The sequence below is a fragment of the Mus musculus genome, chromosome 18 (genome assembly GCF_000001635.26).
Source record: "Mus musculus strain C57BL/6J chromosome 18, GRCm38.p6 C57BL/6J".
Classification (NCBI taxonomy): Eukaryota; Metazoa; Chordata; class Mammalia; order Rodentia; family Muridae; genus Mus; species Mus musculus.
The window spans coordinates 65,578,090-65,695,332 of NC_000084.6; the positions used below are offsets into that span (position 1 = coordinate 65,578,090).

Consider the following 117,243-nt stretch of genomic DNA (forward strand, 5'->3'; position numbering starts at 1 on the left):
AAGTAGAGAGACTACAGGCTTTTACAGATCTGGCTTCCAACCACAAAAGATTAAATAAAAACAAAGAAAGCAAAAAAATGAAGCCCGGACTCTCAGATAAGCTGGAGGAAACACCAAGACATTCAGTGTTGAGCAATGAAAACATCAATAACGAAATTCCAAAGGGATTGGCATTCCTCTAGTTTCTATTTGGTTTGTGAAGGGTATGTTTTCTTTGTCTTGCCCTTATCTACTGGACTCAGATAATAGGTTTACTCCATTCTTGCAGTCACATGACTGTTTATTGTTGTTCAAAGCGGAACGGTATACAGGTAGTCTTACACCCAGAGCATATTAGAATCCACTTTTTTTGTAGTGCTTGTTTTGGTAGAGGGGTCTTGCTCCCAACCCCCAACTCAGAGCAGCGGAATTCAATGATTTTGCAAAATGGGTTCAAATGGGTGCTTTGTTTTTAACTATCGGTTTATCTGGCTGAGAGCTTTCTCTGAAGCCCTCATTGTAAAAAAGAGAAAGGAGAGAATTTGCTAGAAATGGTTATCTTTTACTTTTTTGGTTGTTTGTGGCTTAAAAGCAGATGCAGTGTTAGCTCCTGTCTTTTGTGCAAACCATGAGCGTGGGCTATGAAACCAAATCCCCCAGCCAAGGCTTGACCACAACACCAGGCTTTGATGGAGCCCTGCTCACAAAGCCTTTGGCATTACAAATTCATAGGGCAGTTGCACAGCTGGATTCCTAGGATAAGCAAGTTAGACTTTGGTTTAAGGGGCACAACTCTTGTAACCATTTAAACCCCTCTTCCCGAAGCTTTCCGTGGTATGGTAGGGAGTGGGGGAGGGGCAAGAGAGCCGTTTCCTAAAGATTTCAAACCAACTCACGATCTTCCTAGGGCATCTGCATGATCAAATTCCATATACTGTAACAGGGCGTTAGCCTATCAGGACCTCAGATTAGCAGGTCCTGCCAGTCTTCTCTCCAATGCACATAATATTTTTGACATGCATATTAACAATGGCCTACCTTCAGACGAAGGAAAAGGCTTCCTTTCAAATGAAATCAAGCCCAAGTAAGGTTGAAACTCAACACACAGTGTGTTGGGTGGCATTGTTCTCTGGCTCCAAGCAGATGAGAGTTTCGATTTCATCATTTTGTAACACTGACAAACTGTGATGCTGGGGTTGGCAGAGTCAGCAGACAGAATAGGTCTTCCTAACCCTGTGTGTCGAGGCACTGGGACTTTTGTGCACTGTGGCACAAGCGCAGGTTGAAGCTAAAGAACTCTCTCGTGTGAGGCAGTCTAAGGCGTTTGCATGAAAAAAAAAAAGTCTTTAAAGAGCAAAAGATCTTTTTCCACTGCACATCCCACCTCTGCCCCAAGGCAGAGGACAATGGCGGCTTCCTTCACGGAAGTTAATGCGAGAGAATTCTGAGATTTAACAGAAAAACTTCTCTGTACACTCTGCAGACCTTCACCAGTCTGATCTAAAATGAAACCCACAGGAACACTTTTGCCCGGATTCTTCACTGCTATTCCAGTGGTTGTATTGTCTTCAGAGTGCAAGCAAAGAGGAGGGAGGGAGGGAGCCTTTCTAGGAGGTAATGGTGGAAGGTCCCCCCTCCCCCCCAGGTCCCTCCATTTTGTCCTACTTCCAGTCAGCACCATTAGCTTGACATGGAGGTTTCTCTTGTTCTTAAAACAATAACAGCAGCAGCAGCAGCAGCAAAAAACCCAACCTCTTTTAGTGGCTTGCTCGTTTGTGCACAAGATGGGCACCAGGACATAGGGCTGGAAAACAGCATATTTCATCTGGCATGGAAACGCAGTGTCTCCCTCTCAGATAGGTTCCGATTATCTCCCTTCTTGGCCTTTGGCTGGGTTTCTGTCCGTATCTTTTTTGCCTGTGTTCTTTAAGCCATGACCACCTGCTGTATGTACAACGTGTGCCTGTTCCATTTGTTCACTATCTTCCCTTATAGAACGTAAAGACCAGCTATTACATCGTGTTTACTCAATATCATTCCCCCCCAGTTTTTTTTTAAAAAAAGAAACAACAACCACCCTACATGAACCAAACATGCCATGCTTCAATCTGGCCCCAGTGGCTTTTTCTCTGAAAGCAAACGTGTGTCTTTTACACCAGGGCTTTCTCCCCACCCCAGGGGTGTCTTCCATTCTTTTGTGGCTCAGTTTAAGGCGAAAAGGGCTCCAAACCACTAACTAACAGAAGGGAGCCCTTTCTTCCACCTCCTGGGAGAATCTCAGATTGAATTTATCTGAAGATAGCGTGCTCTCTTCTTACTTATTGCCACCATTACGAGGAGGACAGCACAACCACCACCTTGGCTTCAAGATCCTGGGTAGAGAGGCTCACGGGCATTTTTTTTTCAACCATCTTTGGCGAGGCCTTGCATCCTTCCACTCCAGTAAGTCGCGGCTTGGGGCCATGGAAAAGGACTGGGTGAGAGTCTCAAGTGTCGTTTGAAAAGACAGCAAAGCAGCCCCCCGCTCGGCCCCATCCCCAGCACCGCCACCAGCACCTCCGGGCCGGGTCGGGCCGTGCGCCCGCAGCCTTTCAACCCGGGCAGGCGAGGCGCCACGGGCCGGCAGGGGCGTCGCGGCCGCGGGCTTCGCGTTCCGCAGCCCGGCTCGGGCTCCCTTCCCCCACGGCGCCCCCTCCCCCTCGCCGCGCTCCCTTTTGTTCGCTCGCCGCCCGGGCGGCCCGAGCGCTAGGCCCCGGCGTGGCCCGGGCCGAGCCACCGCCACCGCCGCCGCTGCGCGGCCTAGAGCCCGCGCCCGGGGGAGCGGGGCCGGCGGTCCGGGCGCACCGCGAGGCCGCGGCGGCGAGGAGCCCTGGGGCGGCGAGGCCCCGCTCGGCTCTTGCACACAGACCCCGGCGGCGGGGAGGCGCGACACGCCCGTAGCATGGAAGCCTCCGCCGCCGCTCGCACTGCAGCGGGCGCAGCAGCAGCAGCCGCCGGCGGCGGCGCGCGGAGCAGAGGTCGCCCGAGCCACGGCCGGGACACCCGGGCTTGAGCGCTGCGGAGGCCCGCCCGGCCAGGGGGTGGGTGTGCGCCTGGGACAGGGGGCCGCGAGGGTGCGGGCGGACGAGGGCGGGAGGGGGCATTTGGGCCCCTCGTGCCACCCCGCGGGTCACGGCGAGCGCGCGAGGCTCAGGCCCCTTGCCTTGGCCTGAGTGCGGCGGCCTGTCCCACCCTGGCTTTGGGGACAGGCGGCCTTCGCGCCCCAGCCAGCGCCTTGAGGGGGGGCCGAGGCAGGGCCGCTGTGGCTAGGCCCCACCAGCTCCAGTGGGGGCCACGTGAGCGCGGGCTCGCCTCCCCCTCCAGGGCTGGTTGTGCACAGATGATTTTCCCAAGGCCTGGGTGCCCCCTCTTCCCTTACTGTCCCTTGACTTGTCCCCTAACGCCCCACAACATCACCAGTGTGCTACCCAGAGGTGAAGGGATTTTGGACCTCTCCCCCCCCAGGTGCTTGAAAGAAGAGAAGGTTGGAGGAGGAGGAGGAGACTGGGGGGGGCTGCTGCTGGTGGTGGTGGTGACAGGGCTGGGAGAGAGAGGAGAAGGACGGAAGGGAGGAGGGGGCTGGGTGGGGTGGGGGGTGACAGGCAGAGAGGAGCCTGGTCAACAAGCCAGCACCACTCTGCTAGGAGGCCAGGCCGGCTCCTGCAGCCGACGCATCCTGGGTGAGGAGACACACATAAGATTGCTTTCTTGGGGGCTCTTTTGTCAGCCACCAACACAGGGAACACACACTGACACACACGTACACAAAGATCTGAGCCAGGTTGTGGGAGGTAAGTGGGGACAAGAGAAGGAGGGGGAAATCAGTGTCTGCGGTGGGCTTCGGGGTGGAGGGGAAGAGGGATATGAGCCCTGAGGGGCTGTGGGGGGCTCGTGTGGTTAGCATTTCCAGGGTCCTGTGCTTGTGTGGAGGGGGCACACACACACACACACACACACACACACACACACACACACACACACACAATGACCTTTCCCTCCTCAGGAAGCCCTAAAAGGGAGAGGCAACCCCCAGCAAGCTCCCACCCTGTGCTGATTCTCAGGGACTTGTTGGCAACTCAGCGAGGGTTGCCATAGCTTTTTTATGTAGGGTGACCAGAACCGGCTGAAACTGGTTTGAGGCAGATCAGCTCCTGAACACAATGCAGTCACTGAGCTACCACAGTGGGATAGCAGCTTCCTCCCTTCATGGCAGCCAAAAGCAGAGACGCTTGCAGGAAGCTACCATCCCAACACAGTATGTAAATGCACACGTAGACACCACACAGCATTGGTACGTGACTAATGGAGCCCTAAAAGAGCCTGTGTAGAGATGATTGGGGGGAAAGGTGCACGTTTGCAGGCTCTGAGATTTCTTGGGCTTTTCCTGCCTTTTTTTTCTCTTTTGCTTAAGGGATGGACAAGGAGCTGAGATTTATAGCCCTTATTAAAGAAAAAAAAATATGTGCCTTATTAGGGTGGGGACACTTGGTACAATCTCTCTCTCCTTTTCTCTGTGTTTTTATGGAAACAAAACTAGAATGAACTGATGGGTTTGTAAGGTAGTTTGTTGCTAGAGAATGTTGCTGTGCATGCTTTTTTTTTTTCCCTCTCTCTTGCAGGCTGTGTTCTGTTTTGGGCTTTTCCTTTTAGAAGCTACTAAGAGGGTGTTGGGGATACTTGGGACTGTTATGAAGGCCAAAAGGTAACAATCTTGTTCGAGGAAGTGAGCATACATGTGTTCCAGGGATGCTGTCAGCCATCCATGCTGTCTCTCTTTTTTTCCTTGTAGGCCTGGTGACTGGGGCTGCTTTTAACCCTTTCCTATTTGCAGAGAATGCAACTGTGTGACAGTAACTGAACACTGGGCCAAAGTCTTTTCAAAAGGTCAAGGTTCACAAGGTGAGATAATGCTATTTTTAGCATGAATTTAAATATTAATTTGCACATCTCTTCCGACACAGGCTGACAGTGGATTGGTACCCTGGAGATGAGTGGGGTTCAGAGTGTAGACCAAATACCTTTCCTCTTATCCATGTTTGATGGGGTTCCAGTGCCTTTTTTTTTTTTTTTTTTTTTTTTTGATGGTGTTGCTATCCAGGCGAGATCTGAATACCTTCATTAAATTGCATGTGCCTGGGTGATTTGGAGGAGCCAGGCCTGGAAAAGCATGTTTAGAGGGTGGGAGGCGGCTGGGCCTTGTGGAGAAGGCACTGTTTTTGCATAGATGCAGTCCACATTTCGTGTTTTCACCACAGTCGTGAGAAAAGGAAGGGCTTCACCAAATCGAAGCAGGCCAGCCAGCTTTTTAGGGTGTGAGGAGCCTGGAGGTAGAGTCGGCTTTTGTTCATCGTTCACCTCTCCCTTCCCCTTGCTCCCGTGTTGACCTGAAAGGTTTCTCAGGCAAGTGGTGGAATGTCTTTTTATTGATTTCGGGGGCTGTCGACGGAGTGTTCACCATTGGATTATTTGTGGCATACATTTTAATGTGGGGCTACTAGAAGGACTAAGAGAAACCCAGGTCTCTCTGGTTTCCTCTGTACAAGAATGGTTGTCAGCTTATAGCTGTACTGTAGTGGGTGGTGGGAAATGTCTAATGCTTTGCTGCAGTCAGAATTGGGTTGGTTAAAAAAGAAAGAAAGAAAGAAAAAAAAAGAGTAACCTAGAGCTGGGGAAGAGAGGAGAGGAGAATGCAAAGGAGGGCAGCAAATTAGTGAAGAACAAAGGCGGTGGCAGCTTCCAGGAGAACACTAAAACGTTTTGCCTTGGGGTTCCTTGTGCAAAGAACTCCAACTTCCCCAAACAGGAAACCAGCCACACCAGTCTGGTCCAGTCTGATCTCAGCAACAGAGCTGGTTCTGCCTTTCTGCTGGTTTTGGTAAAAAAGCACAGTCAAGAGGAGCCCATGGGAGACCTGATTGCAAATACATTTTCTCCCTTTGAAGTGCGTATCGGGTTCCTCTCTGGGCTCAGTTGAATAGACTTATTCAGAAATGCGGAGGATCTTAGCCTTGGTGGAGTTGTGTGCTGGCAGTCGGTGGGCAGTCTGTCTGCAGTAAAGGGTGTTAAGTATGCAGGGGTTTTATTGTTGGGATGGTTCCCCCCCCCCCACCCCCAAACTGGGCTGCAGAGAGTCGCCTGTGTGCTAGCATTGGCAAAAAAGGCGGGTGGGGGGGACGACGACTAGAGTGCATGGTTAGCTTGGAATATTTTATAAAGTATTTAATAGAGATAAATGCGATCTCAGACGGATATGCCAGCAGAGAGCTTCCAGAACGGGACAGGTTCTTTGCAAATCAGACTGCTACAATTGGTTTTCAGTTCTACCTCATTTTCGACTGCCAGGGGTGTTCTGCAGATGACTGTGGGAGAAATAATGCTTGCGGACCATACTCGAATCTGTACTCCAAGGGGTGTTGGTCCCTGAGTTTCTGGTGCCAACTAAAACTCAGAAGGCTAATGTGATAAACCTTAATTAGCTTAAGACAATAAGCTGGTCTGTCATTTAGTCCTTCATTCCGGTCTTTCCAGGGGCAGGGGGTTTTATTTAACTTTCACAGCTAGCCTCTTGCAGTGACCATTTCTCGAGAATGTGTTTCGAAAGCCCTTTTTAGGTACTGTGTGTCGTGGAATGTTCTGGTCTTGTTGGATTTAGCTTTGTTCTCCCCCCCCCCCCACCCCCCAAGAAGTCTCTCCCGAAAATAGCATTTGTTTTACATTTAGGCCAGTCTTTCCAGCTGCAAATGCCGTTGGAGGCCGGGGAGCTGGTTCTCCCAGGCAGCAATCATGAGCTCATCTTGGATTGGAGTTGGCCTCAGGTGTTGATCTCATGCTGGGCTGTAACAAGGTAGCAGGCCTGCCTCTCCAGGGAGAGGGACCCAGAAACACAGAGTGTTCTGGAGAAGAAGCGAGGGCATGCTCCTTCCTGGTAGAGCCAGGAAGGAACACCATGGCTTTCATGTTAGAGCCACAGCTGGCGCCTGTTCGCTCTTTCCTGAGGCAGTCTCTGAGGAGGACCTTCGGGCCTTCCCTGTCTGCAGCAGGAATGTGCGGGTTTGGCCAGAGCACACTGGAAAGAAAGTGTAACTGGGTGGTGAACACTTGCTTGTTTTCATCCTTTGCCTGAAATTGACTCATATTTTCCATGTTAAGGAACACTCAATCCAAGGTTTCTTTCTTTTACAGCTCGGTCTAACCTGGTTCAGGGCTTCATTCTGTGTTCATAGTATCTCTCACTTTCCTTCCCTCCCACCCTCTCCTCTTTTCTCTTAAACACCCCTACCCACCTTGGAGTCAGGCCGTCCTCAAACGTCATCCTTCTACCTGGCTCTGAGTGCCAAGGTTGCAGGCATGTGCCACCATGCCAGCCCAGCTCATTTTTAAGGACAGACTTGGAAGGAGGTAGATCACATTTAAGTGGATTTTTTTTTCTCCCTCTTACACTTGCTAGGTTGAGTTACCATGTTAAGACTTGGTCCCTGCTGCCCTTTCTTTGAAATCCTTTTGTCAGCCTCTGTGTTGCGTGGATTTTGAGTAACCTCGCCCATGTCATTGGTTAGAGCTGAGCCTTAACTACTGCTGCAGAAGTTACCATTGGTTAGAGCTGAGCCTTAACTACTGCTGCAGAAGTTACCCTAGTGTGGAATTTCTAAAAGGTACAAGGGGCTGAACAGAGAGCTGAAGGACAGTTGGGGAAACTCCTTCCTCAGCTGCCTCTCCCCACCCCACCCCGATCTCCCCCTCACTTCTCAGACTGTCAGAACTAAGAGAGCAGTCCTCACAGGCACAGCAGCCCCGAAGTCCATATGTTGGTGTTAAGTATGTTTTAGAGATCACTAGTCTCAAGGCATGGTTAAAGGGTTTCAAATGTTTAATTTACACCCAGGGACATATGGTGGACAGTTGCTTAGGTTCTGACATGTGTATAGAGCCACATATAAGTTGATAGAATCCGTGCAAAATCGTACTGAGACTTCTTGCTGCCCCTTTGAGGCAAGCTCTCCCCTCACCTAAGTCCCTGGCAACCGCAGTCCTATGGTTGGCTATTCTATTCTTCTCTGGCTAAAGTTTTTTTGGGCATTCCCAAACAATGGCTTCTTCCACTTGGCAAGACGTGCCTGAAGCATCTTTATTGCTTTGTGTACTGTTGACTCTTGGTCCTTTTTATTGGTGAGTACTATTCCACCGTCTGGATATACCATAGTTTGTTCACCCTTACTCTGGTTGAAGAACAGTCCGGTTTCAGGTGACTGTGGACAAAACCTACCTCAGACCTGTACAGATTTTTGTATCAGCATCTTTTTATTTTATTGTTTGTAAATACTAGGCACTGTTTGCTCATACGTATGAGTTTGAAGTTTAAATGAAGTAAATTCAGCTCACTGTATCATACAGAAGAGATTCGACCTTGGCAGCTGCAGCCAGACCTTCCCAGAAGAGCTGGGGCCCACGAGGACATGGCGAGATGATCGTGATAAAGGAACTCTAACGGGGTGACATGCTTTATCACCCTGAACTAATCGGAGTTAGCCAGAATGGCAACAAAAAGCTGCAAGTGGTAAAACAGCCTTTTATTTCTTCCGGCAATTATTTTTAATCTCAAGCCTAGTCTGGCAGAGCCATTTGTTTGCAGTTCAGTGAAACACTACATAATAATAGAATTTAAATGTTGGAAAGTGATACATGGAAGATCTCTGGTGAAATCTCAGTGTCTACAGATAGCTTCTTCAGAAATTTGTATCTGTATAATCTGTGTAATATATATATCACACACCCAACCACCCATACCCACCATTTGAAGTCATCAGATACCTGGAAAGGAGGTGATCGTGTTTTGACACTGTCATAGCAGTGGAGGAGTGGAGAGATTTGAAAACAAGTCCTTTTTTTTTCTTTTGCAACCGAGTCTCCTTCCTGTAGCCCACACTGTCCTGGAACTCATTATGTAACTGAGGCTGGCTTTAACCCAGTGCTACATTTGCTCCCCTCTCCATTTGGGTTAAAATGGGTTCAGGAAGGAGGAAGGGGCGGCTAAGGATGAAGTCAGTCCATCCCTCTGTAGGTCCGGAAGGATGGGGAGGGGGTACTGGAGGGGAGCCCAGGAATCTTCAAGCAATGCAAATGCAAGATTCACCCTGCAGCTACCTGAGGCTTCATTGTTTTTTGAGCAGTGGGCATCTTTCAAGGTTCTGGGAATGCGGAGGAAAGAGGAAACCAGGGAGCCAAGAGTAGGAAGTAGCCCACAGAGCTCTCATAGAAAGGAACTGGCCACCTACTGTTACTGTCTGGGAGGAGCCCGGAAGTAGAGGCTTTGCAGTTGACCCTGGAGAGTCCTTGAGTGTGTGAGGCTGGCCAAGGTTCAAGAAGAACATGTGAGCCTTGGGGCAGTGATAGGAAGCGACCGAGAGAACCTGGTGGGCCTGTGGTTATGGTAGTGTGGTAGCCATTTGATGCCCTCCACTGATGAGGATCTTTCTGGACAGTTCTGGTGACTCTGGATGCTCTGGTGTATTAGCAGAAAGATTTAGTCTTCCCCAAAGTCTTGTGGGAACTCCTTGGAAATAGAATGGAAGCGATGGAGACTGGAGGCAGGGAGATCCAGTGGGGACTTATCTCCCCCCCCCCCCCCCCAATACAGCAGTTGAGGGGAGAGAAGGAGAGAATCTAAGGCTTTACAGTGAAGCTGTTACACTCCCTCCCACTGGAATGAATGGAGTGGAGGGTGGTTCTGCAGGAGGCCAGGCCATGCCATGCCACTTGTGGGGAGTGATGGAGCTGGAAGGCTCAAGGAGGGTCTTGGAGGGGACGCATAGGCTACTTGGCAGCTTGTTCTTTCTATTTGAAGATGGCCAGGTCAGAAGGCAGAAGAGATGGGAAAAGAATGCTTTTGAAGAACTGTAATCTGCTGAATTCAGATTTGGGCACAGTTGCCTGGGACCAGGCCCTCTGCCTCTTTAGCTCCTTGGGTGTGGCTGACTGGGCTAGAGGTCAGATTTGTCGGATGGCTGCATCAGTTCTCATTCGAGAAACCAGCTCTAAGATTACCAGTATGTACCTTGCACCAGGGAGTTTTGAACATTCGAATGGTGGTGAGTCTTTCTTGTTCATATAAACCTCTGAGGAAATGAGGCTGTTCTCGGGGGCACCGTGTGGAAGCAAGAAGGAATAGGGAGATGCTCTCGTCTTTCCGTGCTCTGCTGAGGAGAACAGTGCAGTAAATCAAAAGTGATATGTGAATGAGAGATTAACAACTCATCTCTCACAGTTTCTGGTTATGGGGCAGAAGGTTTATCATGCACGCCCCGGTTGAATAAGGATCATTTAAAACAGGAATTGTTTATTCTCTGGGATTTTCAGTTTAATATTTTCAGACTGTTGTTGACCTTTGTAGCAGTCACCTTGGAAACCGAAGTCACAGGTAAGAAGACTTGTCATCAACATAGAGCCGTGATTACAGGAAGGCAGGTGTGAAGAGTTTGGGGTCCCTAAGATAAGGGCAGTATAATGCTCTTTTCTTGTAGGGTAAAATCCGTCAAGGGGGCTTGCACAGTTTAAAAAGTTGGGGTAAAGCTCAGCGTTGGGTAGCATGCAAGAGGTCCTGGGGTCCACCTCTAGCACCAGAAAGGAAAAAACAGTTGGAGGGTAGAATGTTTAAGAAGGCACAAAAGAGTCTCCACCAGGAGCACCTGCAGGCACTGGAGTATCCGGTGGGGTTTGTTTCTTCGTTTGTTTGTTTTCTTCAGGCAGGGTCTCACTCTGTAGCCCTGGCTGTCCTGAAATTCAGTTTGTTGACCAGGCTAGCCTCTAACTCACAGAGATCTTCTAGTCTGTCTCTCAAATGCAGGATTAAAGGAGTGTGGCACCATGGCCTGCTCTTATCTGGTGAGGTTTAGACTCAGATGATTTCAGATAAGCAGTGGGGTGAACCATCCCATTGGACAGTGGGGAACTGAGGGCTCCGGTCAGCTGTGGGTGTAGAGGCAGGATTTGAGACATGCTGCCTACCACACGGATGGCACTTGGGGGAAGGTGGCTCAAAGGACAATCTCCAAAGGCAAGCAAGTGCCATGCCCCAGAGATGCTGGGATACTCAGGCTGGTGGGTGACTGTCCTAAGGCTGACTTTTGAGATAAGACAAGAGTCTTCCTGACTACTCAGCACAGAGTGGGCCGTGTTCTCTATATCAGAGCTGTCTTGAGAAGTAGCACATTGGATGGACGGACGCTTTCCTGGGTGCAGGCAGAGTGGAAGCGAGAAGAAATAGAGATGCGCTGAAAGTGAGCGAAAACTGAAGGTGAGATGCGAGTAATCCAGCCATAAATAAGCACAGCTTAAAGAATTCCTGGAATCATCTTTTCCAGGCCTGATGTTCAAGAGGGGGGAGCCAATTCTGTTTGATTGACATCTGCAGACAGAGAAGTGCCCAGTGGCTTTCTTAGCTGTCACTCGGCTCTCTCCTGAGGCTGCTGTCTGCTTGGTGGTCTTGGGCCACACACACCAGCATGGCGTGGTTTTCACTAGAGTTGATATTACATCCTTACAGAGTTCGAGCTTCCTGGCATTCAGAACAGCGCTGAAGACCTAATAGATAATCGGGTGTTCCATCAGCCTCAGCCTTTTTTGAGATGCAGATTCATTTTGGAGGCTGATTCTTAGGGCCAGTAATGGACGTTGGCTTTTGTCTGTGTGATTTTTTTGTTAGAAAGATCTGAACGCCATGATAAGAGTGTTAAAAAGCTTCATAGATTGGATCATTCAAAATCCACTGCTTTTAAAAGGACTCATGTCTGGATACAGTTGAGATATAATTTGTAATTTTTGCCACATTTTTTTTTCTTACAGCTAATCCAAATAGAATATCAGGTAGTTCATAGCAGATGAAGATCCAGAGCCCAGCATCTGGTGGTCATCTAAGAGTCCTTCCACCATGGCTTTCTAGATGGAGTCTAGACTTTCATGTTTTGGTGGTATATAATTCTGCTCACATTTGGAATTTGTATCAGATGAATCTGAAAACACGAGTTAATGAAATTGAGTCTCCCATGGGGACTCAGATGAGCTGGACGCTAACAGTCCTGACTGTTTTATGCAGTAGGGCCAGGAGGGTAGGTGGGAATGGTGAGGCTCAATGTGTGCTTAGCTCTGGGTGGTGAGGCTGCAGGACTGGTTAGATGACCTTGTCAAATTCTGAAGTGTCCTATTTGCATGATCCTCTGTGGTATAGACCTCTTACTAGCTGTAGGACCTGGAACTAGTCCCTAAACCCCATACCGGTCTTTTCCAGGACTTGTCCTGAGCATGGTCCTGTCCATTACAACAGAGTGCATGCCATAAGCCCTTTCCCAAATTGTGCTTTTATTTAGTGTACCCTGGTCTTCCATTTGAGGAAAATGGCATTGCTTTGAATTAGGTATCAAAGAGTCGTGCTTCTGTGCTCTTACCTCATTTGCAAGTAGACAGTTAATTTTGACCATAAAAATACAAAGAATATGTATCGTCTGTTTGTGTTTGGGGCTTCAACTACAGCTGCCTAATATCTGGTTAAAAATGGTTGAATGTAGGAACAGGAACCTCCATTTGGTTGGAGTTAAGCCTTGTGTCTCACCTCCCTTCACCCGTGGGACAGCTCAGCTACCTCATTGACTCTGGTCAAGATGAACTTAAACAACAAAGTTCGTATACAAAGCTGTGCAGCCTTGGTGGGTCTGGTGTCTCATGCCTTGAGTCCAAGCACTTGGGAGGGAGAGGCAGACTAATCTCTGAGTTCTAGGCCAGCCAAGGCTATGCCCTTGAGGCCCTGTCTCTAACAAAAATGGCAGCTTAACGATGACGGTTTTTGTTGGCTCTTCACATCTTGCATCTCTTCACATGTTTGTATGATAGCATCCACATGTTCATGCCTGCACAGGAACCATCAATAGAAGATGAACCTGGAAACTGGGCCTCGAATGCCTGCCTGTCACTCTCAACACTCAGGGAGGAGCAAGGTCATCCTCTGGTACATACGGAGTTCAAGGGTAGCCTAGACTACTTAGAAGAGATGTGAAATAATTTCTCATTAATCTTTTCCATTGGTTACATAGTGAGTGAGTACCACTGTGGTTAAATGCCCTCAGACGGTCGCACACAGTTGCCACATCACATGACCTGGTGCTCAGCTTCAGTTTACCCTGACCTTTTCCTCTCACGAATATGGCTCACAGGAAATTTAAAATGGCATTGTGGCTTTCCTATGTTTCTATCGGGCAGGGTGCTCTGGAATGTTGGGAGGACATCTACCAAAAGTCGTTTTAGTGGTGTCACTCCCGGTGCCCTCTGTCCTTTGTGTTTATTTAGTGTCCCTTTGGTTGGAAAACTGAGTACAATGACTGTATCAGTGTCCCTTTGTTAGAGAGCCTGCCCTTTCTCTCCCAGGTGTTCCTAATTCGTCTCCTGGCTACAGGTTTTGCACAGCTACGCCTCAGTGTGAGCTCCAGGAAAGCATTGCTTGTTGTAGCTTACTGGGTGTGTGCTTCATACCTTAGGAAGGTGAACTCGCTCGCTCGCATGCCTGTGAAGACTCAGGGACGATTCCTGCCCGGTGTGATGGCACATGCCCTCCTAGGACTTGGGCAGCAGATGGATTTCTGTGAATTTGAGGCCAGCCTGGTCTACTCAGTAAGTTCCAGGACAGCCAGAACACAGCGAGAACCTGTGTCAGAAAAAATAAAAAAACAAACAACAACAACAAAACCACAACAAAATAACAACAACACAAAACAAAACAAGAAAGATTTCATGTACCATTCCTGAGTGATGGATAGTAGATTTGAACCAGGGTCAAGTTGTCATAAACTGAACATCCCCGCCTCCTCCCCAGCATGCACTGCTTCCTCCCGTGTTTGTATGTAGCATCTCTCCTTGCTTGTGCTGTTCTGTGCCTGTCACCCAGGGCTGGGTGCCTGTCTAGTCGTCTGCAGTCTCTTCTCTCTTTAACTGATGGACAGATCATGAGGATCTTGTTTGAACTGCTTGACTGAGCCCAGGCCCTGTGCTCTCCTGGCGTTCACTACGGGGACTGAGCTACACCTTCAGCCTCTTCTGCTCTTGTGTCCTTGTGACTGAACTGTAGTGCATCCTGTCTCGTCCTCCTGCTTGTTAAAATTATAGCTGTGAGCCACCACTCTCAGCTTCCCCTTAACCCTTTAGCACCTGTAGTCTCATAAGGCAGATGATGGTCAGAAGGGCTGTCAGGCTTTAGGTCACAGCGCATGGGCAATGCCTCACAGTTTAGTAGGCTCAGTGATTTGGGATCTAGTGAGAGATAGGAATTCAGATTCTATAATCTGTCACCATTTCTATCTCTCTACGTGACAAGGAGCTGGAGTGACTGATGGCTTGTAAGAGTGAGTTATAAGGCAGCCACCTCACGGCAGCTTTGAAGATGGCTGACACTCCTTATGTAGCACCTGGTAAAGGTCTACCAGCAGGGCATCATGGGGATCAGCTCTCCTTGGAAGATCACACTGGAGTCCCAGCCAGCCAGGAAATTGAACTGTATACAGGACTGAGCTGATGTACTGAGTGAGCTGTAAGAGGCTGGGCCGGTAGATTTCTTACACTGGTACACGGATGAACTCTGAGATAGCAATACAGTTGAGTCTGATGAGGTAGTTTACGCCATCTCTACAAAAGCCTGCCTTAACACATAAATCGTAGTTTATATCACGTTGGACACTTGGCCACCATTGTATGAAATATGAACCTGGAACACTGACAATGAGTTATTAGTTTGTTGACTGAACCTGTCATCTGGCAGTTTAGCTCATAATCTTGCTCCTTGCATGGTAGGAATAGGACTGCTGTGGGGTCGCAGATTGCTGCAATGGGGCTGGACTGTGGTTTGGTGGAATGGGCCCAGGCTGGGCCGCCCTGGAGAAAGGAGAGGAATTGTGAGTGTCAGGAGCTGCCGAGTTCAGAATGTAGCTGGAGCGAATTAAGCCTGGCTCGGAGTTTGCCAAGAATCAGGGTGAGCTAGGAGCCAAAGACCAGAAGTCAGCCCACAGAGGGCATCAGAGGGCCCAGCAGAGAGGTCACAGGGCAGGGAATGGAGCAAGAATGTGGGGAATGCAGAACAATGGTCACAACAGAGTGTAAGATGGTAGGGACTGGCAGAATGACACGTGCTAATAGAGACTCTGGGGCCAGGAACTGAGCAAGCACGTGAGTGAGGCTCTTAGGAAGGACCTGCAGCCTCCACGTAGATAGTGACAGAGGACACTGGCAGAAATTGTGGGTCAAAATGTGGGATCCCACATCTGGCCCAGAGCTCCGGCAACTGGGTGTGGACAGGGAGTGGTAATAGTTTCTTGTAGGGGGTTTCAGGGAAAACACTGAAATACCTGATTAATTTGCTGTTTGTGTGCTCTAGAGGGCACATGACAAAGACAGATCCTCAAGCTAGCCAAAGCTACATAGTGAGACTGTCTGAAAACAAACAAAACCCCACGGAGATAAATTTGAATTTCTTTTTAATTGGTAAAACTCTTATGAATTGCTCTTTTGGGTTCTAAAATAAAGGATGCCAAGGAAGAAAGAGTTCTAGAACAGATAAGCTTGGGTGGAGTTGTGAGGAAGGTCAGGGATGCAGTTTGACAAGGAAGGGTGATCCATAGAGAAGTGATGGAGGTGCAGCCTGGCTTCCAGAAGACACCATGTACGGCAGTCACTGCGCATGGCCTCTGCCCAGAGGACGGGTTTGCTAAGCAGTGCTGAGACACTGGCTGAGCTGACATCGTCATGCTGGGAAGGTGCCGCTAAGAAAACCAGTTGGGGGCACTTGGTTTCTGAGTTGTTAGGCAACAGTGCTCAGCTGCTCTCAAGTGTGGGTGTCTTCCTGTTGCATTCTTAAGGAATTGAGGCTCAAAAGCCTCATGGGTGAAAATGCGTTGGCACCAGACTGGCTGTTCTGACTGGAGCTCAACTTCTGACCTTAGTTTTTTTTTTTTTCATTTGGAACTCGAGTCTATATTAAGCTGGGTGTGATGGCTCAATGCCTGTAGCCACAACAGTCCAAAGGGTGAGGGAGAATGTCAGGAGTTCGAGGCCGGCTTGGACTATGGAGAGCTCCAGGCCATCCATGTTGTCCAGGGTTAGAGTGTGAAACTCAATCCCAAAACAAAACCAAAAACCACAACTACCTATAGAACCCCAACCCCAAAGAGTCTGCTATCTCTTCCTCAAGTTCAGTAGGGCAGGTGAGATGGCCCAGAGGGTAAAGGCACTTGTCACCAGACTATTAGAGTTCAATCCCTGGGACACAAGTGATGGACGGGACTGACACCCACAGCTCTTCTCCTGCCTTCACATGTATATGCCCCACATAAACAGTAAATACATAATAGTAACATCACTGATGATGATAACAGTACTGGGTAAGAAGTGTTTAATTGTGACATTTGCTCCACAAATGCAAAATGCATGGCTCATGGAAGTAGTGCCTTTGCCTTGCGGTGCGGAGATAGGGAATTTGTGTGACTCACTGGAGGACATCTTTAAATCTATGTTTAGGGTCTTGCACAGGCATGCCGGTATACATTTTAAGGGCCCCTCGCCCTTTTTTGGGACAGGGTTCCTTCTGGCTGGACTTGAATTCAGAGACCCGTCTGCCTCTCGTGTGCTGAGATCAACCGCCACATGCTGCAGGCCTTCTCATATAGTCATTTTTGTATGTGTTTGCTTGGCGTGTAGGCGCTGACAGTATCTGGTAAGGTCATGTCTGATGGGAGCTCGGCACTTGGCGTGGTAGTGATGGGACTGTGCTGGTTTTATTGACAGGTCAGAGTTACACATGTTCCTCTAATCCTAAGTGTTAGGATATCCTTGGCCCCAGCTGAGTTTCAAATGGAACTATAGGGTCTGTGGTTACACTGGGCTCCAGTTTCAGGTCATTGAGGGTAGGAAAATTCTTCCTCCGTTTTACTTCTTAGAAGACTGGGCCAAAGTGAATATTTGTTAAGGGGGCTTAAGGACAATCTTTGTCACCCTGTGGATTGCTGGGAATTCTGGTGGTATCTGCCTTGGTATTGCCTGTTGGGAGTGTGACCATTGTGGCTTAGTTTGTTCTAGGACTCTCTCTCTCTCTCTCTCTCTCTCTCTCTCTCTCTCTGTTAGAACCCCAACAGTGACCTCTTGTTTTTTGTTTTCCAGTGAGGATATTACTACATAGCTCTGGCTAGCCTTGAACTCCTCCTGATGCTTCTGCCTCATTTCCGGTCCCCTAGCCTGGCCACTGTGAGCTGCTTTGCTATTGCCGTGACGCACATTTAGAAAGGGCTGTGTTCTAGGTTCTGTAGTGAATGCTTACTTGGCTTCTTTGGTTGTTGTTGTTTAGATTTAGATTTATTTTATGAGTGTGGCTGTTTGCCTGCATCTGAGTGCGTTGTGGGTCTGCAGACAGGCCGCAGAGAGTGTCAAGGCTCCTTGGGCCTAAAGTTCTAGGTGGTGGTGAGCTGCTAGGAGCTGCTAGGTCAGTGCAGGGAACTGAACCTGAGGCTTCTGCAAGAGCAGCCAGTAACATTTATTCTCATTTTTAAGAGTTATTTGAGGGTTAACTAAAGGAAGTGAGTGGGTTTGGAGAGATGGCTCAGCACAGTGGCAGGTTTGCACCCACACACGTGTGTACAAGCACTTCTTCCCCAACACACACAGGCAGGGTTTTGCTTGTAACTCAGACTGACTGGCCTGGGGCTCAGATCCTCTTGCTTCATCCTCTCATGCTGGGATTACAGGTGTGTGCCATTACTACACCAAGCTTCTTGTGCTGTGTGTGTATGTTTGTATATGTAACGTGTGCGTGTATGTATATGTACACATACATACATATATGTGTGTGTGCTTGAGTGAATGTATATGTACCGTGTGCATGCAGGAGCCCGTGGAAGTAGGCATTGGATCCCCAGGAACTGGAATTTACAGGTGATTACGAGCTGCTCTGTAGGCGCTGGGAACCAAACCCTGGTGCTCTGCAGGAGCAGCACATGTCCTTTTTTTGTTTTGTTTTGTTTTGTTTTGTTTTGTTTTGTTTTTCAAGACAGGGTCTCTCTGTGTAGCCCTGGACTGTCCTGGAAATCACTTTGTAGACCAGGCTGGCCTGGAACTCAGAAATCCACCTGCCTCTGCCTCCCACGTGCTGGGATTAAAGGTGCTCGACACCACGCCCGGCGCAGCACATGTTCTTAACCACTGAGTTATCTCTTCAGCCTCAGGATTCTTCCATAGTTGACAATAACAACAGAAATTTAAATTACATCTTCATGTCTTTATTTTATGTGCATGTGCTACCGTGTGAATGTTGCGACCAAAGGACAGTTTGTGGGGACTAGGCCTTCCTGTGTGGTTCCCGAGCCCAGGTTGGTGATGGCAGATACCTGGGTTGTAACCAGCTGATTTGTCTCACTGGCCCTGTTGTTCATATTTTTTAATGTTGGAAATCTCAAAAATGTGTGTGAATATTTTAAATTTGAGAATTAAAAATTAAGTTGGAAAAGCAGATGAGGAGAAACAGCAGTGAGCAGTCCGGGAGCATCCGAGGATCAGAGGCTCCCTGGCAGGCCCGGGGCTTAGATGCAGACATGTGGAAGGGAGGTCCGGTCTGCTTAGGTGACCAGGCAAAGAGATACTTTGAAGCTCTCATTTTTGTACTCAAAATATCACTTCTAATTTAGGAAATCTATATTTTACCTCAGAGTAGAACTGTGGAGAAGCCACTAAAAAGCATGGCATTTATAGACCCAGAGGAAGACATCTGGAGTCTGGTGTGCCTCCTCCTGACCAGGGAAGGTGTGCTAACCCCTGACCAGGGTGCGCTGTTGGTACTTTTTACTTAGTTATGAAATGCTGGAACTCACTAAATTGGCTTTATTTGAAGCTAGTCATGGAGGCACCTTTAATCCCTGCACTCGGGAGGCAGAGGCAGGCTGATCTCTTGAGTTCAAGGCCAGCCTGATCTACAACTCGAGTACAGGACAACCAGGACTATTACATAGAGAAACCCTGTCTCAGAAAACCATAAAAGAAGAAAAAAAAAGGTTTTATTAATTCAACGCAGTTCATATCTGGTATGAAGACACGTAGGGAAAGTTTTATTACTTGAGTGTGGAGCCACTTGACTAACCCCCTTGAGGAGAGTCTGAACGGACCTGGTGACTAGCACTTGGGAAGCTGAGGCAGAAAGATGGTGGGCGGGAGGTTCAAGGTTAGGAGATGGTTCAGCTGATGAGCTTAAGGCCCTGAGTGTGGATCCCTGTCATCCACATTAGAGACTGAAATTACCAGGTGGCCCTGTCGTGCAAGCCCCAGTGCTGGGAGGCAGCCAGGAAGGGTCGCTGGGCCTCAGCAGCCTGCCTGCCGGCCTAGTTGCATGAGTGAGCTCCAGGTTCAGTGAGACTCTGTCTCAAAAAACCAGGTGGAGAGTGTGATTGATTGATTGATTGATTGATTGAAGAAGACACTTGACATGGACCTCTCACACATGCGTGCCCATGCACACGCACCCCCCCCACCCCCAAGCAGTACACCCAAGCACCCATGTACACGCAGTCTTAACGAATTTTCCTGGTTTGCTCATGGAAACAGGTCTAGCCTAGATCCTTTCAGTGTTCTCAGACTCGTGGAGGAACACGCAGGATGTGCTGTCCATGGACACAGAGTCTGTACAAGGCATCCAGCAGAAGCCGTGCCTGCAGGAGATGGGAAGTCCCATCTGCTTCCTTTATGTAGTGAGAGATTTGGAGATGTTCAGTTCCTTTTATATGAATGAGCTCTCTGTTTTGTTTTGAATTTGGGTCTTGAACTCATGACAGTTCTCCTGCCTGACACCTGAAAGCTACCACAGCTGGCCCATTTTTTTTTTTTTTCTTTTGTTTGTTTTATAAGGAATGTGAAGGAATTTAGCATTTAGACCCAAATGCTTAAAATGGCTCAGGTGGGGCTGGGTGTGGCGTTGCATGCCTTTAATGCTAGCAGAGACAGGCCAGTCTTTGAGTTTGAGGTCATCCTGGTTCACATAGAGAGTACCAGGCTAGCCAGAGCTACTTAGTTAGATCATATCTCAAAAAACTGAACAAAAACTGGTTAAAATGAAGCTCAGCAGTAGAGCATGTGATTGGTTTAACTCTCAACCCCACTGAAATAAAGTGGCTAATATTCTAAAGGTTGCTGGGCGCTGTGGCTCCCCCCCCCTTTAATGCCAGCACTTGGGAGGCAGAGGCAGGCCCGCCCGCCTGGTTTACGTAGTGAATTCTGGGACATCCAGAGCTGCATAATGGGACCCTTTCTCAAAAAGAATCAAAGCAAGAGAAGAGATAAGGAAAAAAAAAGTCAATGTTATTTGTAGTTTACTTATGTAGCTTCTTATGTTTTTATTTTTCTTCTTGTTTAACTGATGGGATTTACATTTTTTTTAGTGTTTTTCTATGTTACAAGTAACTCTGTTCCTCAAATATTTCTCTATAGATGCTCTCCATTTAAACACTGCCCTTGTACCACACGGTCAGATCAGTGGCTTGTCATCCTGATGTGTCAGGTAGGGCCCTTGCTGCCCATTTTCCTTTGGACATAACTAAGAAAAAAATATTTCTTTTTCCCTTCGTTCCTGGATTTGATTGGTTCTAGAAGCTGCCAGGGGAGAAACTGCCCGGTTGTAATCTCTTTACCTGAGGGCTTTCTTTAATTAGCTAATGAACTCTGAGCCTGGGCAAGCCCTGCCTTGTGCGCTTCTTACTGTCTTATGCCAGCTAAGTGCAGATGTGGTCTTTCAGGTAAGGTAGGTAGTTCGTGGAGGCAGGACGAAGGGCCTTGGGAAAACACAGTTCTTGGTACCCATAGCTGGGCTACGTATCATATACCACAGTGTGCTAGTGAGGAGCCCGGGAATTCTACTCTGCTTCCATGTTGTAGTTTAATGTTAATAAGTTATTGTCCCGAGTGGTACCCCCACCTACTGGGGATCAAACCTAGGGCCATGTGTGTAGTAGGATCACAAAAGAAAGGCTCTGCCACTTACCTGTATCTCCACAGCATATCCTCCCTCCCTCTCTCTGCCCTTCTCCCTCTCTCTCTTTAATTTTTTTTTTTTTTTTAAAGATTTATTTATTTATTATATGTAAGTACACTGTAGCTGTCTTCAGACACTCCAGAAGAAGGAGTCAGATCTTGTTACGGATGGTTGTGAGCCACCATGTGGTTGCTGGGATTTGAACTCTGGACCTTCGGAAGAGCAGTCGGGTGCTCTAACCCACTGAGCCATCTCACCAGCCCTCTCTTTAATTTTTAAGATAGGAGTTTCATTAAGTTGTATAGGTTGGCCTTGAACTCACTCACTAGCCCAGGCTGGCCTCACACTTGTGATTCTGTACCTGCTGGTGGCTGGATTTCAGGCCCAGCTGTAAATGCCACCACCTCTCCCTTCTTCAGGAGGATCAGCAGAAGAGTCAACTGCAGAGCTGTCCCCGGCACGCACCCCTCACCCTCACGCTGGAAACCCTGCATGCTGCATTTGAGTTTTCTTGCTGACTCTTCCCTGTAAAGTGTTAACCTGAGGGTAATCTTGCCCTTTAAATTCACTGTTTCCTACAGGAAAACACTGGCTAGGTATTTTTGGACACCGTTTCTTCAGTGAGTAGATATTGCCTGTTCAAGAACCTTTGTCTCACAGCACGTCAGCACAGTTCTATTTCGGAATGGAGCAGTCAAAGAAAAGATGTCAGCAAGATGCTGACTGACCCTGCCGCTCTTGTGCTCCGAAGGGAAGGGAAACTGCAGTGTGTCAGACCTGCCATCTTCTACGTGGGCTATGCCAACCTCCTGCAGCCATCAGCTCGGGCTGGCCTGGTCAGGATTGGTCAGAATTGGTCAGGATTGCAGCTCTGGTTACCAGGCCTCTCTGCTCTGGTGTTAGAGACCTGTCTGGGGGAGCCTCTGTGGTTGTACCACTTCCTGAGGAAGTGACTGGGGCTCCAAGTCTCTGTGAAGCTTTATCCTAGGGTTCCCCTGGGGTCGGTGGGAAGTAGAAGTAATATGCAAATAGCTTTCTTTGAAGCTGGTTTGGAAGGCCTTCTTCAAAGCCTCTGGTTGGGTCAGTGCTCGGCTTTTAATTGCCTCTGACTGCTCTGCCCTTCTGCTTTCAGACAATGGGAAGAATGGGACTTTGTGTCTTTCTGTAAAGGAGTTTTCAGGATTATGCTGTGATATAAATGTTGAAAATGTAATATTTCAAAAGAAATCAACTAAATTGACTAATAGCACACAGCCTGACTAACAAGCACATAGCCGCCACAGACTATTCTCTGTAGGCAGAGTCAGGGTGAAGCCACAGATCGGCTCATTAGGGGAAGCCTGTCTGTGCCTTTGAGGGACTACAAATCCAAGGCAAAAATTAAATCAGTATACTCAGGTGGATGCATCTTTAGTGATCACTACGACATAATTTCTGATTCTTAACATTATGTGAAAGTAACCATTTTGACTGAGAGCTTCCTTCTCCTACTCAGTGTATGGAGGACCCTATCCTGCCTGCCTCATTTTTCCTGTCTTTTCAAGCATGTTGGATAGACATGTTTCGTGGGTTACATGTCTGACTTGAAAGTTGTGAGGGTCGCTGGGTAGAGGTAGGTAAATTCAACCTTGGCTGCCACAGGGAGAGTGGACCGCAACCCGGCCGGTTCATGGAGATATAGCCTCAGCGTTTATGTTGACCTGTGCATTTTCCTTAAGGCAGATTGTTCTAGACGTGAGGCAGGCTGCTACCTAAATGCAGTATCTGTGCCTGCCTAACTTAAGTGTGCATGCCGATCCAAGCATTTGCCATTATTCTTCTGCCTAAGGCAGCTTCTCTGTTTATGAACCCAGTTTATTCCCGGCTCTTTAGAAGTCTGTTGTAAACTTCTACTATTTACTATTTGTATATACGTGTGTAGGTCCACACATGCCAAACTGCATGTGTATGGAGGCCAAAGGACAATTGGACAGTTTTCTCTCTTGTCACACCATATGGGCCTTAAAGATTGAGCTGAGGTCATTATGCTCGGTGGCAAGGACTTTCACCCTTTGATCTGCCATTTGATCTGCCATGAAACCCTGTTCCCGACTCTTTTTGCAGAGAGGGTGGTTATTAACCCCTTCGTGCCTTCCAGTTGCTTGGCTTTGACTTTCATATCAGCAGGTTTCTAGGTCTCCAGTTCTGATTTTGAGAAATTTAATATACAAGCAAGGTAGGGGGGTGCTGCTGGAAAGATGGCTTGGCGATTAAGAGCACTGACTGCTCTTCCAGAGGTCCTGAGTTCAATTTCCAGCAACCACATGATGACTCACAACCATCTGTAATGAGATCTGATGCCCTCTTCTTGTGTGTCTGAAGACGGCTACAGTGTACTCACATACACTAAATCAATCAATCAATCAGTCAATCAATCAATCAATCAATCAATCTTTTTTAAAGAAAAGATCTAAGGTAGGGAAGGAGACCAGCTGCTTTCCCAGTCAGCCACTAGATTTAAAAAAATTGTGTGTGCGTGTGGCATCTGGTCTTCCGTGTGCCAAGCACATCCCTGAGCCTGGACCCTGCTCTGCTGTTCTCCTTTCCGTGCAGTGGGGTTGGGGCCGGCCCGGCTCTCTCACTGAATGAGCAGCTCATCTAGCAGCTATAAGCCACATCTGCCCTGCCCTCCATAGCGCCAGGGCTACAGGCCTGAGAATGACCACATGGGACCTTCCCCAGGAGCCTTGAGGATTTGAACTCGGGTCCGAATGCCTGTACCTCCTGAGGCACCCCGCGAGCCCCTGCCCTCTCCAACTTGTCTTTTCCTCCTCTTCCTCTCGGGCCCCTCCTTTCCCTTTAAAGGGGACCTAGAACTTCTGTGCTTATGAACTTTGAAGAATCATCAGATAAAATGGACCATGTTTTACAACCAAGGTTAAAAAGATGTTTCAAGCTGGGCATGGCGGTGCATAACTTTAATCTCAGCAATCAGCAGGCAGAGGCAGGTCTATCTCTGTGAGTTTGACGCTAGCCTGAGCTCCAGAGTGAGTTCTAGGACAGTCCGAAAGATGTTTCATGGTCTGTTTTTGTAAGTGTCTTAAGGATTTTCCTTTAATTAGGATTACTGTGTTGGGCTGTTTGGACACTGTTTGGGCTCTGTTGGGCTCTGTTTGGTATCGTAGAAAGCTAGCTGCCATTCCCCTCCACTTTTCTGCTGCCGCTGAAGCCCAGTTTTCCGGTCAAGCTTTTCTTGACTTGGAAGTAGTTCATTATTTACTCTAGGACATTTCCCTCTGGCTAAGATCCTCGAGGATAGAGACAGTACAGAACTGTCAGGCTCTCCTTCCCACAGGCCACCCTCTTCACTGACTTACAGATTATCCGGCCCCTTGGGATGGCTTTCCTCAGGTGTGCCTGAGACATGGTAGGCAGACATGCTGTGATTTGTTTGTTTGTTTATTTGGTGTTGGGCTGTAAACTCAGAGCCTCATGCATGCTAGGCAAATGCCCTGCCATTGGGCTACTTTCTTAGTCCTAAAGGTCTTGATTTAAGGGTGAGCAAATTATTTTAATGTATTCATTTTTCTAATCTTTCATTTTATCATGTGAGTTAGAAATATGAACCTGAGCTGGGCGTGGTGGCGCACGCCTTTAATCCCGGCACTTGGGAGGCGGAGGTAGGTGGATTTCTGAGTTTGAGGACAGCCTGGTCTACAAAGTGAGTTCCAGGATAGCCAGGGATATACAGAGAAACCCTGTCTCGGAAAAAAAAAAAAAAAGAAAGAAAGAAAGAAAGAAATATGAACCTGGATTTAAAAGATTATTTTATTTTATGTATTTGAGTACACTGTAGCTGTACAGATGGTTGTGAGCCTTCATGTGGTTGTTGGGAATTGAATTTTTAGGATCTCTGTTTGCTCTAGTCAACCCTACTGGCTCCGGTCAACTCTGCTTACTCTGGCCCAATGATTTATTTATTATTATACATAAATACACTGTAGCTGTCTAAAGACTCAACAGAAAAGGGTGTCAGATCTCATTACAGGTGGTTGTGAGCCACCACGTGGTTGCTGGCATTTGAACTCAGGACCTTCGGAAGAGCAGTCAGTGTTCTTATCTCTCAACATCTGGACAGCCCTGAATCTGGATTTTAAAGCCAGTGTGTGAAACTCAGTATTGCTTGCCAAAGGGTTTTTTTTTTTTTCTTTTTCTTTTTTCTTTTCTTGCCATGTTCTTATTTGTGAAAGAATTCTCAGGAGAGGTTTCTTGGGCTCCTTGTATTATCATTAATGTCCCTTTGAAAAGTCTCAGCATCACTTTGATAAGTGCTTTTGGATAACTGCAGCCTTTGTATGGACGTGGAAGAACATGCATGGTGTGGCAGAAGCATGCTGGTGCAGACTGTGCCTGTGACACCTTGCTGAGATGTAAGGTAGTGTGAACGTAACTAAATCAGCCCTTGAGGCTGAGCTGGGAGGCTGGGACACAGGAGAGTGGCCACAGGACAGCTGTGCTCATGGGTGAGGCGCAGGATTGCCTGAGCTGCAGTAGAATGAAGACGAGGGATTTGGGTCCAGCCACAAGCAGATGAGATGATGTGTGGCTTGTGGTTTCTGTAGTGCCCGTGCATGCACGTCCTCGGAAGGAGTGTGCGCGTCAAAATCTGCAAGTCATGCAGCTTGCCAGCCCAGCACTGATTTGTGCTTCTCAGGGGGAGAAGAAGATTCTGGGAGCTGCTTCAGACACCAGTAACTGTTTCTCTGTTACTAAGTTCATGATTAGGTTTGGAAATAAGGAAATTGGAACCCTGCATCCAGCTTTGGGCTCCAGTGCTCATTACTTAACAAATTGACCTTGCTTGAAGACCCAACTTGCTACCTCTGAGGTGGTTGCCTTGATATTTTGTGTTATCTTCGAAAGTTTGCCTCGAGCTGTTGGTGGCATAAACCGGAGATAGCTGGGATTCCATGGGAGAGTGGCGCCTGCTTTTACCTAACCATAAATCTCTTGGGTGATTCCTCCAGGAACACCAAGGAAATGTTGGTTGGGTTGATTGTGTTTGGAGTTTTTGGGAGTGGGATACAGGGACCCTTTAAGACTCCAGTCGTGGAGGAAGAGAGCGCCGTGAAGTGTCTGTCCCCAGCGTCTGTTCTGGCCTCCTTGCCACAGGCTTACTGTGTAGGCCTGGCTGCCCTGTGGCTTCGTGAGGACTACAGGTGTTCACCATTCCTGTCTGACCCTCATGCACAGAAGTAGACAGATGTGGTTTACATCTTGCCATCGGAATCGGAAACAGTTCCTCTGTCCAGGAGTTTAACTAGTGAGCGATGTGCACCTTCTTGCTGCTCCAGCCAGCCTTCCCTTGCTGGGTCTTGGTGTCAGGGTACAGCTTGCCTGGTGTGTGTGTGCCGTCCTCCCCATGCAGATGCCCAGCGCCCACTCCCGATGCAGTTTTGATCTCCCCTTACTTTTGCACTGGAAGCTAACTCCTTGTGTGTTTTCAGATCATTTTTTTATGGACAGAATAGGCCTACTGGCTGTTGTTTTGTTTTGTTTTCCCAATTCAGCCGTGTTGAATCTCACTTGGGGCATTTTAGGAACAGACATATATACCAAGGTTTTGGTAACCCCTTGAATCCAGGAGCTTGTGGTGTTTTCCATGTTATAAAACTCAGGGTCAGAGAAAGACATGCACGTGAAAGGTCAAGGACATTACTCCAGCCTTCCTTCTCTGTCTGCATGGCATGAGTCACAGAAGGTATTGGGGTCCCACCTCTGAGCAGTAGCCAGGTCTTCTCGTAGAGACCCAGCTGCCTCTGCCACACTGCACTTGGCTTCAAACTAACATGCCTATTTCTGGAAGGTGGTATTCCCCATTTCTTTTTAAGTCATTGTTGCTGTGGTGAAGCACCATGGCCAGAAGCAAGCTGGGGAGGAAAGGGTTATTTGACTTATGCTTCCACATAGCTGCTCATCACTGAAAGAAGACAGGATAGAACTCAGGCAGGGCAGGAACTTGGAGGCAGGAGCTGATGCAGAGGCCATGGAGGGGTGCTGCTTACTGGCTTTCTCCTCGTGGCTTGCTCAGCCTGCTTTCTTATGGAGCCGTCTGTGCCTGCTTATTCGTAGTCAGAACGTCCATGCTGCTGGTATTTTAGCCTGGGGCTAGACATCAGCATGTATTTCTAAAGTCTTTTTTTTGATTCCCCAGCACCACAAAGAAAAAAAAAGCAGGCTGCATGCTTCCCAGGTAAGCGCTCTGTGGTGAGTCCATGTCCCCAGCCCTTAGAGCCTTCAGTTTTAATTCTGTGTAGCGTGGCCTCCTCCTCCCTCTCCTGTTTCCTGTGTCAGTGCTGGGCTTTGCATGGGTTTTTTGGCATAGGGTTTCGCCATGGAGTATAACTGGGTTTGAGCTTTCAATCTTCCTGCCTCAGCCTTCCCTGTGCAAGTTTGTATCACCATGGTAGCAAAGCAAGGCCCTTCTAGGCAGATGCCCTTTTCTTTATTCTTTTGTGCTGTGGTAGATGGAGCCCAGTTCCTTCCTCTTGTTAGGCAAATGAGATGCCACTAAGCTGTGTCTCTAGCTCTGCATGTTTACTTTTTCTTTTTTATCTTATCTTATTTTACTGTGTAGCTCTGCCTGCTTGGAACTTACTATGTAGACCATGCTGGCCTCAGACTTAGAGCACCCACCTCTCTCTCTGCCTCCTGAGTACTGAGGAGTGTGCCAGTCTGCATGGCAGAAGCCTTTTTTGTTTATTTATTTTTAAATTTTTGCTATGCTGAGGATGGAACCCAGAGCCATTAGGAAGTTGACAAGTGCTGTATTGCTGAAATAAAGCCCCAGCCCGATTAAAAAAAAATGTAGTCAAATATACTTAATATTCATTATATTTAACCGTTTGTAAGAATATAGGTCAGTATCATGATACAAGTTACTCACAGTAACCTTTTTTTTTTTTTTGTCACATTGACAAACTGAAGTAAACAGACCACGACTCTCCCTTCTTCTTTCCCCAGCCTCTTTCTCTTTGGGTGTTCCTTGTTCCTGTAACCCCAAAAGCACAGGACGACCACCTGATCTGGAATCAGAAAGTAGGGAAGGAAATAGGGTTGTGGTATGAACTGTATCCACTCACCTTCCTGTCCACCCACCCGCGCCATTTGATCCAATATGGGATATAGCTTTACACACTCTTTCCCGGGCCTGCCTTCTGTTCCTCACTGATTTCACTGTAGACCACCTAGAGTTCTTTTAAAGGTAACCAAGAGCAATGCATGCTTTATAGCAGTATTAGTCAGTTGACAGGACCTGAGCCAAGTCCCCTTCAGTCAGGCAGAAAGGTGGTGTGTCACAGGCTCTGGACAGGTGGGCAGGCTGACACGCTGATCAGATGATGGTGATGAAAGGCAGAAGTCTGGGGAAGAGACCCCGGTGCTCCGCTGCCTGGCCAGGTGCAGGCCTGAAAGGATGCCGGCTGGCCTTTGTTCTGGGATCAAGGCTTAGGTTGTAAGCCCTTTTTCTCTTTCCTTTCTGTTTTTCCCCTCAGGGCTTGAGCAGATTCACAAAAATTTCTCCAGGGTGGATTTTCCCTTTGATTTGGGCTTGGTCTAAAAGGAGAGCCTTATTAACATCTCATTATTCGGGCTTTAGATTTGGTAAGTTACAGCAGAGCGTTCCTGTCCTGAGCCTGAATTAAATCATTTTTAAGCTAGCAGGTTTTTGTAGGTTGGAAATAATCTAAAAACACTTAGATCTTTGTAGCTTTCTCCCTTCTCATCACCTCCCCTTTATTAACAAAACTCGCTGTTACCCAGTTTAATGGGTTTAAGTGCTTTGAGGTTGAGAGGGTAAATATGTCTAATAATCTTTCTCACATATTGATGAAATTTAATGTTGCAGCCTAAAATCTCTATTTCTGAGGTGTCGGGTACTTAACAGTGTCTGACAGCAGACTCTGTTTACTTCCTTGTGAGAGCTCCAAGACATCATCGCTGACTCAGGTGCTCAGAGGATTATGGGACGAATTACTCACAGGCTAGATTTACATTAATGCCTGGGAAAAACAAGAATTTTGGATGAACGGCTGAACAGCAGTGGTTTTTACATATGAATTTAAGCCTGTTAGGTATTGTTTTCAATACTTTTTTGGGGGGGTTAGGAATAATGTTCTTGTAGATATTAAAAAATGAATGACGCTCCATTCATCATGGTAGTTAATTTGAATTTTTTTTTTTTGTCTGATCTTTTGTTATTGACGTGTATACTTCTGTTTAAACTTGATTTTTATGTCCATGTGATAAGTCTGGACTCGGGTCCTCACACATCTGCTGTCTCTTAGTGGCCGTGCGTGTCCTAATAAGAGACCTTCTTTCTCTTCCCGCCCTGGTGCACTAAGTGAGAATCATAGAAACTGCGGTGGATAACAGAAGTCTCCCTGCAGGCCTGGTCTTCTTATCACCTGGGGCAAGAGCACAAAGGGGGACCAGATGGCTAAATATTTAAACGCTGTAATTAAATATTTAAAACAGACACTTAAATATTTAAAAGGTATATACCATATGCTTAAATATTTAAAAGGTTTAAATCAGGCTCTGTTTGGCTGGGCCTGGTGTCCACCCAGGGACTGGGGTCTCCTTCCCAGGCAGCTCCGTCCATGCTGGTGTCTGATCACTGGTGGCCTTAGGCTTGGACAGCTTGCCTGGATTCCTAGGAGCTGGACTGACTGAGGGACCAGCAGGACTGTGACAGGACCCAGAGACCAGTGGGCTCTGAGCAGAACCAGCCTTCCAGGGAGCCTGGAGCTAGAGTCTCATCAAGGGCAGCTTTTGTGTGTTTTCCACACCTTGCACTCCACTGCCAGCTGTCATCTCCACAGAAGCAAGTTCAGAAGCTCGGTTAGCTGGGCTTCCTGACCTGCAGAGCAGGCCTGCATGGCTGTCTTCTTCCCTTTTTCTCTCTTGAAAAAAAAAAATTCCTTCCATGCCGTCTTTCTTTCCAGACAGATTTTACTCTGTAGTCCTCCCTGCCTGGTCTGGAACTTGCTGTGTAAACTGGGCCTTCCTGGACCCGACTGCATTTCTGCCTCCCAGGTGCCAAGACCACAGTAGGCGTGTGCCACCACTTGTGGTCCTTGATGCCCATTTTTTCCTCTGGTAGTTCAGGACAGAGGCCGTGGTCTGTGTACACAGGCCTCCCTTCACCTGGCATTTACTGAACTAATTTCTAAAACTAAACAAAGCTGGGTGTGGTGGCACATGCCTTTAATTGTAGCACTTGGGAGGCAGAGACATAGATCTCTGTGAGTCCGGGCAAGCCTGGTCTACATACTGAGCTCTAGGTCAGCCAGGGCTACATAATGAGACTCAAGGTAAGATTTGTGCCATGTGTTTTCTGGGCTGTCAGATTGGGCAGATAAGGAGTGCAAGACACCCAGATGACTGACGGGACACACTTACTATGAAGACTGTGTCTGACATGGTCATGTTGCTGGGCCTCCAGCCTTTTCTCTGGTGGCCCCATGGTGATCTTTTCAGGTGGCTCCTTGGGCTGTACTTTGTATTCTCTGGGATTCCCTAAGTGAGGTTAGCTGAATTAATCTGTTGATTTTTATGTCTGTTTTTGTCAGTGTTATTTACGTTGCCATTGCTGTGGTAAAACATCATGACCAAGGCAGCTTATAAAAGGAAGGGTTTATTTTGGGCTTATAGCTCCAGAAGATAAGAGTCTATCACCTTCACAGTGGGGAAGCATTTTAGCAGGCAGGCTGGGGCTGGAAGCTGAGAGCTAAGGATTCAAACAGGGAGCAGAGAGAAAGAACTCAAAGCGATGAGTCCTTTAAGCTCTTGGAGCTTCCGTTTCTTCCAACCAGGCCACACACCCTAAACCTTCCCAAACAGTGCCACCAGCTAGGGACTCAAGGATTCACGTGCCAGCGCTTATGGAGGCCATTTCATTCAAACCACTGAGTCTGTTTTACTCTGAGAGAGATCCTTGTTTCTCTGAAGGACCCCCCCACCATTTTGTCTTTTATTTGGTTATGAGTTATTGTTTCCTTCATGGCCCCCCTCACCCCCTCACCCCCGTACTGCTGTGTGTGGTATTGATTGATGTTGTGGAGAATCTGTCCTCTTGTTCTTCCTACCTTTTGCTTTTCATGTATTTCCTTCTAAGGCTCCCTAGAGGCTCCCTCCCTCCTGTTGATGAGCCTCAGGGATCTGAAAACCTGCTGGGAGCTACACCTACAGATAGGGGCTGCCTTAGGGAATGGGGTGGGGGGCTGCTCTGGTTCCCCAGGAGCTGGGCCCTCTTACCCAGAGAACCTACTGTCTCACCAGAGCTGTTTTCTAGGATCTGCTGTGGCTTTGGCTTTCGTAGAGGAAATGAATGGTTATTATCTTGTAGAACCTCTTGGCATTGGTGACCTAAGGATGTCCTCTTGTCTTCTCTCTGCTTAGGTGTAGGAATGGGCTGCTCAGGCTACTCAGTGCCATCCAGCCCAGCTCTGAGCCCTGTCACTTCTTCCATGGTTTCGTTTCCTCTGTTGACTCTGAGGCCTTGGGGTTTGTATCTGGGAGATGAAGGACTCTGCATCCTTCACCTCTGCAGCCTCCCTGAGCTCTGGCTGTCCTTCTGTCCTTCCGTCCGTCCGTCCGTCTGTCATGAAGCTTGTCCTCAGTCCTGTGAGAGCAGCTGCTGCCTGACCTTTTCCCAGATCTCATCCGAGACTCACCTGCTCAGGACTCCGTTTTTATTGCCGTGTTCTTCAGCACCTAGAATATACTTCAGTAACACCTGCCGAGAGTTAGCTCACACACTAGTCAACACCTTTAAATGTGGGTGTTGGGAATGAAATCCTAGGCGCCCTGGGAGAGAGAGCAGCCAGACTTCATATCCACAGCCATCTCTCCAGTCTGGGGCCTTTCGCTTTTTAAAATTTTTTTATTTTTTTTTATTTTTTTAAAGTCAGGGACTCTGTGTAGCTCCGGTTGTCCTGGAACTTGCTATAGAGACCTGCATAGCCTCAGACTCACAGAGATCACCCTGCCCCTTCCTTCTGAAGTGCTGGGATTAAAGCCCTATACCACCATACCTGGCTTCCTTAAATCTTTTGAGGCAAGGTCCTCATGTTGTATCAGCTGACCTTGAACTCACTGTGTTTTTAGCTGCGGCTGCTGTGACCTCTCAATCCACATGTCCCTCCCCATTGCAGTACAGACACACATAGCACAGCGATGCCAGCATTAAATGTGACTGCTTATTTCCAAGGCCTTTGCCTACCTTTCTTGGGCTAGAATGTCATGATTTAACTTTCCTCTACCTAGCATTCTGGGTCCGAAGTCTTTATAGCATCCATATTGCTCAAGAGTTAACCGAAGCGCATGCTTTCTCTGGATTCCTTCGTTTTAACCTCACGTCCTTTGTGTTCCCAGAGCCATCCAATCTCAAGTCTCCGGGCTTTGACTTCTTCCAGCTTGGCCAGTTTTGATGACCTTGACAGTTTTGAGGAATGGTCAGGGATTTTGTGAATGTCCCTTGTTGGCATTTCTGATGCTTAAGCTAGACTGTGCTTCTGGGAGATGATGTGCACACTGTGGGCACACTTGTGACCATGACTTGTCCTATTTAATGTTGACCTCGGTCACCTTGCAAGGTAGTGTTGACAGATGTTTCCACTGTAAATTCCACCCCCACCTCTAAGCCTCAGTTCTATACTGGGCTCTTTGGAAGAAAGTTATTTAAAAATTCTCCATAAATGGGTTTCATTAATTATGGATTTTTTTTGTTTAGTTTTTTGTTTTGTTTTGTCTTGTCTTTGAGACAGGGTCTCACTGGGTAGCCCTGGCTGGCCTGGAACTTGGTTTGTAGACCAGGCTGGCCTTGAACTCATAGCTATGATGCCTCTGCCTCCGGACTTCAGTATTAAAGGTATGCGCCGCTACGCCTGCTGTTTTGTTTTTACTTTTTAGTGTCCTAAGTATGGAAGCTAGGCTTGTTTCACAGGTTTGTTGCTCTGCACAGAAGCTAAGTTCACTTAAAGAAACGATTATTGTTTGTGAGCATGGTGTGTACTGGGGTGCGGTCGGAGACTACAGAGAACAGCTTAGGAGTCAGCTCTCTTCCACTGTGGGGATCAAGGAGTCCCACACAAGTCAGCTGCCAGGCTTGCTCCTTGTGCCCTTTGTCCTTTCGACCTTTTGACCTTTCGACCTTTCAACCTGTCTTGTTCCCTTTTTACATCTCTCATTTTACTTCTTCAGTCATTTACATCCTGTGGACTCAAGGCTCCTTACTGCATTCATGGGCTGCAGTCCACTATTGCTTTGTCATCCAGTGTGGTCCAAGTCCCCAGTGGGGTTTTTTGTATTTGGGAGGTGGTAGTTGGAGTAAGTACCTTTTAAAATGTATTTTGCCCTCATATATGTCTCTGTACCACATGGGTGCCCGTTGCTGCAGCTTGAGGGTTGTTTGTGTGTTTGGAAGGGCTACAGCTCTGTAAATTTGTGACTTAGCATGGTTTAGGGGCTGCAGAGATTGGAGCTCTGCAGTGCCTACTCTCAGTGTCTTTATTCGCTTCCCTGGTTTGCTTGGCAGCCTGGCCCTTTGTGTTCCAGCCTTGCTCTCTGGTCTGTGCCAAGACTCCCATGGATGCTCTCCTGGCCCTCAGTTCCTGTCTCCCCATATGAAGACATGTCTCTGCAGCCTCCTTCCTTCTTTTGCTAAAGCCAGATAGATATCTGACCGGGCATCACATCATGGTCTAGAATGCAGCCTTGGGTCTTTCTGTGGCCGTGGGATGGATAAAAAGAGGAGCAGCCTTTTGGAGCATCTGACCATTGGTCCTTATTGTTTGAGTTTTATGTTTCCTGTCTTTTTTGTATGTGTTTGGTCATCACAGATTCCATCAAAGACCCTTAGTCTCCATCCCTTTTTAAAAGGTACACTGTTACTCCTGTTGCTTGCTTTTACTTGATGTGTATGGATGTTTGTCTGTGTGTATTTGTGCACCATGTCTGTGCCTGGTGCCTGTGTAAGTCAGAGGCTGGATCCTCTGAAACTGGAGTTTCAGACAGTTTGTAGCTGCCACGTCAGAGCGGCCTACTTGTAACCTCTGAGCTGTCCTTTTTAGCCCCCTCGCTGTTTGTTTATTTACTTATTAGGGACAGAGTCTTGCTCTGAGGCCCAGGTTAGCTTTGAGCTTTCACTCTGCCTCAGCCTCCTTAGTTCTGGGGTTACAGTGTGAGCTACCATGTCCAGCTTACCCAAAAGCCTTAAAAAAATATGTTTTAAAAACTGTCGGTGAGGAAGTCCAGGAGCAAGAGGGTCCTGGGATGGTATCGCACTGGAAGGATACTTTGCCTACCCCAGCCTGCTGTCTTAGTAGCTGCAGCATTCAGTGTTCAATCCCCATCCCAGGGTTTGTCCATAGATTCCGGGCATCTGTTCTGATGTAAATGACGGTATAGACCCGGGGAGCTTTGTTGAGCCACACAGTGAGCGCACAGGAAAGGCCTCCTCACCCTTGCTCCCTGTAGCGAGGAAGCCAATGCAAAGAGGGAGCTTCTGGAAGAATTCCACTGGCTTTCAAACTCAGCGCTTCTGTGCGGGCACCCTGGGGCCGAGGCCTGAGGATAGTCTGCAGGGTTTGGGTCTCTCTCTCTCTCCCACCATGTGGGTAAGGGCTGGGCAATGGGCTCAGGCCCTCAGGCTTGCAGCGCTTTGCCCACTGAGCCATCTCGCCAGCCCACGCTTAAACAAATAATAATACAGAAATTGAAATTTAAGGCATCCTTTGTGGCCTTTGGCATTAGCAAATCAGTGTTTGTTAGTCGGGGTTCAATGTGCACTGAAAATAACCAGCATGTGCTGATGGCAGCGGACATTTCTGTAGCATTTTTGCATTTGTACTTAAGGGTCTGATAGTGCAGTCCTTGCAGGGAGATTTATAATGCTCAGGGGCATAATAGAGGCTCTGAGTTGAAGCTGATGGACTCAGAAAAATTGAGCATTGCTCTGTAGATCTCAGTGCCCTTGTGAAAACCTCAATGTCCCGCAGAAGCAGAGCCATGTATGTCGCTCCTGAGAGCCTGCCCGAGGGCTCACTGCTGTCCCAAAGGTGGCAAATGTCTCTGGTGAAGCACAAGTAGGGCATGAGGGAGGCCCAGGTTTTGGGTCCACAGAGCTGCTGATGTGAGTGAGAGAGCGTAGTGTAATGTCAAACTGGCAGTGGGCAGGATGGCTCTCCGGTAGAACTAGGGCCAGCCACGGAAAGGTGTGAGCGCCTGTGTGACTGTGACCGCTGTGATGGTGCAGGTTGCTGAGGTCGCCTCTGAACAAGGAGAGGTGGCCAAGACACTGGACAGGCCCTTCAGTGGGAGAAGAGGAAGCTTCCGGGAAGTGAGGGAAAGCTAAGCAGGCCCTGGCAGTGGTGTGAGGCTACAAGAGGAAGGCCTTACTTGAAGGTGGTAGTCTACAGAAAGGCTGTAAGCAGCCAGAAAGATCAGGGGCAGTAATAACACAGACGGGAACAGGGAGTGGGAATGTGAGCATGCGCGTACACACACTGTATCTATTATTCAAGCTTTTCCAGTGGCATTGGAGGTTACACTAGCCCCACCCGACCCCCAATGCTAGGGGCTGCTCTACCCCCAGCCCTTTTCTAAACTGTGAGACGCTTGTTTGCAGTAGCTCTGTGTTGTAAATTGAGTATCCCTATCTCAGATATTTGGCATCAGACGTGTTTTAGACCCTGAAACCCCGTGGGTTCTGTGATACTCACGTGAACTGTGCTTGTTTGAACACCCAGGTTTGCTAGCTTCGCTGTGATGAAATACATGAGAGACTTGACTTAATAGGAATGGGGCTTACTTTGGCCCCTGGTTAAAGAGGTTTTTATGTCCATGGCCGTATTACTTTGGGTCTTGGATGAGGAAGGGCCTCATGGCAGGAGGCTTGGGGTTTGGGAGAGAGGCTATCAGTGTCCTCAGTGACATACCTCAATGACCTAGTTCTCCAGCTAGTCCCTCCTCCTGGGGGTTCCATCACCTTTAAATAGTACCTCTAGCCATCCAGCCTGGGCGAATCCTTCAACACATCCTGACGTCTCTATTACTACGTGGAGACGAATCCTCCAACACTTGCAGTCTAGTCTTAAAATCCCCAAATTGTTCAGGGCAGTGGAGGTACACGCCTTTAATCCCAGTATTTGGGGGAGAGGAGGGCATACTGAGCGAGTTCCAGCACAGCCAGGGCTACACAGAGGAAGCCCTGTCTCAAACAAAACAGCCCCGAATCGTAGAGATCCAGAAAACCTTTCAGTGTATGTATGATGCTCAAGAGGTTTGGGGTTGAGAGCATTTCAGATTTCGAGTTTACAGTTTAGGATGTAGAAATTATGTTCTGTGATAGAATGTATTTGCTCATACCGGTCAAGAAGCAAATTGTGATGCTGTTCTGATGGTTGCTGTGACTGGGGCAGAGAAGTGACGAGGATCCTCTGGCTGTGTCTTTGGGAGAATTTCCAGAGGCCTAGCAAGGGGTTGTTGTCCATCCTGAGTAGGGGCAGCAGCATCTTGTGCTGGGAATCAGAGGTGTAATGAGAAGAGGAAGGCAAGAGGGTCCTTCAGTGCAGCCTCTCTCCTCTCTGCTGCCCAGACTCCACCAGGTAAGTAGCCCAGTAGCCCCTTCCACTCTGCTTCCATAAAGACCCGTAATGAATGGAGGCCACCATCGTGGGCTGAAACACTGTGCAGAAGTAAATCTTTTCTGTCTCTGTCACAGTGATGTAAAGTCTGCTGCTGAACCCAGGTAGGTGCTCAGGGAGGTGTTAGGAGGCCACCCTGGTCAGCAGCTGCTCATAGTGTGTAGTGCAGCCAGATCACACAGCTTGGGGGCTCCCGTTTGAGATAGGGTCTTGCTTTGTAGACCAGGCTGGCCTTGGGTTTGCAGTCCTGCTTCAGATCCTTGCAAGCTGGGATTTTGTTTTTCACTATTTAATGGTTAAATACTTTTTACATACAGAAAAGTTGTAAAAAACAGAGTTTCTATTGTACTGTTTACTCAATTTTCCGTAAAGTGTATTGTATTAATTATAATACACCTAGTAACAGCAGAAGAATGAATGCCATTGTATAGTCCTGCCAGCTATACTTTAGTCTTTAGTCAGATTTCACTAATTTTCCACCAACCAGAGGACAGCACCTATGCTGGGCTCTTTCAGCCTCATGGTGTATAGCCAGGATTTGGATTTCCAAGTGACTTAGATCACTACTGTGATCATGGAATTCACTTTTGATCTGGTTAGTTGTCCCCTCCTGCTCACTCTTTCTTTGTCTCTCTTTTCTTTCTTTCTCTCTCTTTCTCTCCCCCCCCCCCTTTCTTTTTTTTCTTCCTTGTTTTGGAGACAGGGTTTTTCTGTATAGCTCTGGCTGTCCTGCAACTCTGCTGGCCTCCAACTCACAGAGATCCACTTGCCTTTGCCTCCCTTGTGCTGGGATTAAATGAGTGTGTCATGCCCGCTCCTACTCAGTCTCAGTCCTGTTTTTTTTTTTTTTCTTTTTTTTAAATTTGCAGGGTATACTATATAGTTGTTTGGGTTCTGACAGATGTATAGACGTCAGTTTCATTATTGTATTTGTGATATTAAACAATTTTGTCCTTCCCTCCTTCTCTAAATTCTCTTACACTCTCTTTTCTGGAGAGTGCATTGCCAAGGGCTGGGAAGTTGTGGGATTTACCTGTGTGGAAGTTGAGCCATAGAGGCAGCATGACAGGGACACAGTAGACAAGGGGACAAGTCCCAAGTTGTCAGGTAAGGCTGGGAGCTCTTTGCCAGCTGGTTTGGTGATAGAGAAGGGGCAAGGTTCACTGGAGGACTGACCAGCAAGACCAAGCACAAAGGGACAGACTCCCTCTGACATTTGACTAGAGGCAGGAAGTGTCTGGGGAGGGTTCTTGCTTGATGACTTATTTGAGTAGAAACAGTAGAAAGACTGGGGTAGAGTCCGGAAAGGGAAAGATTAGAAACACCCTTTATTCCAAGGCAGGATGAGTTAATAAAGAAGATAGAAAGGATGTAGCCTTCCTGTCCCCGGAGTGTCACCCAGCAGCTAGAAAAGGCACAGGAACTGCCTTTGCCTGTGTTTCCATTTGGGCCACAGCACCAGTGGAGGAGGGGAGAGCCCCTTAGAAAGTGGGCCCTGCATTGGTGACCCCTGGGGGCGGGGCTGTTTGTATGGGCCTTTGCTTCTGTGGAAGGTATTTTCTTTGCTGTTGCTGAAGAATGGGTGGGGTGGGGCTTGTATGTGGAGCTTGTTTGTGAGGGAATTAACATGGGCGGGGAAGGGCTTGGAATGGGCGTGTGCCTGCTTCCCAAGGCCTTGGTGAGCTAACAGCTTCAGTGAGCAGCCCTGCTGTATGCTTCCGGAAGCAATTTGAAGATTATGACTGTTAGGTTTAAGTCAGCAACATTGTGCCTAAGGAAGAGAGCACAGTGCCTGGGCAGCTGGCACCATGCACTTCCCCAGGTAGTGGGAGAAGCAGATGGTCGGCCGCACTGAGTTGGTATTGGGGATGGAGAGAAGATTAACTGTCGGGGCTGAAGTCAGATAGAAGCAAGAGATTGGTTGGAGTGAAAAGTGTCATATCTTTCTTCTTTTGGTTGAAGACATGCCATGTGGTTATCCCTGAAAATCTTCAAGTAAAGAGAAGTTGGAGGGGGAGGGGGAGAAGGGAAGGACAGACAGAATGCAGGTGTGCTGTTCAGGTTGAAGGGAAGGACAGACAGAATGCAGGTGTGCTGTTCAGGTTGAAGGGAAGGACAGACAATGCAGGTGTGCTGTTCAGGTTGAAGGGAAGGACAGACAGAATGCAGGTGTGCTGTTCAGGCTGAAGGGAAGGACAGACAGAATGCAGGTGTGCTGTTCAGGTTCAAGGGAAGGACAGACAGAATGCAGGTGTACTGTTCAGGTTGAAGGAAGGACAGACAGAATGCAGGTGTGCTGTTCAGGTTGAAGGGAAGGACAGACAGAATGCAGGTGTGCTGTTCAGGCTGAAGGGAAGGACAGACAGAATGCAGGCATGCTGTTCAGGTAGAAGGGAAGGACAGACAGAATGCAGGTGTGCTGTTCAGGTTCAAGGGAAGGACAGACAGAATGCAGATGTACTGTTCAGGTTGAAGGGAAGGACAGACAGAATGCAGGTGTACTGTTCAGGTTGAAGGGAAGGACAGACAGAATGCAGGTGTGCTGTTCAGGTTGAAGGGAAGGACAGACAGAATGCAGGTGTGCTGTTCAGGTTGGGGAGGAATTAGGCAAATTTGGAACCTTGCAAATATAAGCAACATTTTACATCTGAAGGAGAGAGAGTGATAAGGCCTCTCTCTCTCCTATGTTAAGTCAGTTAGTCTAGTTTAGATGCTTTGGGAATTCAGTCCTGAGCACACACTGCTACAAGCAGGGACAGGGACATACTGCCATGTGTGTACGGTTGTTATAAGGGGTTTGCAGAACCCTGTGGCTGCTCAGTAGTCAGCGTGTCTTTCTTAAAACACCACCACTGTTACAGCTTATTGGTGTTCACCAATTTTTATTCACGGGAATGTCATTTTCTTCTTGATGTGGGTAATCAGTCCCATGTGTCTTTCCTGGTCAGGCTAACTTGTTCTCAGGAGCACACATGTCAGGGCACACAGGTGGAGGTCAGAGGACAACCTGCAGGGGCTGCTTCTCTTCTGCCGGGCTGGTCCAGGGACCGATCTCACTGAGTCACTTCTAGCTCCTCTCACGTTTATATAAAGGTAGAAACGTGGCTGGATTTAGGCCTACATCTTTCCTCAGTGGAATTTTCAGTTTAGGGGTAGGATATTCTGAGCTCTTTGACGTTGGTGTTCTCCCTCCCCACCCCCTGCGCGTGCGCTTCTCTTTGCTCTTTCTTCCCTTTGATTCATTTATTTTTGAGATAGGGCCTCACGCTATAACCCTGGTGGCTTGGAACTCACGAACATCCACTTGCTTCTGCCTTACAAGTTCTTAGATGAAGGGAGTGAGTAATTGCTTTGTTTTGAAACTGGGATCTCTTGTACTTGGCTGGCTGGCCTTGATCTGAACTCTTGCCTAAGTTTTCTGAGTGACAGGATTGTAAGTTTGTACTATGTGCTCTTTGAACACTTTTCCTAGGTGGGAATTGTAAAGCAACTTTTATTACAATCATTTTTGTTTTTTGTTTTTTATTGAGCAGCTTTTTATTGTAAAGTATAAGAAGTATGATTAAGGGATAAATAGGTTTTCTGAAGTGTTTCTTTTGACTTGATGGCTCTTAGCTTGTACCAACAAAGATGGGAGATGTTCCTGTCATTCTGAAGGCTTTGTTTAGTAGGGAAGGAAGCATGTTGCCTGTCACAGGAAAAAGTAGATGGCTACTGGGCAGACGTTAAGTTCTTCCTTTTTTAAAAATGTAAACCAGCCTACCATTTTTCTCCTGGCAATATATGCACTAAGCACACTGCTATTAGTAAACTATGGGAATTCATGAGTGACCGTTATCCTTTTTGTTTGATTGTTTTTTATTTGTTTTTTGAGACGGGGTTTCACTTTGTGACTCTGGCTGTCTTGAAACTCACTATGTAGACTAGGCTGGCCTCAAGCTCACAGATACCCACATGCCTCTGCCTCCTGATTGCTAAGATTAAAGGCATGAACCCCCATGATCATTGGTTATTTTAAGGAAGAAGCATTTCATAAGGTAGAAGTGGAATGCAAAGTTTTCTAATTGGCGCATTCTGTTTGAAAACACAAACCGTTGAGAGCCAGGAAGCTAACGTGAGACAGCTCTATGGGAACTCAAACTTTTTATTTCAGATTTGTAAACTGTATGTCTATTATGTATGTGTAGTGTGTGCATGCCTGGTGCCCATGGAGGTCAGAAGAGGATGTAGGATCCCTTGAAGCTGAGCCACCATGTGATACTGGGAACCAAAGCCTCAGTTTTCTTTGCAAGAGCAGCTAGTGCTCCTAACCCAAGCCATTTCTTTAGCTCCTATATTAACATTTTAAAAAAGTGAATAGTAATATTTTACAAAAAGTTAATATTTAAAAAGTTTTTTTTTTAAAATTATATTTAGATGTTTGGCCTGCATGTGTGTCTGTGGGGCTGGGGGCTGGGTCAGAAGCCTTGGAACTAAAGTTATAGACAGTTTTGAGCTACGATTTAGGTGCCGGGAGTTGAACCTGGGTTCTCTAGAAGGGCAGCCAGTGCGCTTAACCTTGAGCCATCTCCCCAGCCCTTCCTATATTAACTTTTACAGAAAGCCAAGGGCTGTGGAGGGTCGGTAAAGGCACCGCTGCTTAATCTGACAACGAGAGTTTGAGTCCCAGGATGTGTGGTGCGAGGGGAGAACTGAAAAGCTGTCTTCTGGTTTCCATAAATACTGTGTCATACTCCTATGCATGGGGTGTGTAGGCACACACACATGCACACACACAAACACATATACACACAAGTAAATGTAATAGTTAAAAAGGTTGAGATTTTAAAAGAAAATAATCTTTTTTAAAAGATTTATTTATTAATACACATAATTACACTGTAGCTGACTTCAGATGCACCAGAAGAGGGTGTCAGATCTCATTACAGATGGTTGTGAGCCACCATGTGGTTGCTGGGATTTGAACTCAGGACCTTTGGAAGAGCAGTCAGTGCTCTTACCTGCTGAGCTATCTTTCCAGCCCAAGAAAATAATCTTCAGCAAAAGAATATTTCTAAGATGGTAATGCTTAGGAATTGGGGTGGAAAATGAAGGAATCTGCAATAAACTCCCTCTTTGTAATCAGAGGAACAAGTAATTTCCCCTCAGAGCGGGCCATTTGCTTTTGTCTTCCAGTGTAGGAAAGGTCAGGGTAACAGGATGAGTGATTGTGGGTATGAAAAACATTTCTATCAACCAGAAAAGAGGTGTGAAGTTACAGAGTGGTATTTATTACATTAATTATACAACCCAGAGCAGTGAGTCTGCCAGCCGCAGGGCTCTCGGGTTTCAGGGGGTGAAGCGCTGTCAGTTGTACCGCTTTGCTTTGCGTTTTTTAGCTTAGCGTCAGTCTTTCTGAAGGTGAACCACTGCTAACTCACCTTTAAATCTGAAAAGTGCGCCACTGGTCTTCTTGGGTTCCCATGCTATTCCCAAGAAGAGAGGGTGAACTATATGTAGCTAGAGCAGGGTGCAGGGAGCTGGGCGTGGCTAGGTTCCAGTGCCACCGGACTTCTCTGCCCCTCAGGGAAGTGTGTTGCAGGCTGACTACACAGTTCTTTCTAAGCTGTCTGAATTTAACCTTGCTTGAGTCTGGCATGAAGGAGAGCTTGGGGACGTGGGGGGCGACAAGCTGTGGATGACAAGATGGTCTAGTCCTGTGGAGTGTGTGAGGCAGGGAGTGTCACAGCTAAGAACACCTGCCAGCAGCTCTTCTGAGCCAGTCACACAGGTTTGGTTTCTTGCACTTTTTCTGTCCTTGGCCTTTCACCCAGTGAGTATTTGAATTATTTCCTGCTGTTGTTGTTTCTGAATTGATTGCCCCCTGATAGATAGTATGTAACTGTGAAGTCTTTTGATTACGTCATCATTAAGAAAGGGTGAGACACAAATCTCGTGTCCCTGTGAGGAAAGCCTAGAGTTCTTAGGGTCCAGCTAATACTGGGGCTGAGTAAACCTAGGTCTTAGCTTTTGGATCTTTCAAAGACCCGCCCTTCAAGTATGGTGTTGGGTGAAAGAGCTGGCTTATGATTCTGGAAGCAAGCAGAGCATGCTACCACGGAACTGCCTAGTTCGCAGCGCTAACGGCAGCTCCTTCAGCAGCAGTACAGCTTTATAATGGGCATTTGGTTCACAGCAGCTATGCGATGCGACGTGATGCGATGCGATGCGATGCTTGGGGGTAGATAGAGGTGGTGACATTCTGGTGGTGTTGTGAAGTGCGTGGATTCTTTTATGTAACTGCAATAGCCGGTAGATTATTTCTCAGTCCCTCCCTTTTATAGTTTGAATGCTCAATACCAGTTTTAGAAAGAAAGTCACAAACACAGACTTCACCCCGCGGACGATCTCTTAGAGACCCTTTAATCCAGCCTCATTTTGGGATCGTGTCTCATTTCTTGGGTGCAGCCTTTCAGGTTGGAAGAGACTTGACACTATGCCGTTCCTTGTCTGGTCCAGCAGTAGAAAATATAGTGACCATAGTTTGCCTCAAGGTCAGGAGACCCAGGAGAAAAGACCCCACCACTGTCCCAGCTGTGCGTGTGACTCGGATGGTGTGTGTTTCTGCACCTGTTGAACTGGTATTTGTCTCAACCTCAACAGCAGATTTCCCCACAGTCTTAGCGGATTACGTCTGTCCGCAGAGTGGTAATATAGCGAGTCTTTTCTGCTATGCTGCACGTGGGGCCTGTATAGTGTCCTGGCTGTCTGCTCTCATCTGGTTGCATTTTACCTTGATCTAAAGGTTGTTGTTCTAATCAGGAATGCATGGCTTTTTACAGGTTGTAGAAAAATATTAAATAATTGAACAAAATGTGGAAGTCAAAGACAAACAGCACAGGGAGTCCTGAGGAGTGGATAGTCCAGGGCTGTCTACCTGTGAGTCCTCTGGGTGGCTGACCTCGGCAAGGTTCCCAGTCGGCCTCAGCGCCCTGCCCCTTCACCTCCTCTCTGCCTGCTTCCGCCCTCTCCCCTCTATTTTCCTTCTCTTCTTGGCTGCTTGCCTTCACTACTGAAGGATGCACCAAGTCCAAACTAAAATCTGTTACTTCCTTACTTCTGGGGGTCTAGAGCTGGTGAGTGGCGGAGCTGAGCCCAGACATGCTCTGATACAGATCTTATCTGTGACGCCTGCTGTGGGACTTGTTCATTCTTTAGCATTTGTGATGTGAAGAGGACGGCACATTGCCTGCCTCAGGATGGGGGGTGCTATTGCACACAGTGACTGTACCAGGAAATAGGGGTGTCCTAAAGAAAGGCTCCAGCACTGAGTGGACCTGCATAGCTTTCATTTCTGATAATGACTTTACTTACTTTATTTTCCTACAACTCCATCCTACCCCAGAGTCAGTCACCGGCCAAACCAACCTTCCTTTCCTTTCCTTTCCTTTCCTTTCCTTTCCTTTCCTTTCCTTTCCTTTCCTTTCCTTCTTTCCTTCCAGACAGGGTTTCTTCGTGTAGCCCTGGCCATCCTGGAACTCTCACTGCAGACCAGGCTAGCCCCAAACTCAGAGATCCTCCTGCTTCTGCCTCCTTAGTGCTGAGATTAAAGGTGTGAGCTACCACACTTGTCTGTTTCTTTTTCAACACAACAGGGAGGCCTAGAATTAAAAATAGACGGGATTGCTTCCTTAGGGATTAAAAGGAAAAAGATCCCAGATGACTTTAGTGGATACCTTGTGGTAGGTGTGTATGGCCAATTCATTCTTTTGTGGATGGATTTTGAAATCTGTAGTTGTTTTTATTGTAATCGTCCCAAATCTGATGGTAACTGAAATGATCAGCTTGTGCTACTGGAGTTATGTGTTGTCAAGATGGATATATTTGGAGAAGTAGCTTTTATGAAAACACTGTGGTGAGTCTAGCGGTGAGTCTAGCGGTGAGTCTAGCGGTGAGTCTAGGGTGAGTCTAGCGGTGAGTCTAGCAGTGAGTCTAGGGTGAGTAGCTTTGTCGATGCCTCAGTGGTGGCTGATGTGGTTAATACTGTTACTCAGCTAGTGTGACTGCTACAGTAGGGCTGACATCATTATTGGTGCTAAGTGTTTAGTGTGAACACCACAGAAGGGCTGACTTCATTATCAGTGCTAATTGCTGGATTTTTTTTCCCCTTCCTCTAACAGAACTGATCAAATTCATGACCATGGGGGATATGAAGACCCCAGACTTTGATGACCTCTTGGCAGCATTTGACATACCAGATATGGTCGATCCCAAAGCAGCGATTGAGTCCGGACACGATGACCATGAGAGCCACATTAAGCAGAATGCTCACGTGGATGACGACTCTCACACCCCATCATCCTCAGACGTCGGCGTCAGTGTGATTGTGAAGAATGTCCGCAACATCGACTCCTCCGAGGGGGTGGAAAAAGATGGCCACAATCCCACAGGCAATGGTTTGCATAATGGGTTCCTCACGGCATCCTCTCTTGACAGCTATGGTAAGGATGGAGCCAAGTCCTTAAAAGGAGACACACCTGCCTCGGAGGTGACTCTTAAGGACCCGGCATTCAGCCAGTTCAGCCCCATCTCCAGCGCCGAGGAGTTTGAGGACGATGAGAAGATAGAGGTGGACGACCCGCCTGATAAGGAGGAGGCGCGGGCCGGTTTCAGATCGAATGTGCTGACGGGCTCAGCACCCCAGCAGGACTTCGACAAACTGAAGGCACTTGGAGGGGAAAACTCCAGCAAGACTGGAGTCTCTACATCAGGCCACACGGATAAAAACAAGGTCAAGAGGGAGGCAGAAAGCAATTCTATAACCCTGAGTGTTTATGAGCCATTTAAGGTCAGAAAAGCAGAGGATAAGTTGAAGGAGAACTCTGAGAAGATGCTTGAGAGCAGGGTCCTTGACGGGAAGCCGAGCTCCGAGAAGAGCGACTCCGGCATCGCTGCTGCCGCATCTTCCAAAACGAAGCCGTCCTCCAAGCTCTCCTCGTGCATAGCGGCCATTGCGGCGCTCAGCGCTAAAAAGGCTGCGTCCGACTCCTGCAAAGAGCCTGTGGCCAACTCCAGGGAAGCCTCCCCGTTACCAAAAGAAGTGAATGACAGTCCCAAAGCTGCCGACAAGTCTCCCGAGTCCCAGAATCTCATCGATGGCACCAAGAAGGCCTCCCTGAAGCCATCAGACAGTCCCAGGAGCGTATCCAGTGAGAACAGCAGCAAAGGGTCACCATCCTCACCCGTGGGCTCTACCCCAGCCATCCCCAAAGTCCGCATCAAGACCATCAAGACATCGTCTGGGGAGATCAAGAGGACTGTGACCAGAGTGCTGCCAGAAGTGGACCTGGACTCTGGAAAGAAGCCTTCTGAGCAGGCAGCGTCCGTGATGGCGTCTGTGACATCACTCCTGTCATCTTCAGCATCAGCCACGGTCCTCTCCTCCCCGCCCAGGGCACCTCTGCAGACGGCCATGGTTACAAGTGCAGTTTCCTCTGCAGAGCTGACCCCCAAACAGGTCACCATCAAGCCCGTGGCGACAGCTTTTCTTCCCGTGTCTGCCGTCAAGACGGCAGGGTCTCAAGTCATCAATCTGAAGCTCGCCAACAACACAACGGTGAAAGCCACGGTCATATCCGCCGCCTCTGTTCAGAGTGCCAGTAGCGCCATCATCAAAGCTGCCAATGCCATCCAGCAGCAAACCGTTGTGGTGCCGGCATCCAGCCTGGCCAATGCCAAACTCGTGCCAAAGACTGTGCACCTTGCCAACCTTAACCTTCTGCCTCAGGGTGCCCAGGCCACCTCTGAACTCCGCCAAGTGCTCACCAAACCTCAGCAGCAAATAAAGCAGGCAATAATCAATGCAGCGGCCTCGCAGCCACCTAAGAAGGTGTCTCGGGTCCAGGTGGTGTCGTCCTTGCAGAGTTCTGTGGTGGAAGCTTTCAACAAGGTGCTGAGCAGCGTCAACCCAGTCCCGGTTTACACCCCCAACCTCAGTCCTCCTGCCAACGCAGGGATCACGTTACCGATGCGTGGGTACAAGTGCTTGGAGTGCGGGGACGCCTTTGCCCTGGAGAAGAGCCTGAGCCAGCACTACGACAGGCGAAGCGTGCGCATCGAAGTGACGTGCAACCACTGTACCAAGAACCTTGTTTTTTACAACAAATGCAGCCTCCTTTCTCACGCCCGCGGGCATAAGGAGAAAGGCGTGGTGATGCAGTGCTCCCACCTGATCCTAAAGCCGGTCCCGGCAGACCAGATGATAGTTCCTCCATCCAGCAATACTGCTGCTTCCACTCTGCAGAGCTCTGTGGGAGCTGCCACACACACTGTCCCAAAAGTCCAGCCTGGCATAGCCGGGGCAGTTATCTCAGCTCCGGCAAGCACACCCATGAGCCCAGCCATGCCCCTAGACGAAGACCCCTCCAAGCTCTGTAGACACAGTCTCAAGTGTTTGGAGTGTAATGAAGTCTTCCAGGATGAGCCGTCCCTGGCCACACATTTCCAGCACGCTGCAGACACCAGTGGACAAGTAGAGTATCATTTACATTTCGGTGTTTCGGGGACGAGGCTGGAGCCGCGAGTGCTTTGACAAATGTCTTGAATTACGGTGGAGAGGGGTGTGTGTGTGTGTGTTTGTGTGTGTGTGTGTGTTCAGGCAAGCACAGGAAAGGGAAAAGATGGTTTTCATAGTATAGGTGCAGTGCTGAAATACAAGGGTAATTCTTCAGCCAGATAGAAAAGTGTGTGCTCTGGTTGGATTATGTTAGGTAATTGAGTAGGCATTGGAAGTCTGATTCTTAGCAGTAAATTCAGTGTCCTCCCATCATATGGAGCGTTTAGCTTGGATTACATTGGCACAGTATCTGAGTCTTTTAGTTTTGGAATTTTGACAATTACTGGTATTTATAGCAGTAAAATGACTTAAACATCCACCGAGTACTACTTAAAGGCACTCTACTTAGAGACTGTGGTTCAAAGTGTGTTTAAGTAATGGTCATGGTGATTTTAACTACAAATTGCAAACCATCTGGCTCAATAAACCTTTGTGTCTGTGACCTTTTTGAGGTGAAGTACAGGTTGCTATTGGTGAAAGACATCTTATAATTTCTATCAATTCATTATCTCTCTCCTTTACTTTCTCCATGAAGCAACATTTGGCTAATCCATAGCATGCATAACAAGCATTCCTAACATGCTGAGTGAGATAATTCCCAGCTAGAGAGAACTTGGTGTGTATGTGTATACACATACACACACACATATTCATTTTGTTGGGTGAAAACACTTGTGTGGTTCAAGAGTGAGGGGCCTAGGATGAGCCTCTGCCTGAGGGTCTCAACCTCGTTGGCATGAAGACCCAGTGGTAGGCGAGCTTCCTTCTGTTCCCTCAGTATTTTGTTATCTAGGAGCTTTGTGTTGTGGTCAGAAGCCTGATACTGTCTGTAGTTTTTCAAAGCCAACTACTTATATCATGTGTAGGATTTTGAGTTTGGGGGAATGAAAGATGATACCTGTTCTGTTGTTTGCTTTTTTGTTTTGTTTTTTTTTCCTCGTGTTTTCTGTCTAGTTGCAGTGGAGTTTTGACCACATTTTTGCAGGTTTGGGTGTTTCATGTATCTAGGGAGAGGATGGGTTGCCATGGCAGTGCTGGGTCTCAGAGCAGGTCCTGTCCATGCACACAGCCCCGACCTTGTCACCCGTTTCTCTAGGGCAGGCTTCCTCCTCCTCCTGAAATGCAGAGCCCCAAAGCCACTTCCTGAGTGGTTTGTGCCGTTGTGTGTCAGTGGACAGTGTGGGTGGTGGGCTGGCTCCTGCAGGGCCCAGATTCTGCACTGTCACGGTTGTGGACGTGTAGTGTGGCTGCCCTCAGCTGTGCGGTTTCTCTGGGACCTGGAAGGATATGAGGAGAGCAGTGCCTTGCTTCCCAGCCTTTGTTCTCAGCTGACAATTCTCAGGACCGACACGTGGTAGGGTCAGGTGGTGAAGCTCCCCCCGGGGGAGGTGCGTGCATGTCTCCTGGTACTTGTTTTTTTTTTTTTTTTTTTAAACCTTATTTTTCTGGGACAAGTAAAACCTGATTATCTGGGATCCAAAGGAATGACTCATGGCAGATAGATGTACATCGAGTAAAACATATATACGCCCTTCCTCTACTTAGGCCCAAGCCACCCACCCAGATCCCTCAAGAGCTGTTCGTTCAGTAAGCTTGTGCCAGCTGTGCAGCCAGCTCTTCAGGGCTGGTGTCCTAGCAGCGCCCTGTGTGAGTGACTTTCTCTCCTGGAACCCATTTCCCTGTCTCTTGTTGCCATCATGGTCCAGGAGACCTCACGTACAGTCTTGGCTGTGCACAGATAGCTGGCTCACCTGGTCCAGGAGAGACTATGATTCTCCCTCAGCAGCTTGGGCCAGTGTGAGTGAGCTTTTCATGGAAAGACTCTTCCTCCCGGCTCTACTTTGAGCCACTTTGATACTTTTCTGCAACAGGAAAAGTGATATAGCTTCAAAACGCAGTGGGAGCTTGGGTGGCCGTCCACCACTGACTGCTACCACAGCAGCGGGAGGCGGGGCTGCAGTATTCGAGAAGGGATCATAATTCTTATCCATGGAGAGCTTGCCAACCACATGAATTTTAGCCAGCGTCAGTTCAGGAAACACCTACCTGTCACAACAGTGTCCTTTCCGAGAGTGATACTCAATTCTATTTTATTTTCTCAGAAAATGGGGAGGTTGAACCAGGGTAGCTGTAGTACCACAGGCTTTGCCATACCTGCTTCCTGCTTTCTGCTGTGTCCAAGGATTTAAAACCGACTTTTATTTTCCGCCTTCCCATTAGCCTTCACCTTCTTGGTTACTCACTGATGAGTTGAGAAACAGGTTTACTTCGAAGCTGTGGAAGCTCCCTTGTCCTCATGTCCTAGCACGCTCTCTGAGGCAGGTTCCAATGCTATGAAAGCCTGAGTTTTTGGCTCTTGGCTTCCCCTGGGTGGGTCCCAGGGTTGGGTCCCAGTGTCAGGTCCCCTGTCTGCATGTTAATCTTAGTTAGAGTCATCCATAGTAGATTTCTGGAGTGACCCTGCTGTCTCTGTTAGCTTCTGAAGTTTTGAAAGTGTCCTTGGGGCCCCTAGACCAGCTGGGGCCTTACTCTGCGTGGCATCTCTCAGTTTGTTTTAGCTGGGCCTGGAGAAGTGGGCAGTATGGTAGCGGAATCCTATTTCTTTTCTTATTTTGAGGTAATTGTAGGTTCATGTAAGAAATCTGAGATGTTCTATGCAAACCCTTCATTTAGTAACCCCAATGATGACAGTTCATAGAAACACAAAATAATATCACAGCCAAAACATTGACATCAACATGGTCAGGTACGCAATGATTTCACCCCCATGAGAATCACTCTCAGTGGCACCTTGCTGTGTCTTAACCAGCCCTGGCAACTGCTGCCTGCCTGCATGTCTGTACACTGGCCATACTTAGGGATGCTAAGATAAGGAAACCATGCAGCATGTCAGTGCATTGGCTTTTTTCACTCAGTCCAGCTCCCTGGAAACGCATCTAAAGCCCGGATCAGTACAGATGCTGACTCACGGTGGATGATGTTATGTTCTCAGTAAACCCATCACTAGTTGACAGTATAAGAAAATGCCCAAGATTGAGGCTGGAGAGATGGCTCAGCTGTGAAGAGCAATGGCTGCTCTTCCAGAGGACCTGGGTTCAATTCCCAGCATCTACATAGCATCTCACAACTGTTTGTAACTCTAGTTCCAGGGGATCTGACCTCCTCATACCAATACACATAAAATAAAATTAAATAAATTATTTAAAAAGAGAAAAGAAACGAAGATGCCAAGACAAGCACACCATATCCTAGCTTTGAAACACAGCACACTGAAGTGTTACTTGCTCGCTTTGGGGACTGCGGGACTCTTGTGGCTGACTGCCCAGTACTGAAGGGATTGCAGCCTGTATGGGAACGATCGGGATTGAGGACTTACGTCAGAGTATTCTGAGCTAATCACAACTAGTTTAGGACCCTCTGGAGTCTGTTCTGTTTTATTGCCGTGTAGTACTGCAGGCATATGGTTGTACCATAGTTCTGGGTTTTGTTTTGTTTTATTACAAAAGTGTTGGCTGGAGAGGTAGAAGAGCACTCTCTGCCCTTGGTAGGACTCTGGTTGGCTTCTCACCCGGGCGGCCTTCACAATTGTCTATAACTCCAGTTCCAGGGCATCTGATGCCCTCTTCTGACCTCTCTGGGTACTGCATGCATGTGTTGCTCATACACACATGCAGGCAGAACACATTCAAATTAAGTATTTTAAGAAGTGTGCTCATGGGCATCTGTACATGTGTCCATGCGTGTGTGTGTGCTTGTGTGTGTGTCATCAAGGAGTTGATGTCTGGTGTTTTCCTTTATTGCTCTCCACCTTACTGTTTAAAATATTCATAAACATTTATTTGTTTTATGTGTAGGAGTGCTTTGTGCACCCCATACGTGCCTGGTGCCCGTGCGGATGCTAGGGATTGACCCTGTGTCCTCTGCAAGAGCAACGAGTGCTCTTAACCTCTGGTCCACCTCTCCAGGCCCATCTACCTTAGATTTTGTTTTTGTTTGTTTTCATTTCTGAGTCAGGGTCTCCGTCCGTAGCCCTGCCTGTCCAGAAGACCATTATGAATTCACAGAGATGCACCTGCCTCTGCCTTCTGAATGTGAGGGTTAAAAATACGTGTCACCTGCCAGGCACCCCCAAGGTCTTTAGATTTGTGTTTCACGTTTGTGCCTGTGATCCATTTTGAACTTTTTGTAGGAGCCCGGCCAGGCTGCTCATTTTTTAGCCAGTGCATGGCCACTGTCTTTCCTTCTGGGAATGGTGTGCACCCTTGTCAGATTGTCACTGGCATATTTGTGGGGTGTCTACTGGTCTGTGTGTCTGTCCCTCTCTCCACACACCCAGCCTTGAAGCTCATGATATGTAGCATCCTCAGTAGAGTAGACAGTTCTTCCCCAGGGTTCCTGCCACCGTCCCACTCACTGGCCTCCCAGAAGAAGTAGGAATACCTACGAGGAAACCATGCCAGCCCCGCCTGTGATAGAAATTATGTTAAAGCTGTGCAGTGCTTTGAAGGGAGTTGTCTTAGTCAGGGTTTCTATTCCTGCACAAACATCATGACCAAGAAGCAAGTTGGGGAGGAAGGGGTTTATTCGGCTTACATTTCCATACTGCTGTTGATCACCAAAGGATGCAGAACTGGAACTCAAGCAGGTCAGAAAGCAGGAGCTGACGCAGAGGCCATGGAGGGATGTTCTTTACTGGCTTGCTTCCCCTGGCTTGCTCAGCCTGCTCTCTTATAGAATCAAGACTACCAGTCCAGAGATGGCACCACCCACAAGGGGCCTTTCCCCCTTGATCACTAATTGAGAAAATGCCTTACAGTTGGATCTCATGGAGGCATTTCCTCAACTGAAGCTCCTTTTTCTGTGATAACTCCAGCTGTGTCAAGTTGACACAAAACTAGCCAGTACAGGAGTGTTGGCATCTGTATGTGCTGAGTCCTAGTCCCCAGACACAGCCTGGCCCACATACTCAGATCTCTAGTTGGCTTCTGTTTTCCAGCATGCATGGTCTGTTTATGTTTTGATAGATTTTGGTTGCTTGATTGTGGTATGGGGGATGAAACACGGAGCTCACAATATGCTAGCCTGAATCCCCACCTGAAATTTATTATTTTAAAACAATTAGAATTTTGCTGTGCGTTAAGTCCATTGATAGTATATAGAGAAATCAGCGTTGTTATTTATTGTGTATCCTGCGATTCTCTTGAGCTTACTGGTTTCAGAGTTTGGGGGTTCAGCTACTGATTTCCCAGGTATGGGAATAGCCACACTCTAGGGAGTTGTGCCTGGTCAGGCTGCATGACTCTTTGGCTGTACTGTGAATGCTGCTTTGCTGAGGCCCTCCTGCATCTGCATTCATGTAGGCTTATTGTCCCCTTGTCCTCATCTGGGATAAGAGCTTTGTAGAGTGAGCTGAGAAGTGTTTCTTCTTCCCCTGTGCTCCCTATGAGAATGAGTAGGATTGGAGTTAGTGTCTCGTTAACTGCTATGGTTGGTGCTCCAGAGAAGCCGTCTGGGCTTGGGCACTTTCCATGCTCATTGGAATTGGGCTGGTGAAGGGAGGGGCTCATTTTTTGGTCCCCCTGCTTCTCTCTTGGCTATATCTGGACAGGGTCTTTGGGGCTCATACAGTTTCAGGAGGTGGGATTTGGCATGGGCTGGTGGCCACTGTATTTCTGAGGGCCTGGTACCGGGCTAAGTCTCTGCCCTGCCCCTGTTGCAGCTTTCCTGTTCTTTGTCCACCAAAGAGCAGGCTTTGGGGTAGGGGTGGGGTTGTCTGCCTTCATGTCTGCATCTCTGGCTTCCTCAGCTCCAATCTAAAAGCCAACGCGGCAGCCTGTCCTGGACTTTGCCTCTGGTCTCTGGCCATGCTGCCTTCTTTTTGTCCTTTCTGAGCTTGGATGTTTTTAGTCCTAGCACCTTGGTGTCCATCTGACCCTGTGGAAGGGCAGGGAAGGATACCTGGGCTCCAGTTTTCTGCAAGAGGAAGTTGCTCTCCACTTTGCTTGGCTTTGTTGTTGGCTTAAGACAAGATGTTGCTCTGGGGTCCAGGCTGGCTTTGAACTTAGGACCCTGTGCTGGAATTCACACCTGTACTCTAACTTGTTTTTATTTTTATTTAATTTTTTAAAGATTTATATATATGAATACACTGTTGCTGCATTCAGACACAGCAAAAGAGAGCACCGGATCACCTTACAGATGGCTGTGAGCTACCACGTGGTTGCTGGGAATTGAACTCAGGACCTCTAGAAGAGCAGCCAGTGTTCTTAAGCCATCTGTCCAGCCCCTACCTTTTTTTTTTTTTTTCTTTTCTTTTTTCTTTTTTTGAGACAGAGTCCCTCTATTGTCCCTCTATTGTGTAGCTCTGGCTAGCCTGGAACTTGCTATGTAGAAGAGATTGGCCTCAAACTCACAGGGACTGTGCGCTTGCTTAGTGCTGGCATTAAAAGTGCTTCAGGCTCTTAGTCCTATCTTCGAGGTGAGATCTGCTCCACAGGAGCTGCTGTGGGTGAGGTTAGGTTCCTGTTGGAGCTCTTTTTTAAAATCAATTGTTTTTTGATTAGCACACAAAGAAATAAATTCCCTGTGGCTTTCTGTGGACATCTTTCTGTTGAGTTTTCATGTGCCCCATCCTTGTTCTCCTTCCTGCCCCACTTCCTCCTGGCAGATACTTCCTTCTTCCACATTGTGCATGTAGTAAGGATTTCTCTTTGACAGGCCATGCTCTACCCAGTGTCAGTTTCTTTCCCCTCAGCCCCTTCTTCCAGAGAGGTGGTTTCTTTTCCCTCTCATGGCTGGTGATTGGCCCTCGGCCATCTCCTATAGCTCAGCCTGGCTCCCTCATTTTCATTCTCTCAGTGCTGGGGATGGGACCAGAGCCTCCTTCCTGTTAGTTAGACAGTCTCCCTTCCAGGGTGCCGCACAAGCGCCCCTTTTACCTTTCCTCCTCCTCTTCTTCCTCCTCTTCTTCCTCTTCCTCTCCCTCCCCCCCCCCCCCCCCCCCGCAGCCCCCTCATATTTTCAGAACAGACCTTTGTTTCCCTGTGCTTCTCTGAGCCTAGCAAGTCTTTCTTCCTGAGAATTTTGTTGTGGCTGGGTTGGCCACGGCTCCCTCCACACTCCCACGTATCGCATTCAGCCTTCAGAGACTGTGCCCTTGACATTTGCTGAGCCTGTCTCTGCCGGTCTCTTGTCCTTCCCATGTTTTATGAATGACCTGTAGGAAACCTCCAGTTACCCCAGAGCAGCAGAACACCTCTTTTTCAGGAGCTGGCGCCATGCTCAGCCATGCCTGGTAGTCTCTGTGGAAAGAGCTGGCTTGCTGTAGAGGACGTACGCAGACCTTCTTGCCTCCCACTGCTCATACCTGTGTCTGAGTCACGGGGTTTTGTCATGTGTGGCGGGTGATGTGGTCCAGGGTTCCCAGCATATATGCTTGGGTGGGTTCTGCAGCCTAGGGAAAGGATCCGCTCTTCCTTGCAGCATGGGATGGAGCAGCGTAATGAAAACAGAGCTGTGGGCAGGTGACACACATTCACACATGCACTCAAATGCACACTCAAGATGCACGCTTGTGCTTACACACACTGTCAGGCACACCCTTGCAGTCCACAGCACTCACAAACACAGGCTGCAGTTTGGGGCTCCCCTTTCACACCTGCTTCGGGTGCCTCAAGCAAGGCAGTGAGTGCATAGAGAGGCCAGGGAAGCAACCGTGCCGGAGAAGTGTGCAGGAACTGATGTCTGCAGGTATACAAGTTGATGCCGAGATGCACCGGAATGCCATGCTTCACCTCCTGGTAAAGCATGATGACATTTAGCCAAATGCAGGCTGCTTGGTCTGCCAGCCCAGTCCCAGTTTTGGGAAGGTGGAGTCCAGCAAGAGGACTCTGGGGCTGACTGACCAGTCCAGCCATATCATTGAGTGAGCCCCAAGTCCCAGGGAAAGCCCCTGTCTTAGACAGAAGCTGGGGAAGGGGTTAGGAAGATGCCTCGTGTCAACCTGAGCCTGTCCCAAATGCACATGTGTGTGCGTTTAGGTTTAAATAAGTTCTTAGTTGGAAAGCATGCTTTCATAGGTCTCACACTACTGTAAAATCAGACTGTAACAGGCTCTGGGACACTTTCTTATTTTGCAATTGGAAAAACAAATGTCCAGCTAGTGGCACAGCTGGGCAGTGGCCTTCTTTGCCTGCTCATTGCTTCTCCTTCATTTTGTTGCTTTCCTGGGGTGTAAGACTTGACGGTTGGGAACTCGAGGAACTCAGAGTGCAGCCTTGGGCTTGTTTTGGCATTGGCCTCAGAAATGCAACAGAAGATATGGAAGGCATGTCTGCTTGCTCCTCACTTAGAGGCTGATTCCTCATTTCAGTCTCAAGAACTTTGTGGGCAGCTAAAGTAGTCTTTTTAATAGTTAAAATTATCTTATGTGTATGATGTCTATGGAGCACATGCGTGCTTGCTGTCCACAGAGGTCAGAGCATAGCATCCCTGGAACTGGGATTATTAATGGCTGTAACTCAGCATGGGTGCTGGATCTTCTACAAGAGCAGCTGGGGCCTGTTTAAACTGTTGAGTCACCTCTCCAGTCCCTCTAAGCAATTAACAAATATATTTTTAATTTTTTGGAGCTGGTGAAATGGCTCAGCAATAAGTGTACCTGCTACACCAAGCTTGAGGACCTGAGTTCAATCCCTGGAGCCTGCATACAGGAAGGAGAGAAACAAACCTGCAAATTGTTCTCAGATCTCCACATGGATGCTGGGATGCTGTGACACATGTGTGCTCATATTTTTAACTCTGTGCATGTGTGTGCTTTTTTGCGTGTGTGTGTGTGTGTGTGTGTGTGTGTGTGTGTGTGTGTGTTCGAGTATGTGCAGGCAGGTGTAGCAGGCCAGAGCCCCTGGAGCTGGAGGTATAGTCAGTTCTGAGCTGCCCAATATATGTGATGGGATCTGGTCCTCAGAATGAGCAGTGCGCACTTTTAACTACTGAGCCATCTCAAGTCTCCTTTCTGGCCTCTAAATCTGGCATGCTGTATATTAAATTCTTTTGAGCTGTCTCTGTCCCATTTGCATTTCTAGATAAACTGAAGTCCTAGAGCATCGTTCCCCTGTCATCAGAAGATGACGTTTCCTTGCTTGCCTCTGCTCTTCCTTTCCTCCCCGCCCCCCAGCCCCGTGTTGCAGAGTCAGCCCAAGGCTAAGGCGCACTAGGCAGGTGCATCACTGCCAAGTTGTACCCACAACCTTTGGGCTTTACTATTTTAGACAGACTCTGCTCTTACCCAGGCTGATCTTGAACTGGTGATTCTCTTGCTCATATGCAGGGGTTACAGATGTGGGCCACTGGCTTTCAGATGAAGGCTTTTTTTTTTTTTTTTTTTTTTTTTTTTTTTTTTTTTGGCACTGCTCTCCTAAGTGCTAATTCTGTCTTGCCCCAGTTTACATGGTAGTGTTGCAGCCTCTCAGGGAACCTGTATTCTCTCGAAGTAATCTTCTAAGTGTGTGTGTCTGTCTGTGGATTACCTCATTTAGCCAGTTCTAGCTAGGAGTCTCGCTTGTGGCAAGTGATTTGGGAACAACTGCTCATTAGCTCTGGGAAAAGAGGTATACATACAATCAGTGTGTGTGGTGCGTGCTTTGGGTCATCCCCTTTTAAATGAGATCTGGAAATAAAGTGCTCTCTCTCTGAGCTAACTGTGAAAATGCAACCCAGGAAAGAAACTGCTCTGCTTGACCAGGAGACCATTTCTCACTGTAGACGCAGTGTGTGGAACTGTAGTAAAGGGCAGCGGTAATTGACTTTGCATTTGTCCCCCACCCCCCACCCCCAGCTTCAGTGTCCTGGCTTCTGCATCCTCTGTGTTGCAGGCCTGAGTTTACCTGGGAGGGGGTGCTCTGGGCCGAGGTCTCTAGACTTTTTCACCCTTCCTCTGTTACTCTTCCCTGGCTGTATTGCTCCCTAAAAGAACAAATTGAAACACAGAAGTGTTTTCCTTGTTGCTCAGGTAATTCCTCACGTATGCAAAGCGGGTGCTGAGCCTCACAGTCCAACCTCTTAAGGGACATCAGGCCTCGCCCCTCGTCCATCCTGTGCTCAATTTCAGGCTCCTGGCCCCGCTGGCCCACCAGGCTCAGGGGGACTGTGACCTTTCAGCCAGCTTTCTAGTGCCGCTTTCTGTTGACAAGTAACATTAGGTTTTTTTTTGTTTTGTTTTGTTTTGTTTTTGTTTTTTTTTTTTTTTTTTTAATTCCCTGAGCAAATGAGGCCACTCCCAGAGAAGAAACGAGTTGCTTTGCCCAAGCATCACAAACAGTGCGTGTTCTGAGGACAGTAAGCTTAATTTTCAGAGACATAAATCCACATATGTATTTCTTCTGATTTCTTCTCTTGCAGGCCACGCACTGCTGAGCTAAACTGCTGGTTCTCCTACTGAGTTGACGAGCAGCCTCAGTCTGTGCCAATTAAGGGGAAATTTCTTTGACTTTAAACCAAAAGGAAGGGAAAGTCAGATTCGGTTAAACCACAAAGAAGCCACATGCTCTCCTGTGCTCAGTGTGTCCCCTAAGCCCAGAGAACATGCATTTTGCCCTGTATTCAAAGCATCCCAGAAGGGCTAGTGGAATCAATTGCTCTCCCCTTTGGTGCTGTGGAAGCCCACTTCCACTCTCTGCCACAAGGACAGTTATGCAACCTGAGGCTGAGTAGTTAAGTATACAGTGTCCTAAGTTCAGAAACATGGGTAGAATGCAGACATCGAGGGGAGTGCTTCCGAATGGAATGGAGGCGAGGCACGCAACAGTGACCAAGAGAGGAACGCAGGAGTAGGTGTGGGGTCTGCACACTGGTGTGTGTGTGCCCCTGTATACACTCTAGGTAAGATCCCTGTGCCTCCACTGGGATCAGTGTCCACACCCTCCCAGCCTAAGAGCTGCAGGACTCACGTGCTTGGCTTGAGGCTGGACTCCTTCCTTCTGGCTCTGATATGGGTGGGGAGCCTCAGCTGCTGGCTGTGCATAGTTGGGAGAGAGGGGAGTTGTGGTAATGGTGACCCCAGTGATGTCAATAGAACAAGTTGTGTATTTTATATGTATTGTAACGAGCAACTGTTTGTTATTAAATCGTGACGGATGATAATGTAAGTGTTTGGCTTTAATGGAACACATGGCCCTTGCTCTTTGAGACTTTCTTTTCTTTTGTCTTTGTACTATTATAAAAGTAGTATAATCACATTGCTTTAGATAGGGGAGAAGCCATGGGGGAAGAGAGACTGATTTCTCATCTTCACACAAACGGGTCATCTTTGGCATTCTGTTTTACTATTTAAGCTTTTCAACTTAATGTTTTGTGCTTGTTCAGCTCCTGTGACCCCATTCCGCTCTTTCCACCATTACCAGAGCCTGGCGGACTCCTGCTGTTTGCACTTTGTAGCACTTAGGGCACGTTTCTTAACGTCATTAAGCCTTATCTCCTTTTCTGTAAAATGGAAGTATTACTGACTTCATAGATTATGAGAAATAAATGATACGATGTATTAATATTTAAATCTATATAAAGTTCCTAATGTATTTAAAGAACTTAATTCACTGCTTGGCTCATGGTGAAATGCAGCCAGTCCATGTCTATATGTATATTTATATCTACGTACATACGTAAGATGTGCATTCAGCTATGGGTGTGTGCATATGTGTATGTGTAGACATATATGTATAATGGTTTTTGACTTCTTTTAGAAATGAAAGCATGAGTTTTATTTCCAAGTAAGTGCGCCTCCTGGGATGCCCGTGGGAGTGCGGACGCCTGGGATAATGGCTTGGGATGGAAGGAAGCTAGAAGACCCGCAGTCAGCGAAGCAAGTGACTGCGATGCCTGCCTCCCGGTAGCAGGCTCATATCCAGTGCTGCTGTCCACTGGTTTTCCTTGTTGTGGCAAGTGCTAACCTTTGAAGAATGTGTTCCCAGGAGTGGCATCTGTTAACGACACTAACCTCATCAATGCTGCCTGTACTGCTCTTACTTTGTGATTATAATAAACATTTTATGGGATAAAACTTGTATTTTAGTCCTTTCAGGAGAAAAGCCAAGAAATAACTTTCAAGTGAGTTTTGTTTAATTCTTAATAGAAGTCACTTCAAAGCCTAAACTTAAATTTTTGGGCTTCATTCAAAATAACCATGAAGAATTAAAAGATTTTTTTTTTTTTTTTAAAGATTTATTTATTGATTATATGTAAGTACACTGTAGCTGTCTTCAGACACTCCAGAAGAGGGAGTCAGATCTTGTTGGGGATGGTTGTGAGCCACCATGTGGTTGCTGGGATTTGAACTCTGGACCTTCGGAAGAGCAGTCGGGTGCTCTTACCCACTGAGCCATCTCGCCAGCCCCCTAAAAGATATTTTTTAAATTGCTGTCAGTCTGAAGGTATTTTTAATTGACCTTAGTGCAAACGGTCCATCTCAGAATGCAAGCAGCGTTTGCTTTGGAACAGATGTCTGAGGAGTGTGTGCATTTCATTCTCTTGAACGTGCTTCCAGTATGGTAGTCAGTTTATACTGACTAAATATTTTTATTTATGTTTTAAATATGTTTAAAATAGGCTATTTAGTTTTTTTTTGATAATTCGTGAAGTATTTTTCCTTGAAGGTGATTTCAATCTTTATTTTAATACAGTCAGATTTTAAGCTTTGTAAAATTTCTTATGCTTTGCAAACTTCAGTTTAATGTCCAAATTTATGTATTTGGGCTTGGATGCTTCGATTTCAATTATAAATCATATTATCACCAGTTTATCCATTTAAAGGCCAACTTAGATATAAGAAGAAAATCAGCTCCTAAGCCATTCTTTTTGTGTTCCTGGATTTAAGATTTAAATAATTGAAGTGACTGGGGAAGAAGAAAAAAAATTGGATTAACTGGGGTTAATTTCTTTTTTCCTGAGGCAAGTTCTGGATTGTGGGAATTGCAGCTCCTGTTGGGCCTGTGAGCTCGGTAGCGTGCGATAGAGTACCTGTGAGCACAGTTTACATGAAGACCTTGCTTAACCCTTTGCTCTGGGACAAAAATGCAAAAGAGACAGAACTGGAAACATTAAAGCCGTGTTTTCTTTATCTCACACTTTGGCAGGAGCCTGCCTCCGTAGTAATTCTTATTTTTGTTTTACAGGATGACAGTAACATGTAACCTTCAGGTTTGCTCTTCCCTCGGGCATTAGAGTCCTTTCTAGCAGTGTTTAGGATGAGCCTCTAACTAACTGTACTGCTTAACTAAGGTGATTTGCATACCAGCCGTGCCTAGCAGGACCAATCGTGTCTCCCCCTTTGGTTTATTTAGAAGACTTGCACTGTCTGCCAGATGCTGCTTCCTAACCAGTGCAGCTATGCGTCACACCAGAGAATCCATCAGCACAAATCTCCCTACACCTGCCCCGAGTGCGGGGCCATCTGCAGGTCGGTGCACTTCCAGAACCACATCACCAAGAACTGCCTGCACTACACGCGGAGAGTTGGTTTTCGGTCAGTATGTCCTTCACTGATAACTGCGCTGCGGTTTTGACGGGCCTGTGCACATGCGTAATAATTCTCAGGGTTACCTGGCGATAACTACAGCTCACAGATCCTCTAGGAATCATTGGTAGTTGAGTTGATCCATTTGAATCCTTTAATGCCCCGTTGGCCTTGCCAGTCCGTACAGATGAGGATAAGGGGCAAGGTAGATGCATGCTTGGAGCTCGGGCATGACCAGCAAACAGCCTTTGCATCCTTTGTCCTCACGTAGCCTCTGCAGGAGTACTGTGTGTTTCTGTATCTCTTACTGTTTCTTTCCTAACAAATACAGGCATGATGGATTGTGGTAACCACACAGAAGGGCCCGGTGAATAACCTTTTCTGATATCCATCTTTGGAGTTTCCCCTTGAAACTCCCCTCGTGCCTCCTCCCTCACAGTTCCAGCCTCTTCGTCTTTACACTGACCCTGGAGATTCCCAGATGTGTGTTTTTGACATCTGCTGACTTTCATGTTACTTTAGCCAGTGTCAGGTGATGTTCTACTTTGCTCTCAGACTTTGTTTCTTAAATACAATCCCATCCCACTTACCTTGATCTCATGAAAATCCCTCAAGGGACGGTCTTGGGTGACATAATGTCTTTGTTCCAGCAGAGGTGTCACGGTGGCACAGGCTTATCTTACTGTTTGGTTAGACTGTTAATGTGCAATGGTTTTTGCTCAGTCCTAATTCTGTCGCCCATTTTATAAAGACTGGCGTGGTTTGATGGCGTGATTTTAGTTTGGTTTATGTTTGGAGATCACCAATTCCTGAGTGGCTCTGCCCAGTTTTCTTTCTTTCCCATCCTCTTCCTCTTAAGATTTATTTCTTTTGGTTTCATGGGTGTAGGTGCTTTGCCTGCATGTATGTTCACCATATGTGTGTATTGCCTGATGAGGTCAGAAGAGGAGCTCAGATCCCTTGAACCTACAGATGGTTGTGAGCTGCCATTTGGGTGCCCGTGCTCTTTAACTGCTGAGCCATCTCTCCAGCCCCTCTCTGCTTAGTTTTCTAACCATCTTTAATCTTACGCCTCCACATTTGTGGTGCACAAATGCTTTATGGATTGAGATCTAACCTAGACTGAGAGGAAACCTTTAGTGTAGAAAACAAGAAGCCAGGTTTTTTTTTTCCCCCCTTTGTGCTAGATTTGCTTGTTAGAACTTGTGAGAAATTCCTCTGCCCTCTGTGGTACCCAGTAGCTGGGGGGAATGACCTGCCTCCGACCCCCTGGGATGTGGCAGTTGAACAGGATGCTCCACAGACCCACACAGCGCTCCTTTGGTTTTTACCACATGCTTGGGAATTGTGAGCGGATTCCGCACACAGCCATGGAAGCAGCTGCGGCTCGTGCACTCGCCGCTGGTCTCTGCCACCAGTGCTGTTTGTTCCCAGATTTCCGCAGTACAACAAAGGCTAAATCGGAATGAATAGAGGACAGCCTTCTGTGCTCTGAGTTATTCCTGGCATCTTTCCTAAAACAGAGATCTCACATGTAGACTGATAGCTGCACCTGACTGTGGAAAGTGTTCTGTCCTTCGTTTGTCCCAGGCTGATTTAAGTTGGGTGCTTTCAATTTTACATTTCAAAATTTGACATTTTTATTAACTCTAGATTTCCCCCACTGGACTGGAAGGTATTCAAACTAGGAAAACAAGTTAGAGGGTTTGTGTATTTGCTCTTGATGCAGTGTCCTACTATGAACCCCTGGCTGATTTGGAACTAGCTAAGTAGACTAGGCTGGCCTCATGCCCGCATCTAACTCTCCAGAGCTGGATTATCAGTAAGTGTCCCGGGGCCCACCTGCCATGTTTGTTTGTTGGGGAGTTTAGTTCATGTTGATTCCTCCTACCCTCCTTCTCTCTGTCTCTCTGTCTCTGTGTTTCTCTCTGTCTGTCTGTCTGTCTGACTCTTCCTTTGTTTCTGAGATCCTTTCTCTGTAGCCCTGGCTGTCCTAGACCTCAGTCCATAGACTTCCAGCCTTGAACTCAGACATCCTCTTGCTTCTTCCTTCTGAGTGCTTGGTTTAAAGGCCTGTGCCGCTACTGCCTGGCTTATGTTGACTTCTTCAGAAAAAAAAGAAAAAAATATATATATAAATAAAAGCTTAAAACATTTCCCTGCCCTTCCCTGCCACCCCACCCCACCTTTGTTGATGAAGGGTCTTATATTGTAGCTCAAGCTGCCTTGAAATAGTTTAGCCTGGGACTAAAACCCAGTGCTACCATGCCCAGTCCTCCTCCTGTTTTAAGTAATGAGGTGGTTGCTGTTTCTTGACTGGGCGTGGCAGCTGTGGTCCTGCCTTGTTTCCCGCCCCGCCTCCTTGTCTTTGTATGTTCTTTTTAGAGATTTCCTGTAGGCTCCCAGCCCTGCCTCTGTTCCTACTGAGGGAGGAGCTTATTTCTTTGGTCCTATTGTGTCTGTCTCTTAAGTACTGACCAGCCATGTCTGGATTCTGCTTAACGTGTAGTAAATGTCAGCTACAAATAAAAGTCAAGTATTCTTCTGAATTTTCCTGTCTCCTGATACATACAGTTAGGAAGAGATTATTATAGGGTTGTATATTGGTTTTTTTTAATGTTGTTCCAACTTTTTTTTTATTTTTTAAAGATTTATTTTATGTATATGAGTACACTGTCACTGTCTTCAGTCACACCAGAAGAGGGCATCAGATCCCATTACAGATGGTTGTGAGCCACCATGAGAATGCTGGGATTTGAACTCAGGACCTTTGGAAGAACAGTACTCTTAACCACTGAGCCATCTCTCCAGCCCCCAGGGTTGTATATTGTAAACATTTTTTTTTAAATCAAAAAATAGTAGGAGAGCTAGGTATGGTGGCACATGCCTGCCATCCCAGAACTTGTGAAGCCGATGCTTTGGTGGCATTGTGATACGTAAGGGGTATCTGAAATCCTCACTTGTAGGCCTCTGGTGCCCTGGACCTAGCCTGCCCTTTCTCTTCCCTCTGTTTCCCTTGGCCTCGTGGTTCCTTTTAGACCGGCCGAGTCCTTGCCACTTCTGCGCCAACTCAGAGCCATATTTTACTCTGCTTCTGCCCAGGAAGCTTTCTCCTGTGCCAAGTGGCTCTGAGTGTCAGCGCACATTTCCTGGCTCCTTTTTGTCTTGGTCTTTTGCTTTCAATGCAACCTAGTCCTATGTTTGATGGGAAGATACGTGTGCCTGTGATAAGGTCGACCCTGGGCAGCGTTCGGGTGGCACTGGACAGTTGTAAACATCACCCCAGCCTCAGATTCTAGCCTCTCTGTCTGTGGTCGCACACTCCTGGATGTGCCTGATTTCATCTGTGGGTCTCCTCACCAAGGCCAAGAATTGAGTTCTTGTAGTAAGTACCCTGACCCCTGTAGTCGCTAGCTTCTAGGGGAAGGTGGGACTAAGCTGCTCTGTTCAGTTCTTATTTTACAAACAAGTATCTGCAGACAGGAGCATGCACCTGTTGGGGACACTCTGTAAGGTGACCCAGAAGGAGTTCAGTATGCTGGGTTGGCTTCTGTGTTGAGAGCAGTGCTCCTGATAAGACAGTGGGGCTTCCTGTTATTCTCTTGTTCTCAGTGTTTTAGTGAATTCTTGCACATTGTGCCCTAAGACAGTGAAACTGCCTGGCGGTAGTGGTGCATGCCTTTAATTCCAGCACATGGGAGGCGGAGGCAGGTGGATCTCCGAGTTTAAGGGCAGCTTTCCCTACACAGAGAAACCCTGTCTCAAAACCAACCAACCAACCACCCACCCACCCAACCAACCAACCATCTAACCACCCACCCACCCACCCAACCAACCAACCAACCATCTAACCACCCACCCAACCAACCAACCAACCATCTAACCACCCACCCACCCAACCAACCAAACAAACAAGCAAACAAGAAAACTCCAAAATCCAAAAACAATGAAACTGAGACTACCCTGCAATTTTCTAAAAATGCCTGCAAAGCCTTCTGTGCTCTTTGCTGTAGGACACGCCCTCTGTGTAGCTTTACAGGAGATACCTCCATGGGTCCATGTGCCTCTAAGCCCGGAAGGGTAGAAGTGTCTGGCATGGTGTCCCAGAGGGCATGCCCTGTCAGCAGATTTCTTTCTTAGGTGACTTGCATATACGTGACTAGGAACATGTTTGTCCAGTCACACGAGAGGCATGTTCTCTCAGATGGTTCCCAAGAGCTGGGGTAAACATTCTTAAGTTTCCATACGTGAAGCAAGAAGAGTCCAGGATCAAATGGAGGTGTTACCAGTATTGCTGAGAGTCCGTGTTTAGAGATGAGTGGGTTGAGGGGTGGGGTGGGTAGAGACGAGAGGGTTGGGTGGGTAGGTATCATGGTTTCAAGCTTTGTTTTGTGGGGATAGATTTTAGCAGAGAGTGAGCTGATTCTCATACTCAGAGACGCAGAAGCTTGCACGCAGCCTGTTCTTTCCGAGATGCTCACTCTTCAGAAGATGGAATTTAAAGACCAAATATGACGAACACAGTCAGATTGGTTTTCCTGCAGACAAAACCTAGGGGCTGACTTTCACCACCCTTTGGGTCACCATGCAGTGCAGGTAGAAGATACATTGACCACACCAGTGTGTGCCAGGAGACTGTGGGTCATACCCTTTTCGTGTACCCCTCTTTGTCCCTCTGTTGAGGGTATGTAGGTACAGATTTGAAGGCCTCCGTCATTGGAAAGGTCTTTTGTATGGCACTAAGACAGGTGGTAACGGCAGGCTCTACAGTCAGTCCAGTACATGATGTCCTTCCCTAATCCAGGATCCCCACGATCTTACTGTGTCCCCTGTCCTGATCTGGCCCTCGTGGTCCATTAGCCTCACTACACACACACACACACACACACACACACACACACACACACACACTTCTTCAAAATGTTAAAGATGCTCCAAACATTGACCATTTGTACTGTGGTCCATTAGCCTCACTACATACACACACACACACACACACACACACACACACACACACACACACACACACACACTTCTTCAAAATGTTAAAGATGCTCCAAACATTGACCATTTGTACTTCGTGATCTACACTCTTAAACACACAGAACTGTCTTTACTATGTTGCAAGCAGAAAAAGGCAAAGTACTTTCCAAAAGCCAGGAGAAACCTCTGCGGGCTGTGAGATATGTTCATGTCACCCTGTTGACACAGTGACGTTCACTCTCGGCGTTCGGTGGTCTGTGCTAATGACAGTGTTGTTTCTCTAACAGATGTGTACATTGCAATGTTGTGTACTCTGATGTGGCTGCACTGAAGTCTCACATTCAAGGCTCTCACTGTGAAGTCTTCTACAAGTGCCCTATCTGTCCAATGGCGTTTAAGTCTGCCCCAAGCACACATTCCCACGCCTACACGCAGCATCCTGGCGTCAAGATAGGAGAACCAAAGTAAGTCACCCCATGGCTGAGTTTACTCCGCTGCTCTAGTGCTCATTTAGAGGAGGTTGTCATTGTAGCAAATACAATTTAAAACCTGGACATTTGTCGGCTATGTTAATTGTGATGTGTGAAGTTCTGCTCGTGGCTCAGCAAGTCACCCTACCTTTTCCAGGGAAAGTCGGTATCCGCTCAGCAAAGGAACACGTGCCCAGTTTTATTCTTTGCTTTAGTGTTTAGTTTTTTTTTTTTAAAGATTTATTTATTTACTATATCTAAGTACACTGTAGCTGTCTTCAGACATACCAGAAGAGGGAGTGAGATCTCATTACGAATGGTTGTAAGCCACCATGTGGTTGCTGGGAATTGAACTCAGGACCTTCGGAAGAGCAGTCAGTGCTCTTAACCTCTGAGCTATCTCTCTCCAGCCCCCACCCATTTTATTCTTAAGATGATTTTTTTAGCAAGTAAGTTTTAGGAAAAAATTAAAATATAAAAACAGAAATCCCAAACTGTGTCATGTTCCATATTTCTGTGGTCTGTTTATGGTAGCATATGCCTTTCCCAGCAACATTCAAAAGGCCAAGTCAGCCGGAGACACTAGTAACTGAATTTAACTTTATAGCTAGGGCAGGTCATTGATTAGTGGAAGTAAATTTGATTTTACTTAATGTTTTTGCTTTAGGGCTGTTGAACAGACAGGTCTACCTGCCTGTCTGCTGCAAGGGCCAGTCAGTGGAGGGCAAAGGAGGAGGAGGAGTGGGCACAGGGGCAGGCCTGTGTTCCACCATCTGCCAGTTGGGTAGCCTGGGACGTTTATCTGTGTCAACCTCTCCTATAAGTGCCAGGTCAGCTGTGCCCTGTGGTCTGAGAGATTCGAAGGAGGCGGAGTGGTTGAAGTTTGTAGCCCGAGGTACCTGTGTGGGCTGTGCAGGAACTCCATGCGCAATGGCTCACTCCCTCATTGTGCGAGGAACGTGCGCACACACGGTGTGCTTGGTGGTGGTCGTTTTATTTCTGGGCTCATTATGGCTGTGTGAAGTGTGCTAACTGGGAGGTTATATTAGCTGTGCCAGTATTTTGGTGCAATTTTGTGTGTAACTTCATTATTGAAGATCCACAAGGGAAAGAGATGTAGATAATGCAATATAATACCCGTACTTCTTTATAACACACACACACACACACACACACACACACACACACACACACACACACACACACACATATATATAATGTCCAGGTTTTGTTTTGTTCTGTAGGTTTGGGGGAAATATGATTAGATATATACAAATGACTGTTTAGTAAAAACACTGTTAAAATCTATTTATTCAAATAGGTCTTTCTCCTGATGTTTTGTGTATTGATCTTTAAAGGAGGCAAATGACAAATTAGGGGACTCACATTGGAAGGGGCATCCTCTTCCAGGGACAGGGATTGCTGGAATTAGTGAACGTGTCTCCAGTGTTTACTCTGAGAAAACTTGTGCAAACTAACACACCCTTTTCTTCACGATGAATATAGCTACTGGTTCTTCATTCAAATAAATCAAATATTCTATCTGGACAGTAGTTATAAACTGGAAACAGAGGATAGTAGCTTAAGATAAGTTAAAGCAATATTGCTCAAGTTTGAGCACAGCAGGTCTAGAATTTTTATAGTTTTACTTTAAGGGAGGTTTTTACAGAAAGCAGTATTCCCCTGCCCTTTATTCACAATTTAAATTTTTATAATTTCTGTTAACCAAGATCAGCTACGGACCAAAATTATTAAGTGCAAAGTTCTAGAAGTAAGCTATTTGTAGGTTCTAAATTATACCTTGTTCTAGATCACAGGGTCCCTTCCTGCCTTGCTTCATCACAACATGAACACCCTTTGTCCAGCATGTCTATGCTCTGTATGCCACCTGCCTGGCAGCCTTAGTAGGCAGCTTGGCGAGGGTGGTGCCATCGCTGCCCAAGAGAAGCAGCAGACCACTTCCTTTAAGGAAAGAAGCTACAGTCCTAGGCCTTGGAAGAGAACTCCATATGCTAAAGTCTGTGATTAGAGCAAACGAGCAAAGGTTCTCCCCAGAAACAGTGGACGAGGAAGGTGAAGTCAGTGCTAATTAATTACCTGTCACCCCAGCGAGGAGACGTGACGGGTAAGAGTGTGTGCTGCCGAGATGGAGAAGCTGTCTGAGGACGCGTACAGCGTCTCTGTGGTTCTGATCGCTTTGGGGTATTAGAACAGATTCCCCCTACTGCATAGGAAAATATTACCTTGATTTTCTTTTTCTTGTCCCCCTGTTGGGGACAGGATTGATCTGCCTGGCTCAGGTTAACCTCCAGCTCTCTGTCCTCCTACCTCAGACCCCGCAGTACTAGATTATAGGCGTGGGACCCCACTCTGAGCCAGCTTCCTTTTTATATAGTCTTTAATTTGTTTTGTTTTGTTTTACTTCAGGTTTCTTTAATAAGCAAACACCTAAACACAGGCATAAGCTGCTGTTTTTCAAATTGCAAAATAAAAATGGCGTACTGGTGAAATGAGAGGCAGAAGGCCCAGCCCAGTGCAGCTGTGTGTCAGCAGCCTTAGCTTGTGTTCGTCCTGTCCTTGGTCCTCCGCTCTTGGCTGAGGCCAGCCCTGCCCTCAGCTGCCTCTCCAGTGAGTACTGCTTATTGCCCTCCTTGCTACTTTGCCCATCCAAGCTAATGTAAAACTACTTATCCTGTGGCTGTTTGGGGTCACTTGGAATTAGCTAACAACAAGCCAGCGGCCTTGGAATCAGAGCATCTTCAGGGGCTGACTCTTGAAGCAGTGCTTGGATGGCTGTGGTTATGCAACCGACTCAGAGTTACCCAAGTGACTTCTTCAGTTTCTCACCACTCAGTATCCATTTCTGTACTGAGGATGCAGATGTGTGAGCATAGACCAGAAGTCCTGCAGTTTCAGCACCTCAACTTGCAAAATACCGTGTCCCAGATACACCATAAGCGCTTTGTTTCTTATTTTCTAGGATGTGGGTGCGCATATTTCCCCTGCTATCTAAAAGGGCACTTTGAAACCTCTTTAATGATTGCTGGATAATTTATGTTATTTTGAACATGCATGCATCAGGCTGAAATGATAGTTCCTAAGTTGAGAGCTGTATGAGGGACAGAATTGGAGCAAGCTCCTGAGAAATAAAGCCTACAGTGTTGCTCTATCAGCGTGGTCGGGGGACCCCCTAGGTCTCTGGGAAAAGACCTTGGCATTGGGGTTAATTAATTAATACTTCAAACAAATGACCTCACGACTCTGACCCAGATGAAGGTAGTGTCTTTCAGCTGGCCAGGGTTATGAGAACCAGTTCCATTGTAGAGAGCATTGCTTCCTGCCTGCTGGGATTTAATCAGTAGCTCCCATTAGCAGTTCCAGGGCTCCAAACCCCCTGTTTGTTTTTGTTTCCCACACATGTCCAGCAGGGTCTGGAGAGCTGGGGCTGCAGCACACTTTGGTAACCCCCTCACCCCGCCCCCAGTGGTCTGGCTGCTTAGGTGCTCATGTCACACACAGGGTTTAGAAGTGTTTTTCCAGTCCTTCCCAGTGCTGAATTACCCTCTCCCCAACATACACACAGCACCGTGGACCCCAGGTCTCACCAGCTTGCTGATCTCTGCCTTTGCATGAAGATGTTCTCCCTCCCACCCCCAGTTTGGAAAACCTCCCCCTTTCTCTTGCCACAGACTGTTTCCCCCCTCCCCCCAGGCTTTCCCACTGTCATCAGGCAGTTTGCTCCGTGTTCATGATTTGTCCCTTCAAACGGTAGTGTGAGTGTGTGGTCCTCTTGTTATTTGCTGAGTCTAGCAGCAGCAGCAGTCCCTGCTGCTTCGAATGGTTCTTACTCCACAGAAATGGTGGCAGTACTGAGAACTGGGTACTGAGACCGTTCTGGGAACCCTTCCTCCAGAATCCCTGGGTTTGCACGACCTGGTCCATTCGGCATGCTCACATCTCAGTCTGCCTTTCATCCTTGGGAGACACGGGACGTCACAGCCTGGTACTCATATGTTCTTCCCTTTCTGGAAGCACACTCATAAAAGCCATCACACACAGCCCCTATTCAGGATGTCTGTGCTGATCACCATGCCAGCTGGTTCCGAGCGTGGGTTCCGAGCTTGCCAGCTGCCCAGACCGTGTCCAGGCTCCTGACCAGGGTGTGCCTTTTGGGTTTATGGCCTTGTCTCTGCCCTTCCTCCAGAACACCTGCCCACCCCCCATGTTCTAGAGGAAGCAGCTTTCATTCTTGGGTGGCCTCCTCGTCTGACCCTGCTTTCTCAGAGTCAGCCGAGGCTCTCATCACAGAACCAGGCCACACAACTTCTCAGTGGGTCACAGTGGGCACTCGGCCAGTGACCACCTCCCCTGATAGTGATCCTGTCACCTTTTCTGAGCTTGATTGGCTTCTGCCATATTTCTGCAAGAGGTTCAGGGCTGTCTCTTCTCCTCTGTGCGCTTTTTGAGTTGAGATCTCGCTGTGTTGCCAGGGTAGCCTGGAACTCAGCTCTTTCTGCCCTTGCTGGGATTGTAGAAGCTCCCCACCGCTCCTGGCTCATTAGTGGTTCATGGGGAGGCTCTTTGATGATATACCAACAACTCAGTCATCCGCTTCCTCAGAAAGATGCTAAGTAACCCTGCCATGCGATTTTGTATCTTCCCCCCAAGAAGAAAATGAGAGCCATGCCTGTTGTGATTTTTTTTTTAAAGATTTATTTTTAAGTGTGTGTGTGTGTGTTTGTATGTGTGTGTGTTCACACATATGTGTGCAGGAAGCCAGAGATTTCCTGGAGCTGGAGCTATAGGCAGTTGTGAGCAACTTGACATGGGGCCCTACTGGGACCGAACTTGGACTCCTCTGCAAGTGCATACTTGTACCCATGCTGAGCCATAGCTACATCCCAAGGCTTTCTTTTTTCAAATGCTTGCATCTTAACTATAGGGAATCCGTAAAATAAACATAAGCAGAGTAGTAGAGCAAGCACATATTATATATATATATATATATATATATATATATATATATATATACATACATACATATATATAATCATCCCTAGAGACAATGGTAATTCTATGCTTTCTAATTCTTTACCATTTGAGAAATGTGATCATGGGACTAGAGAGATGGCCTCTACAGTTAAGAACACTTCCTGCTCTTCCAGAGGACCTGAGTTCAGCACTCATGTCTAGGTCTTCCATTGGCATGTAATTCTAGCTGTCAGGGATCCAACACCTTCTTCTGACCTCCAAGGACACCCACATATATGTGTCATATGCTTGCATGTGACACACACATAAAATATAACAAATCAGTAGTAAGAAGGAATGTATACATATGATTAATTATCATATCATAATTATCGTATCATAATTAATTATCATATCATAATTAATATACTGCCTTGTTTCAATTTCCCTGAAATCTTCATAAGCACTTTTTTTCAAAAATATTCTCAATGTGATGGTTTGTTTCATTGGACACTGAGGCTCTTCACATTAAGCAGTTCCAAACAGTAAGGGGATAGCATCCTTGGACACATGACGCTGTAATGGTGAAGTATCACAGGGGACCAGCACTGGGCTGCATGGGGAAAGCCTGGCAGGAATGAGTTGGACTTTTCTTGTCCATCTGTAGTGAAGGTGAAAAGTGCTGCTTTGGTAAGACCTTAGAAAAAACACATGGTCTTCTGGTTTCATTTCACAGTCCTCTGTGAGAAAGGAGAGTTAAAACTGTAGCCGTAAAAGAAATTATTTATATTACCACCATCACCATTGTCATCATTAATATAGAGTCTTTCTATTTAGCCCTGACCAGGGTGATATTTGCTACATACTGGGCTGGCCTTGAACTCATAGCAACTCTTCCTGCATCATCTTTCAAGTGTTGGGAGTATAGGCATCCACCAGCATGCTGGCCTGAATTACAGGTCTGTGACAGCATTGTCCAGTAGAGTTTGAAGCTGTGCAAGGAGCTCTCATGAGAACACACTGGAGAAATCCAGACGGGCTCGTGGTCCTCCCTTCTCTGACTTTGCTCACACTTGACACTCCCAGTGCCCCAACCCCACCCCCAGCTGTTCTCTTTAGCCAGTAGTTCCCCTTCATTTCTCAGTTTCTCCTAGACTCTTCATGCCTGTTCCACAGTCTTTCAAAGGAGCCAGGTTTCATAGGCCCTCCTTAAGGACCAGGATGACCTGGGACAGTAAGGAAGGGGTGTGTGCCCCAGCTGCACACAGGGGGAGTGTTGCACACACTCCAGTCCCACTGAACACCCGCACTGGAGCTTTGAGCTTCAGGAAAGATCTAATTGGGTAGAAGAGATTTGCTTAGAAGGTTCTAAGCTGGTAAATATTAAGTTAAGGAGGTGGATCGAGATGATGCATTGGGTATGGAAATGGTGTCTACTGTGTGGGTACCATAAACCATTTTTAAGAAGCATTGAGATTTCCTGTGGGATGTGTGTGTATGTGTGTGTGTGTGTTTATCTCTGTGATTGTGCATTGGCATACATATTTCTGCGTTAAAATTGGTATAGAAAGAAGGATATTCAAGTGAAAAATGGCTAATTTTAAATGTAAACTCAGAACAGGCTATGCAAGTATTAGAGTTTGGGTGTCTTTAGTTCTTTAATCAAATTATTTTTCTAGTTAGAGTACCATCATTGAGCTGTATTGCTTTGTTTGACCTCACCTAAAGAAACAAAAATCACTCCACATTCTTTCTTGGGTTAGGATGCACTGTTCAGTTGAATTGTCCTTTTCAATCTTTATTTTTCAAAGAGAGGAAGGAGGGAGGAGGGTGGAGAGAGAGACAGAGACACAGAGAGAAAGAGGTAGAGAGAGAGACAGAGACACAGAGAGAAAGAGGTAGAGAGAGATTGATGGTTTGATTTTGATGTTTCTTGCTGTGTGTTACAGTACCGGAAGGCTTTGTACAAACATGCCCATCGCAGCATGGTTAAGCTTTCTGAACAAATGTTGCTGAGTGTGTCTTAGAGCCGAAGACTTACCTGCTGTGATTGAGCAATGTCGATTGTCTTGAAAAGCTTGCCTCACAGCTAAAATGTTCTCGTGTGTCTCCTGTCAATGACTTCTACCCCCGAGTTCCTTAGATGCTAAGTAGTGGCTTTGACGTGAGCCGAGGCTGACTGACTGTATCTCGCTGCGCTTCTTCTGTTCTAGAATAATCTATAAGTGTTCCATGTGCGACACTGTGTTCACTCTGCAAACCTTGCTGTATCGCCACTTTGACCAGCACACTGACAACCAGAAGGTGTCTGTTTTCAAGTGTCCAGACTGTTCTCTTTTATATGCCCAGAAGCAACTTATGATGGACCATATCAAGGTGTGTGTGCGCGTCTCTCCTCCCGTCTAAGTGAACCGCAGATTCATGCATGGTTGTAGGCCCTGGCCGAGCTGCAGATTTCTTAGAGCATGCTGCTACATTGAGGGGAAGAGATGGATGCTGGCCCATTGCCACATGCTGTCTTCATGTTCTGTTGGCTTTGGGGTGCTGTGTATCCAGGAGTCTCGCTCTGTCTCCCCAAGACTGCTGAAAAGGAACAGGTGTGCATGCTCTGGTTTAAAAGAATAATAAAGTTATTAGGGCTCTCTGTATGTACATGAAACTGATGACTGTGAAGTTTTCTCTAAAATATGAGGTTTATTTTTGTTTAATTATGTCTGTTTGGGTATGTGCATGGGGTTCAAATGCCCTTAGAGACAGAGGTCAGACTCTCCTGGAGCTGGAACAGGCTGTCATAATCTGTGGCGTGGGCACTGGGAAATGAACCCGGGTCTTCTGCAAGTTCAATATGTGCCCTTAACTGCTGAACTATCTCTTTAGCTTTTGTAGTTGTCTGTTCTGAGAATTCTGTCATACGGGATGAAGAAATAGGAGTTTTGATGAGTTATATTAATTTATATAAATATTGATACATTCAGAAAAATTGGTTCCCCCCTTTGAAATTATATAAGCATTTAACTTTTTTGTATTTGATACCCTTTAGTTTTTCGTTTTTGTTTTTTATTTTTTTCTCCCTATGAAAAGAGCATATAATTCAGGTATGATGGCAGATATTTAAGTTGGAGGCAGAGGCAGGAGGATCTCTGAGTTGAAGGCCAGCCTGGTTTACATGGCAAGTTCTAGGTTAGCCAGGGCTGCATAGTTATACCTCATCTCATCCCTTTTTAATTCATATTCTGTGTATGAGTTTTTGCCTGTGTGATGTATGTGCACTGTAGCCTGGTACCTTCTGAGGTCAGAAGAGGGCATCTGTTCCCCTGTAAATGGATTCTCTTGCAGAGAATAATAAGTGTTCTTAGCCACTGAGTTAGTTGATGGTAAACATTTAGGGTCGACTGGGTATTGAACCTGCTGTAGTATTTGGTATTCATTTGGATTCTCTTATTTCCACAACTCAAGAGGCACCAAGCTCCTCTGTCAGCCTCAAAGGCTCATTTGTAATTACAGGTTGCTTGCTTTTCTTGAGATAGGGCCTTACGATGACAGGCTAGGTTGCCTACTATGGAAACCATGGTGGCCTTGATTTTCCGGAAATCTTCCTGCTCCTGCCTCCTAGTGGCTAGTGCTGCTGCCAGAGAGCTGTGACTTCTTACTTTTCCCTGTGAAGGGGATGCAGGCGGGCTCGCTGGAGGTTGCCTCTCGCAAGACTGCTGAGTGTTGGTTTCTGGAACTTAATCTTGGCACCAGCAAGTAGTTAGTGTCCGGGATGTGGGTCTCCTTGTTGTAGTGAACATGGATGAATGAGATGGAGGACGGAGGATCTGACCCTGAGCCGCAGGACTGGATTAAGTTTTAGTCACCTGAACCTACCGGCCTGTGTGATAAGAAGGCAATGGGACTGGTTTTATTTTAAATAAATCCTATTGTCCTTAAACTCCTGTTATTATGCTTGGTAGGTAAGAATAAATACTTTTTTTTTTTTGGTTTTCCGAGACAGGGTTTCTCTGTATAGTCCTGGCTGTCCTGGAACTCACTCTGCAGACCAGGCTGGCCTCGAACTCAGAAATCCACCTGCCTCTGCCTCCCCGGTGCTGGGATTAAAGGCATATGCCACCATGCCCAGCTTAAATACAATTTTTTTAGAGGCATGTTTATGTTTAAAGTGATGCATCTCTTGTTTCAAATTTAGCTTGTCTAATACCTGTAATGCCCCTATCATATAGTCATGAAGCAGAACTGGAATGGGGGTGTGTTAGGGAGGTGGTCTTGCTCTCTTTCTCTCTTTCCCTCCCTCCCTCCCTCCCTCCCTCCCTCCCTCCCTCCCTCCTGTTCTCACATTCATTAATTCTGTCTGTCTCTCTGACTCTCAATCTCTCTGTCTGTCTCTCTCTCCCCTCTTGCTCTCTTCTGTTCTCTTTCACATTCATTCATCCACTCATTCTCTCTCTCTGTGTGTGTGTGTGTGTGTGTGTGTGTGTGTGTGTGTGTGTGTGTGTGTGTGTGAGGTGGCCCATTCTTACTTGATTCACATTATGTCTCTGCTCTCCCCAGAATCCATGTTTATTTACTTTGTAGGTCCTTACACAACATACTGACATTCACATTTAGGCGAGTTAGCTGTTACAAGAGCTAAGGGAAAATCAGTTCTGAAAGAATTAAGTCGTATTACTATTTTTTTTTTTAGATGGTTCTAAGGATTGCATGTGCTAGGCACATTTGCATTCCTTTCATTAAAAAGACAGCCGGCTTTCGCCTTGCTTTTACTTGAGTGTGAACACCTGCATTTAGCACGGGCTCCAGTGCTCTGCCTTGTCTTGGCAGAACCCTCACTTCTTTTCCATGATTTCTGTCCCCAAGGTTACTTTGTGTCCCTGCCCCCTCTTCCATTTTCATAGAAGCTTATGGAAAGTTTAAGGATTGAGGCTCTGTCACGTGCATTTTAAATATTAAGAAACATTAAAAATGCGGGTTGAAGAGAGAGTGTAGTTATTAAAATGGACACATGTCAACCTTGCACGCACACATTCATGTACACAAGCATGCATGCATGCATGATTGCACACACATACACACAAGTGTAAGCAGACAAGCTGTATACTGAGGCACAAACTAGGTACCTTCTGTGCACATAGAAGTCTGGCATGTACATGGAAAATAAGTAGGTGTGACTGTAAGGAAATTGTCCACCCTGCTTCCCCCTGATGGGACATTGCTCTCAACTCCATGGGTGGGCCTGTCGCCTCTTGCGTCCTTTCCTAGTGAGAATACCATACAACTCACCTTTCTTCCTGGGCAGGATGGTGGGAAGAAGGCCACTAATGCTGGTGTTGTTTAGAAAGCATCCCAGGGGAGGGGAGGTACAGAATGATGTCATCCTTGACAACTGGAAGAGGGGGCAACCAAGCCTTCCATAGAGCTAGTCTCTGTGACCGTGGGAACCCTGGTGTCAGAGGTCCTGAACAGATAAGCTATGTCTCAAGGCACAGGCTTGCTGCCTTTAGTGCAGAGCCAACAAAAATTTCAGTGAGCCAGTCTTTAAAATCAACTGTATTGGTAGGATCTGGTGGTACAGGCCCAAACCTCAGCTACTGGAGTCATAAGTTCACAGCTTGCCTGAGCAAGCCAGCCTCAGCAACCTGATGAGACTGTCTCAAAATAAAAGGTGGGGAGGAAGCCACATATGTCCTATGGAATGCTTGCCAGGAATGCGCTCAGCCCCATACTCAAGGCATAGAATGGGAGGAGCCAAAAAGGGTCTCATTTTACTGACTTTATCCCACCCACATTCAGAATCCTATAGGTTCAGGATAGCTGTTTGTTGGCTAGTGTATTAGTGATAATAAACAACTACTCGATTTTAAAAGAGTTTTTGAGTACCTACTGGGTACATTCAGAGAGACTGTTCACTTCTAGTAAAGGGGAGTTGGGAGGTGAGAATTACCCCCAAGCCCTGATGGTACTTGTACCCAAAGTTTCCAAAAATATGCAAAGCAGCATGTCTTGCTGGATCATGGGCCTTGATACTTCTGCACATGAGCCTACTTAAACAGTCTGCAAGTGGGCAATGGTCTCCCACAGGGAGGGGAGAGCCAGTATGTTTCAGGACGGGGGCCTGTCTTCAGAGAGTGTTTAATGGGGCTGATGGGTAAGCCTTAGAGAAGTATGTGCAACTATGGTCAGTATGATGGCTCAGTGTTAAGGCTCCCGCTGACCTGAGTTTGATCTCCAGGGCCATCCTGAGCGGTGGAATGAGACACTTGACTCCCGTTAGACACCTGGCCTCACATGCACATGCACACACACAAGCACAGCACACACACACAACATAGGTAAAGGTTAAAAATGGAACTAAAACACATAGAAGAGCAGTCATGAAAGTTAGGTATTTAGGTATTATTATGCTTCTTTATAGGGCTAGTGAGATCACTCTCTGGATAATGGTACCTGCTGCCATCCTAATGGCCTGGGTCTCGTTCCCAGGACCTACATGGCACAAGGAGGGAACCGACTCCTGCAAGTTACCGTCTGAACTCCACACAAGTTAAAACAGTTAATGTTTCTTTATCTGGCTCCCTCCCTCCCCCTCCCCCCCCACTTTATTTTTGAGACGGAGTCTCACTATATCACCCTAGCCTGCATAGAACTTGCTACATGGACTAGACTGGCCTCAAATTTACAGCCATCTGCCTGCCTTAGTGGATTTAAAGGTGTTTGCTACCATGCTCGGCTCCACTGTTTTTAATTCATCTTGGTTTATTTAAAAAATTTTTTGTGGCAAGAGGGTCACTGTGTAGCCCAGGCTGGCCTGGAACTTGCTGTGTAAGAGATCTTTCTGCCTCTGTCTCCTGAGTGCTAGGATTACAGGTGTGCAGCGCCATGTCTGACTTCTCCCTTATGTGTTTAAAAATGTCTATTTCTAGTTTAGGAGATACTTCTCTGAATGATTGTCAAATTCTGTTGAAACGGTGTGATTTGTGATAGGCGTTTCTTTTCTCTTTACTATGCAGTCTATGCATGGAACATTGAAAAGTATTGAAGGGCCTCCAAACTTGGGTATAAACTTGCCTTTGAGCGTTAAGCCTGCAACTCAGAATTCAGCAAACCACAGCAGAGAGGATGCCAAGTCCGTGAATGGGAAAGAGAAACTGGAAAAGAAGTCTCCATCTCCTGCAAAGAAGTCCACAGAACCCAAGAAGATGGCCAGTCTCGGGTGGACGTGTTGGGAGTGTGACCGTCTGTTCACACAGAGGGATGTGTATCTGTCTCACATGAGGAAAGAGCATGGGAAGGTCAGTGAGAGTGACAGCCATGCTCCGGCACCAGGAGGGGACGCCGGTGGATGCTGGTGACCCTCCGTCATTCAGTCTCTGCCAGTAGTTAGGATTAGTGTGACCTCGATGTCCGTGTGCCTCACTTAAAGCAAGTGGAATGGACATTCCCAACCCCTTCCAGTCCGACCTGCCTTCTCTTGTACACTCAGTAGTAGCCGTGACTTGTCGGTCATGTCTGTTGATCGGTCATGTCTGTTGATCGCTGAGGATGCTGCAGATGAGGCTAAGGCTCATCCGAGTGCTTGTGACCAGCAAGGAAGAGAGGAGGTGCAGAGGCACCAGTGATGCTGCCAGCCTGGTTCTGCTGCTGCCCTCTGGGTACCCAGGTACCATTGCACACCAGGCTGGGCAGAAGGAATGAAGCATATTTGGGCAGTGGGTTCCACAGAACTTTAGTCTGGCAGTGAGAGCTGGGGAGGAATAGCCTTCTCTGAGATGGTTTTCAGTGATGCAGCTCTCTTTTAATGAAGTTAACAAAGGCTGTATAAACCCTGGGCAGTGGGTAGGGGCTTGGGGGAAGTGTATGTTATTGGCTGGTGTCAAGGTGCTGGGAAGGGTTCATTTGCATGAAGAGGGATGAAGTTAATTAAACCTGTGTGATTTGGCCACAAGGCTTCGAGACTACCTCAAGGGTGGCAAAGACTGGGGTCACACAGACTCCATGCCCTGGGACATGCAGGCTCAGAACTGGGGTGGCGCAGTCCTTACTCCTGCTGCTCTTAAGATGAGATTTTCGGGGTATGGATATGTCTTGCCCTCACTCTTGCTCTTTTCGGGGTCCCCCAGTTGCGTGGCTTTCCTGCCCCCCCGCCCCCAGTGCGTCTGTTGGCTTTGTGACTCACCTAGAGTTTGCAGTATAAGGGTGAACTTCATGCCTTACAAGCTCGCAATCTTGACTCCTGAAGTTAGTCAACAAATGGTTGTACTCTCTCTTTTATGATTTATTTATTTTTACTTTGTGTGCATGTGTGTGTGAGCATGCGCACCATGTGTGTGCAGTGTTCACAGGGACTTAAGAGGGCGTCAGATCCTTTGGAACTGACAACTGGTTGTGAGCCCTGGGTGCTGGGAATTGAACCTCGGTCCTATGAGAGCACTCAGTACTGTACTGTAACTGTTGAGCCATCTCTCTAGCCCTAGTTTTCTGTTTTTAAGATCATAAATCTACATTACTAAGTGGTAAGAATTTTTTTTAAACCACCTAAAAGGGCCAGTGAGATGGTTCAACAGGTAAAAGCACTTGCTGCTATGTCTGGTGACCTGAGCTCAATCCCAGGACCCACACAGTAGAAGGAGAGAGCAGACAAGTGGCCTTTGATTGTGATACTCAAGGGCATGTCATATGGACACACATGCGTAGAATGAATAAATGTAAAAAAAAAACCAAACCCTATTAGGCGTAATAAATTAAGCACAATTACTTTTATATTACCTATTACCGTATTTGGCTACTGTATTAGGCTGGGTTCACGTTTTCTGATTGTTTGGGATCCAGAAAGAATCCATAGAAGTCGTCTCTGAGTTTTTATTTTAAATGTGCTATTCAATTATTGTGAAAATGACACTGTTTGACTGATAGGTTCTCTAACGTTACTGGGTTTGGTGTGTGTGTGTGTGTGTGTGTGTGTGTGTGTGTCTGTGTCTATGTCTGTGTCTGTGGGTATGTAGGTGCCCTGGCTCTGATGTAGAGGTCAGAGGACAACCTTGTGTGTAGATACTCTCATCTTGTTGGAGACAGAGTCTTTTGTTCACTGCTGCGTCCACTGAGCTGGCTGGACCATGAGTTTCCAGGAGGTCATCTGTCTCTGCCTCTGTCTCTTGGCTCACTGTGAGAGTGCTGGGAGGAGCTTTGCGTGGGTTCTGGGGTTCCAGTTGCAGGTCCTGGTACTTTCCTGCTTTGAGCCATCTCCTGAGCCTCAGGTTGAAGTTTTTAGATAAAAATATGTCCTTGGTATTTTTATTTTATGTATATTGGTGTTTTGACTGCATGTGTGTCTGTATGAGAGTGTTGGATCTCCTGGAACAGGAGTTACAGGGAGTTGTGCGCTGCCGTGTGGTTGCTGGGAATTGAACTCAGGGCCTCTGGAAGAGCAGTCGGTGCTCTTATCTGCTGAGGTATCCCTCCAGCCACTCCACTTTTGTTCTTATATCACATCATGAGGAATATAGCTCGTCACACTTCTGATGATACTAAAATTGATTTGTGGGTTCAAAGGCATAGTAGTTTTAAAGAAAAAAATTCATCATGTTATGGCTTTAACCTTCATCTAGCTTTGTCCTTGTGCAGGAATGATTACCAACTAGTTTGTACTGGACCTTGAAGAACTTACTATATGGAGTAGTAGTTGTCACATTTATTAATCCACCTCATTTATTTATACTGTTTATTGAACCACTTATAAAGCTAATGTGTTTCCTTTTGACTGCTGAAATGCTATAAATTCTTTCCTCATTTCAGGGACCCCCGAGGTAGGGCAGCACTTTTGTCTTTTGCATTTGCTTTAATACATTATCTCTTTAGATGAAATTAGAGTTCCTTGTGGGCTGTGTCTGGCTTCATCTAGGTAGCTACGAGTTCTTGTATATTATTCTCCTTGGCAGCAGAGAACATTTTCCAAAGGACAGATCTGACCATGTCTTGTCCTTCCCTAAGACACTATGTTCACCTCTCTTGAGAGAGCCATGTCTTTGTGCTTTCCTGGAACTGTTCCTCGGGCAGCCCTGCAGCCACGACTTTGTAAGTTGCACCTGGGCAAGGGATGTCATCTCAGTGTTCCAGACTCTGCCCATTTGCTGCTGGGGCTCTTCCAGTCTAGTAGTGTGAGAGACCACACTTCTCTGGTGGCTAGTGTCTTATCCTTTAGGTCTCAGCTAGGACAGCACCTCATCTAGAAATTCTTTCTCGGTCCCCTGATACCAAATGATTTCTTTTTCTTGAATGTTTTATAGCATCCATTTGCTTGTTTCTCCCACTAAATGTCCCCTCTCCATTTTGTCTGTGGGTGCTCTGGTTTGCACTTAATGGTGGGTTGAAAATACTTCTTGCATTAGTATGAGTGAGGTCTACTTTGGAAGGCATCTTGCCCTCTTAGACCTAACCTTCCCTCTGAAGTTATCCATGCTATTATGACCTCCAAGAGTCCTGTATTATAGTGACCTACAAGGAGTTGTGTATGAGGAGACAAGCACCCATCAGTCCTTAGGCTAAGATGAGCCAAGGCTCTGAAATACTCTGTTCTAATATGGGGACAGACAGTTTGGAAAGGCGTCAGGAGCACAGTTGTCATTCCTGTCCTGCCAGAAGTATCTGAGTTTGCTAGATTACCTGATAAAATACCACGGTGCATAGAAAGTACCTGTCAGTGTGAAGGTATACTTGATTCCAGACTACAGTTAGCACTCGGAAGTAAATATATGCATGTGTGGGATATGTTTTCAGTAACCTGGCAGCTGGGCCAGCCACAGAACGACCACTGCTTGGGTGTTATTGCTAGTAGAATGGTTATTTTAACATGGTTTTGGGAAAAGATCTAAGTTATCCTTGTCTGGTATAAAGATATAAAGATTATTATGCTGTATCTAGCTTCATCTACTGCCGTGTGTGTGTGTGTGTGTGTGTGTGTGTAGGGATATGTCTAGGCACACAGATTCTGTGGCTTGTTTGTGAATATCAGAGGACAGCCTTGTAGAATGAGTTTTCTAACTTTACATCATATTTACATCATTTTCTATTGCTGTGATAAAATACTCTGACAAAAGCAACTTAAGAGAATAAGGGTATATCCTGCCCCATCATTGAATAGAGGTATATTCTGGCCCCATGATGGAATAAGGGTATATCCTAGCCCCATCATGGCAAGCAAGTCAGGAGGAGCTTGAAGTAGCTGATCACATTATACCATACTTAAGAAGCAGAGGGTGATGAATGCTCAGTTCTGTTCGGCTTCCATTCTTTACTTACAGTCCAGAGTCCTAAGGAGGGAATGGTGCCACCCACAGTGGACAGTCTTTCCACCTTAAGCAATTTGATGAAGATCATCCCCCTTAGGCATGCCCAGAGGTCCATCTCCCTGGTCTAGAGTCTTTTAAGTTGACAACTAACTCTGACTATTACACTTGGGGTCTGAGGATTGGACTCAGGCAGTCAGGCTTGCACAGTAAATATCTTTACCCACTGAGCCACTTTGCTGCCCCAGGAAGTATATATTAAAAGTTTAATTAAAAACTTATAGATGTACTGAATTACTGCCTTATTCATTTAAAAAAATCTTTAAAATATTTTACTTTAAAAAGTATTTTAAAAGGAGAAATAATTAAAAGGAAGAATGTCACAAGAATGCCTCAGGTAGACAGCCAGTAGAAAGGTGGATCATTGGTGACGTTGGTAAAACTATTCAGTGTGGCTGGATTTAACATACTCTTGGTGATGAAGTCTTTAAAATTTTTGTTATTATTATTTCTTGGGAGGGTGTTGTCTAGGCCACAGTGAGTCTGGGGTCATGGGGGCGGGCTTATGGAATCACTGCTTTCCTTCCATCTTTCTATGAGTCTGGGACCCAGCTTGGATCTTCAGGCTTGCATGGCAGACTTCATTACCCACTACACCATCATCTCCCTGATCCCTGATCATGAGCGCCTGGGGGTAAGTCCTGCCTTGGCTTTGTTATTGCTCAGCTCTTGGCCTTACAATGCAGTGCATCGCAGCCTCTGAACTCATCAATTGAAGTTCTCTTTACATCAGTGTTTCATATGTTAACCACAAGCAAGTACAGGTTTGCAAATTAAATAGTTTTCCAATCAAAGACGGCCTTTTGTCTTTGGGGTCTGTGATGGTTTGTATATTCTTAGACCAGGGAGTGGCACCATTTGGAGGTGTGGCCTTGTTGGAATTGGTGTGACCTGGTTGGAGTAGGTGTGCCACTGTGAGTGTGGGCATAAGATCCTCGCCCTAGTTGCCTGGAAGTCAGTTTTTTACTAGCAGCCTTTGGATGAAGATGTAGAACTCTCAGCTCTCGCTGCCTGCGCCATGCCTGCCTGGATACTGCTATGCTCCCACCTTGATGATAATGGACTGAACCTCTGAACTTATAAGCCAGCCCCAAATTAAATGTTGTTTTTATAAGACTTATCTTGGTCATGGTGTCTGTCACAGCAGTAAAACCCTAAGACAGGGTCTCTGCACTCTTTGCCATAAAATTAGGTGGTTGGTGTCATTTCCCTGACGAGCTCCAAGCTTCAGTCCTTAAGTTTCAGGTGTGTTGTATCTCCTGATGTTTTTTTTGTTTGCTCTCTGGGATCCTTCTAGGGACCTCAAATTAATATTTACTAAATGAGATTATGTCTGAGGTCATTCTTATAGATCAACCATTCTGCAGTTATGAGAGTTAATGCTATGTAACACAGAAAGTAAGTTATCTACATTTGTTCAAATCTTTATGATTAAAGGGTAATCCATGGTCTGATAATGCCCCTAGACAAAGGAACCAATGCCAACTTGTTTTTTTTTAATGATTTCTTTATTTATTTTATGTATATTAGTACACTGTAGCTGTACAGATGGTTGTGAGCCATCATGTAGTCGTCAGGATTTGAACTTGGGACCTTCGGAAGAGTAGTCAGTGCTTTTTACCACTGAGCTATCTCTCCAGCCCTGCTAACCTGTTGATATGAAGATTCTGAAACAGAGGGGCATGTATGGATCATGAAACTCATGCCATGTGGACATGATTCTGTTCTTTTTAATGTGGGAAGAGCATAGAAGCCTTGGGTCTGATTTTTTTTTCTTAAGATTTATTTATTTATCATATGTAAGTACACTGTAGCTGTCTTCAGACATTCCAGAAGAGGGCATCAGATTTTGTTACGTATGGTTGTGAGCCACCATGTGGTTGCTGGGATTTGAACTCGGGACCTTCGGAAGAGCAGTCGGCACTCTTAACCACTGAGCCATCTCCCCAGCCCGAAGCCTTGGGTTTGAATGCTGCAGTCCCACCTACCAGCAGCGTGGTCTTGTAAGACAGCAACCACCCCGCTCCAGTTTCCATCGCCTGGGGAACGGAATTGGTACTGCTCACCACACAGGCTCTTTTGAAATTGATGACATGACAACATGTTTTTATTGGACAGAAAGATTTTATAGCTATTATTTCTCAGAAGTCTAGACTAAGTTTTTTACAATTTTATTTGTTTTGTGTGTATGCTGCAGCAGACATGGGGAGGCCAGAAGACACCTCGGAGGAGTCTGCCTACCATGTGGATCCCAGGGATTGAACCTTGGTCATTAGGATTAATGGCAGGTGCCTGTGCCCACTGAGCCATCCTGCTCACCCTAGAATCTCTGCCCGTCCCGGAAACAGGATCCTGCTGTGCGTCCCAGCTCGAGGTCCTGGGACGATAGATGATAGATTTAGATTTTTAAAATTTAAATTTTACACAGAAGAATCTTTGTATGATAAATGGGCTTCCCCACCCTTTGATATTTCTGACTAGCCGCTGTTGCCCTCGGTGGGTAGCCAGGGATCATCCTGAGCTCCTGATCTTTCTGCCCTGACTTCAGGCATGCAGGAGCATGGTTAGTGTCTGCAGGACTGAGGACTGACTCAGGCTTAGAGCTGAGCTAAGCTGAGCTAGCCCTAAACTTTGCTTCACATACTTTATAAATTTATAGCATTTAAAATCTGTCATTTTGAAGTGATTGTAGACTTACAGAAATTGGGTAGAACTTGTGTTTGCTCGTTACTGTCTTGGCCACTGTTAGCATTTTTGTGATTAGAGGACATGGCAGAAACTTACTTGGACATCCATCATCAGTGAAGAAGGACAATCACCAAGTCTCCAGACAAAGTCCACATGTTCTGCAATCATCCATCCCCTTTCTCATCCTGTACCTGGTCTAGGCCTTGAGTTTGTGCTCAGTTGCTTGCTCTCCTGCCTGTCTTCATGGTGACTGGTTTAATATGAGATTCTACAACTTGGGCTTGTCTGGTGTGTGTCCCTTGGGATTTGTCACTTGGTTTTGGTAGACATGTCACAGATCTTATATTGTCCTCAGTGCAACCTATTAGGACATGACCTGGTGGCTCTGTGACTCACTCCTGAGTTTGTCAACTCTGAACCCTTAGTTATTTTGGTGGCGGTCAAGTTTCTTCATTGTAAATTGCTATTTTTCCATTGCTTTGTGGTGAGATAATTTAAGATTATGCCACTTTCCTGTTTCTCTTTGATTTTGTCCCTTTGCTGTGACTGTCTGTCTTCTTCATGTCGGCAGCAGTGGCCTAGCAAGGCTGGCCTTGTGTGGCTTTGCTCTGTCACTGTGTTTCGTTGACTCCTGGAGAGTCACAAGTAAGAGTAAACTCCGTTTGTATCAAGGGCTGGATGGACTTACACCTAATTATTTTCCTCCCCAATGGTTCTACAGCTCCTGTGTCCTCTGGGCAAGCTTGTCCCAGAATGTCCCCTTTGTCATTGTGTCCCTCCTTCCCAGCTATGCAGCCAGCCATTCCTTTGCGAGCCTGGTTGTTTCGCAGAGAATGGCAATACCATGTTTTATTTTAATTTAAGAGACTCTTATGTGTGGTTGATCCCTACTGAGCACTGGGAATTGTAACTGGGAAAGTGACAGTTGTGGGTGGAGTAGGAGCTCAGCTCTGTAGTGTGAGGTGGTGATGTCTTGGCCTGTTTGTTGTATGTTCTCAGAATTAGAATGAGAAACTTTGGACAGTGTGTCCAGCTATTGGAAGGTAGATGTGTTTGTTTGTGTGTGTGTCAGTGTCAGACAGACATATACACACACAAAGAGAGAAGGAGGGGGAGAGAGAGAAGAGAGATTATTTAGTACAAAGTCCAACAACTTGGACTTGTCTAGTGACTATACAAGGCATATTCTTTTTAAATCTCTCTGTGTGCGTCTATGTCTGTGCATGTGTATGCACACACGTGGTTATATCGTAAGTTCACGCACGTATGTAAAGGTCAGGGGCAACCTCCAGGGTTGGTCCTCATGTTCGGCCATCTTTGAGTCAGGATCTCGTGTTTGCTGCTCATTTGCTAGGCTGCTGGTTTGTGAGCTTTCTGGGATTGCAGATGGGTGCCACCATGCCTGGCTTTCTGTGAGCTCTGGGAATCTGAACTCAGGTCCTCAGACTTGGCAAACATTTCATCTATCCCTTGGAGGAATTTCTGATAATGATATTTAGTCAAGTAAGGAACACACATGCACATTGTTTTAAGGGAAAGTTGGGATTGCTCACACAGTGCAATTAACAACCAGGGTCTCAATAAACAACATTTCTTTTCACACTTGATCTAACCTGTGGGGGGAAACAACTAGGATGAAGCCAGTGTGTCAGCAGGAGAGCTGCAGAAAACAGCAAGTCTGGCACAGGGCTTCCTCTTATAGCCTGACCATCCCAGCTCCCCAAGTCACCAAGCCCGTCTTCATGGCAGTGGAGCACATGTGGCCTATTTTAAAGCTTCCAGGTGATTCCAGTGGACAACCAGGGTTTAAAACATCTGAGGTCCTCCATGCTGCATCCCTTGGCCCTATTGCACCAGCGCATGTGCTTAACACAACACCAGGCACCTTTGCTGAATTCTATTCAGGGAAGGTTGATCCCAAGCACAGAAGCTCACAAAACTCCACCCTGCATTTCTTCTTGATGGTAAATTGGGAGACCCAAGCACGGTGAAGTAGCACACTTCACAGGAGTCATCCGAGGCGTCTAATGCGTGATTATAGGGGATCCTAGGATGTCTTCCTGTTGTTCCCTAAGGGTGTAAACCCCAGTCAGGGCAAAGCTAAAGATATCACCAGCAAATTCTATTTTTGTGTGTATGTGTATGTGTGTGTATATAGGCATGTGTGTGCTAGTGTGCATGTGTAGACATCAGAAGGCTACTTGTGAGAATCTGTTTTCTCTTTCTTTGTGTGTGGCCCAGGGGCTGAACTTGGAGTATCAGGGTTAGTGACAAGTGCCTTTACCCACTAAGTCATCTGTCGAATGCTTTTTCTACAAGGTGTGGATGATTTGTAGTGCCTGCCGTTTTTCAGTCTTATGTGGAATAGACTTTCAGATGTAGCTGAAGGAAAGAAAGGGCAGTGGGAGAATGGTAGGCAGGACGCCGAGGCCTGGGTGGAGCTGGGACAGGATGCGCTGGATTGTGCCTTTGAAAATGATGGTTGTGTTCTCCAGCTTACAGCAGCCATGCCCAGACTTCCTGGGATCCTTTAAAACTTCATGCTTGCACTACTCGTGTGTGTGTGTGTGTGTGCGCGTGTGCACATGCACATGTGTGACACACATTTTGTAAAAGCTGTCCAACATGGGTCTCACTCATGTTTGTAAAAGGGACAGAGCATGATTTCTCCTCCCCAGCTTTATTAATCTGTGGGTTAAATAGTTTCCTTTGTCTGTTGCCTTTAACCCTTGATGCTCCCTTTAATGATGGCCATTGACTATGAACAGAAGAAAAATAGCATCTGGCTTGTACATTTTCCTCCCAGATGGTTGGTTTCTTTCTTTCTTTCTTTCTTTCTTTCTTTCTTCTTCTTCTTCTTCTTCTTCTTCTTCTTCTTCTTCTTCTTCTTCTTCTTCTTTTTCTTCTTCTTCTTTAGTGGGTGGGTGTAGTTGATACTGCTGGCATGAGACCTGAGTTACTTTGATATGTAAATGTGTAACAAAAATAGTTTTGTCTTTCCTTTTTTCAATTTATCTTTCAGTTGTGAGAATGTTGACTTTCTGCCAAAATCATATCAACTTGACAACAGGTTAAAAATTCAGTTTTTGCTGTCCTTTGATTTAGAATTTGTGATTGCTCGGTGGTTAGGGAAATGCAGTTAAACTAAGTGCACAGGCTGGCTGGGTTCAGAATGTGGCGTGGTGGCAGGGTATGCCTGGCATACTCCAGACCTGAATCCATCCCCAGCAGCAGGAAGGTCGCCGGCCCAGCCAGGTCAGCCGGCTCAGCTCCGCCCAGCCGACTCAGCTCTGCCCCTGCGTCTGTGGGACAGCGGCTTCCCTCTGGGCTTTATGTTTCCTTCAGATTTAAATAGATGATTAAAAACATAAATTGGTTTGTACATTAATGCTTTGCACTAGAAATATGTTTCCCATATAATGATAGTCTTGTGAAAATTCATTCATTTTGGCTATAGACCTTGCTATTTCATCAGTATATTTTATTATAATTTTATGTTGAATATTTTACACCTATATTCAGTTTTATGGTTAATATGTTTATAAGAATCGTTATAATTTACATTAATGTATTTTATTGGGGAATTGTTGTATAGAAGTCCTCACTTGTTATTTTAAGGATATAAATGGTTTGCAAAGGTGGCATTGACAATTTTTAGCTCAAAGAGCACAAAATACACCCCTAGTTATTGTTTTGAGTAGTTATAGGGACAAAACCAACACTTGTCAAGGACCACTCCCACATTTACTCTACCTTGGGACTTGTCACTAGGCTGCCATTGCAGAGGGAGAGCTCAGACCCGCTCCTGCCGCAGAGGTGAGTTTTGCTCCGGCAGGTTTCTAGCCACTGCTCCAGAGGCACTGTGCTGGCTGATGGGCTGGGTAAGTCTTAGTGGTGGGTTTTATTCTCAGGGATGTTGAGTAGCTGTGGATCAGTCAGCAGAGACACCTGTTCTGTCTGGTTTGTAAAGCCCTTCCCTGATTTTGAAGCTTTTAAAATTAGGATAGAAAGGCACATGTCTCATTCTGGCCTTTCATGTTGGTGCCAGTCCTTTTCCTTCTGCCCTGCATGCCCTCCTGCCTTTGCAGAGCCTGGTCCACAGTCGCGGCTCTCTGCCATTGGCCACTGGTTATACTGGCCTCTCTCCTCCTCCCACTCATTCTTTCCTTTCCCTTCCACTCCCTTACCTCAGGTGTTCTTCCTCTGCTCTCACAGCTACCTTCTAAGAGTGTCATGACCACACACCCTCACATAGACTGACGTCTGGGACCACCTCTGGGGACATTGGTGCTCTTTGTCTTTCCAGGTCTAGCTCATTTTTCTTAACATAGTAATTTTCTATTCCATTAGTTTGGCTGTAAACTAATTTCATTTTTTTTCCTATACAGATGAATAAAATCCCATGTGTATGTGCACCACATGTTCTTAATCTGCTCATCTGTTGGTGGACATCTATGCTGTTTGCATTTCTTAGTAGTTGTGAGTGATTCTGGGAGTAAACACGGATGTGTTAGGATCCCTGTGGTCGGACTTTATATCCTTTATGCATATGCCTCCAGTGGTCTAGCTAGGTCGTATAGTGTTATTAGCTCCGTGTTTAGTTGTCTGCAGAGCCAGCGTGTGGACTTACATAGTCTCTGTATCTATATCCCTACACTTGGCCAACATTGGTTTCTGTTCCTGGTGCCTCCTTGGTGTTCACCTCAGCCTTTCCTAGTCCTTCAGGTGCTGGCAGGTTATGTCATTACTAGTGAGCATGTCTGTAGTGCATGTCACTCATCCCACTGCGCTCAGCTGGGACCCAAGGCTTTTCTGGGGTTGTTTGCAGTTGTGGGGAATAGCACAGCAGGGTGTCAGTTCCTGGGAAATCTCCTATAGGTTCACACCGTGTTTTAGAACTGCCTGTCTTTCTTAGCAATTGCCCATAAGGATTTGGATGTGTGTGGACTGTGGCCATCCTGCGAGTGGTTTTGAGTAGTTTCTGTAGAAAGGAGCTCTTTCTACAAAAAGTTTAAGAACCATAGAGAAGTGTGCCAGGCAGCCCCAGCCTGGCAGCAGGAGTTCCCTGCCAGCAGGGCCCCTCTGGCATTGCCACCCTGTGATTGTTCTTTCTGATGCTAGGGTTGTAGGTGTTGGGGCTAGTGCTGGGACACTAGGCAGGACTTGGGTGCCAGCTTCTCCTTGGTCACTGTGATACTTCATGCTCACGTCTCCCCTCTTGCTTACCTGCTCCTTCCCCAGGACCTCGGCCACAGGAAGTGGGGTCAGTGGGTGGTGGAGAGAGAAGCTCTGCCGGGTACACAGCTCTTCATCGCCAGAGCTTGGAAAGCTGACCCAGCAGGAAGGCGGGTTGGGAACGTGACTTCAGTTTTAGGATCCAATAATGAGTGTAATTTTTCTAGTGCTGCAGATGGAACCTAGGGCCTTGAGTTATTTTGGAATTATCAGCCAGAATCTAGAAAGCCCCAAGCTTGCCATATATTATTATACTGATTCTAAACAAAGTGAAGGATTTGGATGGGGGTTCTGAGTGCTGAGGATATAGCTCAATTGTGGAACATTTGCCTGGCGTGCACAGGGGTCGCTAGAGCATCCTCATCCCTACCCCCAAGAGAGTGCAACTCTTAGTTACCCTCGCCCAAGAGGAGAAGGTGGGAGATTGAGAACAGGAAATTGAAGTGACAAAGACCAGTTTCTGTTTGTATAATACACTGATAATTCCGAGGCATTGAAAAATTAAATAAATTGCTCAAGAAAGATGAAGTTATTTGAAAGCATTGCACAGAGAGGCCTGTGGCTCTGCTTCTTGTTTGTAGCCAGAAGAGCTGTGTGTCAGACAGAGGACTTACGTTGGGATGAACTGTGTCTGGTTAGATGTCTGCTGGAGCCATGAGAGAGGCATTTCCTATAAACTCATGAGAGTTTCTTACAAACAAGGTGGAGTAGAGGTAGATCTATATTTACTGGCATTCATCTGTGTGTCCTAGAGAGAAGGACACAGCTTTCTTAGCAGATGGCTGTTTCCCCATGACTTGTGTGAGGGATTTTAGCAAAGTTCATTGCATGGGTTATTGAAAGCCCAGATCCAAAGATATGTAGTGAAGTTACAGCACAAAGCAGTAAGACAGACACGGAGAGTTCTAGTCTGAATGTCAGTACCTTGTGTTTTAAAAACCTTAGGCGCTGGGATGCCCAGAGCTGGAGTAGTGGGGGGCGTGGGAGGGGGTAGGATCCCCAATAGAATTGGTCCCCTGTAATTGGAACCAAGTATAGCAGCCCCTCTGCATCCATGGGAATGGGTTATGGGACAGACTTTGTTTGTTTGTTTTTATAAAAAGATTTATTTACTTATTTTATGTATAGGAGTACACTGTAGCTGTACAGATAGTTGTGAGCCTTCATGTGGTTGTTGGGAATTGAGTTTTTAGGACCTCTGCTCACTCTGCTCAACCCCACTTGCTCCGGCCCAAAGGTTGATTTATTATTATATATAAGTACACTAGTCAGATCTTATTACGGGTGCTTGTAAGCCACCATGTGGTTGCTGGGAATTGAACTCAGGACCTTCAGAAGAGTAGTCAGTGTTCTTACCTGCTGAGCCATCTCGCCAGTCCCAGACTCTGTTTCTTTTCCCTTACCAAAATCTAAGGATGCTCCAGGCCCCTAGGCAATATGATACAGTAGCTGTGTGCTTGACACGCCTCACCTGTGAGTTTCAAATGATCTCAGGATGACTGAAAAGTGGCTACACAGTGAAATAGCATGCAAATGGCTGCTATGCTAATAGTTGCCATACTACTGCTTAGGAATGATGACAAGAGGAATGTGTCTGCACTTGTTCAGTAGGGGCAGCCACTGCTTTTTGTTGTTGCTATTTTTTTTGTTTGTTTATTTGTTTGTTTTAAACGTTCCAAATCTTCAGTTCTGTGCTTGATTGGAGCAGAGTGGTAAACATCCTGTTTGGGAGCCATAGCGAAAGAGCCCATCACAAAATGCCCTTGGCAGATCCCAGAATGTTCTCTGGCCACCCTACAGCTGCCAGAGCAATTCTATAGGTCCTAGTGCTTCTGTGTGTGTGAGTCATTGCTTAGGCCTGATGTGTGGACCCTGCCTTGCTTTGCATCAGTGACGCAGAGCTGCTGCCACATGCCATTGTCTCTGTCATCATTGCTGCTGTAGTTCCTTCACCCAGGGATGTGCTCTGAGCTCACCATGGCCGCCAACAAGCTCCGCATTTTACTGTGTGTACCTGCGGTAGCCATGGGAGCCTGAGATCACCTCCCAGACTATGTCTGTGCTCTTGTAGATCACAGTGAAGCCCACCTGTGGATTAGCAAGGACACTTTGTCCATGTAGAAAGGAGCAATCCAGATGTACAGCTAGTGGCTACTCTTTCTGGTGTGCTAAGCAGTTGAGGCTGATGTAGACTCTCAATTTGGCCAAAGACTGATACTGTGACCATCTGTCATCCAATTTGGTAAGCAGAGATTTGTGCATTTAATTTTATCTTCCTGCTGGGCAGACGAGCTGGTTGAAAGGGCCTGAATGTTACTGTGTGGGTTCGCTCGGCAGAACCAGACGACCCTGAAGAGAACCCAGCGTTAGGTACCGAGTAGCATCTTTGCACATGAGGTTCATACGAAAGCACACACAGCACTCAGAAGAGTCTGCACCCTTTGAGGCCTGAGAGCAGTGACTAGGATGTTTCAACACAGTAAGATGTTTACAGACATCCAGACTCGCCTGCTGCGTCGCCCACGGGGCTGATGGAGGAACAGGCTTTCCTGTTTATTCTAGTTTATTCTAGTTTATTCTAGTATGCTCTGGAGGTGGAGCATGTCTGGATTCTGGTGCCCAGACAGGCGTCCTGCCATGGGTCAGTACCAGGCAGTACTTTCTGGTGTAAGGACAATTATTATTAAAAACACCACCCATAGTCAGGCAATGAGTTCATCTCCCTGGCACAGACAAGCCATTTGTTTTTGGTCCTGTCTCCAATTTCCTGGTGACTTCCTTGAGCTTGGGTTTTGTTGTCTGGATGCTGTGCCCCATTCGGGGCTTGTTATATAGCAAGGCTTTGACTCTGCCAGACACATGTACCACTATTTCCCCTGCCACCCAAACCTCACAAGCTTGCCCGTGTGCTGGAGATGGCTGTCTCCCTGTTGTGTCCCAGGACTGGGGCTCTGCCACAGTTCAGTAGGCTCACATGAGTTTGTGTAAGAAGGAAGCCATCACTCGTCATTTCTTAGGAAACTGTTCCTGTCCTCCTGGCAAGGCAGCTTGTCGGTGTGCAGCACTTAACACATTTCCACCTGTGGGTTCACTGTGATGGGCATCTGAGCTGTCGTGGGGATGGCAGAGGAAATGACAGCTACTCACTCTACGAGGCTGATTTAATATGGATTTTTTTTTTAAATTGGCACTCATTAGTCTCTGGGAGGTCATAGATTCCCACTCAGCCCTGCTTCATAAACAGGACAGTTGTAGATGCAGGAGCATGCAGCCCCTGTGTGGGGAGGATGAGGCCCCTGTGTGGGGAGGATGCAGCCCCTGTGTGGGAAGGATGAGGCCTTACTTGGAGGCAGACGTTCAAGCACTGAGGAAGGTTCAGCCTGACCATGGGAATGAATCCCGGGGTGGTTCAGGGGAGGACAAAGATACCCCATTGGAGCCTCACCTCTTCCACAGGGATCTATGGAGCCATCGCAGGCAGTTCTTGCACAGGGCATGTGACACTGGCCAGGACTCCATCCAGCCGTCTTGGTGCTATACACCCAACATGATGGCTAATTATACCTATGTGCTTCATAACATAGTTTGTTTAGACAGTTGGAAAAGCAGTGTGTGGTGGGGGGTTCGGAGCACTTCCTGGGGGAGTAGCCTTCAATGACCATTTGATGTTCACCTTGGGGACAGTCACTTTTATTTGCTTATTTACTTCTTAATGTTATTAACAGATTTCTTACAAATCGTCTGGTTTTAAAGTGGTGATTGTTTTGAAAAGGAATGTTCATTTTCTCTTGACTTGAATAATTACAAGTACACATAGACATTTAAAAAGGCTGTTTAGATAATTTCTAATTAAAAAGGATAAAAAGCTGTTGTATGAAAGATTGTATTAGAAGGCGGATGGACAGTGGAGAATGTGCAACCTGGCGTGCCCAAGGCCCTGGGTTCAGTGTAGCACCACACAAGCCAGCCTTGGTGGCACATGCCTGTAATCCCAGTTTGAGTTGGAGGAAGTATGGTCAGGAGTTGAGGATCATGTAGCTACATTGTATGTTTAAGGCATGGTTGGTCTACAAAAGATCCTGACTTGAGGGAAAGAAAGAAGGGAAGGAAGAAAGGCAGGCAGTTTCTCTAAGTTTTCCCAGTGGTTCCTCTCTGAAGGTGGATTCTCTGAGCACAGACAGCTCATATTCTCCATCTGTAGGCAGACATTTTAGAAACAAAAGAGAATTCAGAGTTAGGACCAACCCCTGTATAGAGGGGAAATGAGGCCAAGAGTGGGCAGATGATCGGCAGTGGAGACTTCACAGTCATATGGCATTAGCAAATATTGAGAGCTCAGAAGGCCTACGGTGCATGCCTGGGGCCCCATCCCTTCCTTCAGTGTTCACCTGAAGGAGCCTCGTGAGAACGTGTTTGTCCTGAATACCATGGGAGGGCTTCCCGAGGGGTTTGTGAGGAAGGACCCCTGACACAGCAGAGAAGGGACTTGTTTAAAGTCTGTAAGAGTGACCCGAAGCCCTTCTGTTTCAGCAGGGAGCCTAGGTATGCGTTGGTAGTTCTAATGCTCCGGTGCCTGGGACTTCCCTGGAATGGAGTCCTCCTCCCGGGCAACTGTCTTGTATTGTCCTGAGCTTAGATGCTGAGGGCCGGCCTGCTTCCGTGCTTTCTGTTCTGCACTTGGCCTCTTGTTATTGCGTCTTATCACCATAATGCATTGTAATTTTATAGTTGTACAGTGACTCCAACAGCGGGTTTTATGTTTATTTTGTTGGTGTGTGTGCATGTGTGTGTATATATAGTTCTGGGTTCTTTGTGACCCATTTCAAAGGTGCCACTTCCATAATCTAGATCACTTTCAAAGATACACTTAGCCTGGGAACCAGCTTAGAATGTATTACATGAAACAGTAAAAAAGCATTCCCCTTATGTTCTAAGTCACAGCCTGGGTTACTTAAAATCTCATGTCTGCGGCCCTTGCTAAGTAGTTTTGCTTCTGCAGGATTCTCTCTGTTAATGTGAGACGATGGTCTAAGACAGGAAAGTTCATTCCACATTTTAATGCTCTGTGGAAAGCCACTTCAGCATTCATATCTCAGAGCTGCGCTCAGATTGAGTGCAGAGCTGACTGGTCACAGTGGGAACGTTATGGCCTCAAAAGCCTCACGTGCCCGAGACAGCTTGGCTAACCTGCAGTCTGTGTTCACGCTGTCTCAGAGGTTTCTCCAGAACTGCTGTCTCAGCAGTGGAAACCTGGGCAACGGGATTAATTTTAACACTCTAACTACATTTCTCAGAGCTCCCATGTGTGGGCAGATCATGCTGTGTGCATGAAACACACGATCTTGGCCTATTCTTGGATGGAATTGGAACAGAGACCACATCAGTTCCCGAGGTGATAATGGCTTCCTGTGAGGGTTTAAGGGTTTATAGCCGAGGTCTAAATGTTCGGGAAAGGATGCCCGTCGTTGTCTGTGGAAAGGGTGCTCTGCCCAGAGAGCAGGGGTGACTGGGGCCAGTGGGTTTATTTTTTTATCTTTCGCTGACCGTAACTGGAGTTAACATTATGTAGCTGGATCCAACAAGAAGGAAGCGTTAAGACCCACACAACATTGGTTTTCACGTGTCCAGACGTCAACCTTAATACTAAGCAGTACTTGTATGCTGCCTCACTGAGGTATGCTCATAATTAATGAAGTGAATTAAAAAATTAACTACTAAGGTATCATTTCTGTAAATCTCAGTGCCTATCTGGTAAAAAACGTGTTTTATAGAAAACATTATTTTTAGGAATATGCTAGATTGTACCGGTTGGGTTGAGTATCCCTTGTCCAAAACGTTGAGGGCCAGAGCGTGTTCTAGACTTAGGGTTTTATTTGGAGGATTTACACTGACTTTGCTGGTTGATCTTCATAGTGGACATGCTCAGGCTTTTTCTTTCCCTCTATAGCACGTCTGCATTCCGGAGCTGTGTAAGCAGGGCACTCACATGTGTGAGTTACTCACGGGAATGTGTAACTTGCAAGCAGGTCTCTTCTGTATGTACCACTTCTGTTTAGGAAACATTTGACACATTGCAGCGAACCTGCTGTGAACAGTATAAGTCATGAAAACTGAAACCCGTCTGTAGAAGGGAGGAATCACAGACAGAATGAATGAGAGGAAGTGTTCCCTGAGGGCTGCTTTGAATTCAGATTCCAGCCAGGAGTTTGCTTGTAGAGGCCCTGTGAGCACAGTGAACACTACCATCCCGTCCCTATATGGTTAGGAAACTCCAGGCACGCATCTCAGAAGAAAGCCTTCCCAGAGCATTTTCTGAAGGATACGTGGGAGAAGCTTGGATGTAAACCAAGCAGCTTTGAGAGCTTGTGGATGTGGCATAGACTGACAGGAAAGCTAGTGGCAGTCAGCTAGGAAGATAGTGGGACCATGAGGGGCAGGTCCCAAGGCCTTGTTCTTCAGAGCTGCTCAGAGAGGAGAGCCCAGCTGTGCATATCCAGTGGTTTGCCCCTTAGCTGTTCAGTCTCTAGAGGTGAGGAGAGAAGAGTCCTGGAAGACCCTACAGCTGAGAGATGACTGCTATTAATCTAGAAAGGTTTCAGATGGTCCTCTGGGAACATGTGCAAAGGAAAGGGAAGGGGCTATCACTGTCTCCAGTAGCCGATATGAAGCTCAGACTGTCTGTTGTAAGAAGAGGTGTACACTGCAGTGCTCCTGCACTGAGTTCATCTATTTGGTCCCTCTGTTCCAATGGTGATGGTGTCCATGCAGATGATTCAAGGACCTATAACCTTACCCACTCTCTTTGCATCTTCCACTTTTCCCAGGCATTTGTGAAATCATAAAGCAGGCTATGTATGGTATCTCTTACTGTAACGGCAGAACAAAAATCCTAACTTCTTGGCTTATCCTGCCATCTCTGTCTTGGACAGGGCTCTGAGCCCTGGCTCTTGCTTTGTAGACCAGGCTGGCCTTAAACTCACAGAGATCCACCTGCCTCTGCCTCCCGAGTATGCTACTAGGCCCAGCTTCACAACAGATAAATTCAGCAAACCCAGGTTATGCTGTCGGTATCCTTCCACAGAGCTCCCCCACAGACAGCTGGTGGAGTTAACACTCAGCAAGTCCCATCTCCCAGTACACAGCAAGCCACCATGTCCTCATCACTTGCAGAGGAAGGACAATGCATGGGGGCTGGCTCTGTGGCAGATGTTCCTGGAGAGCACTGGAGGCTAGCTGGTCACAGCCTCCATTGTGGTTATTCAGCAGGGTGTCAGAGATGGGCTGAGATCCTGGTGTGACCCCCATTACTGGAAGGGCCCCTGGTTGCTAGAGTGCCAGGTGTGGAGGTATGCTGAAGAGCAGCAGGGGCCACTGTCTGCTGAGCTGCCTGGGACCTGGATTCTTATGGCCCTTCTAAGGCTTGTCTTGCCCTTGTTCCTGATTGGTGCAGGCTGCCTGCTCCCAGGGCCTTGTTGGTTGTCCCCTGGTACTGGATTCTGCTCTTAGGATGCTGGGCAGGCATCTTGTAAGCCATTCTTTTTCCCCCTTACTTTGTTCACTCATTACAGTATCCCTTTACAGCTGCTCTTCTCAGAGTCAGCCTCTCTCTTCTTAAGCTCTGCCCTTCTACCTCGGCCTGACTCCTCCATCCCCTCAGTGCTGGCCTGTGGAGGTCTCCGGTGGCTTTCTTGTCTGCGCTTTCTCGTGATGGCAGTGGTCTGCCTCGAGGATGGAGGATGATGTTTCCTCCCAGCTCCCTTCTTTATCGACTGCTCAGTTCCTCCCATCCTCTAAATGGTGATGTGTCTTCACCCTCAGAAGGTTCTTTTTAAAAGACACACTTGTTTGTGTGGACACAAGTGTGGGAGTCTGCTCTCCTTCCACCGCATAGGCTCTGGAAATGGAACTCAGATTACTAGGCCTGGCTGCAAGCACCATTGCTTACGAAAGCCTCACACAGACCCTCAGGAGAGTCTTAGTCAACGATCCTAGGTCTGCATCTCTGATACGGCTTGCTCTCCTGTCCCAGAGTTGACCGACACCTGCTTCACCTCTGTGTAGACCTTCAAGGGGCTTTCATAGTGTACCTATAATATAACTTTTAAACCCCTCCCCCCAAGACATCAGGCAAATCTTCCACCACAGAACTGCACCCTGATTCCCAAGTGTGACTTGAGTCCCTCCTGTCCCCAACTCTACTTTTCTCCGGACCTTCCTTAGTTAGTAACTGGGAATTCTCTTCTGCTGGGCGCCCATGCTAACACATATGGAAGGGCGCTTAACTTGCCCCCTCCCTGCTGTCACCTTCATTCAGCCTATCCGTCAAGGCTCCCAGCAGCTCTTCCCACCCTTCCCTCAAGCCCAGGGCCCGTGTCTCTTCCTTGGGGTCATGGAGGATGGCTCTTCAGATTTCACACTCTGCAGACTACAATGACCCATTTATCATAGGTTCTCCGTGTGACTCTCTACTTCAGAAAGTGTCTTGTCACATGCGTGGTAATCTCCAGCCCTCACCATGGAGCCCAGACCTTCTTCTGTGCCCTCCCTTCTCCCTCCCCTCACTCTCTAGAAGACTATATAAAGAACCTGATTGGGCAGTTCATGGATGGTCAAAGAGTATAGGGTTGGCCGGTCAGCCTTCCTGACCACTGACCACCCGTGGCACTGGAGAGCAGGGGTCATCCTGGAGATGGGTGCAGAAGCACTCATGGGTGTTGATGGATCTGAGGATGTTTTGTCAAGGAGTATCAGAGAGCCTTGATATTTTCACGGCTTTTAAGCTCCATAGGCAGTGTTTAGGAATAAGTGGTTAACTACAGAGCCATTTATCTATACTTCTCAGGAAGCTGAAATAATACAGTGGTGAATAGAACATCAGTTCTGGCCTGCTTATGCAATGAATCCTCCAAAGTTTCTCTCAACACATACTGTATATATTACAAGTAAAAATACCCAGTTTTATAAATATAGGTAAAAATGAATATCTATATTCAGAAAAGAAGTGTTATGAAATAAAGCTTTAGATTTGACCAGCGTTCGATGGATGAGGTTAGAAGCAATCATTAGTCTATTTTGAAGTCAGCATTTATTTTTAACTTTTACATTTAGCAGGGCGTGTGTGTGTGTGTGTGTGTGTGTGTGTGTGTGTGTGTGTGCGCGCGCGCGCCATGGTGTGGGAGTGGACAACTTGTGGAAGTTGGTTCTCTCCATTTCAAACTCAGCTCATTAGGCTTGGCAGCAGAAACATTTACTCACTGCCTTGTTACATTTATCTGTCTGTCTGTCTGTCTGTCTGTCTGTCTGTTTATGAGACAGACTCAGAATCATGGGGATGGGTGTTTCACTTGGGGATTGGAGGATGGGTGGTGTAAGCTTCAGGTGGCCTGGAGGATCTGCCCCCTCTGTCTAATCCAATCAGCCTCCTGCTTATCAGCTCACCCAGCGTCCCACAGTCTCTGTGCAGGAGTCTGCCATGCTCATATCCCTCCTGACCTCTGAACACTAAGCCGTGCTTGCTTTGTTCCCAACCCCTCATCCCGGGCGTCGCCTGTGGTTACTCGGTAGCCTTACTGATTTCCACTGCACACATGTAGATTATTGGAATAGTTCATGTGTGCTGAGCATTTCTAAAAAAAAAAAAACAAGGCTCCCGTGATGAGTAACTGGCAGCTTCGGTTCCCAGAGAGCATTTGGGGGATAAAAACACCAAAGCACTCCTTTAAGAAAACCCAAAACATTAGAGGTTAGATACGCCTAATGTTTTCAGTAGCTTTATTCATCATGTTCTGCAAACTGGCAATCTTGATGTCCATCAACTGGTAAGTGGGCCAGTGAACTAGAATACAGCTATACAAGTGGGACATTTGTACAGCTACGGTACTGCTAAAAGAGTTGAGAATTTCTCTGACGTGAAAAGGAAAATAAAGGAGAACTAGCCATGCGTTTGTTCTGGGAGCCTGTGGGGTGGCCCACTTGCATGGCAGGTACACAAGGCAAAATGAGAGGCATAGAGAAGAGGGTGTGGCTGCTGACAGGGCTGAACACGAAGGGGCCCGTGTTCCACAGAAGAGCATCGAGCGTTTCTAACCACTGAGCCACTGCTCTACACTTTTCTTTGTGAGGCAGCCTTGCATAACCCCTCTTTTGTCTCCCACATGCTGGGATTAGAAGTGTGAGCTGTGGTGCTCAGCACTATACAGAATAAAAAATGCACCCGTGTAAAATTGTACCTCGGTAAACCTTACATTGTTTTGAGGCAGTCGATCATAGAAGGTTTGCTTTGCGTGTGCACTGTATTCACATGGCTCACAGAATCTAAGCATGAAGGAGCACAGCGGGGTCTTACTCCTACCCCCCGAACCCCTAAAATCTATAGCCATCCCATCTCCATGGGACACTTTCCCGTTCCCTGTCTTGTTCCCTGTGGTCAGCTGCAGTATGAAATCACTAGGTGGAAAATTCCAGATGTGAACAGCTCGTAAGTAGCATGGTGAATGCTTGCCCTGTCCCATCCGGGAGCTGAATCGTCGCTCTGTCTAGTGTGCCCTCTGTACCTGGTGTCCACCGTGAGTCACTCGGTGCTACCAGCTGCTTTGGTGATCACCACAGTGCCGATGTTTAACTGACTTTCACTTTAGTAGTGCTGGTCTCGGCCCGTGGGTAGGGTGCTGTCAGTTCAAATGAGCCAAAGAAAGACTTTGCAAATGCATGAGCTCTTTGAGACTTGGACACATTCATAGAACTTTTAGGAGCACACATAACTGTTATTTTATTAGTTCATTTCTTACTGTCATTAACTTGTAAATTTAATAAGGAGGAAACGCACAGCTTGCCCTAGTGTACTGTGGTTTGTTGTAAGCTTTCAACCTTGTAATGGATTTGTGGAGCTAATTAAGTTCACTTTCCGCTTTTGGAGAGTTCATTGTAAGTTAAAGGTCGACTTCCTGTATAGAAAAGAGCGGCGCCCACACAGGCTTCAGTGTGTCTGAGCATTCAGGCATCCTTCGGGAGACTTCAGACGTCCCCAGTAACAAAGTGTAGGGAGTCAGGGCTGTGCAGTGAAGACCCACCATGTACCTGGACCAGATCCTAAGTAGACATGTTCAGAGTTTAGAAGTTACCTTATGAGGGGCTGCTGCTGTGGCATGCTTCCTTTCATGGAGAGCATTCCAATGGAGTTGAAGGTATGTGTCAGTCAGTGTGGCTTGGGAACAGCTGGGCGCCATTTAATCAGTTGGCATGCTGCTATTTCCTGATGGCTGTCAAGGGGGCTTCTTGAACATTGGTGGAGCATGGGCCTTGCCTTGTTCTCATTAAATTGTAAACCCTCAGGTTCATTTAATCTTGAAAGGCTTTTTGATCATTGCCTGTGCTAATGGCGATGCGATGCTTACAAGAGGAGCCCTCAGGAAATAGTGGTATGGCTGTCTCCAGAGATCAGCCTGTTCCACCACACCCAGTTTAAGTGGTGCTAAGGAGAGTTTGTGCACATGGAGCGAGCACTCTGCCAACTGAGCCAAAGCCTCAGCCCTGTCTGTCATCTTGAAATGCAGTTCAGTTTTGTGTTTTTTCCCACCTTGCAGGTTGCTAGCTCTGTGAAAATGGACTTGGAACAAAGCTGAGTCTCACCTACTGTCCCCTGAGGGCATCCCCACTGGCACTTCCTTATTAGGAGTTAATATGAAAAACATTAAACCCATCACCATAGAGAGTCCAGTCTCAGGCCGTCTAGTCTCCCTTTCCCTGTCTCCTCTTGCGGTGCTGTCATGTGTTATAGTCTCTGAGTCTGCTATTTGACAGAGCTGACTTTCTTTTCGAAAGCAGGCTTATGTCTTAACTTCAAGTTGATCTGATATACACAAGATTAATAGGGAATTAGGTCTTTGGGTTTTTAAAAAAATATTGTTATTGAAACAACTATTTGTTGATGATTCGGTGCTGAAAGCTTTATTTTGAAGTGGGTATTTGTTCCCTCTTGTTTGGCTACATAAGTGGAGTAGGGGTTACTAATGGTTTGCTCTGTGTAAGAGTGAGGCAGGAGACTCATGCATCCGAGTCCAGTCCAGACCACACACTTGTCTTAAAAGAAAATAAAAATTATGGGGGGAATTAGGAGATGTCACTTACTTTTCTGTTGCTGTGACAAAACACCAGGACCAAGTCAACTTATAAAACATGTAATTGGGCTCATGGTTCAGAGGGTTCAGATCCATGATGGCAGGCAACGGGAACAGCTTAGACTTCACATCTCCATCCATAACTGGGGGCCGAGAAATGCATACTGAGAATGGAACCCGAAATCTCAAAGCCCACCCCCAGTGATGGCCATGATTTCTAGTCCTTGCCAAACAGTTCCACCAATTAGGGACCGGGTATTCCCTAAATGGCCTGTGGGGGCCATTCTCATTCAGACCACCACATGTTAACATGGAGATGAGACTTCTTTCCTTCGCCTTTGTTTGGGTTCAGAGGTCTTCTCAACACCCACCAAACCATTTTGCTTTATTTAGAAAATTGAGTGTGGCATTGAACATTTTTAACCCCAACACTTGGGAGGCTGAAACAGGAGGATCGCCGTGAGTTTAGGGCCAGCCTAAGCCAGATAGGTTGTTTTATAAACAAAACAAACCTATTTCCCACTGTGCTGATATAACCGAGGATATATGGGGCGAATTTCCCAGTGTTTCCTCAGCAATCCATGAGGAAGGCACTCTTGTGTGCTGGTGGCTTTATTATTGGCTAATAAGCCAAGTATCATGCGTGGGACTCAAACCACTGTGCTTCATAGACACAGGGTGCCAACCCGCTTTGGTTCTATAGAGCTCTCACCTGTTAAATGGGTTTGATGTTTACATACGTTTAAGAAAGTGTCTCTCCATCGTTTGTACTGTCACTAGAAATAAATGTCTCTCTAGAAATAAATGTCTCTCGCATAAGAACTGATCCTACACAACCTGACTTAATGAAGGCTGAGCCAAATTTGGCTCCATGCTGGAGAACGACAGCTCTCCTGTAATATGGCAGTGTTTGATTTTTGGCTGCTTGATAGATGTCATGCCCAAGGCTATCTTTTAAAGCTAAACCTCCATTTGCTTCAAGGGTCCTGAGCAGAGGGACATCTGACTGGCACAACCGTGACTCGCACCAAAGTGGGAAACTCTTTTGTATGTGGTGCTTGGGATTTAACTGGGGCCTCATGCACTAGGTAAACACTCGGCCACTGTCCTATAGCCCCAGCCTGGGAACTTAACTATGAAAAGAGTTATTTTTACCAGCAGCTTTAAAGTATTATTATCCATTATGATATCTCATATGTAAACACTCTCTCATACACATTAAAAGTCAGCCTACTGAAAGTGCCCTTCAAAGTGCTGTGTTCCCAAGTTAATCACATGCATCTTACACAGCCAGGGTCTTCTAGAAAAACTTCCCTTATAGAACTGAGTAGTCATCACTGACGAGCAAAGGTTTTAAACGATTAAAATCAGCCAGCGGTTTAACATGGCGCATTGAAAAGGGGACATTCCCATTCACAGCAGAGCAAGTGATGGTTTTCCTTCGTAGCTATTGAAATAGTTGGCACCTACTTTTAAAACAGTAATTTTCTTGAAAATAATATTTATATTCTATAACAAATACCTGGGTATTTGGGTTAGATTAAAAAAGTGTAAGTAATTAGGGTGTGAAAAATTCGACCCTCCTAAAATGAGCTGCTTCCTAGATGATCCACTGTTGCACTGTATTGCGATTTGAGATTTTATTTAAATGTGTATGAGTGTTTTGCCTGAATGTATGCCTGTGTGTCATGTGTGTGCAGTACCATAGAGGCTGGAAGAGGGTGTCCAATTACCTGGAACTGCAGTCATAAACAGTCATGAGCTGCCCTGTGGGTGCTGGGAATTGAACCCTGGTCCTTCTAACTATTCAGTGGGTCTGAGTCTCTTCTCTCCAGCCCTATAGAACTTTATAGTTTTGTTAGTTTTGATGATATTGTAGGGCTGCCATAACTCAGCGGTAAAGCAGTTACTTAGCATGCCCATGGTCAGCATTGATAACCAATTTTAAATGCCAGTGTAAATATGTCATGTGATCCAGGCCCAGTGATGCCCACCTTTATCCTAGCGCCTGGAATCAGAGGCAGGTGGACATCTGTGAGTTTGAGCCTGGTCTACAGAGTGAGTTCCAGGACAGCCAGAGCTACATAGTGAGACCCTGTGTGAAAAACCCATCCGTTAATAGGTGACTTTTGCCTCCGTGGTCTTAAGGGTCCCTCTCTTCTCTCCCGCACAGCAAATGAAGAAGCACCCGTGCCGCCAGTGTGACAAGTCTTTCAGCTCCTCCCACAGCCTGTGCCGCCACAATCGCATCAAGCACAAAGGCATCAGGAAAGTTTACGCCTGCTCGTAAGTCTCTCAGTCTGCTATGCGCACGCGCAGAAGGGATTGCGACCCAGAAAGCTTCTCGGGCTTTGCCTTTATTCCTGAATCCTGCTCTGCTCTGGTGTCTCGTGTGTATCCCACTTCTGTGTGTGTGTTCCCCTCATCACACGTAAAGCAGGAGAGTGGTGTTTTACACCACACACACACACACACACACACACGCACGCACGCACACACGCACGCACGCACACACAGAGTTTGTCTTCGGGTGTGGCGGGCTCTCACTTGGTGACTGGGCCATGTGACCATGTAGATTTGGGGTTGATCGACAGTGGAAGGCTCTCGCCCAGACAGTGGCCATCTGGCTGCAGCCTGTCCCCTAAGTTAGAAGCATTCACTGTTGGCTGGGCTCAGATGTGAGGGACTGAAGGGGCCAATGTAAACTCACTCACCAGCAGTCGGTCATAAACTGTCTCTTGTATGAGATGACCAGGCTGCGGTTGATTGTTAGCAGGAAATCTGTATCGCTCACTCAACCCACACGTGTAAAGTAACTTGATAGGAGAGAGCACTGCTCCTAAGAAGACCAGGGACTGGAGAGATGGTTCAGCATTTAGGAGCACTTGTTCCGGCAGAAGACTTGAGTCCGATTTCTAGCACCTAGGAATGCTGGAGTGCTACATGGTAACTTACAACCATTGTAGCTTCCGTTCTAGGGAACCCAGTACTTCTCTCTGACCTCCACAGGCACCAAGTATGCATTTGGTGCACATACGTACATGCCCACAAAACACTGACACATAAAAGATAAACTGAACAAACTAACTGGGGCGGGAGGGGGGGGGGTGGTGCTGCAAGCACAGAGCCATCATGGAACGCAATGGTTGTGGTCAGAGCCAGGCCCCATAGGCCTCCATGAGGACATACATGAGGTACGAGGTTTGCTGTGCCTTGGGCAGTTAGAGGAAGTTTTCTAGGTAGGAAGTGAAAGTGTGGAGCCATGTGTGAAGTGACAGCATCCCATAAAGTCTGTGTCAACACAGTAAGAGCATCATCAGCCACATGATATCCACATGGAGAAGATGGAGAAACCTGACATGAGCCTTCCGTGACAGCTGCTGCTTTTTTTTGTTTTGTTTTGTTTTGTTTTTTTTACTCCTCCCTGGTCTTACTAAAAGCCAAACTCCACAAGGGAACTGGCACGAGCCTCGGTGAGGCAGGCGGTTCATAAGCCTCACAAGCCTGCAATGTGAGTTCGATCCCCAGAGGCCACCTAAGGGTCAAAGGGAAGAGCTAATTCCACAGGCTTGTCTCTGGCCCTACGTATGTACCATGGTGCCCCCGCACACGCATGCACACACGCGCGCACACACTCAGAGGAAAAGAGAACAAATCTTTTATGCTTGAGAACAGTTCTTGCTGCCACTCGACAGAGGAAGGGCCTCTAACATGAAGTCACCAACATTTGGGGACTGTCATTAGGAAATCCTCAAATGCCTTTTGAAGGTAACGAATCTGGTTCTAAAGATGGGGGATGCTGGCATCCTTCACAGTGCAGTGAGCGTCATGTTTGTCTGTTTGGGATTTGGGGGGGGTGCATTTAGAGACAGAGTCTCACTCTTTAGTCCAGGTTAGTCTTAAACTATAATTCTTCTGTCCTGTCTTCCTGCTTTTAGAACAGGCATGTGCCAGCCTGTGGTCTCAGTGCTGTCCCTTACGTCTAACATAGAGTATCCATAGTCAGTATGGCCATTAACCAGTTTAAAGCTTGCTTTTGGACTGTTTTTAGAAGAATACAGGCAGTGGTGGTGCACGCCTTTAATCCCAGCACTTGGGAGGCAGAGGCAGGAGGATTGCTGAGTTCGAGGCCAGCCTGATCTACAGAGTGAGTTCCAGGACAGCCAGGGCTACACAGAGAAACCCCATCTCGAATAACCAAAAAAAAAAAAAAAAAAAAAAAAAAAAAAAAAAAAGAGAAAAAAAAAGGGAGACTAGTAATAGTAAATTAGAGAAAGAAAATCACCTTTGTAGTATACAAAACTTTAAGTAAGTTACCTCTCCTGGATAGCTGCATTTTAATCTCATGAGTGAATAAGCATTTCCAGGTACAAACACAAGTTGCATTTGTGCTTTGAGGAATCTAGGCTAGCATTTCATCATGAGTTGCAGAGGGGAGAGGGGACAGGGATCCAGAAGGGGCCATCTGCAGCCCGGGGCATCTCTAGTGTAAATTCCTAGGGCTGCACTGTGCCACTGTGAAGAAAACAGAAAATCCAGTTTTCTCCAGTTTTGTTTATTTTTTTATTTTTAAGATTGAAGCCATCTAGAATTGCAAATTAAATAATGCTTTAGCCAAACCTACGCAGAAATTTGCTCTTTTAATCAGTACCTTTTACAAAAGCCTAGGGATAGGACCTTTTCCCAGTAGGGAGTGGGAGTCATAGCACTGCTTGTTTTATTTGGAGGCCCCAGTGTCAGCTCTGCCTCCCTGAGCCTCTGCAGTGAGCAGCCATAGTTCCACTCTCTGTCTTGTGCTCACAGGCACTGCCCAGACTCCCGGCGGACCTTCACCAAGCGGCTGATGCTGGAGAGGCACATACAGCTGATGCACGGGATCAAGGACCCTGATGTAAAAGAGCTGAGTGATGACGCTGGTGATGTTACCAACGATGAGGAGGAGGAGGCGGAGATAAAGGAGGACGCCAAGGTCAGACATCTCAGCTCTGCTCTTTCACTGTCACCTGTGCTGACAAGTGTCCCCTGTTCACTCTCAACAGCATTTTGTGTAGTTGTAGCTTAAGTCAGATCTTGTCAAGTACTACAGTAATCCCTTGTAGCCCTTCCCGGCTCCCAGCTGCTCCTGAAAGACAACCTCTCAAAGGATCTCTTAATCTACCTCATAAAATTCTATATTTGACTTAGGGAAATTGTCCATTAAAGAAGTGTATTAAGCACATGCTAGTGACTGGCTGCGTCAGGAGTGGCAGGTGTGCAGAGGGACTCTCTGGGATGGTAGAAGATCAGATCCCACACTCAAGCCATATTCTTCTCTTTATGGGTAGTGAGCCTCTGTCAGCTGATGGTGTGTATATGCAGGAGCCCACACACACAGCATTGGGTGTTCTGCTTGCTGTTAAAGTTACAGAAAGCACCAAACAGCAGTTTTTCCTAGCTTTGATGGCAGGATCAGTCTAGAAGAGGCTGACACAGTTTCTCAAAACACACATTAACCGCGGTCATTGAGTGTGCACTTCCTTGGGACAAAGTCAGGTGGGTGTGGCATTAGGACAGGCCTTCTCCACAGCAGAGGTAGCTGCAAGGGCAGGCCATAAGAGCGGTGCCCTAGTACAGAGGATGTAGAAATGGGGGCCTTTGGGATTTAGAAAGCTTGGGAAAAGGAAGAAGGCAGCTCCAGAGGGGACATGTGACAGAGAGGACTGGGACAGTTGCTGGGGCAGGAGCCGGTGCTGGGTCCTTGAGGTCTCTTCTTCGTCCCCTCTAGTTGTAATAAAACCATGTGTCCCCCATCCTCTCCTGTGAGGTGCTCCACTCTGTCTTCCTTGGCCTAAGTGTGCTGTGTTTCCCCTTTCTGTGGAACCCACTGTCCGCAAAGCACACAGGCCTTCCTCCCTCCTGGGCCTATGTACTCAGCTTCTAGTTGTCAGAACGAGGCCCGCTTATCACCGGCCATTACGGTCCTTCCCCGTGTTTTCCTACTAGAGCCCTTCCCACGCCCTTGCTTTGTCTTCTGAGGTGTGGAAGGCCTGCGGGGCTGCTCCCCTGCATCCCGGGGTCATGAAGGCACTGCTGTGCACACTGATACGGAAATGCTTCCTATTTGCGGGGTGAATTCACACCGTTAAGGCCTCCAACCCTACTCCATCCAGTATCTGCTTTCTTGTCCGGCATAGAACCCACCATCTTCAGTTGTATCTTTTTGTTTGTTTGTTTGTTTTGGTTCCCCCCCACACAACAAAGGTTCCCAGTCCCAAGCGGAAGTTGGAGGAGCCGGTTTTAGAGTTCAGGCCTCCCAGAGGAGCCATCACTCAGCCACTGAAGAAACTGAAAATCAATGTCTTTAAGGTCCACAAGTGTGCCGTGTGTGGCTTCACCACCGAGAACCTGCTGCAGTTCCACGAACACATCCCACAGCACAGGTCGGACGGCTCCTCCCACCAGTGCCGGGAGTGTGGCCTGTGCTACACGTCCCACGGCTCCCTGGCCAGGCACCTCTTCATCGTGCACAAGCTGAAGGAGCCTCAGCCCGTGTCCAAGCAGAACGGGGCTGGGGAAGACAGCCAGCAGGAGAACAAGCCCAGCCCTGAGGACGAGGCCGCCGAGGGGGCAGCATCAGACAGGAAGTGCAAAGTGTGCGCCAAGACTTTTGAAACGGAAGCTGCCTTAAACACACACATGCGGACACATGGCATGGCCTTCATCAAATCCAAAAGAATGAGTTCAGCTGAAAAATAGCCACAGAACTTCCAGGAGGACAACCCCTATCCACATAGGAATGGAGAATAAGACGTTTTTGTTACCAAAAGTTGGCAGTATAACAAGAGTTACCAGTACCGTCTAGGCTGTCGCCACAGACTCCCTGTCCTGCCCTCTCACCTCTGCAGATGTGTCCCTTCCCATAAGTGTTAAGGCAGTATTTGAGTTTTAAAGAGTTTTGTATATATTTAAATAACGTTTTATACTCTTTGTTACATGTTTGTATCAGTATTTGGTGGAAAATGTTTTGAGGTTTCTTTGTGTGTGTGTGTGTGTGTGTGTGTGTGTGTGTGATTAGGATTCTCTTTTTTTTGTACTGTTTCTTTAAAATGGAGTTCTTAGTAACAGCGGCAGTTCCTGAATTCGAACCAACCATTTTGTATGTTACAAATTTGAATGAGTTCAATAATAACAGGCTATCATGCCTTTTTTAGTGTTTTTTAATTTTTAGAACTCGCCACATAAATTGTAAGTGATTGTGGGTCTCACAACACTAGCAACTTTTAAGTGTCTTAGCACCACACGCAGCGTGCCTGCTCCTAGCAACCGAGGGCTCCAAGGACAACATCACCCAGGTGAGGATGTGGCCTGAGCCACCCCAGACAGCGTCAGCCTTCCAGGCCCTACCTCTGTCCACAGTGGACAAAAGAGGTCAGGAGTTCAGTAGGGTGTCCTTCAGTCCATCTGGGAGAGTGAGGAAGAAGAGATTCAAAAAGTGGAGACAGTGGAGCTGGCGAGTTTTCTAGGTTAGTTCACAGGCTGACTTACAGGGCACTAGGAGGCAGGCTAGGAAAAGGGCAGCCTGTGGTCAGAGTTGAAAGTCATAATTAGACCTATAGCTCTCTATTGTCAGGTTTTGTCATAGAACTCACCAACTATTCCGAAGACATATATATACTTCAAGGGTATCAAGTATATCTCTGGTTCTTGATAGGGACAAAAGGGCAGGTTTGACTTAACCCTTTGCTGTCTACACAGTTGGGTTCCTGTTCTGGGTGCTACTGCCAAATGTTCTGGTACTTAAGTGTCGAGACGCCCAGCCTCACCACCGACTTAGCACTGCAGCAGCCTGTACTCTGCAACTGGCCATAGACGAGCCACCAGGCTTCTAGAGTCGTCTCAGCACCCTCTCAAGGTCACCTGACTGGAGCACTGCCGACGACGTGCTCTTGGTCACATCCCTGTATAGTTCTCTGGGAAAGCTATAAATATATATATTTTGGTTATTGTTTTGTGTTTTCCGTTACATTTTATATCTTGTATTTATCGCCCGATATGTTTTGTACTTTTGTTTTCCTAAAACAAAGAAATCCATGTGTGTGTATATAGAGACTTGCATGCTAGACTGTAGTCAATGTTCAGTTCCTTGAAAAGTCTTGCTGCTGTCGGGTGTGCACCTTACACCGCCGCGACTGTATTCAACCCATTTCACATGTAAATAAATGAGGAACGTCTGGCCCTTGAGCTTCTTCAAGAGAGTTATTGGTGGGTCTCTGACATCATACAGTCGGGGGAGTGACTCATTGGGGGACAGGCTGCAGAACACTGCAGGCTTCTTTCCCCCTCTGAAGAATGGCTTCTGGTTCCTATCGGCGACCAACTTGTCGCCACTCTGCCGCTCTCTGTTGACGACATGGGTACAATCCAAGGGTGTGAGATATTCCTCGGCTTGAAGTGTAGTTGCTGTTGCGTGTCACATCCTCACCCACTTGTGTCCACTGCACTTTCACACGTTCCTGCATTTGAACCTTGCAATAAGCCTGCGTGGCAGACACGCAGGTCCGTGCAGCCGTACAGTTGAGGAGGCTGCGCCCAGGTTCAGCTCTTCGCCCGGTCCCTCATAGCTGGTAAGTGGCTTTGCATAATAGAACCCAAATATTTTGCTCTCAATCTTGCCCTTTGTGGTTATGTACATATTGACAAATATTCATTTATTCAACAAATAAAAGTTATGTGCAAAAAAAAATAACATAGTCAAACTTTTGTTCGGGGAAACTATGGCTTTTTAGGAGTTTTGTTTATACTTACATGTGTCTGTGTGAGTGTAGCACACAGTTTGAGTGTGGGTGCTGCAGAGAGACCAGCCCGAGTCACAGGTGGCTGCAAACCAGTTACCCAGCATGTTGCTGGCCACCAAATGCGGGTTCTCTGCAGGGGCAATACAAGCTCCAGAGCACTGAAAGCCGTCTCTCCAGGCTTTTATTTACACTACAGCTTTTATTAGATAACCTGAAAGTAATTTTACTTTCAAAATTAGCAAGATCTCTTGATAACGCGTAGACCTAAGACCTGTTAAATGTTTAGTTTTGAAGGGTTACAAGAACGGCTCTTTAAAATGCCGAGAGGTTCAAAACAGAAATCAGAACCCAGGTCACAAAACTGGCATTCAAGTGCTGTCCCCTGCAGGAAAGCCTGGCCAGTCAGCACCTCCCAGAAGAACTGGTGACCTAAAGGACAGATCTTTTTTTGTTTGTTTGTTTGCTTGGTTTTGTTTTGGTTTTTTTTTTTTTTTTTTTTTTTTTTTTTCCGAGTCAGAGTTTTCCTGTATAGCCCTGGCAGTCCTGGAACTCACTTTGTAGACCAGGCTGGCCTCAAACTCAGAAATCCACCTGCCTCTGCCTCCCGAGTGCTGGGATTAAAGGTGTGCGCCACCATGCCCGGCTTTAAAGGACAGATCTTGAGGACATTTCCCAGGATACAGCAGCGATCAGGAGCTTGTGGCAGCCAGTGAAGGAGTCAAGAAAGATAGAATGAGGGGGCCCAAGGTTAGTTTTGTAGACATTCCAGGTAGAAGACCAGAGTCCTGGAAAAGCCATACAGGAGCATGCCTGACCATGAGTCAAGTGATGCGCATGCAAGTTAACACAGCACTGAGCCAGGATCCCAGTGCTGGCACTTAGCCCCCGTCCAGCGTTCAATAGTCCCTGGTGCTAAGTGTGGGTATTTGAGAGAGAAGACAGAGCAAATGAATGTCTGATGAGTTGTTTTCCTTATTTCCAGTGTTCACTGTGAGTTGGCTGAAGGAGGTATGGCTCCCTAGCCCCTCACTCCATTTTCTCACTGGCCCAGGAACTGGAAGGGAAACGTTGGCCCAGAAGTAACAGTAGGAGGAAGCAGTGTGTTCCCTAACTCAGTGACCAGAACCAGTCCTGTGGTCCCTGGCGTGTCAGGAAGAACTTTCTTCCCATGATGGCCGTGACAGGAATCGTTGCCGGAACTGTGTGCTAGCGCAGCGTAAGGCCTGGGTGCAGTGGCGGTCGCTACGGCAGGGCAGAGGCTTCTGGTGTGATCCCGTTTTCTGAATTAGGGAAGAAAGAGTTTCATGCAATGAAACATGGGAAAAGAAAGTGCATTAGAAGGTTCAAGCTTAGATTTCAAGCTGGAGATTTAGATTAAATATTAAGAGAAGAGTTTGAGTTTTAGATACACATTTAAGACGGGGGTGTGTCTCTAGCTGGGCAACTTTGTGTTAGCAGGGATAGTAACAGCAATGCCCAGGGGAGACTAGCAGCCCATGATAACTGACCAAAGGGGGAAGTGTAGGCTCAGTCCACAAGGCCACGATCTCAGCAGACTCCTCCCACCATGGCGAGAAGTCTGAAGACGACTGAATACCTACCTCCTACCGTGGATTTCAACAGGATCTCTGAGCTTGTGGGAGTCCCATCTCCAGGTCTGACCAACAGTGAGATTTCCGCTGGACAACTTGGGCAGCAAGTATGAACATAAAATGTTATCAATAGGCTCATTCTGTGAGCACTTAAATGCCCACATGGGGAGGGGAAATGAAGAAAATATGCTGAAGAATTCACTAGGACTTGTAGGTCTCCTAACCCAGGAAGGTGGTCTGACAGTTCACAGTGCTCTAGGACCCTGGGGTTTCTGGTGCTCTGATGCATACAGAGAGGGCTACAGATGGTAGCTCTGAACCTTAGATCTTCTGGGAAAGCCTTGGCCCCTCTTCAAGCACAGTTCTGCTCTCCTTAAATGGTTCCTTTGACCTTCTCTTTGGTGCCTTCCCAGCTTCCCCCAACTATGAATCTCACATCAGTACCAAGTCAATTATAAACATATGAGTGTGGTTACATAACCTATAGGTGCACAAAACATGAATAGGGATTCAAGGCCACCACAAGAGAAAACCACTAGACCACAAAGGAAGACAGCAAGCGGAAGATACTGAAGGAGAACCCTCAAGCCAGAAAACAAATAAGCCCCAGTAACCTCAAGTTCTTAACTACCACTGCTGTTTTGTGTACAGACTGTTTCCCCAGTGAAGCAGCAAACTGAGTGGCTTTTTAATAGAAGCTTAACTGTATGCTACCTGCAGGAGAATCACCACTATAGGTACACAAGGGCTGCAGGGGAGATGAGAGAGGGATACTTAGTCCAAATAGACCAAGTGAAAAACTAAAGAGACAAAAAGACATTCTGTAAGGAAAAAGTCAATTCATCAACAGATGATACCAGTTGTAAATGCACCCAACACTAAGCCCCTATGTATATTAATAAGGTGTTAATAGTTTTGGAGGGAAAGAGACTGTACTACAAATGTAGCAGGGGACTTTAATGCCCATAGTCAAGAAGGGCCATCCCTAGACCAATCTATTGGGGAAACATTGGACTTTGGACCAAATGGACCTTAAAAAGGTATAGACAATACATTCTATCCAGCATCAACAGAATATACATCCTTTTCATATGTTCAGGAGACATTCTCCAGGACAGTTACTCTATTAGCTACAGAACAAGTCTGAACAAGTTTGGAAGGACTGAGAACAGCAAGTGTTTTTCCTGGCTATAACCCGTGAAGATAGTCACAGAAGCCTTGACATAGCCAGTTAGAAATTAAAAAGGAAACTAGGAAGTTGGCTATGTGAAAAGGAAAACAACCGAAACTTGCGGGCTGCAGTAAGAGGGAGGAAAATTATTCTCTCCTCTTCCGAGGAACTCGTAGACTAGCCAGTTGTAATTCTATAGTTAGCGTTACCCTGAAAACACTCATTCTAAATACATGGGCCTTAGTCCATGTGGCTTGGACATGGGGCTAAATTTGGAACGAGGCTACTGTCAGTTTTCCCTGTGTGTTCTCTTTTCATGTCTATTTTAACCCTCTCCGAAGTCCTAATGGGTTCTGGCAATTACATTAGTATGTACTCATACCGCTAACTCCAGAACGTGGAAGGCCCTATCTCAAATAAAAACTTCATCCTCTCCATATATTGTGTGATGGAACGTGTATAACAGCTCTCAATTTTCTTCTGAGCATCTGCTCACTGATATTCTCTCTCTTCTTTGGAAAGGCAGATCTGGGGTGTCTGACTTCCATCTTGTACATTTTCTTTTTTCTTTTTTTCTTTTTTTTGGTTTTTCGAGACAGGGTTTCTCTGTATAGCCCTGGCTGTCCTGGAACTCACTTTGTAGACCAGGCTGGCCTCGAACTCAGAAATCCGCCTGCCTCTGCCTCCCGAGTGCTAGGATTAAAGGCGTGCGCCACCACGCCCTGCTTCATCTTGTACATTTTCAAGTGAATTTCCCAGGAGGATACAGTGTGCAGACAAGGCTTAACTTTCGTGATAGTTTAAAATCATAATTTAGCTTTATGATCATTTACATCTATATGTATGGGTTTGCACTATGAATGCAGTGCCAGAGGGGACCAGAAGAAGACACAGGATCCCCAGGAGCTGAAGTCATCTGTGTCCGTGAGCCCTCTAACGTGGGTGCTGAGGCTCAAACTCGGGTCCTCTGCAGGAGCGACTCGGGTCCTCTGCAGGAGCAGAATGCGCTCTTAACTGCCGAGCCAGCACCCCAGTTCCCGGATGGTTTAACTTTAAGAGAACTCAGAAAGAGATCCTACAAAGCTGTGTGCTGCAACAGGGCTGTTGAGGAACTCGGGCTAGCCAAGTGCAGATCCACCTTCAGGCATGAGACAACTAAGCAGTTCTGGGCAGACTGCCATGGAACAGGGTCCCTCAGTGGCAAGCATGGCACGAGGAAGCCATAGCTATCCATCATATCTATCCATCGGCAGAAGGAAGGTGCAGAAGAGGACATAGGCTGGAGGCTGCCTGGTTGCTCGCCAGCGTGGATAGTGAGTGTCCTTCCAGGTAGGCAGAGGATAGGACAAGGTATTAGATCACCAGCTTTGTCCTGGAATTACATCCTCCTTGCCCCATGTGGACATTTTTATTTATTTATTTTTTAACTTGAGGAAGCAGAACAGTACTTCCCAGAAACACATTCTTGACCAGCTTCCAAATTCAGTTTGCAAGGGTAGCTCTGAGTCAGGACGTGACCCTGCTGATACCACTCGCTCGAGATGTTTAAAGGAACCTTAGAGGAAGAGGCTATTTAGCTTGCTGTTTCTGCAGCACACTGCCTACTCTGGAGATTTTCTCACAGTTGCACGGTGCACTGCCATGTCACATCTGTCTCTAAACACAAGAACAGCCACCATGATTGCAAGACTATGTCAGAAAATACTGTATTTAGAGTCCCCCATGATAGACATTCCTCTCAGTTTCAGAAATCCTAGGCTTAGTTCAAGCTATTCTCGCCTCTTCGTGTCATGTCAGTTATTATTTAATGAGACCCGTTATTTCTGAGTGGATTGTGTGACTGAGAACAGGACAGGCACAGGCCTGCTGGTTGGATGGGACAACGTGAGGTTGACGAGGATCAATGAGGCAGAGCTGTGCTAGGAACCTGCTGTAGTATGGATCTTGGCAGGCGGCAGATGTGAACTACTCCTTTGGAGGCCAGAAGATCCCTCACCTGCTTCACCCTCATTCTCCCACTTTGACTCTCCTGTAAAAACAGGGGCATTTAAAGTGTATTCTTAAGTTGAGGTTGGAGAGATGGCTCTATGTTTAAGAGTGCTGGGGACTTGAGTTTGCCTAGCACCATATGTTGGGTGGCTTCTACACACCAGTTCCAGCTCGGGGGGTGGGGGGGATGATGACGACGGACCTGATACCCTCTCCTGCACTCCCATGCACATAATCACCCACAGACACAACACACACACTTTTTAAAAGTAAAAATAACACCAGGCAGTGGTGATGCACACCTCTAATCCCAGCACTTATAGGGGCAGAGGCAGGTGGATTTTTGAGTTCAAGGCCAGCCTGGTCTACAGAGCGAGTTCTAGGACAGCCAGGGGTACACAGAGAAACCCTGTCTCAAAAAACCAAACAAACAAAAAAAAAGAGGCCCATAAAACTTTTAAACAATATCTTCATAAAAATTAAAAAAAATACGTAAAGTAAAAATAGATTCTTAAAGGGATCTTTGGAGCCAACATGGATGCCCGTATTGTGGGACACTGAAGTTTAAACTCTGCTGCCCTCTGAGTAAGACGCCCACCATCCAACATACTGATGCTGGCTATTTTAGAAGAGACTCATCAGGGTAATTGGAAGTGAAGTTGATCTGTCTCCTTCCCCCACATCCTGTCCCTGGAAGAGCCTCATCCCCCACTGCTTCCTCGCCCTGCTTCTTTGCATACAGTGCTCACATTCCCATCTCAGCCTGGCCCTTGCTGAGCCCTCCTCTGCAATGCTCTCCCCCAGTTATTTTCAGGAAAGCTTTCCATATCTTTCTGCATAGCTCTGCTACAAGAGCCTTCTCTATTTCCCTTGCTAAACCGCTGCCAGAGGGTGGATGTATTGCACACTTGAAATCCCAGCACTTGAGACAGGAGGATCATGGAAATGAGGCTAGTTGGGGTCATTTAGCAAGAACTTGTTTTGAAGAATGAATTCATAACTGAATGAATGAATGAATGAATGAATGAATGATGCTGGCCAGCTGCACACACCTGCTACACCAACCTCCCCCTTCGTGCTGGGTT

At 46.9% G+C, this 117,243-nt stretch overlaps 1 protein-coding gene and 1 pseudogene across 4 annotated transcripts; both read left to right on the forward strand.

The window, feature by feature from the left end:
- The first annotated feature begins 2,140 nt into the window (after window positions 1-2,140).
- On the forward strand, window positions 2,141-111,354 carry Zfp532 (zinc finger protein 532). 4 transcript variants are annotated; one of them, NM_001361053.1, is made up of 10 exons: window positions 4,329-4,720; window positions 4,808-4,917; window positions 44,895-47,245; window positions 60,661-60,842; window positions 66,104-66,280; window positions 73,471-73,633; window positions 78,262-78,543; window positions 104,806-104,918; window positions 107,436-107,601; window positions 108,873-111,354. In NM_001361053.1, exons 3-10 carry the CDS (start codon window positions 44,909-44,911, stop codon window positions 109,365-109,367), a joined length of 3,915 nt encoding a protein of 1,304 aa, NP_001347982.1. In that variant the 5' UTR covers window positions 4,329-4,720; window positions 4,808-4,917; window positions 44,895-44,908; the 3' UTR covers window positions 109,368-111,354. The 4 variants fall into 4 exon arrangements, with proteins under 4 accessions (NP_997138.1, NP_001347982.1, NP_001347980.1 ...); NM_001361051.1 differs by lacking the exons at window positions 4,329-4,720; window positions 4,808-4,917 and adding an exon at window positions 5,112-5,418; NM_001361052.1 differs by lacking the exons at window positions 4,329-4,720; window positions 4,808-4,917 and adding an exon at window positions 28,594-28,690.
- On the forward strand, window positions 60,664-66,257 carry Gm18281 (predicted gene, 18281; annotated as a pseudogene).
- Window positions 111,355-117,243: the final 5,889 nt, after the last annotated feature.

Coding starts and splice junctions, on each gene's coding strand:
- Zfp532 (NM_001361053.1), top strand. CDS start 44,909: ATGACCATGGGGGATATGAAGACCCCAGACTTTGATGACCTCTTGGCA. Junction 60,843..66,103: donor ACGCGGAGAGTTGGTTTTCG/GTCAGTATGTCC, acceptor TTTCTCTAACAG/ATGTGTACATTGCAATGTTG. Junction 66,281..73,470: donor GTCAAGATAGGAGAACCAAA/GTAAGTCACCCC, acceptor CTTCTGTTCTAG/AATAATCTATAAGTGTTCCA.